The sequence below is a fragment of the Myiozetetes cayanensis genome, unplaced genomic scaffold (genome assembly GCF_022539395.1).
Source record: "Myiozetetes cayanensis isolate MyiCay16 unplaced genomic scaffold, myiCay2020 scf22, whole genome shotgun sequence".
Taxonomy (NCBI): domain Eukaryota; kingdom Metazoa; phylum Chordata; class Aves; order Passeriformes; family Tyrannidae; genus Myiozetetes; species Myiozetetes cayanensis.
Window position 1 is genome coordinate 2,507,344 of NW_026087434.1, and position 137,775 is coordinate 2,645,118.

At 48.7% G+C, this 137,775-nt stretch overlaps 3 protein-coding genes across 3 annotated transcripts; 2 read left to right on the forward strand and 1 right to left on the reverse strand.

Annotated features, from left to right (window-relative positions):
* The first annotated feature begins 1,556 nt into the window (after window positions 1-1,556).
* Window positions 1,557-10,542, forward strand: SLC16A6 (solute carrier family 16 member 6). The gene is made up of 6 exons (XM_050319272.1): window positions 1,557-1,691; window positions 3,772-4,013; window positions 4,614-4,757; window positions 5,478-5,606; window positions 6,510-7,331; window positions 7,949-10,542. The coding sequence occupies exons 2-6, from the start codon at window positions 3,779-3,781 to the stop codon at window positions 8,203-8,205; spliced, it is 1,587 nt and encodes a 528-aa protein (XP_050175229.1). The 5' UTR covers window positions 1,557-1,691; window positions 3,772-3,778; the 3' UTR covers window positions 8,206-10,542.
* A 14,935-nt stretch (window positions 10,543-25,477) lies between these two features.
* Window positions 25,478-53,693, reverse strand: GNA13 (G protein subunit alpha 13). Its single transcript, XM_050319274.1, has 4 exons — window positions 53,363-53,693; window positions 50,900-51,126; window positions 33,802-33,852; window positions 25,478-30,236 (listed from the first exon to the last, which is right to left on the reverse strand). Exons 1-4 carry the CDS (start codon window positions 53,643-53,645, stop codon window positions 29,664-29,666), a joined length of 1,134 nt encoding a protein of 377 aa, XP_050175231.1. The 5' UTR covers window positions 53,646-53,693; the 3' UTR covers window positions 25,478-29,663.
* A 5,237-nt stretch (window positions 53,694-58,930) lies between these two features.
* On the forward strand, window positions 58,931-87,956 carry RGS9 (regulator of G protein signaling 9). The gene is given in 18 exon segments (XM_050319275.1): window positions 58,931-59,065; window positions 59,068-59,169; window positions 65,103-65,199; window positions 67,759-67,809; window positions 67,979-68,085; window positions 68,797-68,863; window positions 69,897-69,955; window positions 70,347-70,423; window positions 71,834-71,915; window positions 72,107-72,169; window positions 77,160-77,189; window positions 77,837-77,898; window positions 80,099-80,212; window positions 81,160-81,275; window positions 81,888-81,975; window positions 82,478-82,616; window positions 83,248-83,333; window positions 84,624-87,956. Coding segments are annotated over 18 exon segments (1,647 nt in total). The 3' UTR covers window positions 84,796-87,956.
* Window positions 87,957-137,775: the final 49,819 nt, after the last annotated feature.

Consider the following 137,775-nt stretch of genomic DNA (forward strand, 5'->3'; position numbering starts at 1 on the left):
TCTTGGAAGGCCCAAAGGAAAGGAATGAGAAGGTGAGGCAGAGACAGATGCAAAGGACTGACAAGAAATACCAAGGAGTAAATCGCTTTGGGTTTTTCATGCCAAAGATATTTGCATTCTTATTTCTCCCCTGGAGGCACAAACCTCTTTTGTTGTCCCACAACCACTTGCACTGCTGATGCCAGGAAGAATTTCAGCATGGGGAGGGTGACCCATTTCCAAGGAAAAGGCTGTATGACTGGAATATCAGCTCTACGAGGCCAGAGGGGTGGTCACCCTTTATCTGTGCCCCTGAAAGGCAAGATATGGATAAAGGGCAACCACCTCAGAGGAAACCTTGGGTTTCCTTGGAAGAAGGGGTTTTCCTGTGGGAGAGGACGATTCCCAAGGACACACAGGGCACAGTCCCATGGTCGAGCATTTGGATTTCAGTTTAGGGACTGAGAGGAGTGAAGCTGCTGGAACATCCCTGTGAGCACCAGCACTTGCTGGAGGCAGTGGCTCTTGAACCAGCACTGCCATGAGAAACCAGCAGCAGCTTTCCCAAAGTTCCCAAACGAAAGCAGCAGCTGATCTGCCTCATTTTGGGTGACCTGCAGAATTTTGCCCCCACTGCCCTTTGCTGTGCCACCCCACCAGCCATCCCACTGTGACAAAGGAAGGGAAAAGCAGGAGAAGGGACTCCGGCCAAACCAAACAGCGCAGCCCTTGCACTGAAGGAACACTTTAACCTGGACTCTGTTTCCAGGGGTGTGAACCAGGATCACCTAAAAATTCAACCCAGGGAGATGTTTTCTCCTAGAAGTACAAGCAAGGAAGATGGTTTCCCCTAAAAATCCAACCCAGGGAGATGTTCTCCCTCAAAAACGCAACCAAAGAACATGCTTTTCCCTAAAAAATACAATTAAAGGCGAGTGGTTTCCCCTAAAAATTCAGCCAAGGGAGATGCTTTCCCCTAAAAGTACAACTAAGGGAGATGGTTTCCACTAAAAGATTCAACCCAGGGAGATGGTTTTTTTTTTCCTAAAAACGCAACGAAGGGAGACGTTTCCCCTGAAAACACAACTAAGGGAGACGTTTCCCCTAAAAACACAACTAAGGGACACGTTTCCCCTAAAAACACAACTAAGGGACACATTTCCCTAAAAAACGCATCATGCACTGCACCCAAAGGAGACAGGGGCACTCTGGCACCCTCAAGCGCACAGGGGAGGGGGCACTTGCACATCCTGCATCCCCATCCCCGGGGATGCTCCAGCGTGCGGGGCTGCGGGGGGACTCGCTCGGGCACCTGCTCCCCGCGGGGCGCGGGTCCCTGCGGCAGGTGCGGGGCTGGCGGGGGGGCCTCTCCCTCTCTCTTCTCTCTCCCGGGGTCCCTGGAGGAGCGGGGCGGGGTGGGGGGAGCCGCTCCCGCCGCCTGCACCGCCCCTCCCCGCACACGCGGTGCCGCCGCTGGGGCGAGCCGGGCCCGGCGCGGCGCACATGGGCGCTGCGGAGCCGCCGGCGGAGACCGGCTCCAGCCGGTATATAAGGGCTGCGAGCGAGCACCGAGCAGCAGCAGCAGCCGCCGCCGCGGGCAGCGGGAGCAGCAGCGGCCGGCGGGGCAGCGGGGGCCGCCTCCTCGCCGAGGGTCGCCCGCCCGCTCGCCCTCCCCGGGCCATGGGCAGCCCCTGACCCCGCCGCAGCACCGGGTGAGTGGGGCTCCCTCCCTCCCGGGGGAGCGGGGTGGGGGAGGGCTTTGTTTCTATCTCTCTCTCCTTTTTTTTTTTTTTTTTTTTTCTCCCCTTTCTCATTTTTGGCCTCTTTTAAACGTTATTATTTTTTTTTCCCCCTCTTCCCCTCGCCCGCATCCCCGTATTTTTAGCCCGCGGCCCCGGCGATGCAGGAATCAGGGCTGAAATGTTGGGAAAGTGATGCAGGGAAGGGGGGGCCACGCCGGGCCCCTGCGCGCTCCGGCTTCTTAATTTTCAGCTTTTTTTCTCAACCCCCCCATCGCCATTTCTTTTAATCTTTAAACGTACAAAACGCACGCCCCAGGTCTGCGGTTTCGGGGTTGTTTTTTCTTCCTTTCCTTTTTTTTTTTTTTATCTCATCTCCTTTCTGTCCCTAAGCGTGCTTCTTCCTAAACCTACTCTCCCCCAATTCCTCGTGCGGTGACACAGGAATTCGCGGCAGCCCCGTCCCCCTTCTCGGGGGTCTCCAGGCACTTCCCACAAAACTTCGGGCGGCCGCCGGGGGGGTCCCACCCGTGCCCCCTCGCCCCCGGCGCGGGGCTGCAGCAGAGCGGCACCGCAGGGATGCAGGAGCCCACGCCTCGCTGCATCCCTGGGAGAAGGGATCCCACGGGAACCGCGCACCCGCCATGCAGCACCGCACAGGGGGTCTGCGGGCTGCGGGCACCACCCCCTGCCCCGCTCGGGGACCCCTCGCGTGGGCTCCCACCCCCGCCCAGCTCCCGGGGGGCGCCGGTGTCTCGCACTCGCCTGCTCCGCCGAGAGAAGTTGCCCGGGGCTGGGGGCGGCGTGGCCGGAGCCGCTCGGGGCTCCGTGCGCCGAGAACGCGGTGCCGAGGAGATCTGAGCAGAAAATGGAGGAGGGAAATGCCCGGTGGCTGCCGGGGCCGGCGGTGCTGGGGGTGGGGGGGAGAGCGCGCAAAGAGCCGGCGACCCGCGTGGTGCCCGGGGCAGCCCCCGGGCGGGACATCCGCGGCCACCCATCCCATCCCATCCCATCCCATCCCTCCCTGCCCTGGGGTGGCTGCTGGGAGCCAGCGCTGGGGCGTGACCCCGGCACTGCCGTGTGCCCCCCACCCACCCGCGCAGGTGTGCGACACGGTGACACCGGCACCCCCCGCACGGCTGTGGCAGCGACCCCCAGCACGGTGACCCCGGCGCTGTCCCCGTCCCTGCGCAGGTGTAGCAGTGACCCCAGGACTGTGACCCTGGCGCTGTCCCCCCGCACCGTGCAGGCGTGGCACTGACCCTGGCACTGTCCCCCCGCAGGGTTGTGGCAGCTCGGGAGTTCCACAGGGAGCTCCGCGTGGGACAGAAGCTGCCCCTGCACACCCACAGCCCCTGGTGACACGGAGAAGGGCTGAAGAGCCCCCCCATGTCATATGGGGTGATCCCCTCCAGCCCCCCCTGCCCTGGGGGGTGTAAGTGGTCCCAAGGGCTGCAGAGGAGCTGGTGGCAGCGGGGGGTTGTCCCCACCCCCTGTTTTGAGGTGTGGGCAGCCCTGAGCTGCCACTCTGGGGGCAGACAAGCTCCCCAGGAGTTCCTGTCATCCCGGAGCCAGCGGCTGTGGGATTCTGGACACCACAGCATGTGACAGTGGGTTCTGTCACTGACTGATCCTGCGGCAAAGGGGTGTCACCGAGGTGTCACCGGGCAGGCAGGGGGTGCAGCGGGGAGGGCGGGTGCCCCGAGGGGGTTCCTGCAGCTCCACCAGCCCGCGCTGGGTTCTGCGGTGGATCTTTCACGAACCCACCCCCTCACACCGACAGACAGATGACAGCTCCCGGGCTTGGCTGCTGGAAACAGCCTGCCTGGGCGCTGAGCTGAGAGTTTCTGGTCCTGCGCTCACCAGGCACCAGCAGGAAGGAGCCCGTGGGGTGGCAGAGGCAGAAACATCAGCCCAACTCCTCTATTTAATCCCTCGGCAGCGCAGGGACTGGCTCCTGGTGCCTTCAGCAATGCTACAGCTCCTAGACTGTGCCCCTTCTAGCAAAATTCAGCCTAAACTCACGCTTGGCTCCCTGTCCCCTCTTTTCCAGATCCAAAATGACGGTCAAAGCTGTAAAAATGCCGTGCACCTCTGCAAACGTTTATACTAAAGTGCCTGACGGAGGATGGGGCTGGACAGTTGCTTTTGCATTCTTTGTTGTGGAAGCCCTGACATACGGCATCATAAAATCATTTGGAGTCTTCTTCAATGACCTGATGGAAAGCTTTGACGAAACCAACAGCAGGATATCATGGATAATATCCATATGTGTGTTTGTGCAGACCTTCACAGGTAAGAGGAGCAGGCGCTCGGCGCGGGTGCAAGGGGCAGCCGTACTGCTGACTCAGCAAACAAGGACCTGGCACCTGTGACTTTTGTGTCTCTAATGGCTCCACTATAAATTAAATAACAGCCATAAAGCTCAGAGGCTGCATGAAATGCTAAGAAATGTCTGTCTCACCCTTTGAGCCCTGGCTCGTGTCCTTGCGCGGTGTAGGTACACGGTCCATGTCACTGGCCTTGGCCCGGCTGTTCAGGTCTCACCAGCAAGAGGCAAAAGCCAGAGCTTTGAAACCAAACTCTGCAGTGAAAAGGATTAGAAGTGGCTGGAGCCTTGCTGAAATCCCGCTGGTGTCTGGGGATGTGGGTGCAGGTTTGCCCCAGGCTCCCACGCACCCGTCTTTAAGTCTCTTGTGATGATTTTTTAGCACGTCCTCAGTGCCACGAGCTGTGCAGCGCTCCAAGGATGGCCCCGGGGGGACACTGCTCTGTGCGGGGAGGTGGCACAGCAGGAGGACCTGGGCAGGAGGAGTATGAGAAGAGCCTCTGGAGGAGATGGTGGCTGGTGAGGCTGCTGAGTTGGGTGTTGACCAGGGCTCTCTCCCTCCCCAGCTCCTCTGTCGACGGTGCTCAGCAACCGCTTCGGCCACCGCTTGGTGGTGATGGCCGGGGGGCTGCTCATCAGCACCGGGATGGTCATCGCCGCCTTCGCCCGCTCCGTCGTGGACATGTATGTCACCATCGGCATCATCTCCGGTGAGTCATCCTCCCCTGTACCTGTCAAACGCTCCCCCTGCTCTCCCGCAGCTTCCCGCGAGCCACGGGGGTTTCACCCCAGCCCCATCACACAGGGATTGCTTAACGCTGCTGCCCCTCCTGAGCTGACCTCGCCCTGCTGGGAGGGGGGTTAAGCTGAGCTCCAGGCTTGGCTTTCTGTTCTCTCTCACCCTGGGACTTAGTCCTGTGCTCGTGCAGCCGTACTGGGCTCTTCTCATGGACTGGGATCGCTGGGGAGACCAAACTGCTCACGGGGTCAAATCGTCTTAACTTCTGCTTCTGTCTCTTTTTTTTCCTTTTGCTGATACTTCTTCCCCCTCTCCAGCCTGGCCTTGGTGTCCTGCTCCCAGGCCTTGCTTAGGGGAGCAGTTGCTACAGGCTCAAATTCTTTAGGCAGATGAGGTCCTGAAAGTGGACCCCGCTGGCTGCTTTGGAGCAGAAGGCATTATCTGGCAGGTTTGGGAGGCTGGGTCTCTTGGTTTTTTACTTTTCTCTTTTGTTTTTCTTCCTCCCCCCTCCAATTTACAAAAAAAATAACATTCTGGTTTCCCCAATGATTTTCTTCCAGGGTGACTTGCTGAGTTGGCCGAAACGATACTGTGTAAATCACCACCGGGAAAGCCGACTTAACGTGTTCTTGCATCGGTGTTTCCCCCTCCTTTACTTGTTGTTATGGCAATTTTTGGCATTTATTCACAGGCCTCGGATACTGCCTCTCCTTCCTCCCGACTGTCACCATTTTATCACAGTATTTTGACAAAAGGCGCTCGCTGGTCACAGCAGTGGCATCTACAGGGGAATGTTTCGCCGTCTTCTCCTTCGCACCAGGTACGGTGCCCGCGTGCTGGGAGTTCACACGTGCGTGCCTAAAGCTCAGCACTGCTCCCCTCAACCTGCTAAAGCCCACAGGTTGTTGCTCATGTGCCCATGGCACTCGTGCCCTGCAGGCAGGGTGACAAATAATCCTCGGGCCGGGTCTAACGCTGCCCGAGCCGTCCCCGGCGGGATCTGCCAGGGCAGGACATGCCTGGCTGATACGCAGCCCGATGGGCTCCCTATATAGATCTGGCAGGCTAAAAATAAGACAGAGAAACTTCAGCTATTTAAAACACACACAGTACACACATAACTGCTCCTAAAGGTTAGTGGGCTTGTGCTTAAGCACGGGCAGCAGAGCCGCTCCAGCCTTTTGGGGACCTGTCCCCAGGCAGCACGTCCCTGTCACCCCCTGTCCTTGGCTGTTCAGGTGGTCCTGCTGTGCATGTGTGCTTCCAGCTAATCCCCAGTGCAAAGCTGCTTTGGTTGCAAATGAGGGCTGGTAATTCAGCAGTGACGTGCACCTTTGAGCAGGGCTGAGGGACTTCCTCTGGTAGCTGGTTTCAGGGTGGGGTCAGCGGCGAGAGGAAACTCGAGTGTTGGGTTTGCGCTCCTTCACTAAAAATAACACCCCCTTCACCCCCAAATTCAGAAGGGGCTGCCTAGAGCGTGGCTTCTGCTAGCCAGGTGGTAAACACAGCTTCTAGCTTTTGTCTGCTGCAGCTGAGGGCAGGAAGGTGGGTGCCAGACCCCTGAGCAGGAGGGACCCCCTGCTCAGCCTTTGCAAGAGCCAAGGCTCCTGGAACCCTCCAGTGGTAAAACTCGAGTGAATTCCCCCCCTGTGAATTCAACTGCTTGGTGTAACTGCAGGCTTTCCTAGTTACACTTTCTTCTTCCTCTGCCCTCTTCCCTCAGCAATCACAGCTCTGAAGGAGCAGATTGGCTGGAGGTACAGCCTGCTTTCTGTCGGGGTGCTGCAGCTTGGCATCACCGTCTGCGGATCGCTGCTGCGACCCATCATCATCAAAGAGCAAGAAGAAGTGAAAGCACAGCCTCCAGAAGAGTCCACGGAGACAAAGTACATGCTTGAAAACGAGCAAACATGCACCTCAATAGAGTCCATAGACTCAGGAGTCGATATAACTACCTCACCCAGCAATGTGCCTGGAAAAACCAAAGCAGAGCCGAAAAGTGAAGAACCAAAGCAACACGGACAGATCCCCGTTGAAAATTACAGCACCCCTCCAGAACCAAAAACCAAACTACTGGACTTCTCTGTGATGAGAGACTATAGCTTTATCTGTTATGCATTCTTTGGCCTGTTTGCAACCCTGGGCTTCTTCGCTCCCTCCCTCTACATCATCCCCCTGAGTCTCAGCCTGGGCATCGGCAAGGACCACTCCGCGTACATCCTGTCGGCCATGGCCATCGCCGAGGTCTTTGGAAGGATCTTTGCTGGCTGGGTGCTCAACAAGAAGCCCATCCGCAAGATCTACATCGAACTCATCTGTGTCATCCTGCTGGCTGTAGCACTGTTTGCCTTCCCTTTTGCCTCCGAGTTCTGGGGCTTGATGACATGTAGCATTTATTTTGGGTTCATGCTCGGCACGGTGGCGGGCACACATATTCCCCTCCTGGCAGAGGACGATGTGGTTGGCATTGAAAAGATGTCTTCTGCAGCTGGAGTCTACGTCTTCATTCAGAGCTTAGCTGGGTTGGCTGGACCACCCATCGCAGGTAACTCTCAAACTTTCATGTTAATTTGTTTTGTGAAATGTTTGACAGCTGTTGGTGCTGATCTCTCTCTGGAAAGGGTTCTGGCAGCGCTAATCACAGCACTATCCTAAAAGCCCCGTAATGAGTATTAGGAAATTCTGGGAGCCAGAAGACCGCTGCAATGCAGCTCTGCAGAGTCCCACGGATGAGGCAGTCTCCACTGAGGAACCTCAGAGGGAAGGGAAATACTGCAGTGCTACCCTGATCCTGTTAGAAACCCAAACCTGGCATCACTTCAGGCTCTAGCGACCAGCAGAGGCGAATCCCTCTCGCTGTGCCTGTGTCTGTGCCACACACTGCAGAGAGGGGAAGTCTCTATCAGAACAAACAGATGCTTGATGCATCTCGGGCTCAGAGTCCCTGCGGTGCCCAGAGGCTTCTGACTTGCCTGCAGATGACACCACGTACCCCTGAACACAACGGGTTTACTTTTTTAAAGTGGCATCTGTTTATCATCGAGTTCTGCCTGCAGATAAAACGATGCAGAGGCACCAGGATTAAAAATCTGCAGGAAGGATGGCTGGGCAGGGGAGAGGGGGAGCTGGCTGGGACTAACTGCTGTAATTGTTTTTTTGTAGGTGTCTTAGTGGATACGACAAAGAACTACAGCTCAGCCTTCTACTCCTGTGCTGCTGGCATGGTCCTGGGGGCCGTGTTTCTGGCCCTGGTGAGGCCATGCAAGACTGGGCTGTGCCACCACTACCAGCAGCAGCAGCAGCAGCAGCAGGTGGAGGAGAGCCCACCAGGGCCCCCTCCAGAATTACCAGATGACTTTATAGACATGGATATTGGAAAAGCAGAAAATTCAGGAAAAGGCTCTGACAGCGTGGTATAAAAAAAAAAAACAACAACAACCCTGTTCCTTTCTCCATCTAATGTACTCGGCGTAAGGCTGGGGGAAATGTCAGCTCTGCTCCACGTTTTAAAACTACATTCTAAAGGGAATGTGAAATTTTAAATGTGAACAGTTGCTACCAACGAATTTTTTTTTTTTTTTTTTTAAATATTAGACAGAACTTTTTTAACCAACAATGGAAAGCTCCATAGAAAATACGGATAGCCACGTAAAAATAACTCCTGTCTAGCATGAAGATGTGATGCACACTCTTGCTTTCCTGATAACAAGCATAGGTAAAGGTTCAACTGATCCCATAAATACTGACAACAGCAACAGCAGAAGCAGCTCAGCCTCTGACTGTCACCCATTCCCTACCACAAATTCCACACAGACAAGAAACTGATGATACAAACTGGAGACAAGCACTTCATACACCACCAATAGCCAACTGAATCTTCTGGAGGGATACAGACTCATGTTTTAGCTTTGAGGAGGAGGCTAGGCTAGATAGCTGACACTTAGAAACCATTGCTAATGATCTTAACTTGAATGTCACAAATGCTGGGAAATCAAAGGCTCTGTGTGTCTTTATGGCCAGTTTTTTACTGCACGTATTTCCTGAGATCATTTTTCTTCTCCTGATTGGGATCCATAGAACTGTTTTCTCTTGATAGCCAGATCTGATGTACTGTTTCTAATTTAACTAGTATTTATTAATTTATTCTGAGATTGTTAAGGGAGGTTAGCTTAAATAACTGGAGAGGAAAAATGATCTTCTGCATAACGGAAAGCTGTCTTTACATCATTCTCTTCAATGCCTATCTTGTATTGCTTGTGAAATTGTTGGGAAAAATTACTCTTACAGCATAAAGTGTAGCTGTTTTTAATAGGTAAGTCTTAAGTAACCCAGTTATTTAAAAAGGAAAAAAAAAAAAAATAATGAACTACAGATCCAGCATCTCTTTCCACGGAAAAAGGCTCAGCAGGATTTGGCCCAGCGTGTCTTAACGTACCCAAAACCTTCGCTCACAGGTGCACCAGGAAACCTCCCTGATGGAATGTGGGACCCCCCACATCTGTGGGGTCACGGGGAGGCTGGGCTGAGCTGCACCCCCTCCCCAGCTCTCCCCGCTCCCCTAAAGGCAGCAAGAGGCTTTTTTGGTTTTGTTTTGTTTTTTTTGCTGCTGCCATCAGTGAGAAGCGAAGTGGAGCCTGTGCACGTGGATGGTGCGAAGGGAACGACAAAAGACAAAGGGGCGAGCTGTTCATTTAGTCTTAACAGGAGAGATTCCTGCTCACGGTGACACGAGCTTGCTTACCCCACCTATATGCATCTTCTCGCCTCTAGGCAACTCAGGGGGACAAATCAAACAAGTCTGTTTCGGTTTGGATGGAAACCCAAACCACCGTTTCTGTGTATTTTAAGTGGAAGTGGCATCATCCATTAACTGCTACGCTGACCTGTCTGTGTTTTACCAGCCATAAGAAATGTGGGACAATCTGTGTAAAAAAAAAAAAAAAAGGAAAAAAAAAAGAAAAGAACAACCTCTTTTTGGGAAGGTGCTTGATTTGTTTTTTTTTTTTCCTGTCTTAGATGTCCAAAAAAAAAAAACAAAAAGAAAAAAAAAAAAAAAGAGAAACAGGCACTCTTGCAAAGTGGCTGGAGCAATTCATCCTCACTGCCCGAGACCCGCGGTCTCGCGTCCTTCCTCTGCCTCAGCACTTTATCACGGCCAGCAGAACCTCGCTGCGTTGCACCCAGGACTGGAAGACCCCTTACAGAGAACTGAAGAGTTGTGTGAATCAGTGATTAATGAACAAATAACCACGTCGCATCGAGATGTGCTTTTTATTTATTGTTTAATTTATGATACTTCAAGCGTTTTGATAAACGTTCTGTAGCCCGTCATTGTAAGGTTATTGAAGTCTTTCGTGACACGAGACCTCACTACAGCACTTTGCTATTACAACTGCTTGGAAGTGGAAACAAGGCCTCCAGGTTTTGCGTGTGTGTGGAAGCTCCCTGTTCTGCAGATTTGCGAGGTTCTACTGTAACTTAGGTTTGGGTTTTTCGCTTTGCCTTTTTTTTTTTTTTTTTTTTTTTACAACAATTTCCAATACAGATCAAATAATATGTTTGTCACTGACCTCACAGTCCGTTTCTGTTCCTGTCTGTGTAGCAGCACGAGCAGGGGAGCGAGTGATGAGTATGTGTGTGTGCGGGCACAGCAGACCCACAAGCAGGATTTACTGATTTGTTTGTAACGTACCCAGTGGACTCTGGAAATACTCTATAAACACTGAGATTTGCAATAAACTTTTTCTTTTCTTTTTTTTTTTTTTCCCCTTCTTTTCTTTTTTTAAATAATAAACACAGTGAAGAAACTTTCCTCCTCTCCCTCTTCTCCATCCCTGGGATGTCCCAAGCCTTCGCCCCGCGGGGTTCCTTGCGGGATGTGGCCGTTTCACCCCCTCCCAAAGTGCTCTCACAGCCTGGCTGTCACATGCCACTTCTCCAGCCTGAAGTGGCTGTGCTTTCCCTGCACATTGGGCAATCCAGCTTCTTCAAATGAGCTGCCTGGAAGCTGTGGATTAGTGCTGACCTCAAGGGTGCTCTTATAAACTCTTACCCGGGGAGCCCTGATTAGAGGGAGCCTTTTCTTCTCCTGAGTGGTGCCTGAATTGGTGGCACTTAGGAACATTACCCTCGTGCCTTCAAGAAGCACGCAATCATGTAATTATTTTATCATCTCTGAATTGCTGAATACTTTCCCCATGCCAGGCTGAGCAACTTGTGTATCAGAAAATCTACTTAAAAAAAAAAAAAAAAGCCACTAAATAGCAGAACAGTCGCACTAAGGAGCAATTTTCCCTCCCTCAAACCTAATTTCTTCTTACACCAGAGAGAGAGGCCCTTCCCCACTTACCCTGCGACTCCCAGCATCACCAAACCCTCCAAGGAGTAGCAGCCACATCCCAAGCATCACTGCATGCATTAGATTTGCAAATGAACTGCTTGCAGGAGGAATCATCACAGCCGCTGATGTGTATTAAGTACAATCTGTTTTTCGTTCTGGTTGCAAAAGTCCTAGAACAGAGGTGATCCCTGCATGCAAGCAGGGCAGGCTCGAGCACAAACACCAAAGTCCCGGGAAGCTAATCTGTCCAAATTTGACTCTGACTCAACTGCAGCAGTGAACAAACATTATTTGCAACAGTTTCCTCAAAAACAACCCCCCCAAAAAAGGCGCTGCAAAGGCTGCACACAGTTCACATAAATAAAAGCACGTTTAACTGTGGCACTATCAGATGTCTCTGCCTGCACAGAAAGAGTTCAGAGTCTTTTTTTCCCCACCTGGTTTAAATTAATTGCCCATGACCTTCTCTGTTATCCTGGCACAAAGGCATTAAGGCCAGAACAAAATAGGATAAGAACATATTTATTCAGTAGCACTGCATGTCTACTTAGTACCACGGTAAATAAGAGGAGAATGTGAGGCAGGACGTGCTTCAGCAGTCCTTGCTATTCCTCTCCAAAAGGGTTGTATAAACTCTTGCAGTCAATGAGGCCAGTGCCAGCCAAATGTAAATAGAGGAAATTACACAAGGTCAGCTTGGGGAAGGCCAGAAGCCCTCAGATCGTAGGCATCTGGCCTTTCTAAAGCAGAAAGGAAGCTGGAAAGTGGGGGGTTGTTTGTTGCTTTGGGGTCTTTAAAAAAAAAAAAAATCTACAAAACAAACCCCAAAAGCAACCAAAAGACAAAATCATTTTTTCCATCTGATATTAAAAGGAAGCAGAGCCTCTTGTTCTTTTTGCACTTATTTTAGCTAAGTTGACACCAGGTTCTTAAAGGGGACAAATGAATCTTTAAAAATAGCTAAACTGGTTCTGGAAAGAAAGCAAAGTAGGTGCTTACAAAACAGCCTGAATGTTTTAACGTGTCCCTTCAGATGTTACTTGTTACCATCTGAGATCATCGTGTTCCAGCTGCCTGTAGTAAACATGACCTGAATTCTCACAGTGATGCAAGCCCAGCAGCAGCCACCCTGTCCTTCCTTCCTCTTCAAAACTCATCCTAAAGATGCTTCACAGCTTGGGTTTAGGAAAGCCTTTGGTTTTAGGAAAGCATCCCTTTAACTTCTGGCTTGGTTTGAGGGCTGGGGGAAGCAAGTGCTGCTGGCCAGAGGGATTGTTTTATATGTGATGTCCACACCAAAAGACTGGACCCTTCAGGAAGAACTTCAGGAAGAATTTCTTCATGGAAAGGGTGGTCAGGCATTGGAAGGGGCTGCCCAGGGAGGTGGGGGAGTCACCATCCCCAGAGGTGTCCAAGAAATGACTCGGACATGGCACTCAGTGCTGTGGTTTAATTGACGTGGTGGTGTTTGGTCAGAGACTTGATGACCTTGGAGGTCTTTTCCAACCTCAGTGATTGTGTTCTGTGATTCCATGACCCCTGGTTCCCACTGGGACACTGCACCAGCCACACAGAGGAAAGGCTCCTGGGCATTCCAAGCTGCTGCTGGTTCCCAAAGCCGCTGTGCTTCCCACCGATCCCGGCAGCAAACCACGCACTTTCCCCCTCCCCAGCTTCACCCCCGCGGACTTTTACTTGCAGGATCTGCAAATCTGTGGCCCCACCAGCACAAAGCTCACTCTGCAAATTGCAGTTAAGTCATCTAATAAATCAAATGCCATCTCCCCCCCCCCATCACTGCAGTCGACGAGCTCCAGTTACAACAATTTGTGGTAAAATATTACTCACCAGCACTTTGGCCCGTGCGAGGCAGCTCTGCCTCGGCACAGACAGCCCCTAAATCACAGCTTTGTCACAGAAGCCACAAGCATAACCAAAAGACTTATTACACGCAGACACTGCGAGGAGAAGGCCAAGGAGACAATAGTTCCCTTCGCTTCCCTTTGTCAGAGCTTTCATTAACGCCGTGAACGTCTTTCTCTGCTTCATCCGCTGCTGGGCGCTTGCCACGCTCAGGCCTGGCACAGGAGCAGCCAGGACCAGCCCCAGAGAGCCTGAGAGAGGGCAAACCAGGGTGCTGAGCATCACCCCGTGCTCCTGCTTCAGCAACCTGCTCTCCCAGCAGGGCTGGTACCCCCAGTCCTGCCCCTCTGATTCCCTTTAATCTCCACCAGTTTGTCCATGTGCTACGGGAAGTTATGATAATTAGGCACTTTTAGCTCTTCAAGGCTTTTGCCTTTTGCTGTGATGTGGGTTTTTTTTTTTTTTTTCAGATGTTGCAAAATGAGACAAGGACCCAAAATCACCAGTGAAGAGCAAAGGCCGTTTTTGTGATCACACCTGGGGTTGGAGGATGGCAGGAGACAGGCACGGGGGGAACAGGGCAGCACCAGCACTGCCAGGGGGGCTTTCCATTCCCACTGCTGCCCAGTAACAGGGGGGTGATCCTGCCTAAACTGAGCACCCTCCTAAAATCCTGCCGAGAACCTTCCTAAATCCTGCTGAGCACCCTCCCAGCCACCACCCTGGGATTGAGGGAACAGGGTCAGCTCCCCTCACCCTGTCCTAACCCACTCATTCCCTGACGAGAGGGAAGGTTTCCCTCAGTGGGTATAAACCGTAATTTAATCACTAAATAACGCAGTGACAGATGAAGAGACGTGAAAAGGTCCAATCCTGACACCACCACTCAGACAAACCTGCTGCTGGAGCCTTTTATCTGCTCCAGGCACAGCCCTTGGCCAAAGCCACCCAAACCCTACCCCTCACAGGTCCTCAGCCTCCCTCCCTTTGCCAGCAGTGACCACCCCATGGCTCTGTGTCCCGGCCGGAGCACAGCGGTGACTTGAGGACACCACGAGGCCACTCCTGCTCCAGATGCTGCATCCACAGGCAGGAGCTGGCACAGCAACTGCTATCCTTCCACATTCCCACACTGCATCCATCCCCTCCTGGAGAACCGGGAGTGAAAGCAGGTTCTGGTTCGCACAGAGAGGAGGGGGGAGCAGAGCAAGGTGCCCTCCACATCCCGGCACCAGAAGCCAGGCTCGCTGCGGGATGGGACGCAGGACAGGATGTTCCTCTGCTGCTCCTCCGAAAGCAGCACTTTTGGCACGGGCCAGCCTTTGCCAAGCACTGCAACGTGCACACCAGGGGACTGGAAATTGGAAACGTGGAGCACCAGCTTGGAGCTGAACCCCAGAAAAGCCGGCTCCTTCCCGCACACCGCAGGGCTCCCCGCCTGCCCTGAAATCACTCCCTTCCCCTCCTCCTGCTGCAGCCCCAGGGCCCTGCTGTGAGCCCCGTGTTCCCTGTACCCAAAACTGGCCCCAAACACCCCGTGGCAGTATCTCCCTCACACACATCCTCAGGCTGCAGCCACAACACTTATCAGCCCCGGGCAGGCACAGCCCTGCCCTGTGCCAAGCACCCCAGGGCTATCGGGGGCCACAGACCTCCTGCCCCACCACAGGGCACCCAGGGGATTTTGGGGGCCCTGCTGGACTGGGCTCCTGCCAACTGGTCCCCCTGGGTGAGAGTGGGGACACAGGGAATGAGCCCTGGCACAGCACTCAGGGAGCCCTTCCCTGCTGCTCACAAACACAACCCTTTTCTGCTCATAACCCAGCGAGGGGCTTTGCTCTGCCCACATAGAAACCCCCCAAAATCCCCCAACCACACTTCCAGAAAGGCTCGTGTCCTCAGAGAACTGCTGGCCCTGCACAGCTCCCCCTCCTCAGTCACTCAGAAATTCCCCATCCAGAAGAAATACACAATTAAACGAACTGTACCTTGGAAGGAGTCTGCAGGCACAGGAATGTCTCTGTTCCTTCTCCCCTTTGCTGCTCTTCTCCTCCTCCTGCCTCGCTGGTGAGGGGTCAGAGCCCTTCACAGCTTTGGCCAGCATCACAATCACAAAAAACCAGCAGGTGAACCCACTGCCCCATCAGCGCTCACAGCAAACCCTGGTGCAAGCAATCACCCAGATTGTTAAACACAAAACCACCGTGGAAGTTTAGTTCATGAAGTGTTTTCACTGAGGCAACCCCAGGTCTGCACTGGTAGTGTCACATCTCAAAGGTTTTTATTCAGCCTCCTTTGTGCAGCTTTCAGTGAGTCAAGAGCTTCCACCTTCAAGGACAAGGCACTGACCCTGCAGCCTGACCCACCTGTGGAGTTCTCCGTGGTTAAAAGCACTTTCAGCACAGCAGAGAGGCCAAACTGGTCGGTGTGGGAAGTGGAAACTGCACATAAACTTTATAACTATGTCAAATTCAATTTTATCAGGCAAGGAAGCAATAGAAATAAATATTAAAATACAGAAGTGATTCCATTTCAAAAGAGTAATTTTTTTGATGTATACAGATGCACTCTGGTGTGGGCTTTTAACAGCAGATAATTCACATGCTTTAGAGAATTTAATTGCTCACAGTGTGCAAGGGCAGGAAGGGAGAACAAAAGCAGATCTGTGAAGCAGAGAGGGAAAATTAGTCCTGAAAATTGTGCACGGTGGGAAACTTTGCCCTGTCAGCCCGATTTGGGGCCCGGGTACAGGGGAGCCCATTTTCCAGCACAGAGCAGGAAGTGTCCTACCTGGGAGAGGTAAAGAACGGAAATCTACCCAAGCCCTGCTTACAGCAATTACAAACAACATCCTGACACAGGAAATTAAACCTCTCACACAAAGCACCAATTAAATCTGTGAACCCGATTAAAAAGAATAATAAAAAAAAAAAAAAGAGAGAGAAACAACAAAAATAACCTGGATTAAACTCAAGGCATCTTCTCTTAAACACCATGAAATGTCTTAGATGCAACCAGAGTCGCCTCCTCTCCCTGCAGCCCGAACTATGGGCAGGTCCTGGCACCTGCAAACGCCCTTTTACTTCTGCACAGGGACTCTCACTCCTGCAATTTTATTATTAGTCTTATAAAATACAAAGGATTAAGCTGCACCAGTCTCCTGCAGCTGTGTGGGACACAGAACACCCCGCACTCGATTTAGGAGCATTCAAGAGTGATGAAGACAAACATTCCTGGATACAGGCGGCACCAGCACAGACCAAATACTGAGCATCATGTTAGCAACCGGTGTCAGCCAAGAGATACAAACATTAGCTTTTCAGTGAAGAATTTTTAGTGTGCTGGTAGTTCCCTGTCAGACAGTAAATTTTAAAACAGCCCATAGTAAATGGCACAAAGTAACCCTTTAAATAGCTTTTCTGAGCTTTTCTGCATATATCATACACTCTGCTTATATAATTGAGCCCAGCAGCACCTTGAGGCATTTTAATAACCACCTGTGGTTCTCCTGGAACACTTGTAGGGTTTTGGTGAACACATTTGGGTTCCTGCCACTGTTTCTCTATCATCTTCGTGCACTCCTTGATAATAAGGTTTTTAAGATGTAACACACAAAATGAAAATGAAAGGCGAAAGTTGAAAGGTTTTAATCTTAATGCTGAAAGACCAAAAGCAAAATCCTTCTTCTCTGTCCCCTGTGTTCTGCTTCTTGGGTCTAAAAACAATATGATTAACACTGGCAAGAAGGTTTTCAACCCCCAACCCTCTGAGCAACACAACACTGAATATCCTGACTCTGTAACACCTGCTTCTACTTAGCAAAACAAATAAACAGTCACTAACCACGAGTGTAACTCTCTACCACTGACATTTCTTTGCATGTCTCAGACCACAGTTTCCTTCAGAAACCCTGAACTTATGTGCTCCTACAGTTTTTTTACGTCTGAGAGACCGTAGAAAGACGAGAAAAGCAAGCAAACACTCACAGGCAGAAGCTGTGGTATCTACAGCAACAGCTGAGACACAAACCAACACAGGGGTTGTGAAATGCATCCTACGGGGAAGTTGGAAACTGGGGCTGACCGGTGCACTGCATGGTGGTGAAATCCAAGCTGGGGCATGAGGTGATGGCTCCCAGGCAGAGGTGACACCAGCAGGGGCCAGGCAGCTACACCCACACATCCAGCCAGGCATCCGAGGGAGCAGAGCGGCCAGAAACCTGCCCGGAGCATCCTGCTGGTACCACTCTGCTGCCGGACACCCTTGGCTCCGGGAGGCCTTGGGAATGGTGATGCTGTGGGGTTGGAGATGTGCTTCTCACCGCTGTTTCTGCAGGGCAGGGGGTCACCTGCAGCGCTGCAGAAGGGGAGGAAGGAAACAGCTGGGAGCAGCTTGTGTGACTGCCCTGCTCTGTGCCCTGTATTTGCTGTCACATCAGAGCCCGTGGCAGCCTGCTGTGTCAGGGCAGGTTTAGGCTGCATCTCAGGACAAGGTTCTTCCCCCAGAGGGTGGTTGGGCACTGAACAGGCTCCCCAGGGCAGTGGGCACAGCCCCAAGGCTGCCAGAGCTCAGGGAGGGTTTGTACAACCCTCTCAGGGACAGGGTGGGATTGTTGGGGTGTCCTGGGCAGGGCCAGGGGTTGGACTTCAACGATCCCTGTGTGTCCCTTCCAACTCAGGATATTCTATTAATTCTATTCTATTTTATTCCATTCCACACACAGCCTGGGCAAGGTCCAGTCCCACTCCTGCAGGTGGCTGGAGCCTCACATCCCACCCTGCATCCCCTGGCCGCGACCAGGACCAAAAACCGCTCCCGATTCCCTGAGCCAGGGACTGATAAAGAGCCGGCGTTAGGGAAACCATTCCCACCTGCGTGTCCGCATCTCCCCGCGGGACGGGGCCGGGCTCTCTCACCCGGCGGCGGTTCAGAGACGGAGGGTGCAGGGGGGCCATCGGGGCGGGGGGAAGGTGCCCGTGTCCACCCTCCGTGTCCACCCTCCGTGTCCCCTCCGTGTCCCCCCCGTGTCCCCTCTTTGTCCCCCCCGATCCTCCCCCGATCCCGCCCCGGCTGCGCGGCCCGCGCGCGTCCCCTGCCGGCCCCGCGCGGAACTGCACCGGGACAGCCCGGCACGGGGTGGGGATACAGGGATGGGATATATGGGATGGGATATACGGGATAGGATGGGATATACGGGATGGGATATATGGGATGGGATATACGGGATGGGATATATGGGATGGGATATACGGGATGAGATGGGATATATGGGATGGGGATACAGGGATGGGATATATGGGATGGGATATACGGGATAGGATGGGATATATGGGATGGGATATACGGGATGGGATATATGGGATGGGATATACGGGATGAGATGGGATATATGGGATGGGGATACAGGGATGGGATATATGGGATGGGATATACGGGATATACGGGATAGGATGGGATATATGGGATGGGATATATGGGATGGGATATACGGGATGAGATGGGATATATGGGATGGGGATACAGGGATGGGATATATGGGATGGGATATACGGGATAGGATGGGATATATGGGATGGGATATACGGGATAGGATGGGATATATGGGATGGGATGGGATATACGGAATGGGATATACGGAATAGGATGGGATATATGGGATGGGATGGGATGGGATATATGGGATGGGATATATGGGATAGGGATACAGGGATGGGGATATATGGGATGGGGATACAGAGGATGGGGATACAGAGGATGGGGATACAGGGATGGGATATATGGGATGGGATATACGGGATAGGGATACAGGGATGGGGGATACAGGGGATGGCGATACAGGGGATGGGGATACAGGGGATGGGATATATGGGATGGGATATATGGGATGGGATGGGATATATGGGATGGGGATATATGGGATGGGGATACAGGGGATGGGATATATGGGATGGGATGGGATATATGGGATGGGGATACAGGGGATGGGAATACAGGGGATGGGGATACAGGGGATGGGGATACAGGGGATGGGGATACAGGGGATGGGATGAGATATATGGGATGGGGATATATGGGATAGGGATACAGGGGATGGGAATACAGGGGATGGGGATACAGGGGATGGGGATACAGGGGATGGGGATACAGGGGATGGGGATACAGGGGATGGGGATACAGGGGATGGGATGAGATATATGGGATGGGGATACAGGGGATGGGATATATGGGATGGGATGAGATATATGGGATGGGGATACAGGGGATGGGATATATGGAATGGGATGGGATATATGGGATGGGGATATATGGGATGGGAACATATGGGGGATGAGCACACGTGGGATAGGGACAGGCGGGATGGAGACATGGGATGGAGACATGCAGTGGGGACAGGCAGGATGGGGACAGGGGGGACGGGGAGATGCTGGATGGGGACACACGGGGTAGGGACATGCAGGACAGGGACACACGGGATGGGGACAAGCTTTTCCAAACACGAGTGAGGCTTGCTGGAAGATAGAGGAAGAGTTCAGCCCATGTTTCAAATATCCACACATTAACATTCTATTTTTTTTCCCTGGTAATTCCCTTATTCTCTCAAGCATTTCAAAGAGACATAAAACCAGGGAAAAGAGTGATCCTGAAATTCCTGGGAATCTGAGAGACTGAACTTCACACCTCCCCTCCGGGCAGAATGATTTGTCCTGTACCTTGTCCTGAAGCAGGGTGGTGTCTGCTGGACCCGAAGCTGCTGAGTGAGCCAGGCTGTTATATTTAGTGCTCAGATGTTCCTGGAATCAGTGCTGGGCTCAGATCATGTCACAGGACCACAAGCATGGATCCTGGTTCTCCCTCCACCTCGCAGCTCCTCCACAGTGTTTGATCTGAAGCTTCAAACCATTACGGGGCTGAAACAGAACCGGGTGCAGAGAATAATCTTGCCATGTAAGTCAAAGAACTGCTGATTCTCTTACTAATGCATTCAGCTCTGAAGCATTTTTCCTTGGGAGCCCTTCCCAAGCAGTCTGGGACATAAGAATGGGGTGACATTTGTGTTCCACAAACAGAAATCCAGAAGAAGGAGGAAAAAAAAAAATCAGCCTGTGCTAAAGAAACGTGTGAGGCAAAGAGCTCCAGTTATGGAAATGGGGAATTACATTTAGTTTTTAGTTCAGTTTTGGATGTTTTAGCTGTTCTTTTGCTTTTAAGGAACTGTAAAATACGTGGGGTTGTGTCCCACACGACTGCCAAGATCTGGAGCTGTTTATCTACAATGGCCTGTGACTGTTACAAAAGTGAATGTGGAGATGGGATGGATGAAATCCTGCCACAGAGGGGCCCTAGGGGGCCTTGTAAACCACCCTCAGCAAGAAGAAAAATCCAGACCTTTCTTCCAGGGATCTCCAGTTCTCTGCTCTATCTCACTCACACCTGCCTTCCCTTACCAGGGAACTGGAGCACAAAGGTGTGGGGCAGAAGTGGTTTCACTGAGAGTGCTGGGCTGATCACTGCTGGGGAGTGACTCATCCCACCACTTCAGGCTGAGGATTGCTCTCTGGAGGTGCTATTTTCTCCCTCCTGGTGACCCTTGAAGTTGCCAGCTCCCAGGAACATTCCCTACAACTGGGCAATGACTCTCATCCCAGGGACAGCACCTGCTCAGGGAACCGCCAAGCTCCACCTCCCAGGAGAGCCAGGGCAGGAAGAGAAGGTGCCAGACTGTGTTTTCCTCCTCTGCTCTCCTTTCTTTGGCATCATCACAGGCATTTGTCTTGCTGCAAGCAAATGATACGGGGTAGGGAAGACGTGGAGTGGGAAGCCTGGCTCCAGCAGAACGGCTGGCTGGCTGCCAGATCCTTTCATATTCCACTCCTGCTCCTGTGGAGAGGGGAAAACAACACTTTACCTTGCTAGCCTTTTAGAGAGGAGCTGCTTCTGGCAATTAATTTGAATATTAAATGTCTGAGTACCCTCCATGTATCAAACCTACCGGTTCAGGCAACTGGGGTTGCCCTTCTAAAGGGAGAAATCATAGAATGGCCTGGGTTGGAAGGGACATAAAAGATCACCTCGTTCCAAACCCCTGCCATGGCCAGGGACACCTTCCACTAGCCCAGGTTGCTACAAGTTCTGTCCAACCTGGCCTTGGACACTTCCAGGGATGGGGCAGCCACAGCTTCTCTGGGCAACCTGTGCCAGGGCCTGCCCACCCTCACAGGGAGGAATTTCTTCCTAATATCTAATCTAATCCTGCTCTCTGTCAGTTTGAAGCCATTCCCCCTTGTCCTGTCACTCCAGGCCCCTTGGAAATAGTTTCTCCATCTTTCTTTGGGGTTCCCTTCAGGGACTGGAAGGCCACAATCAGGTCCTTGCAGTGGTGTCACTCAGCTGAGCAAGGGAACAGCCACGGACTTGCTGCTGATGTTTGCACGTGTAAAAATGTTCCTTTCCCCCAGAGGCATCCCCAGAAAACAGCAGAGATGACTCTGCACTGCTTTACTATGGTGCAATGAAAGCAAATATTCCACAGGAAATGAGAGGAGGATTTAGGATTTGCCATAAAAAAGTGGTAAAAAAAAAAAGTGTTTAGTAATATTTCACCTTGAGTATTGCAGAGGTGAGAGAAGGAGCAGCAGAAAGGTTTCCTGCTGTGGGCAGAGAGATGCAATGCCATCAGCAGGGAAGGAGAGCTGGACTGGCTTCAGCTGCAGTCATGTCAGGCTGGTGTCCCTTTCCCAGGCAGCTTGTGGAGCACAGCAGAGGAGAAAATGAGAAACATCCCCGTCTCCATTCAAGGTTTGCAAGTGGGGATGGGAGAGGGGGAAGGAGAGTCTGTGTGGGTCATCTGCAGGAATAAAAGAGGAAGTTTTCCCCTTAATTCTAGACAATTTCTAGCATATGCCAGACATGATGTAAGAAGGCTGATGCTGCTGAAGCCTTGCTCAACTTGCCCCCCTGCAAATCCTGATGTCAGTAGCTCATTGAAAATGCTGATTTCACTGAAGTTCTTTTGTTAGCTTCCCTCTTCTTCAGGGAAAATGAAGGCTACAGCAGGAAAGGGCCATCAATTCACAGCCACTCCCACCGTTAGACTTTGGATCAATGAAAGAGAATTCAGCTCATAGAGAAAAAGTGCAAAACACTGTGCCTAGGCAACCCCAGAAGGACCTGTATTGTTTAGAGATACTGCCTTTTCTTCCAATAAAAGCCGAAAACAACAAGTCCCAGGCACAGACTGGGGGTGCACAGGGGGCTCAGAGTTGAGCCTGATGTGGGGGCTGGTGATCCCACCTCCTGTGGCACTGCAGGGAGAGCTGGAGGTGAGTTACTCACTGGAGGTGAGCTATTCATGGCTGGTGTCATCCCACAGACATCATCTGCACGCTATTTGGTCAACTTGGAAACAGTCACTCATTCCTTAACCAGCACAAAGGCCGTCTGGGGGAGTGGGAATGTTCAAATAGATGTCCTCCTTCTCTTTTTCCACTACTGCTTCCCCTTTGGATCTGATAAAGGGGTGGCTTTCTTCTACATCAGAGAAGTTGACTGTGTTCCAGGCTGCAGACAGCTCAGAGAGGACAGGACAGCACCTGCAGCCTGGCTGAGAGCCACCCAAGGTTGGCCTGGTGCTGCATTGGAGAGAGAATCACAGAATCCCAGAATATGCTAGGTTGGAAGGGACCCACAAGGATCCTCGAGTCCAACCCTCAGCCCTGCACAGGACCATCCCCAAGAGTCCCACCACGTGCCTGAGAGGATCATCCAAACCCTCCTGGAGCTCTGGTAGCCTTGGGGCTGTGCCCACTGCCCTGGGGAGCCTGTTCAGTGCCCAACCAGCCTCTGGGGGAAGAACCTTTTTCTAACATCCAACCTAAACCTGCCCTGACACAGCTCCAGGCCATTCCCTCGAGCATCAGGCAGGGATCTGGACTCTAACCTATGCTGCCTGTCCATGGGGAAAATCCTGGGCAAGGAGTCAGCATCTTTTATATGGGCAAAATCCACTATATTGAATGTTGGGAGTTGGAAAAGCTCACTTTGGATACTGCTGGATGCGTGGGGTCTTGTGCTTCCTCCTGCTCTGCAAGCACTAAATTAATGAAAACCAGTCTGCACCGATCAGCATCATCTTACTGGGTCACCATGTTTCCAACCATCCAGGCAGAGAAATGGGATTTATTCACTCACTGGATCTGCTGACAAACACGTTCCTGCCTTACCCTGCAGCGCCTCAGAGCCCTCTCTGCCCCAGGAACAGCAAACACGACCTGCTGCTCACAGCCAGTGCCTGGGAGGACTCCACATGGAGTTGGAAGCACTGCAGCAGAGCTCTGCTGGCAGCAGCCTGCCCCAAATCCAGGTTTGTCAGATCCAGTGCTCAGCAATTAATCAAAGCCTCGGCTCCCTGCACGGAGCTGAGCAGGGGCAGGGACCGCATCTCCCCCTCGCTGCACATCCCATTTGGGATGTTTTGATTCCCTATCCCCGGCCCATCTGCAGCCTGTTCACTGACCTGGGCTAAGGACTGGCTCTGTGCTTCACAGCCTGGAGCAGGGATCGCTGGGAAGTGGCAGGAGCTTCTCTTAGGAGTGACAGTGAGGAAGAATCCCAGAGCCCAGAGAGCAGCTGCTCCAGCAGGAACCGACGTCTTGCCCATCACACGCATGAAAACACAAGGGAAGAAAGCAGGGAAAGGAATTCCAGTAGCATCTGAAGTTAGACACAAATAAAACACTATTGCAGAACCTTGTAGGACTTGGAATATCTGCATCCTTACTAATTTAAACTAGAATTCCCATTTCATTCACAGCAAAATCATCTTGGCCTCCATGGGGAACACAGCCAGTCAGTGCATTAGGTACCAAAAGAACCTCAGTGCCATCACCTTTTTATGTTTCAGAGGGAAAACCCAGCAGGGTCTGGGCCAGTGCAGATTCCTGCCCCATTTCCAGCTGGATTCCCCAGGGGCTGTGCTTGCCTGGCAGCTGCTCCTCAGCACTTCACCCTCAGCTGCCGCACAGCTCAGTGGCAGCTCCTCTCGGAACGGGACCGGGGTCGGCTCCAGAACCAGCTCCTGCTGCTGACAGGGCAGCCAGGGATCCTCGAGTTCTGCTCCCTCCTGTCAGCTGTTGTGTAATCACCGAGTTACTTTAACAGGAAGGAAGAGGCTTGAACACCCAACCTACGCTCGGTACGTGCAGAGAGGTGTTTTGTTAAATCAAAGGGACTGCGAACGTGAGGAAACTCCACTTGCTCACACCAATCCTGGAACACGTCCCTTCCCACTTCAGCTCTCCCCACCACCCCAGCTGCTGGATGGTCCAACACCACTGAGAGCTTTCACAGGACCATCATACAACCATGGAATGGTGTGGGGTGGAAGGGAGCTTAAAGCTCATCCAGTTCCAGCCCCCTGCCATGGGCAGGGACATCTCCCACTAGACCAGGTTGCTCAGAGTTTTAGCCAATAAGAACTTAACTAGAAGCCCAGGTGAAAGTGATGCAATTACACTTGTAATATTAGGATTAAAAAACCAACTAACACAACCTGTTGAGTTCTAGAAATAAGATGCAATAAAAAAAAAAAATCTGAAGAGACTGGATTTCAAAGTCAGAGCAACATCACAAAGAGAGCTCAGCTGATGTGACTGTTCCAGCATGAAAAGGGGGTCAAGAGATGAGGTGGTAATTCCTCAGAAGCAGCTTCCCTAGGAAAAGGCAGCACCTGGAATCCAAACTGCATCATGGAGCTGGTTTAAATTCCAGGGCATTTGGCAGGGTTTAAACTCAGTGGGCAGAGGAGGCTCCTTCCCACCACACTCTGCATCCAGGTTCCAACCACCCACAGCAACATTCACACTCCTGAGTCCTGCATCCCCACTAGCAAGATAAATGCCAATGCTGAGCACTAACTCCATAAACAGGGATGACTTGGGCCGAGTATTTCCGGGGATTTAGTGTCCACAGCACGCCAGCCAAATGCGAGGGTTGTTGTGGAAAACGAGGCATCTCAGGCCTATAAAAACCAACAAAGGAGAAGTCAATGTTTTGCTGCAAAATACTGCTTCATATTGCAGTCAGTGATCCCTTTCTCCAGGAGGCAGAGGCTGGCTTAGTCAGAGGAGAGCTTAAAAAAAAAAAAAACAACAGTAAAATCAACTCTGCAAGACTGAAATCCATAATTCATGGAGACTTGTCGCAGAGCACACCCGAGTGCCATCAATATTTTAAATACTGAGCACCAAACTGGCTGTCAAATGCAAGTCAGCATTTTCCTGGTGCCTCCCTGGCGGGGAGAAAGTCATCAGGCCCAGCAGAACCTGGAGGAGCCCTCTTAGCGGCGAGTTTGCTTGACTCTCTTACATATTTTATTTGAAACACAAGATGCGGCAGGAGCCAACCAGCTGGCCTTTGCCAACCACCAAAAAGGGTCAGCTGGCTGCCTCCACTCACTGTTAATTTGAAAAGATGCTTTCACCACACCAACATGAGGCTGTATATGTTTATTCATCGTCAGTAATTTTTGTACACAAGGCAAATATTAATAGCTGAAAGGCAACACTTTTGGAGAGTATGTACAGAGCAATGTACAAGCAAGTGTAAGGTTTTAAACTATGAATCAATTTAACCATTTTATAAAAAGGAAGTGATGCTTTTTCTTCTAAGACCTCCCTTAGAAATAATTTATTGCCAATCTTAAACTAAAGCAAGGAGAAAAAAAAAAATTTACAATAAAAAGTAGTCCCTGGAAAGTTTATAAAAAGTTAAACAACATATAAAATCGTAAGCCACAAACATTTATACAAAGCTAATACAAATCTTGGTTTTGTTAAAGATCTATGAGGTTGTTACAAAATATATTTTTACATAAAGGCTTCACGTAAGGTAAGCTCTCACTGCTACTGAAAGCGCAGGAAAGCGGTTTTAAATAGTCTGCAATTCAACTTATTTTCAAGTACAACGCAAAGAAATTGCAAAAATGGCACTGTATTGCAATGCTGTGAAATTAAAAACTATGTTAATGGTACCATCAGAGACACGAGACCTGTAAAGTGAAGTGGTGAACAACTGGGCACGGCGTGAGACTTCGGATGGGGTTGGGACAGGAGTGGTGGTGGGAAAAGGACCTTCTGCAAGAGGAGTAACCAGGGGGTTGTCCTGCTGTCCATGGGCACCCTGGACACACACTGGGAATACTGTCCCCAGCCCAGGCTCAGGAAGCTTGGAACACCCACCCAACCTGATCGACCAGCTGGATGGGCAAAATTTAAAGCTACTTCAGAGATGAGCCCAATAAACAGCCTTTGAGATCAACTTGACTTCTTCCTAAGAGCAGCTATTCCAGAAGAAAGCTGAAGTTTCACACAAACTGATGGCTTACGCTCCCACATACAAGATACTAAAAAAAAAGTAAAAATTTTTCAAGCCCTGATGAACAGCCACAGTTTTTTAGGCATCAATCATCTCATTTAACACCCCGCAGGAGGGAACAGTCATTAAAACACCAATTTCACCTTCAAGTACAGGGAGGTTGTACAAGACAGTGGTTTATCTCCACAGGGTCAGTGATCTTTTGAAGAGAGCTCACTCTAGCAGAGAACTAAGAAATTTAGGGAAACTTGATTTTCTGGAAAACTTGATTTTCTACCTGCTTTCCCACCTTCACCAGAAATGCATCCCAACCTTGTACCACAGACTGGTTTCCATGAGGAAGCTTCACTCTCACTGGACAACTGTCACTTGTTTGGTTCCTTGTACCAAAATTATGTCCTGCTATAAAGAAATGATATCTAGAGACAAATCTGAAGGGAAATACAACTGCCCACGCTGTGCTCCATTCAGGGAGCTGATGAAGAGCGAGTCTGAAGGTGGCCAAGGGCAATGATTTGGGGGTTTTGGCCATATTTTAACACAGGAATCATGTAAACAGGTACATCCAGGAGTGTTGTCTCACGCCCCTCTCAAGAACAGGGAGTGGGAAACCCGAGTGATTTGACTCAGTTATTTCTTTAAATCAATTCATTTCTGCCTGAGATTCATATAGTGCTTATCTACCAGGGCCTACAAGTGACCCAGCCCTGGGGTCCCCTCTGCTCTCTTACAGGCCCTGGGGTTCACAGGGACAGTGATCTGAGAGGATTAAAACCAAGGATTTTTGGGGTGGTTCAGAGGAGAAGCTGCTGAACGTGATCCCCACTTTGGCCAAGGTCAGAAGTGCCCAGTGCCTTGGTGATCCTGGCTGCATCCTCAGACTGACACACCAGTTTGAAAGATCTTCAGTAAATTAAAAGGTCCCTTGACACAGAATTCATCATTATTTTACATAAATTTCTTTAAATAAATCCCTGGTAATCTTCCTATCATCCACTACCAGTCTTTAGTCTTTCCTGCAATCATCTGGCCTGACATCCTCCAAAGCACATACTGCAGACCTCTCCAAATTAACTGTTTTATTCAGAGATAAGTCTCATTTTTAAAAAGAAACTTGTTCAGACAACTGTCAGCAAAGGAAAAAAAAACAACCCAACTTCTCATCTTGTTGATAACCAAGGGCATGGATCTGTTCAGCTTCTGCTTTCCAACACTGGACTTGGGAGGCCACCAGAGGTTTGTGTCTGCTCATGGAGCACTTAAAACCCAACCAAATCAACCATTATCCTTCTCCAAAGGATGTCCAGTCCTTGAAAGAGCCTCGCTAGTCTTTCCTGACTTTTCCTTCCTCCTTCTTGAATTGCTCACATATGAACTCACCAAATCAGAAATAATCCATGTCCAGCAAAGAGGCAAAATCTACATTAAATATCCCCATCAAAGAGTCTACTCATCCTCCTGACATCAGTGCTGCAACCAGACTTCAGGATTATGTTTAGATTCTGCGCTGTGACTTCTCCCAAGCTCTTTTCCAAGTTCTTTCCTCCCAAAATAGTGCCTGATCACCGGAATGGCAGACTAACCTGTTGACTATTCATTGGATGATATAAAAAAAAATAGAGGTCTTTCAAAGCACCTAACCAAATAAAAACACACTATTCCCCCCCCTGCTGCCAGGAGAACGAGGTACAGAGATGTTAATACACTTACAATCACAGCAAGTGAAGGCTAAGCTCAGGAGACAGGCAGCTTTCCTATGTCCTGGCAGGGACACCGTGTCCCACCGCTCGCCACGCACACGGGATGTGAATGACAATTCACTGAGGGATTGGCCACCGTCACGATCCACAGGAATTGGCTCCACGGGGCAAAGGGGGCGGCTGAAACTGCCCCCATGACACTGCAGCCTGGGGGAAAGGTGGCAGCTGCACTGACCTCTGAAACACAGCAGCTCACTGTCGCTTTGCAGCGTGGGGTACGTGAGCACTGCTTTGTTTTTGTTGGTTTTATTATTATTATTATTATTATTTCTTTTCATCACATGGCAACACTAACCACCACCTCTCTTTAAATAAAAAAATAAACAAAACTGCAATGGAACTTTGGGTGAAACAGTCACAAGCAGCACTCTGGGAGATGCTGTGCAACATATTTGGCTCAAGTACACTTAGGATTGCTTAGACCCCACTAGAAAGTCTCAGAAAGAACCTCATCAGTTGAAGCATGTTCTGCTGGGACACACTTTTTTTCTTTTCTTTTTTTTTTTTTTCCCAGAAGAAAACATTCATCTCCACGGTGTCAGCTACACAAGGCCTCTGCTGGGAATTCAATAAGGCCACTGAAAATACCAGAGGAGGACAGAACACAAGGAGGCACTTAGGTTTGCAAGCACTTCTCTCCATCACCGAGCGCTACTGGCTCCGAGGAGGCACCTTGGAAGGAGCTGGGAATTAAAAACAAACCAGTGCTAAGTTGAAGCGCTTCGAGAACAGGTTACCTACGTGGAACATCTGCTTAGTGAAGATATGAAACACAAGCTGAGCTTGCTCCCCCCACTTCCCACATCAGGATGTCCAGAGGACCAGACCAGAGTGCTCTGTGCTTTGCCGTGGCTCCGAGACGCGCCCGGAGTGAATCCATGTACTGTGCCAACCACTAATCCCTCGCCCCTGGACTCAGCACTTCCCGCCAGACACGTCTGGAGCTCCCAATTTTAAGCATCTTCAAAGCATCTCCCATTCAAACCCAAGGCTAAGGTTTACACTTGAACAGGAAGTACGTAACGCCCGGGAATCTGCGCTTCGAACAGATGATTCCGGCAAGGGATTGAGGGGATTTCTAACCAAAAACAGACCTGAGAAATCATAAGCCAGCTGCGGTATCACAGTCTTCGTAATGAAGTTAGATGTGAAAAGTTTCTTCCCCTCCACCCCCAAATTACTGCCACAGTCTAATAATTGCAACAATTTCACGGAAGTCTGGACTTGGAATTCTGAATTTTCTAGGATGATACACATGTTTTGTAAAAGGTCAAATTTACCACTTTACAGGTAACTTAGACATAGGTCTGCTATAAAATTACAACTTGAGTCAACTTGAAGCTACACTGGAAGAGATTTAAGCCTGAATTTCTGCAGAAATTGGCAATAATGTGTTCAGCAGCAGCTTTTAGCCACATACCAAGAAGTCTGACAGGATCTGGATTTCTCTACTCCTGCTGTAAACTTCTAGTTAAAAAAAAAAAATAAAACCAAAAAAAACCAACACACGAGAGTTACTGAAACAAGAATGTCTTTCTGCACATCACTGTAACATGAGCTGCTTGAGGTTGTCGTGCAGGATGGTATCCTTGACATCACGGAACACTAGCCGGATGTTCTCTGTGTTAATAGCAGTGGTGAAGTGGTGGTACAGGGGCTTCTGCTGCTGGTCCCGGCGTTTCGTGCGAAAACAATCCACCAGGAATTTTTGGACATCTGTTAAGCAGTGGGGATCCCCTTCAAACTCTGGGAAATAGTCTTTGATGCTGACTTTCTGTACTTTCTCCTCAAGCAAGTCCGTCTTGTTTAGGAAGAGGATGATTGAGACGTTGCTGAAAACCCGGTTATTGACTATTGTTTCAAAAATGTTCAGGGACTCGGTGAGGCGGTTTGTTTGCCGGTCCTCCATGAGCACCTGGTCGAATTCACTGGAGGAGACGAGGAAGAGGATGGACGTGACGCTGTCGAAGCACTCGAACCACCGCTTCCGCTCCGACCTCTGCCCACCCACGTCGACCATTTTGAAAGGAACATTTTTGATTTCGAAGTCGTACTCGTGGATCCCTTTGGTGGGTCTTCGTGCCAGCAGGATGTCTTGCTGTGAGGGAAGGTAATCCTAAAAGAAAAAGGAGAGTTTGTAGATTAGGCTACAAGCACGGGCACGGTGGAGCTGCAATGGAGAGAGCAGGTGGCAGAGGAACAACACGAGGTGTTGTTTCAATAATCAGACGTGTATTTACACGCTAACACTGGAGCTTTTGGGAAAGATCTGGAGTCCAGAGCAGGAAACACATTAATACTAAATCAAAATATGTACTCTGGAGAAATGAAGCTCTCCTTGACAATGATCCTGGAATAACCTGGGAGGTGAACCAGCAATCCCTCATGCCAGTCTCCCCTGTTCTGGATTACTCTGTGCTTCATTCATCCTCTCCTCACAGAGCTGGGGAACACGCTGGCTGCCAACACTGCAATGCAGCAAATGGGTTCTAAAACAGGTTTCCCAAATCAATAACCAGGATATATCCTGTTCCAACTGCGGGCTCTCCGTTCCTCCCAGGCTCTCCTGCACATTGCACGGCTGCTTCCAGTGAAAAAGAGCTGTTCACTTTAGTGATTTTAAGGCAATCAATTATGCCTGAAAAGCAACACTTAAGCAGCTTATTGTGTTTGTGCCATGGATGTTCTGCATCCAGCTGTCTCGGTCCAAAAAGTCACTCTGTTAGCTGTGTGCCACGCCGGTGAGCTCACAGGGCCTGGCATTGTCCAAAATTCACTGTGCCATGAGCAGAACAGGAGAACCAGGCAGCTGGGACAGCAGCCTCTGCCCAGAGCACAGCCTGGAGGGCACACAGACAGCTGCACCCTGAACTTCTCCAGCCCACCTTCCCCCAGAATTCAAGAGGCAGGAAAAGTGCTTTTTACTACTTTTTGACCGTTATATGAACATCATCAATGGATGCAGATGCTACAGGACGAGGAACTCTTATTAGTCAGCTTTTGACAGCATGAAATTCAAGACTTGGACCGGGGATTTCCTCATTCCTAGAATTACACTTCTGCATCTGCTCCAAGTCCTTCTGCTATCTGCACAGATCATCTCTCCCAGACAGCTGGCTGTGCTGGTGCTTAAAGCCTTGTTGTTCACTTGTTATGGAAACTCTTCCTCACATTTTTCCAGTATTTCTCACAACTTCAGAGAGCGCTGTTTAGGTTTTGGAATTTCAGTCTCCTCTTAGTGAATGATCTATGATATTCCTTTGACAGTGCCAATTCCCAGAGACGTGGAGCTTTTATAAAGATGTGTGAGACCGTGGTCCAGAAAGTCTGATTCAACCAGTCAGCTGGGCGGGGGAACAAACACAGTACTTGTATCCCAAGTTTAAGGCAGCTGGGCAAGTTCAAGCCACAAAAATAAAAAATCTAAAAATCATGGAGTGCAACATTACAAAAATTCAAGGATCACTTTGCTTTAGCATGTAAGCTCCAAAGTGAAACCAGAGAGACATGGCTTTGTCTGGGTTCCTTTATCCGAGCTGCCCATGACTAAGTTGCTGATTTTTATCGTGGCACAAATTACAAGGCAGCTCAGAGGCACAGGATCCCCACCCTGGGCCTTTGCTGCAGCACTGCTACACATCAAACCCCACACCACCTAAACCTGCAGGAGAGCTCCACTGCTAAAGCAGGAGCAAGTTGTCTGCAAACTGAGCAACAGACGTGCTGCCCCTCCCTTGTCTGAGTAAATGAAGCAACTCTGAAGGGTGGTAAGACTTTTTTATTAAATTTATCTTTGGTCTTTCCTACCAAAATTGTAGAGAGGAAGACAATCAGAGGAACAGAGCAGTAACTGTATCAAATGTCACTGGGCACATGTGAAGGGATTTTGAGCAAAGCTGACTGTCAACACGTAGGCAAGAGTGTCACAGGTTCAATTCTTATTCCAACTTTCAAAAGGGGATATGTATTCTTTTGTTGTTCAGGAACTTAGTCTCAAGTTCTCAGAACAAAACCAGAAAGTCTTAGGAAAGCTCAAGAGTGACTGAAATTATTAAATCACGTAAATAAAGAAAAGCAATTCATATAATAGGCAAAGCCCTATGTACCTTCAATACTGAAACAAGAGCACAAATTAAACTCTCCTGGGAGTTGACCTGTAATGTTTACTCAGTAAAGCTTTCAAGAACAAGGAGCTTATCCCTGGAATTCCTGACAAATTCCCTCTCAAGTACTATTACTCATTGAAAACTCCTACCACATTTGTAACCACAAAGAGAACCCTTTCAAGTTCCACACGCACAGAAGACACACCACGGTCTTAAAGGTCCCTTCCAACCCAAACCATTCCCTGACTCCATCTTTTATCCTGGATGTTGGCTACCCTGATGCAACAGGCAGCAAAAGAGTGCTCTTCAAGTCAAGTGTGGGTATCCAGCTATCATCTGGCTACAGGAAACCAAACAGAACAACTCCTAAGAAACCTCCCAGTATTTTAGTTATCTCTTTGAAGGATGGTTATGTTTTTCTCTCCCTCCCAGGTCCTTGGGATACTGGCAGCTTGCCACTTGCTAGCCCTTTTCTCAGTGTTGATCCCATTCTCCACCTCTGAAGACTGCAGCATTAAGTGAATATTTTCCTTGGATGGCAGTGAGTATTATTTTCCAAGCTCTTTCAGTGTTTTGCCATTGTCAATCAGTGTTTTTCCTGCAAGCATCCCCATTTAGACATTGATTTGGAACATGTGGCTCCTTCCTGAATTGTGTCCTTCCCCAGATTCACTGCAGTCTGTGTCTTCTAAAGGAGTCCTTCTGGGTATCACATCACAGTTTTCCTAGTTAAAATTACAATTTAAGGCATGACTAAGATCCAATCACGACACGGAAAGCAACATCTCCCTATGAGATATTTTAAATACATATAGTCTGCACTGGCAGTTGAAACAACAACAAACAGTTGAAAGGAATCCAAGTGATCCCACACACGTATGTCTGTCAGATACTCTTTTTTTTTTTTTTTTTTTTGCTGATTGATTAAATCTGAACATTAAGCTCTTTTCCCTCAGTGCTGTTATCAGCCCCTTTTTGGCAACAGGCCCAAGAATTGCAGATCTGTGTGTTTATAAGCAACTTAGTTGCAGGTCAGGCCAGTTGCATCAGATAAGAACAGTAAAATACTTATATTAACACTGCTTGGGGAAATATTCCTTAGACAAATCTTGCATATAGATAAGAATAAACCAGAAGAACCTATCAAATCTTTCACTCAGGAACAAAACTTAGTGCTTTTTTCCTCGTAGATTTAACATTTTCTACAACAGTAGATCCTGATGAATCCCTCTGATTCCCAACACCACTTGGTCTAATTTGAAGCTGGAAAAGCTGTAATTCAGAGTTCAGCATTCCCACTGCAACATCAGACCATAGTAAGTGTGTGGACAATCATTTGTAACTTGTTTTTTTGCTCAATTTTGACAGCACTTTTATTTCCAGAAAGTCTCCTGGCCCTTGCACTGCCCCATGTTTTTGACATGTCAGTGATGAACTGCTGAGATAATGCAACAGTCAAAGTTAACTAAAGTTATTAGAGTAGACACTGATTACATTTCATCTACTTAAAACCCAGAGATCACAAAGACAACTTAAAACTCAAGACTGGAAAGAAAAATAAAAAAAAGAACTTACTTGTTCTCCAAGTTTATCCAAGTTGTCCAAGAAATACTTTACAGATTCCCCCTAAAAACAAATCAAACAGTTATTTAAATAAGCGGCGTACTTGATCCCAATAGTTTACATTCTGAAGTCCAGATAATTTACCAAAATCTACATTTAAGTGTTGTAAGCTTTAATCACTGTCATTTCAAAAAGCAGCTAAACTAAGAACACAACTGATGATTTATTCTTAGGCCAGTTAATATTTAAGCTTAAAAGCATAAGAAGGCACATTTATAATAGTTACATTCTTTCCAAGTTTAGACTTGATAAATAAATCCAAGTGTTATCCACGGGGAGCATCAATGAAGCAGCCACACCTTCGTTATGAAAAGAAACATTCAATCCCTCTAAGGCTTTGCAGAGTGTGCACACACAGACATTCAGGTACGGGGATTAATCACTGGAGAAAGTTAATTTATAACTGCAGTGCCACACCATCCATTCCCACAGGTACTTCCCCGGAGCACAGGGAATGACGAGCACAACAGAGGAGGAGAAACCACAACACACGAAGCCTTTTACTCAAGTTTCCCATCAGACACCAGGCTGGACCAGAATTCCTTCCTCTGGGAGTAAGGAGCAGAGCTCCAGGGTGCTGTATTGCATGGGATCCCATCTACTGTGCAGGTATTCCAGGTTATCTTCTGGATCCAAGCCAGCACTGTCCTGGCAAACCGTGACTGCAGTTTGTAATCCCTCCACTAATGCGGAACTGAGGAGTTTTCCATGCTAAGCCTGAACTACAGTCAACCCTGCAGGACTCCACTGGGGAGCTGGGATTAGAGAGGAATCCTTGCATGGATACTGCTGCACCTCTTTAGGGCTCTCAGCATCCTCACAGAAGCACAAACTGCTTCCTTTTGAAAGCTCCTAATGACCAGCTGTAACTTATTTACTTTACAGTAAGTGCAGAAAAGAAACCACCTGTGTTTTCACTCTGCAGATGGAAGAGCAAGAATTCTGACTGAGTTTTCTTGATGAGAAATTCAAGCAGCATCCAAACCCAGGGTGATACATCTAATCCAGACAAGTGAATTAGGACAGGAGTTACACCCTGATAACGACTTCCCCTCACTTCAATCTGAACTCTGCACACTTATCTGGGATGAGTATCAAACCTCACTATTAAACTGTGCCATCTAAACATCTACCCTACCTAACTAGGGGAGGGTAAATAACAGGCCAAAAAGGGTTCTGGCAGACACATAAGCAAGGTATTTTTGCAAGTTTTCCAGGTACTAAAATAAGAGTTACATAACACAGGTAGAAACCACACCTTGAAGTGTGCAATTTGAACACCAACTTTTAATGAGGCAAGATGGGGGCTCTGGTTGAAACATGCCTCGTGCTCGACACACCTGCAGGGAAAGAGTCCAACACACCTCTACTACCTTATTTTACCTTCTGTTTGGCTCAGCTGTCCCAGTTTTCTCTGGGATGACAAACTGCAGCAGTAAAACGAAACAGTTTAGAGGCACTCAGCAACTACTGCTTGCCATGACAGCAGTATTGTACAACTACATCTTTTCCAGCACCTGTTCTAGGCTCAATCCTGTAAGGAAAGTGTACAGGGAAGAGCATTCCTATTTCACAGAAAATAAACAACCTTGATGCACAAATCCATCAAGCTTCCCAAGCAGGAGTAACAGGATCAGAATTCAGGCCTTCCAAGTGCTAAAACCACTGTCTGTAAATGAGTATTAAGGTAAAATAAAATTTAAAGTCAGATTTAATTTCTTTTTTAGGTGCGAGTAGGAGCTGGCAACCTGCCCTTCCCCAAAGGGCTACATACAAATCAGCCAGATTTCAGACTCATTAGTGGAGGTATTTATTCTAGAATACCTGGGCCTCAGAGGCTGTAAGTATTTGTGTGTGTAGGCAGATGTATTTTCATCTCAGACAGCTCTTTTTTACACTACTTACAGCAATGTCTACTCCCTAAAGAAGCATTCACTCCACAGCACTGCAATATGTAAGTCACTACTCTTCCTTTATGTCCCAGGGCTCACTGCTACTGCAATGGCTTGAGCAGTTGGGACAGACAAGTAAACTACAGCCTGGAAAGGTCAGAAAACACCCTCCCCAGAAGCAGCTTCCTAAAAGAGGGGATTTCCTGAAACCACAAATGCAAAATACAGGGGCCTGCAGCGACAGCCACGCTCCAGAGCCACGTGTCCCACAGCAAAGTCACTGCCGGGAGGAACGGCGAGAAACCGGCTCTGCTTCCCGGGCTGTCACCAACCTGAGCCAGCTGCAGACAAACACCAGGGTGGCCAGGCTGGGACTCGAGAGACTGAACTACAAAATCAACCAGTCACAAGGGTAACACAGCTAATACAGCAGTGACAGACCGGCTTCCTGCCTGCACAGCATCAGCTCCATCACGGGGTTCTCACCTCAGGAAAATCTATTCAGGCAACAAAGCCAGCGCACCAAGTGCCATCAACTCAACTCTGTATCTAAGGACAACAGTTGTTCAGTCACTGGATGTTACCAATTTGCACGGCACCCAGAACCTTGAACAGCTTCAAACTCATCATCTGCTCTTCCACCACACTCCAGCCACCCTTCCATACCACAGCTACGAGGCAGGGCCCTGACTAGTGCGGATTTTCTGTCTGCCCTGGCCACGTTGGCATCAGCAGGCTGAGCTCTGCTAACTACAGACACTGCTGAGCAGAAAACCACCTCGCTGAACTGATCCTTATCAGAATGCACTGCCACAGAACCAGAGTTCTGACCCATTTAAACAAGCTTCAAAACGGTAGCATCACAAAGCAGCCAAGCGAGACTGCCAATCCCTTTCCGGAGGGTGAACCTATGTATTTTATTTAAAAATTAAGAGAAAACACTGAAAAGCCCAGAACACAACAACCAAGGAAAGTCTTATTGCCACCAATTTTTAAAAATTGGTAAGAAAATGATCCCTGTGAAACAGATCCAAAGACTTCTTTTTCTTGGTAGATACAGAACTAGATCTCCCTCTGTAAATTCATGACGGTGAGTGTATTTAAATGTCTATATTCAACAGACACTTGTCACACCGAAAATTTCCCTTTAGACAAACTGTAAACTCTCTGGTTTACCCAAGATGAGCAGAAAAAAAGAGTCTGGGTTTCCCCCCTCTGCCCCATTAACTCCAGTATGGCTCACCACCTCCAGCCCTGCCACGTGGCTGCCCCTCAGACAACCTGTGGCTGTCACACCACAAAGGAGCCAAACCAAGGACAAAATCTACACAGAACTGAGAAACTGCAGGATCTGCCCCCAAGAAAAAACTGCAGCTCTCCATCACATTCCTGCTGTCTTCACACCCACGTTCTGTGAGCACATAGGACGGAAATTTAAAGATTAGCTAAAAATATATAGTGATGTCCCCAGAACAGGAAGGACCTTGACCTGTTGGAGCAAGTCCAGAGGAGGCCACCAAGATGATCAGAGGGATGGAGCACCTCTGCTGGGAGGAAAGGCTGAGGGAATTGGGATTGTTCAGCCTGGAAAAGAGAAGGCTTTGGGATGACCTAATTGTGGCCTTCCAGTGCCTGAAGGAGCCAACTCAAAAGATGGAGAGGAATTATCTACAAAGAACCTGGAGTGATAGGACAGGGGGAATGGCTTCCCACTGACAGAGTAAATTTAGACTGGATATTAGGAAAAAATTCTTGCCTGGGAGGGTGGTGAGGCCCTGATAAGAAACTGTGGCTGCCCCATCCCTGGAAGTGTTAAAGGCTGGGTTGGACAGGGCTTGGAGCAACCTGGTCTTGTGGAAGGTGTCCCTCCAAACCCTTCTGTGATTCCATGTGTGTCTTTCACTAGTCACAGGTGAACTTTTTTTTTTTTAATAATGCAGGCGAACCCTTTAATTTTTACAGTCGAGCAGCTCTGAACTGCAAACCTCTGTGCCTTGGCTGAAGGTCAGCAGTGACCTGTGACACTGCAGACACCACCCATGCCAGGGCATCCGACTCGTCCCCTGCCCTGCACTTAAAGCACAGCCCAAAGATAACAATACAAGTGGCAAAAACCAAGCAAAGGTTTGAGCACGTGAATACTGATGTACTGCAATAAAGCAAAGTTCTTGAACACACCCCAGTACAGCAGAATGAACCACCTACTCATCAGCTCCAAAGACCTTCCGGTGTTACATGAGCTGTGCTTTGGCTGTTTTAAACATTATTGTACCACATTGGGGTATCAGATTTTAAGCAGTCCCTTTGACTGCTTGTAGCAGATGCCCTTTTTTGTTCAGATGGAATATACACATCTCAGCTGAAGCCCTTCAGCCTCCTCCTGATTCAGAAATGCATGTAAACCACAGGAAGTTGACTGTTAAATAGCTTTATTCATAACTGTCAAGTATTCCATTTTCAGAAAGGTTTGAGTCAAACCAGCCTGTGTGCCTCCTGGAGCCTCGTGATCCTCACTGAGAGAGCCAAGGCAGTTCATCATGAATGTGATTTGCAAGAAAACACACCTAAATCACGCTCCTATCAAGGTGATGTTACCACAACAGCTTCCCTTACAACGCTGCATTTATCGTAGCTACTTGCCAGTGCCTGTACGAGGAAATATCTCCAGTTTTATAACTCACTCTCTCTCCAAAGACATGGTTACAGCACAGTTGGTGATTTACCTGCTGGTAAAACCAGAGCAGGTATATTTTACAGCCAAACCACGGCACAAAGATCACTGTCTAGTCAGTGCGTCAAGTAAAGTAACCACAAAAATATTTTTTGGGGAGGGGCAAAAAATAAGAGGGAAAAAAAAAAAAAGTGACTACATGAAATACACACCAGATGAACACATCTTTCAAACCCAGGAAGTGGCACCAATTTATTTGGTTTCCATGCAAACAATGACAGCAATCTAAATATGATCTGCTGAAACCTTAGCACAGCCAAATGGCTTTTGAGCTGTTTGAGGGGAACAGGGGCACTGCATTTTTTCCAAGAGCAATTGCTTAAAAAAGAAAAGGAGGGAGAAAAAAAAGCACCAAATAAAGATTAAGTCATCACAAGGTTTAAAGAAAGAAACACAATTTATCAAGCCATCTACGTTTGGCTGCAAGTTCAGTGGAACATACTGAACTGACAAGGCTTATTAAGTGTCTGAGATAATAAATCAGGTATTTTGAGAAAACAGGAGATATAACTTAGTAACTCTAGATTAGAGTTGTAGGAGCCACCAAACATTTTCTCTTCCTGACCTTACTTGAATTTCTTAGAAAAGAGAAACAAATATTTCCTATTTTATTTAATTAAAAAACCATATAAACACAAACAAACAAAAACAGAACACCAAAAAAAGCTTTTTTACAAGCCTAGTTCAGACTAGGAACAGGCACCTACAATGTTTTTAGGCTGGTGTGTACATGCCTAAATTGACACACAAACCAACCCATCCACGGGAAAAGCAGTGGGAAGGAAGATGATGGAGAAATAAACAGAGCCTGGAAATTCTGCCTCTTACAGCACCCTAGAAATGCTCAGAGCACACACTCCATTATGGACAGGTTTTTTCTGTTAGAGGCTTAATCCAGAAAAATCCATAGCTGAGGATTTTGGCAAAGAAACTCCAACAACCTTTATGTTCTTGCCACCCCAGCCCAAGCTGACTCAAAAGAAGACTGACTGCAAATCAATAGTGCTGCCACTGGAGCCGCAGCAGATTCTTCTGAAACGTCAGCAACAACCAGAGCTAAGGAGTGGAGCAACGTTTGTCAAATCAATGCAGATTTCCAGGGGGAGAGAGATTAGAGAGCACAACCTCCTATAAATTAATTTCTTACTAGTCTCTCCTCCCAGTGCTTTCTAATGAGTACTTTCAAACATGCCCCACTCAACAAACTAGGACAAAACTCCCCAATCATACCTTGTTTACTAAAGGAACTAAATTTTAAAAATATACTTTCCCTACTTCATAGCAGCAATCCAGCAATTTGTTTGGAATCTCTCCTATGATGAGGGGAAACAATTTGTTTCTAAATTGCCACTCTGTGCTCCAACACTTGATATAACACTCTCTCTTCAAGCAGCACATTAGCAGTGTTTTGGGAGTTTACAATAAGCATATACATTAACTAATTTTTAATAAGGGTGCTGAAGGTATTTAGGGAAAAGTGTGGAGGTAAGCAACAGTCTATTCACTTACCAAACTGCAAATCTGGGTCAAAATATTCGAGTGTGCTAACACAAAACACATTTCCTGGCGAGATGTTTCCTTTCTCTAAGTGTTAATTATGGCCAAAGTTATGTTAAAACCAGGACAAACTGGCACTCCCACCAAAGCAGAGCAGTCCCCATTTATTCCCACAGGAGCGTTACTGTGGCCCATGAGCAGAGCAGCCAATTGCTCCATGTGAAACTAATCCCAAACTCCCCGAAAAGGAAGGGCAAACTGCTGGGAAATGGCACTGCTGCCCGTGGAAGCATGAATGGCCCAGCCTTAAAAGGGCTGGGGCACAGGCAGTGTGTGTCAAGACCACACATCTCAGATCTCCCCAGCTCCTTTCTCTCCATCTGAATAAGTCGCTTAAACCCGATCTGCCCATTTCAAAGATAAAATTCAGTGCCCTGGAATTAATTCCTGTTTCGTTGCAAGACTGGAGAGTTCAGACACTTGCTGATCCAGGAGCACAGAATAACGCTGCTCTCCACCAATACACATCACAAATGCGTCACAGCTCGTCCCACCTCCGAGAGCACAAACCTATTTCCTCTTTCCAGCCCTCGAGCTGCGGCTCGAGCGGGGTTTGACTCTTTTCAAAGCCATCAGAACTGCGTCACGCCGGGTAGAAGTGAAACCTGTCTTGTGCTCGCTCACACTAACTGAGTATCTGCCCTAAAAGAAAAAGGAAAGGCCCAAGTCCTGACTCACAGAAGCAATCTTTTGTAAAACCTTGTGGCAGCAGAGCAGAATCTGTGTTCAGAACAGCTGGACCACAGCGGGTGGAAGGTGCTCATTTCCAAAAGCACCAAAGGGAGGAGTCACACCAAGTTTATTTTGTGGCTGACATTTTTATCTTGCATAACAGCATTAACAAAGAAAGGTGAAGGGGTTTAAGAAGGGGTTTAACCCAATAATATCCCTTTAATCTATTATCCCCTATTTACCATGTAATCCAATTAATCCATAATTCTCAAAATGTGGATAACAAATGGATGGAGACAGAGCACGCCAACCTGGGCTCCTGTGCCTTGACTCCCCAGCAGCATCTGCCACATCCCGGGAGCCAAATCAGCCTGGAACTAAATAACCCAAACGTGCCTCTGGCATCAGCTGCTGCTCCTTCTTGCACCCAGTTCAGCAATGCTCTCCCTTCCAAGTGCCCCTCACTCAGCTAATATTCAGATTTCCTCCCATCAGAACAGCATTTCCACAGTTTCATATGCAACGTGCCATCCTAATTAAACTAATTAAAAGACTAAAAAGAATTCTAATCTGCACAGTAGTGTATCACAGAGCAAACTGTTTCAGTTTTCAATTACTGAGAGGGAAGAAATCCAGTTTCATTTTCCTTTGCTAGGTATCATCCCTCCTCTCCTAAAGGAATTTAACTGGCAGATTCTCAACAAGACTTGCTTCAAAATATGCAAATTCACTACAGCTTTTTACAGGTATGAAAGAGCATTCCACTAAAGCCCACCAAACTACAATTTCCTCCATGCCAGGCACTCTGTTACCATACTGCTAATTCTGAAAGACTTCTTGGAAACCAAGATGTGCCATATTCTAGAAACAGTTGAAAAATTTAGGAAGCTGCTGAGATTCTTTCCAACAATTAAAAGCCCTAGGAATGCACAGCATTTTATCCTGGAGTGAAGAAATTCTTTACTGTGAGGATGCTGAGGCACTGGAACAGTGGAAGTGTTCAAGGCCAGGTTGGATGGGACCTGGAGCAATCTGTGCTGGTGGAAAGTGTCCCTGCCCAAGGTAAGGGGTTGGAACAAGATGATCTTTAAGGTCCCTTCCAATCCAAACCATTCTGGGATTCTCTGCTATTCCTTGGGATCACCACTGCTTCCAAACAGGAAGCAAACTCAAGGCTGCTGCAGCCCCTTCTGGAGATCAGAGCCAGGATAAGGAACACAGTAACTGGCACATGGGACACACCACAGCACCAGAGCCTCTAACCAAGAGGCTGCTGTTTGCCAGAACTTCAACAGAAATTAATCCATGGAAGCAAATTAGGATATGCTGTCCACAAGGATCAGGTACACTTTGTTTCTCCAAAGATCTTGTTAGTCTCACCCTAAGTATTTACAATCCAAACCCGTCTACCAAAAAGTTTACTTTAGGAAAGACACCGATACTGCAACAGATTTTCAAATTTCATTGATGAAACCCTTCTTCCAAGTCACAGAACACACAGTCCCAGAAATCCTATGAAAACACGCACCGACCAAGGCGAAACAGCCACCTCCCAGTTACTATTTACACTCTGGGAAGCATCTATATAAACCTCAAGATGTTTTGCACACAAAACAGACTGGAACCAGACTGTAAACATTTGCTCTTCTTTCAGAGCACTGACCCACTGGCTCCATGACTTCATGTGTTTGCAACTCAAACTGCATTTAATCTAACGCTGGAGCAGTGGTGAGTCTGCAAATCTGCCATCCATCACCGAGAGCTTTACTTGCTTCCAAGTTGTACAAGGCCGGCAAAGGCTCCCAAAAACATGACAAATATTTGGCATGTGGAAGCGTATCAGCACTAAAACTGGCCATACTGAACTTTAGGATGCTTGAAAAGTCCATTATTGCATAAACTCTGCACTAAATCACAGCATTTCAAAAGCAGAACCCTGAACTGGATCCCAGTGCATTTCTCTAGGATTCAGTTTTAAAGTACATTTGGTTCCTATTTCAGCCTCATGAGAAATCCAGATGACCAAATGCTTTTTAGTTCCTTCCTCTGCCTCAATTAGCAGAATCCATTTCAATTAAGTTCTGGTATTTCTGCTGGCAAATGGTGATGTGCTAATAAACCAGCTCTTGTTACAAGACATCTGACAAAACTCAGTGGTAACTTATCGGGTCTTGTGAAAGATCTACCTGTACCATCAGCTGAATGCTGGTATCATTAAAAATTACTAATAAAAGCTATGTCTAAAGAGCTCAAAGTAACAGTAAAGTACACAAGAATTCCTAAACAGCAACAACATCCAACAGGCTGCAAACATTTCCTGTCACTTACAGAATTTCATACTGTAAATTAACTAAAACTAGAAAGAGTAGAAATTAGAGCAACTATATAAGTACTTGCTAATGGAAGCCAAAGGTCCTGATACCACCCACACATAAAATTTTAGTAACCACCCTGCACTGAGTTCTTTTAACCACAATTTTGTGTAGATATTTTGCAACATGGCTGGTGTCAGTGCACTGTGTTTCCAAGCCTGGAAATTCTGCATCCCCTTTATCTGGTCACCAGTGGGTGATCAAATACCATCATGTGCCCAGAGAGAGAAGTGCTCTGGGCAGGCTGCCGAGATCCCATCCATTTGTTTAACATTATTTCTCTACATCATTAAAGAAAGGAAAAAGATACAGAAATTCACGTTTGATCACACACTCCTGTACTTCTCATCCAGAAAATCTGGGGTCTTTTCAGGTCCTTGGTTAAGTCACTGAAGAGGAGTGTGATATGCCACGTGTTGTAACTCTGAAGTACTGGGAAATTTAAGGCATGAATGACCACGATGGAGAGATGTGTGCAACATGGTACAGTGACTGGAGTGCTGGGACAGGCAGCTCACTGACTATTATAACCCCAAAATTTCCTTCTCTGTAATAGCTGAAGTTGTCAGTTATTGTGATGATAAAGGATTCAGGGTGTTTTCTCTATTTGAAATTTCTCAGCTTCTCCAGCTGTATTACCTGATGTTCCTTGTTAACACAGACATGCAAGTGGAGAAGATATTGCAAGTAATTAGGACCTCTTCAAGCTGCTGATGAAGCCTTAAACATTTTCTTGATCACTGCTTAAATTCAACCCATCAGGCTACTTTGGGGTAAAATATAACGATTAGTCTCCAGGATTATTCACATTTTCATTTGGATTAAATATCTTTATAGTTTGAGGCTGATGAGTTAACTAATAATGTGTTCCATGACCAATTAATTCACCTTAAGATCTATCAAAGGCTTCATATTCCAGAGCAATACAAGATACCGCTCGAGTATCAAGTGGCCTCCATCAGCCTGTTGTCCTGTAAAAGGGCAGGCTCTGCACCTCTGAAATTATTTGTGATGAATGTGGACATTACCAGAGAAAAAAGAGCCACAATGCTGGAGATTACCTTGTTTTCCACATGAAGCACTAGCAGAGTTACTCTATTGCTTTTCTTAACACAGTCAGGTCGGCTGCACTCGGGTTTTCTCACATTTTCTTAAGCAACTTCCTCAGCTGCCAGAAGCTGAAGTTTCCTACCCCTTCGCTACTTCTGCGTGAGAAATGCAGCATGAACCCAGAGCACACAAATAACATTTACCATAAACTGAAGTTTAGGACAACAAAGAGCCAAAACAGTCACCCAAAACAGCCCGAGTGCAATATGTGCTCTGTGAGACCAGACTTAACGAGCCTCTCAGGCTGAAGTCTTACAGTAAACTCAAATTAGGGAACAACAGCACAAACCAACATTGCACCTGGCATGGCACCCTCATCCTGAAGGATCCCACATTTACATATGAAAAAGAGCACCCCATATTCTTTGCCCCAGGTGCAAAATACAGAGATGGAAGATCCCAGATGCGTTCGCACCACCCGTTTTGCCAGCACGGAGATTTGCTGACAGCCATGAATGCTGGGACCGTGCAGGGTTTGTGTTTGGGAAGTCGTTCCTAAACGGACAGAGAACGGTGCAGCCACTGCTGTGTTGAAATTCCGAAGTCTGTAACGAGGCAGTTCCACAGGTACCAACATGCAGCACCTCGCAGGTGAGTGGCCAGCACGGAAATGAGCTCGGAATGAATGTTTGTACCAAGGTCTCACGTTACACCGTACACAGCAGGAACAGCAAAAGCTCCTCTAACACATTTGCACCCATTTAAAACAATCTGCTGGGAAGAGCTTCACACACTCAAGATGTGAATGTTCATATTCAGAAGAGCATTTATATTTTGTGCTGATTTAATCAAGGTTCAGTTACAGAAATCCAGTTTTTTGCAAGAAGTAGGTCACCTTTTAGGCTTCTGCAATAAAATGTTTAGGAAACTAAGGCACATGACTATCAACAGGACACAGCTTGTTGGAGACAGAGTATGTACAAGAACACATCTCTCTGCTCCCACACTGCAATTCTTCATTTTTAAAGCAATAGTTCTCCTTAAACAGATCACAGAATCCCAAAATGGTTTGGGGTCAAAGGGATGTAAAGATTATTTCATTTCAACCCCTCTGCCACAGTCATGGACACCTTCCAGTAGACCAAGTTGTTTGATATCTGAAATGAGTTTGAATTAGGAATCCCATCCTCAGAGATTGCACTGAAGCCAGGCAGAAAAAGGCACACAGGACTCCAAAGGTTGCTAGCATTCCTGGCTGGAAAACAGCTCACCATGCTTCTGTCTGGCACGTGTGTGCTGGGATGACATGTCCACACCAAGACAGCTCCTACTGAGACCTCTCAGTCAAGAGCCACATCTGGGCTTAAAAATACTAGTAACAAAAAATAAAAATATCAACAAGAAAAATAGTAATATTAAAAAAAAAATATGGCAAAGGTGTTCTTCAGTGAAACCAGACTAGCAACAACTGGCAATACAAGACCAGCCCTCTCTCCAAACACTTCAATATTTTGCTGTTGACAAGAAAAGTCAGCAGACAGGAAAGGAGGAGTGGTGGAAAAGGAAGAAGGCAGTCCCAGAAAAAGCCTTTCTAGGCACAGGAACTCACAGAGGCTGAAACAGAAATCCTAATCCCAATTTGGAAAATGATAAAAAAACGACACTTTGTGTTAAATTAGTCTAAAGGTTCACCTGAAGATCATTCAGCTCAACTAAAATACTACAGTGAATTCCCACTACCAAAGCAGTGGCACACACTGAAGGGGTTTTGGCCACAAATCCCGAAGAAGGACACTCAAGTCTCTATTGTTGGACTCCAGAGTTAATCCCTTCATGGAGTCTTATTAAAACCAACTCAAAGGCAGCATTATCTTGTCATTGGGGCAGGAAAAACAGCAATTCCTCCAAGAACTCCAAGTCTTTTCTGAGGATTTAAATGACTCATTTTCAAGTATAAATTTGTAAAACACTTTTCTTTCCACAGTTAAGGCAATGATCTTTGATAAATCCTTTTCCCCTAAAGACCAAAAGATGGCAAGTAGCCCTTTCCAAGGGCTTTGAGGAGTCATACTCACTGTTCACATGTCATCCTGTGATCTGATCTTTGGCAGAGCTATTGATTAAGGAAAGAGGGGAAAATATTTCAACACATAAAAGCAGCAGCTTTTTGGGTTTCTACACACACAAATTTAAGCAATATTCAACATGATTACAACACTGTATTTCACTAAAATAACTCTGAATTATGTGATTAAGTGCCCAAATGGTCAATGCACGTGTTTACAGAAAGGCTTCTAAAAGTCAGTATCACATACACAATGCAGACACATCAGGGAATGACAAGATACTCTTTCTGCAGGCCCTACACTTAGGACTCGAGATGCTGGACCCTCACCTAACAGCTGTTCCACAGGATGGGCATCCACCCTCCAAAAGGGGAAGATCTCAACATCTGGAAACCTAGTCTGGCTTCACACACAGCTGACCTCTGCAGGATCCTGCTCTATAATCAAGCACATTTCAAGGATGTGCTGCTTGTGCACCTGAAAGAACATTAACCTTCAGCGTCCATTTGTGGACTCGTTATTTCAGCAGAGCAAACTTACTGTTCCCGTGCCCAGCAACACTCCAGGGGCAGAACACAGAAATGTCCAAGCAGAAAAAGAAAAAATACAACACAGTCTCCCAGTAAACTGAACAACACTTGCCAAAAACACCAGTCTGCAACAGCAGAACGCTACGGGGAAGCAGCAGCAAAGCTACCAGCACAACTTCAAGAGGAACACGCCTTTTCCTGTCCTCTATAATCTGATCTAGCACTTGCAGACATGTCACAGAAGGAGCTGTGATCCAGAGGTAAGTACATATTACTGTACCACCTAAGGATGATCTGTGCAGTTCTAACATGGACAAAATAAAGGGTCACCCCTGCCCTCGCATAACAAAAACCCCAACAATATTCAACATAATTTGCAAGTAGTGCAAAAAGTATCTGTCTGAAGATCAACAGCTGCTGGTAGCAAACATCCAAACCCACCCAAAAGTTATCTTTAACAAGAACAAACCTAGAAAACATCCAAAGCTTATTGTGCATCTGAGTAACTCGGCTCTCATCCTGCTTTTCCATTCTCGGAGGATGAGGAGACACCTGGAGACTACTCCAAAAAGGCTTCTCCATGAACAGCTCTCACAGCAACTTCAAGAAATGTCTGATGTGAGAGGGGCTGTACAAGGCTGCTCTTACTCACCAGTGGTTTCCTCGGTGTCACAAAGCACCAAACACTGCTGGGCTGCCACAGTGTCACACAAACCCTCCGTGAGAACAGCAAACCCTCCCAGCCACACACCCAGCAGCTCACCGGGATGAGCGGCAGAGCTGGGCAGTGCCCAGGTAAGTCAGTTTGCATGCTGCAGAATTCAGATAATGGGGATGCTTATCCAAGTCATTTTGGGAGATTTTTACCGGAAATCAGGCAGCGATGAGAGAGGTGAAATGTTAATTAGGTGTCAGAAAGCAGTGGGCTGGTTCACATTAATTCTGTAGCTCATCCGTGTCAGCCACCTGACGAGAGGCCACAGCAGAAAGAAGCTCAGCAGATGAAGGAGAGAAAGCCTGAGATGAGCAGAATCTCCAATGTAAGCCACAGAACCAGGACAGCCTGTAGCTAACTGTGTTAGTAGAACAATCATCTGAATGACTTCAGTTTGTAATAAAATGTGTGGGATTATAACATTAACCACCTGGGAAGTACTGAAGTGGCACATATTGCACTAAGCTGTAATTAGCTCTTTCCAGTTTTAAAGCACTACACAAGCATGACCTAATGAATTTTCATAAATACTGTTGCAAGTGGCCAGAAGGTCCCTATTTTTATACCAAGGAAAATAAATCATACTGACAATCCCATGACCACTTGAGTTAACAAAATGAGGAAGGACACTCCAGTGAACCAGGCATGGAAATGCTGATTTCTGATTCCATTAAAATACAACCAAGTTCTGTTTTTTCCCCTCTCATGCTGCTATAAAAAGACCACATTGTTTCTTCAGGCTCCCACCATCATCTCTGGCATTGTCAGTGAAAGATGGTGGGGAGAAACCAAAAAAGCCAAGAACAGCTCAGTGATCTCTCACAAATGTACAAGTATTTTGAAGTTTTAACAATATACATGCAGAAACTTCAATCTTAAACCTCCTTTCTCTGTACTTCCGATCTGCCCAAGCTACAAATGGTTTCAACACTCTGCATTCTTGCTTCCTCTCCTCCAGAATGTCTATGTAAATTTTCACATTTTTCACACCTTACCCATCAATTTTCATTTGCTCACCTCTAGCTCTGCCCCAAAGTGTCCTATTGCCATGACAAACACCACCTCCCCAGCACTCCTGCCTGTGCTCTCCCAGTATTAAACATGTTTTTCAGTGCAGTGTCAAATGTAGATCAGTGAAAAAAGTTAAACTCATTCAACACTCTGAAAAGAAGCTGGAGCATATACAGTCCAGTAATATTCCTCCACCCTGCTCACTGTCAGCACTTTACACTGGTTTTGTGGCACTTCTCCCTCTCCTACCATGATTGCTGGTATCTCTCCTTCACTACTTTTGCCACAAGCAGTTGAACTGGAAGCAGAACAGTATTTTTTCCCTTTATTCCCTATTCTACAGTGTTAACACTTTTCAGTTTTGAGCCTTTACTTCAAGAGTCAGCACTGGACACGACCTGATCTGTCTGGGATCTGTCTGAGTCTCTCCCAACTTCCCCCTGCTCTATCTCCTGACTGGGACACGCCTGTCACTCCCTCCTTAACCATTTGTGTCCCTCTTCCTTCTCACAGCAGCACAGCCCTGAACTCTCTGAACACTCCCCTGCAAAGCCTGACAGCAGGTACAGCAAAACCCCACACTGCCTCCAGGAGCTTCCCACCACCCTGCCGCCCACGTGGAGCTCGGGCAGAACTTAAGCTGCAGCTCACTGGGGTAAAACTGAGACTTCATGCTTGGCCAGCACAGATCATACCGCTTGCACTCAACACAATGACATCATTCAGCTGCCTTTTTTTTTTTTTTTTATCATGTTTATAACTTGGCATAAATATGTCCGGCCGAGATTTTGAAAGGATTTAGGAAATAAAGCAATGTTTAAGTATAAATAAAGCAGTTACCTTGCTTTCAAAAATTATTAGGACAGCACTCAATTATTAAGAGCACTTAAAAAATAGTCTTGGGTTCTGTCTGGAGCACAACACCATCCATACATATTTTTGCAGAGAATTGCACAAATTTAGGGATTCCCAGAAAAAAGCAATAGCTTTTTTTTTTTTTTCATAAGATTCAGAAGAACACATTCTTCACATCCCACTCAAAGTGAAACTCTGCACATGTTTCAGTTATGGAAAGAACCTACTTCTCAGAGACTCGAGGCGACAGAACAGTAATAGCTCCCTCTCCTTTGCTCCACAGCCTCAAGTCACTAAACATGTTTAATCAAAGGCAAAACTGTTTTATTTAACAGATTTTAGAGCAGATCCCTCCAGCACAGCAATTACACCACTAGAATTCACATCTGCACCCAAACTGGATGTTGACTACAGCAGAGTAATTAATTACCCTTTTATGATTCCTCCACAAGGAGCAACAAGTCTCATTAGAAACTTATTTACAGAGCTGAGCACTGGGCTGAGCAGGTGATAGGCCACCAGAGCACCTGCCCATGCTGCAATCTCCAGAAGACATTCCATGATCAGGGCAATACATATTTATAGCATATTTACACAGCCTCTTTAAGTCAAGAGTATGATTACACAACCATTCATAACAGCTCTACAGGAGACACCATGAGCTATTGTTCAGATTCACACTAACACAAAGGTTATTTTTAAGACATAAAAACACAAAGCCACTTAGGTTTGAGAGACCTACAGGAACAGATTTAATCTATTTTAAGGTTCTCAACCCCCACCCCCACAAAACTCTATGCCACTGGCGTACACAATTCTATGAACCAACAAACAACAAATTTAAGTTTAATTCTTCATTTCCTTTTGCAGTATTTGTATGGAAATGGAGCAAAAGGACTTCAGCTGTCATGGACAGTTAAAGCTCCAGCTCAAGAAGGAAGAGGTTTCTTTTTCCTTTCCAGCCCCACTACCGAATTGTGTACTCCACATCCCAATCCTTAAACTGTATATTCCATCTTCAGCTGAGAACTGCAACGTAACAAAAATCTCATTACATGAGTATTAACACAGACATTCAAAATTAAACAGGAAGTATACAGAGGGAATGTTTGCTAGATTGCTCAAACTGGAATAGAGAAGGGAGTGGTTTCTAAATTCTTCTCATTAACCCATGCATATCTTTTCTTTAAAAAAAAAAATCACATTACTGTTAAGTTTGCTTTTATTGCATACCATTTTTTTTTTAGTTTGGTTTTTTAAGTCGATGCACTAGTTAACAAAGGCTGGTAACAAACATACAGTGAAAACACTGTGCAGGTACCAGCTTTGTCAGAGAACATAAAAGCCCTCAGCACCTGGGCTTTCCCACATACGAAATGAGGACAATTACGTCAGAATCTCTTTTTTTATTATTATTAAAAGAAGGGGGGGGGGGAAGTAGCTAATTTCATCTGTGTGCAATACCACAGAGGAACAGCCAGCCACAGAGGAACGCTTCAGATCCTCGAGGAGGCAGCTCGAGCGGTGTTTCAGGGGAAAAGCAACACAGGGACAAGGATCACACGGACCCAGTGAAAGGCAGCGAGCCCCAAACCTTACCAGCTGGAACTCCCTGCGCCGGTCGTACGCGTGCTGGATGCCACTGTCCGCCCACAGGGCCCGGATGGCCGGCAGGTAGTCCAAGAAAACGTTGGTCTCCACCATGCCCTGCACCACGGTGACCGCGCGGGTGTCGAAAGCCATCACCTTGTCTCCATTGCTCTGGTTGGCAGGATCTCCCCAGGGGATATGGAGTTTCTCTCTGGCATCCACGAGGACTCTCACACCTTGAATGGCAAGGAAGAGCACCGAGATTAGAGTTTCTCAGCATCTACTGTTTCACCCGCCTGCAGATCTGCACGGAGTCAAACAATGCGCTCCCTCTGCACAAAGCTCGGTAGGAACATCCAGTCCCTACTGGACTGACTCAAACCACTGCAGTTGCAGGGAATATCCAAACTCAGACATTTGCTATCTGAAGAACATCGCCACAATCAACAGGATAATATCCATAGTGCAAGTTTAAGTCTTTAAAAAGTGCTGTTTTTAAACACCAATTCCCCAATCTCTGCTACCAAGCTCTTCCACCTGGCATGAAGACAAATGTTTAAGAGTTTACTTCAAAATATGTTAAACCACCTGTTGGCTTATTTTAAAGTTCCCTAATCTTCGTGTTATCAACTTAATATCTATTTATATCAAATTATAGAGTGTATCTCTATCACTGAGAATATTTCCATCACTGCCTTGAACATTTTCAGAGATATGAAGGCATTTACTAAAATCACTGCACTTTATAAAAACAATGTTTCTACAATTTAAGTGTAGAAGGAGTTGTATCACCTAAAGACTTTCCCACACTTTTGTGGTTGTTTTGGTAAATATTCTCCAGGAGAAAAGGAGTATTTTAAACTTCTTTTTAAAGTCCTTCTAAAGGACTTAAACCCACTGTGCTCATACTGATAAGGGAAATGAAGGGAAACGATTTATAGTACCAAATTAACGGATGAAAAAATAGAAAGAAAATTCCAGAAAGAATCAGTAACTGCAAAGGCATGGGGACAGATATAAGGAAATCAAACTGTGGTAACAAATGACTGTACAGTAACGTACTTGTTCAATGCCAGAGTGTCTCTTTTGATGATTTTTCTACCTGTCAAAGGCAGGTATTTGTCAAATCTATCTGTGACTGCAGGAAAACAGCTTCCAAAACAGACCTGCAGTTTTTACGTGTATACTCTCACAGAGCTCGAAGTACCTTTATTAACAAACTTTAACCTGGCCAACACACATACTCGTGACTTCTACTGCCTTGCTATTTATAGTTTTTTTCCAGGCTTGATTCATAATCAGGTTTGTAAAACAATTCTCTCTGAGAATCACTGGATTTTCAGGGGTTGAAGTCTGACAAGGCTCTGCAGTTTTGAGAAGGCTCATTAAGACTTTGTCCGGCTATTAAAGAGTCCAAACTGAAAAAACCTGACGGGCAATTTGGATAAGAGATGGATAAGTGGATGGATAAGTGAGGATGACAGCAGTGAAATCAAGCGTCCGCTCCCGAATCGTGTGAGGAGGTTTTGGCTGAGCATCTATGAAAAGTGGCTCTGCCTCTGGGTTCCCGTTAATTGATGTGTCAGCCGAGTTTCCAACACGACGGCAGCGATTCTTCCAGGGCCGTGAATCGCTGAGAGCACAGGGCACGGCTCCTCCTCACGCACTTCCAGGTGCATCTTCCCCCCCATCCATTACCGCTCATTACCGCGATGGCATTACCGGGAAATCACAGAATCACGGAATCAATTAGGCTGGAAAAGACCGCTGAGATCACTGAGTCCAGCCTATGGTCGAACATCAACCTTGTCAACCAGACCAGAGCACTGAGTGCCACATCCAGCCTTTCATTAAACACCTCCAGGGATGGGGACTCCACCACCTTCCAGGGTAGTCAATTCCAATGTCTATTCACCCTTTCTATGAAGCAATTCTTCCTGATGTCCAACCTAACCCTCCCCTGGGAGGGTTAAGCCTATGTCCTCTCATCCTGTCACTTGTTGCCTGGGAGCAGAGCCCGACCCCCACCTTGCTACGTTCTTTCAGGTGTCCGTAGAGAGCGATAAGGTCACCCCTAAGCCTCCCTTCCTGCAGGCTGAGCCCCCGACCAAGTCGCTCCTGGTGCTCCAGACCTTCCCTGGAGCCGCTCCAGCCAAGGAGCAAATCCCGGGACCTCCCGGGCTCAACCCGCTGCTCCCGGGGCCGCCCCGCGGGCCGCACCCCGGCGGTGACACCCGGCGGGCCCGCGCCCCGAGCCCGGCGGGGGAAGGACGAAGCGCCGGGACAGCGAGGGACGAAGAGGAGGAGGAGGAGAAGGGCGAGAAGGAGGAGAAGGCGGCGGCCTCTTCGCTCCCCCGGCCCGCGGGACCCGCCCGAGCCGCCTCCCCCCGCCCCGGCCCGGCCGGGCCCGGCGCTCGCAGGGCAGGGCAGGGCAGGGCAGCCCCAGCCCCGCCGCCCTCACCCGCCACCCACCCTTGATCACGTTGCTGTAGATGGTGGCGCGGAACTCCTCGCGGGCCGCGCGGTCCCAGTCCTGCCCGTGGATGATCCGCATCTGCTTCAGGAAGGTGGACTTGCCGCTCTCGCCCGCGCCCAGCAGCAGGATCTTGACGAGGCGCTTCACGTAGGTCTTCTCGCGGTTGAGGCACTTGTCGATCTCCTTGGACTTGCGCTGCTGCTCGGCCTCGCCGCTGGTGAGGAGGCAGCCGGGGAAGCAGCCGGACAGCGCGGAGCGGGACGGCAGGAAATCCGCCATCTTAGCGAGCGCCGCCAGCCAGGGGAGCGCCCGCCGCCCGCGCCGCGCGCGCCCCGCGCCGCGCATGCGCCCCGCGCCGACCCCGCCCGGGAGGGGAGCCCCGCCCACAGAGGCGCCTCACAGGAAATGGCGGGAGGGGCCGGCCGGGCAGCGGGAGGGCTTGGAGGGCGCTGGGATGGGAAGGGACGCGCAGGGAGCAGGGATTTCCATCTCCACAGCCCCGGCCGTCCCGCCGTGTGCCTGAGGGCGTTGTCCAAGCACCCCTTTGAGTTCTGGCAGGCGCAGTTGCCTTTTGCCCAACAGCACCTTTGGCCCACCATCTGTGCCACATCCAGTCTCTCCTCAAACACCTCCAGGGATGGGGACTCCACCACCTCCCTGGGCAGCCCATTACAGTGTCTTATCACCCTTTCTATGAAAAATTCTTCCTGATGTCCAATCTGAACCTGCCCTGGCACAGGTTAAGACTGTGTCCTCTCATCCTGCCACTTGTTCCCTGGAGCAGAGCCCGACTCCTACCTGGCTACAACCTCTTTTCAGGTGTTTGTAGAAAACCCACTCCAATGCCCAGTCACTCTCTCTGTAAAGAACTTCTTCCTAATGTCCGACCTAAACCTACCTGCCTCTTGTCCTACTTCTAGTTGCCCTTTAACTACGCTCAAATTGCTTTTAAAACTTTTTCTCCCTCTTCCTTAAGAAATCCCCCAACTCGCTTTGAACTTAAGCTTGAAACGGAGACTTTCGGCACCGTTTCTGGAGCAGGTCCAGGCCGTGCCTCCCTGCTGGAGCCAGGTTGCTCCTGAGGAAACAGGCACAGTGAAAGAACACTCAGGCACAGGGCGCTGCTGTGTAATTGAGTTAAAGGTTTATAGGCTCACATGATTGCAATTTTACAGTGCTTTGGTAATGGAGAACAAAGTTGAAGGTGGAGAATGACTTCACAGGATCATCGAGGTTGGAAGAGACCTTTAAGATCACCCAGTCCAACCATCCACCCAGCACCAGGTCCAAGATGCCTCTCGAACACCTCCAGGGATGGTGACTCCACCACCTCCCTGGGAAACCTATTCCAATGCCTGACCCCACCCTAACAGTGAAAATTGGTTTTTCTAATGTCTAGTATGAATCCCCCCTGTCTCAGCTCAAGGCCATGTCCTCTTGTCCTCTCACTGTAGGCACGGCAGAAGGGACTAAACCCCAGAATCAATGTCCTTCCTCAGCTGAGGGGCCCAGAACTGACACAGGACTCAACACAGGAGCGGTGGCAACACTCCTGTCCGTGTCCTCCTCCCCAGCCCTGGCCCTGGCTTCACATGGGCTTGTTCAGTCTAAAGAAGAGAAGACTGAGAGGGGGAAATCTCATTAAAGTACATAAATATCTCACGGACAGGTGCCAAGAGGACGGTGCCAGACTCTTTTCAGTGGTGCCCAGTGGCAGGCTGAGGAGCAATAGCCATAAACTAAAGCACAAGAAGTTCCACCTCAACAGGAGGAGGAAATTTGTTCTGTTGAGGGTGACAGAGCACTGGAACAGCTGCCCAGGGAGGGTGTGGAGTCTCTCTGGAGACCTTTAAAACACACCTGGACACGTTCCTGTGTCACCTGCTCCAGGTGGCGCTGCCTTGGCAGGGGGTTTGGACTGCATGATTTCCAGAAGTCCCTTCCAACCCTAACTATTCTGGGATGATGGGCTTCTGTGGAAACAAGCCCGAGGCTCAGCTGGCCCTGCTGCTGCAGGGAAGGTGCCAGGAGAGTGGCCCAGAGAGGTCAGCCCTCGTTCGGGGAGGCAGGATGGCACTTGCCAGCTAAGCAGTTTTTGTTCTCGGTACAGAAAGAGAGTCATTTTTTTAAAACATTTTGAAAAATTGGCACGTACTTCCTCTTTGCCTGTCTCAGAAGAGCTTCCTGGTGCTGCTGGGCTGAGGCACCAGGGTGAGCAAACACTCTGGGTCTGGTCTCACGTGGGGCTGCACAGAGACAGTGAGCAAATCTTTATCTGTTACTGACTTATCACAAGGAAATGTCACTTTGCCTCAACTGGAAGGGCCTTCAAAATCTGTGATGAGTATTATCTCATAAATATCAGATAACACTGCAGTGAGTATCAGTGTTCACACCTTAGAGGATGGCTCCATGTGGAGGTAAATTCCACAGGAATTGTTTCATGTGGCCTTACCTAAAATAAAAAAAGCATTTCTCTTAGGAGAGAAGGATATGGTATAAAATTAAAGCAGTGATCCAAGGAACAAGTCCTGGTGGTCTTAGTACAGATGTGGAAGCCAGACATTCCTGAGCTCTGCTCTAAGTTTTAAAACCAATTTTTTGACACAGCTCTCATCTCACCTCCAGAACTGAAGAGGTCTCCTGGGTTTCCACAGCCACGTCACCCAAGTCTTGGGGAGTCCCTGACTTCCTCCCTGCTTTCCCCGTCATGTTCCCCTTGGCTGGGCAGCTCTCCAGCACCTCCCAGGTATGTCATTCCAAATCTCCTGGCACAGGAGCATGGCTCTCAGCGTGCTGCACAGTGGGAAGGGCTGTTCCTGTGCTGAGGATGACAGTGTTCCCTGGGGAGGGCTCAGCATCATCCAGGTCAGGTGTTAACCCAGCTGCATCCTCCCGCCACAGCAGCCGGGCTCCTTCTCTAAGGCAGAGTGCGTAAGGTCTTTCTCTGTTTGGCTTTTCTCCTTCCTCTTTGCCACTTCTTTCCTTAGCTTTCCTGGAAAGCCCAGGAGTGATGGGAAGCAAATGCTGCCCATTTGTGCTCACAGCTCTTCCCATGTGGCTACTAAGGAAGCTTCTCATTTTGAGTGCTTGTGCCCCGCCAGGCAGGACAAGGGACCCTGGAGATATCCCTTTAACCACTGCCTCGCTGGGAGACCTGAGACTGTCAGGTCTTTATGCCACACTTTGCACAATTTTTACCTTTTTTTTTTCTTTTTGGTAAACTGCTTTGAAATCTTCCTGGAAGGAACTGTGCTGAAATTGAGCCTCCGCTTGCTGCTCTCGTTCCTTCACTTATGTTACCCCTTCCTTCCCCTCAGGGCCGTCCCCAGTTTCCTTAGATAGAAAGGTAGTTTACTCACCACATGCCTTTTGTGTTGCATGATTCAACTTCTGATGTGTGAAGAAGGGGCAACCACGTAGGAAATGTGATCTTTAAAAAGGGGGGGGATTCCCTCTGCAGTGCTTTCCACGAGAGAAACTGTCGAGAGTTGCGAGCGGGTCTGCTGAGAACAGACCTATGGAGGCTTCACAGGGAGAGCAGAGACACAAAACCCACCTCTCACCAGCTCTGTGCAGGCTGAAAGGGATCCGTGGGCTCTGCAGAGCTCATGGACACGCACCATTGCCCTGTGATGTGATGACTATGAGCGCGTTTCCACTACAGCATCATTTGCCTCCGGCGTGGGGTATGACCATCCATGGAAACTTGCAGCTACATAAATAGCACCGCATTTACTGCAGAAAGTGGGTACAGGGAGGTAAAGGGAACACCCCAGGGAATGTATTTCTACATTATCTGTGGGGCAGGAAGGCCAGGATGAACCTGGGGAGTCAGAAATCAGAAGGGAGCCCGCTGCTATTGCTGCTCTCCACCACTCTTCCTGCTGTTCAAATGCCTTGCTTTCTCTACCAACAAATTCACGCATAAACAGCAAGACTGTGTCAGGGACTATGGAATTCTTTACTTTCCTCAAGTGTGGGTTTTGTGATTAGAGGCCCAGGAGTGTCTGCCCTCGACAAGCCTCTATAATCTGATTTACGTGCCTCGTGCTTCACGTGGCAGATCTGCCCAGGAGCATTAAGCACTGGGGTGGTTCACCTGGGCACAGGTGGAATGTGGTTCATCTCTGACTGTCTGTTTGATGCTGTGGGTCATTTGCAGATGGTAACAAAGCTGAGTTTACACTGGACATCTTCTATAGTAGGGATACCAAGTAGCTTTATAATAAAGAGAGAAATATCCAGAAGCTTTATTAAAGTTTGTCAGAGACGACTAGAAATGGAAAAAACCCACACCTGCTCTATGAGGGGGTGTCTGGGGGATCAGCAGGATTTAAAATTACCGGGATCTTTGGAGCTCAGCAAGGCTGAAGAGCTCACACCTCAGCATGAGCTTTTCAGAGCTATTTCTCCTGGATCTCCTGGAAGACAATTTTATTTCTGAGCTCACTTGTAGATCCAGTTTTCAAATGTTTCTCATGAATAACACACCTGTGTTCCTCAGTGGAACTGTTAAAGTCAGTATTTTGGGTTGAAATGACCATTTTTATTCCTCTAAGTATGTGGGGCTTGTGCAGTTGGTGGTAATCAATCCTTTACTTAGGCCAGTGTTTGCACCTCACCTGGAGCATTTCTGGGTCCTTCCACCACCACTTGTACAATAAAACAAGTTGTTCTGTTTTAAATTACAGATGGTTCCAAGGAGCGACAGGAAGGAAACCCCACAATTTTCTGAAGAAACCAGGAAAACAGAGCCCTTGGTTTCCTAATGCTGCCAGTCAGGTGCTGTTCCCCTGCCCATGGGCATGAGACAGCTCCGTTTTGAGGAAACCCTTTAACCCCGTGGTCCTCCTCTCGTCACTGTTCGTCACCATTTCCCCATGTGGAAAAACCACCAACTCCCCAAACCGCCCGGCTGGCTCCTGCATCCACAGTTGAGCTGCCTGAGGCCAGTGGCATTCCAGGGGCAGGACGTGCACCACAAGGGCTGTTTCCAGTGTGACTCCCAAACTCAGCTCTCCTGGGCAGCTGCTGGCACTCAGCACCTTCCAGAATGACCTTACACCTTTGTTTTCTCCGTCACTTCAGCACACACTGACCCCAGCCTGATCTCCTGAGCCAGCTGGGATCCACAGGCTCTGCAACAGGTCATGGCCTCAAACTCCCAGGGATGGGGCTGTGCCCCCTCGGACACCACACACCCAGAGGTGCCCTGGGGAGCTGTGGCCGAGCAGGATGCTGTGAACACAGCTCACCGCAGCTGCAGCACCACCAGCACTGCCCTAGCACCGCATCACCCTACCCGGACCATTGGCCCCCATCCCTGCTCCAGACCCAGACCTAAGGCCCTGCACCTGGTCCTGGCCCCCTCCTTCCATCCCTTTCCATTCCATTCCATTGCACTGCACTCTATTCCATTCCAGTCCATTCCATTGCAGTACACTCTATTCCATTCCATTCCATTCCATTCCATTCCATCCCATCCCATCCCATCCCAATCCCATCCCAGGCCCCTCCTCGCTCTCCCTCGAGCGCCCCCCCGCGGCCGCCGCGCGCCCCTCATGCAAATGAGCGCGGGTGGGCGGGCGCTGATTGGCTGCGGCGCGCGGTGGTGGCGCCGCCCGGTGTGTGTGTGTGTGTGTGTGTGCGCCCGCAGCCAGGTGCGCCCGGCCGGGGCTGCTCCGCCACCGCATCGGCTCTGCCACAGCTCCATCGGCTCCGCCGCCGCTCCGCCACCATGACCGTCACACGCCTCGACCAGGGACAGCGGTACCGCCCGCGGATGGCCTTCCTGAAAAAGGTGAGCGCCGGGGACACACAGCCGCGCCGTTATGGGCATCGGCGCCGGCGGGCACGCCGGGGCCGCGTCCGGGCGGGGTGATGCCGCGCCGGGGTAGTACTGGCGGTGCTTCAGCCGCGGTGAGCTGTGTTCACAGCATCCTGCTCGGCGACGGCTCCCCGGGGCTCCTCTGGGCGTGTGGGGTCCTAGGGGGAACAGCCCCATCCCCGGGAGTTTGGGGCCATGACCTGTTGCAGAGTCCTGTGGATCCCGGCTGGCTGCTGGGAGTCCGTGGGTGCTGAAGTGACGGAGAAAAGAGAACTGTAATTTTGTTTATTTTTATAACTTAGCCTCAGCTGAACGATTCTCCTGACACGTTTCCTCCCCCTCCTATATTTTTCCCCCAAACCAGCTCAAATGTGTCGCTTCCCAGGGGAAAACCCATCACCTGCAGTGCCAGGCCAGTCAGTGCAGCTCTGGACCACTTGCTCCAGTGTATGGTTCCCAGCGTTTGCAGCTGATGTCTGCTTTCAGAGGATGTATTACAACCAGTGTCTGCTCTCTGCCTCCTTCCAGTGTTTCAGAAATGAGCGTATTTGTGACCAGAAGCAGTCTAAGGAGTGGGAAGAAGTATTGCCCACGCTTTTGGGTGTGATGCATAATTTTGTAAAGCATTTGGTTGTTTTCTTCTGTAGCATTCATTCAAAAGCGTCACCAGTTGTAGTGTAACTGGTATCTGCAGATTTTAAAAAGCACAGTGTTAAGCTAGCTTTTCTGCCACTCACCTCTCCTGCCTGTGGCTTATCCTGTTGAGTGGAATTAACTGAATTTCCAGTGACAAGTACAGCCAGCAAGTTGCTGTTCAAGCTGCAGTGAGCTCTCCTCAACACCCATGAGCTAAGGAGGATTCCAGGGGTGAAGGGAGGGAAATTTGGGGCTGTTCAGTGCTAAGGTATGAGCCTTACATAGCAATATGTGCTTTTTACTGCTTTTTTGGTACAAGCAGTGTGCTTTTTACGCCAGAGGAAGTAAAGAAGGTATTTTCTTTGGTGCTGCGTCTTGCAGGGTAAATTTGGCTGGGGAGCCCTGCCAAGGGAAATACTCTAGGCCAGATTCTGCACTGAGTAATACTCTGTGGAGCTGCATGCGGGGGTGCAGAGGAGAAGCTGTGTGCTCTGAGAAAACAACCGCCAGCAGCTGGGCTTCAGCTGCTCTGTGGGAGTGCAGCAGCCTTTGCGAAGTGCTCCGAGTTCCTCAGGTGGGAAGATCTGTCAGAGCACAGCGAATTGCTGTCACAGAGCATTCACCACTCACACTGTGAGCAGCGGGGGATTTCAGTAGTGCCCGTGCTTTGCAGGTCTGAGACCTGTTAGCAGCAGGAAAGGAAGCTCCTGGGTGGTCAGCAGAAAGGCCCTGGCTCTCATCTTTGCTGTCGTTCCTCCTCTGTTTTTTCCAGACCTTGGGGAAGCTGTGTTTGAAGCCTTGGCTGTTCCATGCTCTGTGTGCAGATAGCCACGTCCTCAGAGCTGCCTGGATGTGCCCAGCACCCTTACGGGTTGCCTGTGGTGGGACCTGAGGATGCTCAGCATCCAGTGAGCACCTTACAGGCTTAGATCCACAAGGAGCTGAAATCCTAGAGAGAAGCTTTGTTAATTGCTTAAGCCCGTGCTCACGCTTTGCTGCCAGCTGACACACAGGGGATCCCTGCGGTGCTCTCAGGCTGCTGGCCCCGTGTGCCTTCCTGTGGTGCTGCTCCAGCATGAAGCTCGTGGTCACAGCAGTCCTGCCACTGACACAGGGAGAGGACAGGGGGGTTGCTTTAGGGGTGGTGAGCAGTGCTGTGCTTTTGCTGTGAGGCTGCTCTGCACAACTCGGGCTGGATGTGGAGCTTGGTCCTCGTGGCTGAAGCAAGGGGGGATTAGAGAGCCCCCTCCAAGGCCCTGCAACACCTGCTCATCCATCAAACACTCCTACTGACACTTAGGCTGCTTTATTCTATAAACTGACTTGGTAGGAAGAATACTGGCACAGAGGTCTGTTGGGACAGAAGCCCCTGAAATGCATTTTGGCTGGATGCACTTGACTGGATTCTGGGAGAACTTCAGTAAGCCCAAGCACTTTTTGCCTGTGCCTGGGTCAGAGTCAGGGTCTGGCTCCGTTGGGCATCCCCTGGCAAAGCTGGAGGCAGGGCTGTGCTTTCCAGCAGCTGCTGGGCTGTGTGTTTTTCCTTGCTGTGCTACACGAGCTGCCTCGTGACTCATACCTTGTGGGTAGGGCTGATGGATTGGATGCTGTTTGCCTTTTTCCTCTGCCTCTTCCTTACTCTGGTCCCCGATGGCTTCTCCCAAAGCTGTGCAGTGACAAGGGAGGGACCATCCACAGCCTGGCTGGGGGCTTTTCCAGCTGGGCTTGGCTTCTCAGGCTTAGACCTTCCAGCAGCTGCTGGTCCTCACCTGCCTGGGCATTTCCTAGGGTGTGCCAGCACCTCAATTGTGTTTTTGCTGTAAGGAGCAGTCCAGCAGACTCCTGCTCTCTGTTTAAGCAAGACTGTGGATATGGCTGAAGCTGAGCCTTAGGTTGAGGTCAGCATCATCCCATCCTCCCTTTCCCTGTCCCAGGTGGGGAGATGCCGGTGCTGAACCTTTCTTTGAGCATCACACCAAGCATGACATGCTCTGAGCAGTCCTGGTGTGAGCCAGTGTGCTCAGCCAGCCTGGACTGTGGGAAGAGCCAGCTACAGCCCTGCCCTTCCCATGCACACATTTGCTTCCCTTGGCTGAGGGATCACCAGCTGGGATCATGCTTCCTCCTCTCAGCTTTAATTAAGAAAAAGCAAGAAGGTTTAGGTGGTTAACAGTGGATTTTTGTTATTTCTCCTTTTTTTTCTGACCATCCATCGATGTGCAAAGCAGGGTTGGTAGTTGATGTCCTAGAAAACAATTGAATGAGCCTTTGAGGCCAGAGTTTGGATGAAGGATTATATTGTTACCTTGGAAATCAGAGCAAGGGGGGGCTGATCCTCACAAACAGTAGCAGGCAGTGAGGGGGGCTAGAGCCAAACAAATACACACGATGGAGAAGGCAGCAGATCTTTAATTATAGCACCAGGAGTGGACACATGGCTGGGAGCTGGAGCCTGCTGGGAAAATTGATCTTTCTTACATCAAAGCAAAAATGCCTCTGTCTGAGTTGATGCTGAGAGGGGCTGAACTGCTCACCCTGGAAGGGTTTTGCTCTTGCGTGTCAGAGTCTCAACACCCAGATGATGCCCTGACCCTGGGGCAGCTGGTGGGTGCCCGGAGGGTAAAGCTCAGGGAAACAGGGATGGGAAATGCCCCCGGGGTAACTCAGCCAAGCAGTCCCTCAGTGGTCATTTGCCCCCACTGCTCCATGCCATGGGACAATATCCGTACTGGATCCATCCTCCTTCTCTAGAACCATGGACACCCCATTTGACACTGACCATTTGAGCTCCCACATGCCCCTGAAATTCAGTGACGCTTTTTCTTATCACATGTGAGTTTGAGTTTTGCTTTGCACCCAGTGAGCCCTGAGACTTCCTGCAATCAGATGGGGGACAGACAGTTTTCCTGTTGCTCCTCTGTGGCTTTCGAGGTGAGGTCACCTCCATGAAGAGATTCTTGTTGATCTGAAGGGAGACCTCCGTGGCTGTCATGCCCCGTGGTGGCTCTGTGCTTGAGGTGAGCTCTCCCCAGAGCCTGGCTCCTTTGGAAGTCCTGATGTTTACCTCTGTGTGCATCTCCACCCACCAGCCAGCACCAGGAAGTGGCTTCTGGCTCTGCAGAATTCAAAGCAGGCGGCTCTTTCCTGGCTGAAAGCGTGACAGAATGTACTAGAGCCCTGAGCAAAGCAAGGAAATGCTGCTGCTGGGCTTTAACCAGCCTCTCGCTGGCAGGCTGGTGCTGATGGCAACTCCTGGTTGCTGTAATCACCACTGTTCCCTTAGGAGAAGAGGCAGGCTGAGTTTTGATCAGCAAGGTGAATGGTTTGCAGCCCTAACAGCAGCTCCTTCCTTTTTAATGTATGTAATTTCTGCAGTGACAGGAGGGAGTGTGGCAGGGTATGAAGGCGACAGGAGTTGCTGGTTGAAGGAAGGGAACATGCTGTGCTGGGAGGCTGTCTGGGTTTCAGAGCCAATTCCCTGCTCTCAGCTGGTTAAAGACCTGTTTGAGCCCACCAGGGAGGAACAGCAGCCCCATGTTGGAGCAGGATGTTCTGTGCCATTTGTAGGGAACAAGTTCTGCCTCAGCCTGGTGGGACCTGCCGGGTGGTCGCAGCACTGGGCTGTGGAGGGGATGAGCAGGGCTGTGTTTGCCCCTTGTATCCACCTGATGAAGTGTTCCCTGCTGAGTGACTGTGCAGTTATAGAGAGTAAGTGACTTCACAAGATACCTGAGAGGCTCAGAGGGAACTGAATCTGAATCTCCTAAATTAGCACCCTGCCTGCTGGACCATCCTACCTCATCCCACACAGCTCCACAGGCATCTCTCCTTGCACAGCCTTGAACTTGCTGAGGCTGAAATTGTGGGTTCTGTTGGAAGGTCTAAGAAAGTCTTCATCACTTTGGGCCTGGTTTTGCTATTTTAAAATATTTTGTATACGTATTTATACAAATATTTGTGTGAAATTTTACCAGGCTTCTCTGTTTTAGTATTAATTTGTCACTGCCTTTAAAAACAGTTGAAAATCCAGTTTTACTGACAGGCCCAGAGTGCATTCTGTCACTACAGCTTAAATCCTCACTGAACTTGGCAAGACTTGGGAACAAAGTCACTGTGGTGCCTGTGAAGACAATGCCCTTCATTATGCATGAGTGTCATCAAGTCACACTCATTAAATCCTCTACTCCTAGTTAAAAAGCTACAGCTTCACCCAAAATGAGTGTGCAGAGAGACCAAATTGGTCCTGTTGAAACAGCTCTGATTTAGTATCTCTGGAAGCAGAAGACAGAAAGAGGAACATCATCCCCAAAGCCAGTGCTCTCACGGCACTCGGATAATCTGAAACGGGGAGATGAGGAGCGTGGCCCAATCCACCCGTCTGAGCAGAGGATCCCAAGTGCAAGCAGGGGCTCTTGTGCTTTTGGGATGGTGCTAGTAGGAAGTCAAATAAAAGATCTTTTAAAATAATTGAAGATAATTGGAAACAAGAAATAGAAGAGGTCTGGCCCTGAGGGTGAGACTCATCCTCTGTTAAAAATGAGTCATCAGTGTCGCTCAGGAATCCAGGTGGGAGATGCTGCCAGATGGGATGATGTTGCTCTGGATGGGGTGTCTCTGCCCCATCCCTGGAGGGACTGAGCTTTGCTACCCACAGGCCCTGTCTCAGAGCTGTGTGTCTCAGGCTGTGCTGTCTCAAAGGACAGTTCTCATCCCCAGAGCAAAGCAATGTGCTTCTCTTGCTCTTCTGCAGTCCTGCCTGGTGATTATCAGCAGACCAGAAACAGAACCTTTGCTGTTTGGTCTCCAGCCAAAATATTGCTTATATTTGGGTGCATGGTGCAATATCTGTGCACAGCTGGGGGATTTGTGCAATAGAAGCACAGATTCTATTTCCTCTCCTTTTTTTTTTTTCTTTCAAATTGCCCCAGCAAAGAGCCCACTGAGCCAGAGAGGAACACTGATGGGTAACAGAGGGTTTATTTATTTATTTATTTTTTCTGAGCTCAGCTCTCATGGAGTGCTTACATCCTGTCCCTGGTCTGCTAACCCTGGCTGTGTGTTCAGTGAGAGGGAGAGACCCTGTGAGTCAGTGTGGGAGCTGACATGGTCTGGAGGTGCCATCTCTCCTGGCAGGGGGCAGGTTTGGAGAGGGCTGTGGCTGTCGAATCCATTCCTGTGGCACACCACTACCCACCCCTCTGGAATGCTGCAGTGGTCCTGGGGCTCCCTCCTGCCCACTCCTGTAATCCATCCCGTCCCATGCTTTGCAGATCGAAGCACTTATGATGGAGATGCAGAATCCAGACACAGGCATCAAGACACAGACACAGACAGTGATGGTTGCCAGCATCCCACATGCTGTGACAGGTAAGAGCTTCCCTGGGGAAGGGACCTGGCCAAGGAAGTTCAGCAGAGAAAAGCTGGTGTGTGTGGACCCCATGGCCAGGGTTACCAGTGCCTGGCTGACTCCTGGAGCCCATGTTCCCAATCAGCCCATGTTCCCAATAAATATTTGCTGTACATCCTTTGAGATGTTCCTGCTCCCTTTATCTCATACTCACTTGTGTCTTATTTCATTCCTGCTCTTTGAGTCGGAGACACAAAGATTGATAACCTGCACTTTCAGCTGTCTCGTGGGGGTTAACTCAAGTGACCTTGCTTTCCTTCAGCATAGAGGTGAGTAGGTACTACAGCCTCCAGACTTACCATATTCCCAGTGAGGCTGGATCACAAATAAAGATAAATATTAAATCCCCATTAAAATAAGCAGCCTGGAGGTAGACTGAAAGATGGTGCTTCAGAAATGAGCAATAAACAATTAGCCTCCCATTTAATGTTTACTGCTAGTAATAATTTTTATTTAGTAGGCAGGAAAAGCACAAAATACTCAACCCACTTCTGTGCCTCTAAGTGACAGCTTTGCCTCGTTCAAGCAGGCTGAGGAAGCAGCAGACAGGAGCTGTGCTGTGTCACTCCCGAGTTACAGGCAGCTCTTATCTCAGCCTCCTTGTGCCTGCTGCTCCTTTCACTGGGCACTATCAGTACCTCTGCTTCCCTGCCCTCCAGGTCTCCACAAAAGCAGAGGAACCCTCTGCTGTAAATATTCACACATACCCTTACCCAAGTTTCTTCCTCCCGCTCTGGTCTTTCTGCTGCGCTTTGAAATTCAGAACAAAAACTCCCACTGAAACCGGAAAGTTTGCTCCAGGCAACTCAGGAGACTTTCCCCACTGTGTTTGCAAAGTCTGGTAGGCTCTGGGTGTTGTTTGGCCCGATTTTTTTTTTTTTTCAAAGTGAGGGTGCAGAGGCACTGGAATCACTTGCCCATGGGTAGAGTCAGTCAGTGAAAGGGTCAGGAGAGCTCGGACACATCTGAAGCTCGTTCTCAGCAGCAGCCTCCACGCATTGCAGTGCAAACCACATCCTGGCTTACACAGTTATTATGCAGCTGAATTTGGTGGAGGTTTGCATGTACAGAGGAGCTGGCCTTGCCTCCCAGAGCTGTCAGGGAATAGTTAAGGCAGCGCTGCAGGGAAGATTCCCCTGTGCTGAAGATGACGTCCCACACAGAGTAAGTGAAGGGGAACAAGAACTTCTCTTGATGTCTGCCCAACATGAAATACCACTTCCCAAAAGTCCACGGCTGGCTGATGTGGAGGGACAGTGCCTGTTGGCACTCACCCTCTTTGCGTGCTGTCTACTTCGTTCTGGTTCCTTAACTAAAAGTGCTGCAAGTTGCCTCTTGCATAAGTCATAAATTCTAGTCAACTTCTGAGAGGCAAGCGAGTTCCAGTCCCTTTGCTCACCACTCTCTAAACTGTGATATTTTTAGTGCTGCACAAGCTGCATGGGTACTGATGGACTGCTGAGTGTTGCAAAAGAGACTGATTTGTGTCTAGTGAGGGTGTGGCGAGGGCATTGGAGCAGTGGACACAGATCCACTGGAGAGAGCCTGGCTCTGCATGTGCAGGAAGCCAACTAGTTAAATTCACTGAAAGTCAGTAAAATGGCTCGCAAATAAACCTCGATGGTAAATGTGCGCCTTTGGGGGAAAGTGCTTACAGAGAGAGCTGTCTAGAAATGAGTGATGAGATAATCCTTTAATTTCATCTATTTCAGGAAGCAGGCAGTAGGATAAGAGCTCTGAGCCCCTATTAGAAAGTTAAGTCATCACTGCAATGTCAAGAAAGGTCAACACCTCAGTCTGCAATCCCAAGGGAGGTTTGGAAGGAAACACCAGTAATTGATCAGGGAACAAGTGCATTTTTACCCTCTTTAAATGGAAGGAGGTTCATGAAATTTGCCCCCCCCCAGAACATAAAACTAAAACTGCTGGAGATTTATGCTGACTGTGGGTACGACTGCTCGCACTCCAAGAGAAGAACTGGGAGAGATAAGGTGTGTGTGAATGCAGAAATCTTGTCTCCCTTTGATAAATCCTTTTACCACTGCAGCTTGGGTCTGAGATTCAGATATCCCTTCTGTTCCTTCAAGGACTCTTAGAGGACCAGTCACAGAGGCAGGACTGTGACCTGTCGATCTGGAGGTTCTTTGCAGTTAATCTTTCAAGACAAGGTGATGCAAAACAAGGGACATTTCACCTTCCCTGGGTGTGAAGGCTGTGTTGCTGAAACCCTCTCTAAGCCACTGATGAGGGTTTAGGTGCTGCTCAGGCTCTTGCTGTGCCATCCCAAGGTCGCTGCCTGCCTCGGGCTCCCTCTCCCAGGGAATGGTGCTGGCTTGGTGAGTGACAGCATGGCCAGTGGGAGACCAGCAGTGCATTTCATCTGTGCTGCCTTGTGTGGTGCCTTTGGAAGTTCATTTGCAAAAAGGGGTCTGTGCCCTCGGTGGGATCCAGAGCTCAGTGAGGAGCCAGGACTGGAGAGGTCTCACTTTCACCCTGTTGGGTTTTATTTTGCTTTGCAGGTAATGATATATTGCAGTGGATCCTTCAGCGCTTGCAGATCACTGCAGAAGGTGGGTAAAAATGTGAAAATTGAGGCTTTTTCAGCTTCGAGTTACAAAACTTTAAGGTCTCCATAGACAAAACCTTTCAGGTGAATTCTTCTCCCCTGCATAGCAGCTCACTTTTAATTCCAGTGCAGTGTTTCTGTGCAATCAAAACATCTGCCTTCTCCATTTACAGAGGCACTCCACCTGGGAGACCTGTTTGTCAAATATGGATACATCTACCCTCTTCAGGAGCCAAAGAACCTCACCCTCAAGGCAGATGGCAGCCTGTACAGGTTTCAAGTGAGTTGCAGCTTCTCTAAGCTGGTGTGAGAGAATTCAGCAGTAGTTTTTATTAAAAACAGGCAGCTGGGGCAGTTCCCCAGGAGCTGTGAGTCCAGGCTGTACAGCCCTGCAGTTGTTCAGTGTGCAGGAGGAAAGGATCCACAGAGAAGCCTCAGATTGCAGTTTACAGGGAACCTGTGATGGATTCTTCAACTAAATCAGTGTACTTGTTCAGCCTAATAATAGCTGTGCTTTCTTCCAAATGTGTGTTCCCTTCCAGGTCTTAAAGTAGCAAATGGAATTGCTGGTTGGAAGTAGAATGATCTGGGATCACTGAATAATGAATATACTAAAAGCACAGTAATAAGGGGATGTTTTCTGTGTTTGTGGTTGGACTGTTTCCACCACGATGGGAAATCAGAGTGCCCTCACTGGTACTTGGAATGAGGAGTCTGGTTCCCACATGGTGCCAAATCAGGCTCCAGCATCTCAGTCTGAGTGCTTGGGCAGCAGGGAGAGGTTGTCCATGTTATGGATGGGAGAGGTGGAGTGGATTTGGTATTGGCAGTCGATTCTCCTTCTGTAGCTGTGCTGCAGCACCGTGCCAGCTGCCATGCAGCTGAGGAGCTGAGGCTCTGAGTACAGCACAGGAGAACGTTCCTGCCTCCAGTGTGGGTGGTTCCAGGTGCCTCTTGGCATGAGTTCAAGGCCTCTGTGCACTAACCAGAGACTCCTTTCTCTTCAGACCCCTATTTCTGGCCCTTGCAGGGCTGGGCTGCTGACGACACAGACTATGGTGAGTTCTGCACTGCTCGTGTTTGGGAGGTGTAGGGAAGGCCCTTGGCTTTGTGCTCACGTTGTCCTGCACCACATTTGCTCTTCATGTCCTCGTGCTGTGTCTCCACATGCAGTGATCAGCCCTTGCATTTCTTTTCATGCTCTCTTGTGAATAATTCTCAGTAGTGCTGAGTTGAGGGTGTGACCATCTTGTGGTGGCCTTGATGAGAGAAAGTGCTTAAGCTCTTATGTTTCACTGAGATCCATCAGACAGGAACACATCTGAATTACCTTCCTGGGTAGGGAAGACTTTAAACACAGGATTAGATTTCCCTGAGTAGTTAAGTGTATTCCTGGATCTGAGCCCAAGACTATCTTCCTGTAGATTTGGATCAGGCTCTTCATTCAGAAATGGTTCTTTCTTTATAGAATGCACAGTGGCTTCCAGTATCTCCTGATGGCTCTTTCCATATAAATCTTGTGTTGCCTTTATGATGCTTTTTAGTGTAAAGCTGGTCATGAAACTTGGGCTGATGAGCTTGGTCTGCTCCTGTGGGCTGTGCAGTTCACAGACTGATTTGTTTACACCAACGTTGTCCTCTGTGGCTTTTATCTGCATCACTCTCTAGATCTCCCCGGGGAAATAAAAAAGCCCATTTTAGATTGGAATGTTTTTATTAGAACTCGAGCAAAACACTGGCCTGTGCTCGGGAAGCTTGGAGGTCAAACTCTGAAGAACCTCAGCGTCTGAAGGATTTGGTCCAGTATCCCTTGATCCATGAAAGCCTGGCCGAGTTCCCAAAGGAAAGAGGACTCCTGGCAGAAGGCACTGCCTGGCTGCTCCCAGCCTGGGCATCCCTGGCAAAGTGAAAGCACCGAGTTCTTTTTTTCTCCAGTGGGCTTTTGTGAGCCTGGAGCTCATGGTTAGGAAGATATTGCAGCAGACAAAGACTCCTGTGTTTGTCATGTGGGTAGATTTTTAGTTGTTTTAATTGCTCTTGGACTTGCTGGTCTAAGTATAACTGACTGCTTATTTGCTTCTCCCTGCACAGCAATTTATCTGGCAAAGAAGAACATTAAGAGGAAAGGGATTTTAGAAGAATATGAAAAGGTGAGAAGATGCTGCACTTGTTCCATGCCAAGCCCCTCATTTGCTACAGCTTTAGCCCTCTCTTGCTAATGGAGCACAGCAAAAAATCACCTCTTCAATTGCATGAGGTGTTAGTCCAGCAGTATCAAAAGCCCAAATTTTGCAAGTGTAAAAACAACCAGTACAGATAAATGCTGTGAAGTGAATTGTAATTTTAACAGGGGTAATTGCCCTCCTTGCAATGGGATTTTTGAACTGTTGCAATTCTTGTAATTACGTTCAGAACAATCCAGATTTCCTGGCTCATTTACCAGCCTGGCCTCCTTGAGCTATGGAGAGTCAAGAAAACCCTGGCATGGGAGTGCCCTGGCCAGAACTTTCACACTAACTGCTTTTTTTATTTTTATTCCAGGAACATTACAACATGCTCAATCAAAAAATCAACTACAAGTGGGATTTTGTTATTATGCAGGCCAAGGAGCAGTATAAGTGAGTTGACTTGCATTCATTCCCTTGTTTGCATCACTTGGGAGGGTTTCAAGGAGCAGAGTTTGGCTGTCTTGGTGCACAGCTAAATTACACTTCAAAAACACCAACTGCAGCTCTAAAATGACTTTTAGGAGAGGTTTGGGTTTTGCACCTGATGTGGCTCCCTGAAGAGTCTGAGGTCTGATGCTGCAGTGTGCAAGCCCTCGTTAGGGACAGCTTCATTTAGCTCAGCGTTGTCCAGGAGTGTTTGTGCACCAGGCCACTGGACTTGGGGCCTGTTGTTGGTCTGGATCAGTTATTACTTGCACATCTCACAGCTGAATGGAGTTCCCTGAGTGAAGAAGCAGTAAATGTTCCCAGCAGGGACTTCTGGAGAAAACTGTGAGGTGCATACTGAGACACCCAGCTGGAATGACTTGATTTTAGAGGCTGAATCCTTCAAAGAGGAAAGTTAGTGAATGTTAGATGGGATTACTCCTTTGGGAATAGGATCTTTCCTGCTCCTGTGGATCCCTTTTACCTCCCAGCACGGCAGGCACTGCCTCTGCTGTTCAGCAGCCTCTCTGTCTTCCCTGGGATGGCAGCCAAGTCCCCGGAATACAGCTCATCAGATAACTGTCTCATTAGACACGAGACTGTTGTTCTTGTAAATTGAGGTCAGACTTGGGCTAAGAGATGCCAAATGCAGTTTTCAAGTCAGATACCGAGCCTATGTCTGAACTAGCAGATTAAACTCGTCTGCGGCTGTTTGCTGGTGCTGCTGGGGCAGACTGGTGAGAGCAGCCTGCATCCACCCTGCTCACCACAGCAGGGAGGCCACATGCAAACAGCCTGTTGGGAATGCTCCCTTCCCCATGCTAAGTCCCAAATTGTGCCCAGGACTTTTCTGGGAAAGAATTAGTTGGTCCAAGCCCAAACCATGCTAGTGCCTCTTCTGTTTAATTGTAGAGGTGATTTGGGGTTTGGTGCCTGGGAACACTCCTTGGTACCATTTCCAAATAATTTCTTGTGAGAAATGGCCCCACTTTGCTGTGAGACAGAGATGAGACGTGTCCAGGATGTATCTCTGTGTGGCAATCCTCATATTTTGCCTGGGGACATCGGAGATGGATCAACATGAAGCAGCAGGACCGATGGCAAGTCAGCATAAAGCTACCAAAGGGCTGCCTGTCTAATCAAAAGGGGATGTGTCAGCTCCCAGCTCGGCTCAGGAAGATGATGATTTCCCAAAAGCCATGTGAACATGATCTGCAGCCCCAGAATTAGCTGAGGCAAGGTGTGATCAGGAGGCAGCATCAGAGTGACACGCTGGGACCCCGGAGCAGGGGAGGCTGGAGGTGTGCTCGGTTTCTCATCCCCCTGGTTTTAGGAGGGGAAAATTCACGTATTCCCCTGTTGTTGGCTTTGCAGGGCAGGCAAGGAGCGGAAGAAGGAGGATAGGTACGCCCTGGACTGCCAGGAGAGAGCCTACTGGCTTGTGAACAGAACCCCCGTAAGTAGAGGAGGTTGTGTGTTTGCTGCTCTCGGAGTGGAGCATTCCCAGATCTGGGGGGCAGAGCTTCCCAGGGCACTGCTGGCAGTGGAGCCCTTCAGGGCTCAGGGGTCTCCTCATGCATTTGTGGGATCCACAGGCTTTTAAACCAAAAGGGTTACAAAGCTGTTGATTTTTCTTGTTCGTCACAGCCGGGCATGCAAGATGTCCTGGAGTACGGAGTGGACCGTGTAACCGATCCCAATGAGAATAAGGTAACCCAGGTGAGACAGTTGTTTGGTTTTTTTTTTTATTCACACCTACTGAATTTGTTTGTGAATTTGAAGTGTCCCTGGGACTGTTGTTTTTTGGGCATCACAGGCTGAGTGTGTCAGCTCAGCCATATCAGCCCAACAGGCCAGAGGTTGAGGTCGTCTCGTCTGGGAGGTGGGGCTTCAAAATAGGCTTTGGCAGCTTCTTCTGGCTTGAAAATACTTTGTCAGCTTTCTTGCCACACCAGTTAGTGTGAGTGCTTGGCTACAGGACATGTATTCTTTGCTGGTGAGACCTAATTAGGGAACCCTCTGTCTCCAGGTGCTCGTTGCTGCCTTTTTATTAGTGCTGAATGAATTGAGCGGGGTTGTGGGGTGTAAAGGGTCAGGGGAAAGATCCAAGTTTAAAATCAAATGACCGAATACCTTCAAAAGGGTAATTATTGTGTGGTAAGAAGATGAAGAATTTGGTGTGGTGGATGGGAGACACAAAATGTTGCCCAAAAAACTGCATATTATAGACTTTAAAGAAAGAGAATTAAAGAACTGAAACCATGGAGGCTGTAACTGGGTGAACTGGTTCGGAGGCCACAAAAAGACAGTTGCAGTCAGTGGATGAGGAGCTGCCTTTCCCTTTCTCCTTCAGTCCTTTGAAATGATCCTGTATTTGTTCACTTGACTGTTCATTTGGAAGCAAAGTCAAAGCATCTCTCAGCAATTAAATGCAAATGTTACTGTGATCACACTCAAGGTATTCCCCCAACTTCCAGTTTTTGTAACAGCCTTTAAACATCTCAGCAGCCAGAGGCAGGATAATTGCTTTGGCCAGCTGTGTTCTGTTGCTATAGAGACTGAAAAGGAGCAAAGTGTAGGCTTGGGGTGTATTTTATTTTTCCTTGCTGTAAGTAGCAGCTGTTGAAAGCCTTTTTTTTTTTTTTAATCTTTTTTAAGAGTAACGAAGTGGTGGAAAGAGTTTTAAGCCAACTCCTCGCCCACAGTTTTACAGCTGACACGGGAAGGATTTTAGGTTTGCAAACGGTCTGAAAGCCCACAGCCATCTGCCAGCTCCAAGAGGAAGTGAGCTGAGGGATCTCTGTTCAGTTCTACTCTGGAATGAGAGGTGGTCAGTTCTCCCTGTCAGTGCAGAAAAGACACCAGCTTTGGGGTGACTTCACTGCCCTTCCCCTTTAAGCTGGTCTCTGAGCTGGTCTCTGGAGGCTGAGGTGAAGAGGGGATGTTCTTCTTGCTCCTCCTCTTGCTTTTGAGAGAGCGATTGACAACATGTGAGGCAGCCAAAAGCCCACACAGAGTCACCTTTGGACAGGCAGCTTTGTTTTTTAACTTCTTGCAGGCTCCTCTCACAGACACCTGTGGCTCAACAGCTTTGGTGAGCAGAAAGGATGGGCCAAGCTCTGATTTGTGTCCCTGTTCCTGCTCAATCCACCTTCACTTTGTTGGCCAAATAATTGGAGGTTTTATCTTGGCAGTTGAGAAAGAAAATTATTAATTTTTGACATCAGAGTGGCTTCTTTGAAGCTGATATTGGCACGAACATCTTTCACTTGCTCAGACCCTTTGGTGGGCTGCTCCCTCCCTGACTGACAGAGTCCTCTGGGAATAAACAGGTGCTCAAACTCCTTTGAAGGGAACTTTTATTACTGACCCATGGGCATCCCTTGCTGTTATAATGAGTTAGGGGTTGTAGCTAAAGGAGAAGTAGCCATCCATTGAACAGCTAATTAAGTGATGTTTTAGCCTTTTGTTACCCACTTCTCAGACTCATGACTGAGCCTCAGTGCTCAGAGAGTTACCAGGCAACTGCCAGACCCACTGAGTGCCTGCAGGTTCATGCTCAGCTTCTACCTCCTGTAACCAGAGGGTTTCTGAAAGGTGCTTTAGCTCCCCCACAGAATCGTTGTGCTGGACTCAGGGGCTGCTGAATGAGATGCCCTGGCTTGTTGCATGCAGCAAATCTGCCACAGATCAACGAGTCATTGCTGGCCTTTAATTTCATAAGTCCCTGTCAGTTTGGCTGATAAAGTTCTGCTGCATCATCACATCTTCGGAAAGAGCAGGGTCAGGAGCAGATCAACAAGACAGGGGAAAACCGGCCCTCTGAGAGAAACTGGGCTTATGGACTGTCAGAGATTTGACTTCCAGCTGCTGGGCTGGATGCACCAGCACGGTGGAGAGGAGTGTTGGGATGATCTCATGGCAGGCTCGGGTTATCACAGCTCTGCAGAGGCACTGGGGTGTGACAAGGTCGGGCAGGGTGTCCCGAGTGCCCACGATGTGTCTCAGGGAGGAGGAGGAGGAAGAGGAGGAGGAGGAGGATGTGTAACAGCTCGTGGCACTCGCCTGAGACAGACCCAGGCCTTTCACTAATTGCCATTTTGGTGTGAAGCCCGCGGGGCTGGGGAGCTGATCCGCGGTAATTGCGATAAGTCACTCGTTAAGGGCATTGCAAAATTAATCTCATTATGAGAAATGAGCCTTTTGTTCCAGTTATGATTTCCTGCCAAATGAAGGGAGAGTGAGTGGGTGGTGCAGGGCTCTTTGGCACCGCTGCAACCAGTCATGGGGGTGAGGGTGGGTGGGATGGTGGGGACAGCTGGCAGTGCTCAGGGTCACTTGTGGCAGCAGTGAAGCTGGGAACTGGTTGTGGGAGCACTGTGGGAGAAAGGGAAATGAAATGATGTGCAGCTCTGGGGTGAAATAGCTGAGATTCTTCCCGGTTACTGTCCATTTGGGAACTGGAAAGGGCTGAGCACAGCCAGCACCTGCAGCCTCACGGGGTGCTCAGCTCTGGGCTCCCCTTTGGTTCTGCTGCAGTTCCGTGGTGCTCAGACCCCATTTTCTGGGTGAGCCTTGGCAAATCCCCTCCCCACCTGGTGCACCCCACCAAAGACCCCCTGGTTTTCTCAGGCCCAGCTGTCCCCCACACTGCCCTCCACTCTCAGACAGCGGCAGGAGGGCATTCTTGGTGTAGTGTGCACTTAAAAAAAAATATAAAATCTTCCCTTGTTTGCAGACATGGCATTAGCTTTGATTTTGACTGACCCACATATAATTTTTCTATTGTCATAGCATTTTTTAATTCATGCCTTTCCTTTTTTCTATGTAACATTTAACTTACTGTGTTCTTCTTCTCTTTCCAACAGCTGTTTGTCTCGTGTGTGTGTGGTGTGCTGCCAACCTCTCAGACCCCTCTAGAAGATAACACACTTTACTGCCACATGAGTTGCCTCCAAGCCACTATGCCAGCACCCACCTCTCCTCACCCCACTGCACCAGGCCTGTCCGAGGCCCCACTTGCCAAAAAAGTGGAAGAAAATAGTCTTTTTTAAAAACAACTAATGATTTTAATATGTTAAAGTCAGTGCCTTAGCCACACTTAAGTTCCATCAAATGGAACTGTTCAGCTGGCACTTGTAAACCTGATGAGGTCTGGTTTATATCTCGGGTTCCCCAAGGAGAGAGTGAACTCCTGTTGTGCAGGAGGCAGCTGGCCTGGAACAGAAACACTTCTAGGACAGTAAACCAGCAAATTTCTCTGCTCAAGCAGGTGATTTTTTTTTTTGCCCTTCCGTTTCTACAGTCTGAAACAACGACACTGTAGGAATGGGGGGAAGAAATGATGTCCACATGGAAGGTGACCTGGCATCAGGGGTGCAGCACAGAGCAGAGAAGGGTGAAAAGCTGTTCCTTGGTTATGTGTCCCAGGAGCCTGTGAATCAGTGAGGGAAGTTTGCTGTCCTGTTTGTCCCTGCTGAGATGATGTGTGCTGCCACATTCAGAGCTGGCATTTCCAGCAGGAAAAGCTTCCTCCCCTCTCAAAGCCACCATGAGGATTTCTGTTGGTGCTGCTCTGGCCAGGCTGGGTCAGTGTTAGGGTCAGATGGGTTGGCTCCATGGTAGTGCTGTAGAGATTGACTGATCTGCTGCATATCTGATCTGGCTCCTGCTGCTGAAATGGTGAGTGTGCCCTCCCAAAACCAAGCAAGTTTCAGCAAAATGTGCTCATTTTTATTCCACGTGGAGAACAGTTTCTCTGTCCTGAGTGGGACTAGTGATGGTGGTTAAAATGCAAAAGCAGGTCTGCACCACAATGGTTCCCTGGCAGAGCAGCCCTGGGGGAGCATCTTCCCTTTCCCAAAATAGGGACAGCTCGGGGTGCAGGTTCTTTGGGGAGATGAGAGGAGAAGCAGGGCTGCCTGTGGCATTTGGTACCAGATGCTTCATCCCTCACCTCTCCCAAACTTCACCAAGGCACTCTGCAGACCCCTGCCTGCCACAGGGTTACTTTGATAGAACTTCTGGGATGCCCAGATCTTGGGAACCGAAGAACAGAAACCCCTCCTGAGCCTTTAAAATCTTGCTGGGAGCATCCCTGACTTAGCCTGTCTTTCCTTCTCCCTTCTGCAGTTTATTTCACACAAAGTAACTGTGCTTCAAAGGAAGCTGTGTGAATAAACACCCTGCAGTTAATTTCTTGCCTTCAATTGCTTGCTCATTTGTGGATGACATGTAACATAGTCTGAGTTATTCAAATCACAACATAAACACCCCTTGCACAGCAGATACTGCTTCTGAGGCTTTTAATTGTGGTGTTTATATTTTGCAATGTGTTGGTTCCTGTCTCCTTTAGCTAATATTGAATGATCTAATCTGTGTCTCGTAAATGAATCTATTTTAGCTCCATTAGAATAACCCCTTAATTGAAGGCATACAGGCAGCCTGTGATGGGAGAAGCAATGCTAAACAGTAAATACAGCTAATGGGACAATTTACCGTGTGTGGATGCTCTTAGCTTTGATGATACCCTGATTAGCTCAGCTGCTGTGTTTGATTTTAATTGTAATGAGAATTAATTGGAGAGCGCTGCACAGTGGCAGCCCTGCAACGGTGTTTCCATGTCTCAAAAAAAAAAAAAGAAAAAGAAAAAGCAAGTGTAAGCAGCCATCCCAATGTAGTGGTTTTCTTTCTTTTACAGAAAAATACTATGGAATCTTACAGGAGAGAGGTAAGTGGTGCTTCCTTCACTTCCAGCTGTTCATCCTGTGTGTGTTGCTTTCATCAGTGTAGGATGGGGGCTCAAACCCCCCGTGCAGGGGGTGTTTGAAAAGCAGAGTCCCTGCCCTGTGGAGCTTTTGGTCAGTGAGCTTTCAGGACATTCCCTGCCTCTGCACCTCCCAGTGCAGGCAGCCAGCAGCTCTCCCAGTGACGGGAAGGCTCAGGCAAGGACAGACACCAGGGCTAAATCCAATAGATCAGAATTAGTGGTGGGGAAATCACAGGAGATACATCCAGTGGCGCCAGCACAGAGACAGCCAAGAATCAATGATAATTACATGCTAAATCATCCAGAGTATTGGTAGGTGCCGAGGATGGTAGCTATTATTCAATTTTTATATAGCATGGGGAGTGCTTTTTAATTACTTGCACATTGCAAAATGCTCTTCTGATGTTTGCAGTAAGCTCAGTGAAAACAGACATTTTACTGAGGCAGTTTAGGGATTCTCTGATTCCTTGGACGTGCAATAATTAAGGAAGAGGCAGTCCCTGCTGTAGTTGGCCTCACTACCTGGGAGGGGGCATATTTGAGGTTCAGATAGGCCTTGTCTTGATATCTCCTGACTCCTAACCATGGCCATGTCTGATCCCTCTCAGATCATGTACTATCAGCAGGCCATTGGGAAGACCAGAGTGAAATCTTCTGTCTCTCTTGGAGCGTAAGTCCTGATTTCCTTCTGTCCACACATTAATTAGTCTTCAGTGCTTATCTCCTAATGAGCTGATGAAGCTGTCTGCTCCAGCAGCTGGTGACTCAGCCAGGGAATCGATGTGGTGGCCTCACACTAGGCTGTCTGGGCTCTGCATTGTCTGGGCCAGGAGACACGAGGCAGAGGAGGGATCAGAGTCCCAGGCAGGATGAAGAGGCTCCCTGGGAGCAGCACCAGCCTCTGGGTTGAGATTCCCTCTGAAATCAAGGGATGCTCAGACTGGGCCGGGCTGTGGTGCTGGGACACAGCTCCACAGTCTGGAAAAGCAGCTGAGTGGAGCTGCCTCGTGAGGGTCCAGCAGGGATGAGAAGCCAGAGGGGACAGGCTGACTCTCCAGCTCCTGGTCCCCAGCCTGCTGGGCTGGATTCACCCCTGTGAGTGTTTCTGCTCCGTGGTGATGTTCACCAGAAGGCAGCAGAGCTGGGAAGTCACTGGTTGTTCTGTATTACAGGGGAACACAGGCCTCTCCGTGAACTTCCAACCAATTAATTAGCAATTCCTCTTCCCAGTGGGAGTGTTTCCTGATCAGATTCCTTGATGAAGCCAGTTAAGTGCAAAGCATCCAGTCCTGGCATGAGCCATTAGTGTGTTTGCCAGAGGCATTTCTCACCTTGAGCCTCCTGTGCTGACCAAGCGCAGCCCATACCACCTGTCTGGTTTCCACAGTCCTTGCCACCAGAGATTCATACCAGATCCAAGATAAACAAGGTGCTCAGGCCTGTTCCCTGGAGAAGACAGTCATGGATGAATGAAATGGGAGGGAGAATCCTTTTTCCAAGAGCCAGAACTTGCAGGGCACCAGCAGTTCCGCTCATTTCATCTGGCACTGACTCGAGGTCACTTCAAACTCTTCCTGCCTCAATTTTCTGAGCTGGAGCTGGGGACACCTGGCTACCTTCCAGGAATTTTGTGTTGATTAACCATTTGGCAATGGAGCTTTTCACTCATTGGTTCTGATGGGATAATGCCTATCACCCAGACGAAAAATCCTCAGGAAATTTGGAGCTCCATGTCAGCTGCAGGATTGGAGTCCAAATCAAATTATTATTGATGAGCAGCAGCCAGACAGTGTGCACACTTCAGAGCATTGCACTGATTTAGGAGGAGCTCCAGAGCACTCATCATCGAAAGCACAGGGCTGTGTTACCTGGGTTGACAGGTCGAGATCTGTTTGATTGGGACACATGGATTGTAGTGAATTATGCAGGTGCTGGATGCCTTGGCACTTGCAGTGGGAAGATAGGATCGAGCACTTGTGTGCCAGCCTGTGGTTTGCTTTGTGCAGGAGCATTTTATAACTGCAGGATCTGTGCCAAGGTGCCCGTTAGCAACGGGTCCCTGGACAGTGCACTCCCAGCTCTGAGCACATGAAAGCACTTTGGCCTGGGAGGAATTTTAAACGCAGAAACCAGATGATTCTTTTTTTTTTTTTTTTTTCAAGAATGAGAAAGGGAGGAGAGAGCTAAAATTCCAGGACATTAGTGAAATCGGTTGTAATTATAAGTCTGGCCAAGTTAGAAGGTAGGAGAAGTGTTTGTCTGGTTCCTGCTGGGATAGAGACAGTTTTGCTTCGTGCCAAGACCTCAGAGCCATTTGCAGAGGATTGAGCTGTGTGGTAGGTGAGGGAGGAAAGGAGAAGCTGAGATGAGCCCTCAGGACTCCCTCAGTTTCCTGGAGCTCCCTGGGCTCTCCCACAGCCCGTGGGAAGGCTGGGGAGAACCTACCTGAGCCAGCACAGAGTTGTTGTGTTCCTCTTTTCTGGCCTTCCCTCCCAGGATGGTGCAGGATCAGCCCTTTGCCAACTGACTGGAGAAGGAGGCAGAAACCACTTGGGGGCCTTAGTCCCACTTCTTGAAGTGAAGAGGCAAAAGGAGGTGATTAAAGAGTCTCATATCTCATTACACCTGAACTGACAAATCCACTGCTTTGAAAGACAGCCAGGAGATTTCTGTTTGGGAAATGAAAAAGGTTAACGGAGCTAATGAAAAAGTTTTTCTAGGAAGGCAGGGGGTCACATTCCAGATCCCTGTTGCTGATAGGGCTGCACCTCTGAGGAGATCTGTAGACTGTAAAACCAGTTATGTGGCTGTGGTGGGGCTGGCTGCAGTTCTGGCTTCAAATTAATATTCTGATTTTGGAATTGTTGCAGGATTGTGAAGTACTCTGGGCAGTTCCTCTCCAATGATCCTATCCTGTCTGGATGCCTCCCCAGCAACCCCTGGATAACAGATGACCCTGAGTTCTGGGATCTCAATGCAAAGCTGTATGTATTTGTATTCTTTTGCCAGCTCGTGGTTTAATCTGACCTTTATGCTGATAGAAATCAGGAAAGGGAACCACTGATTTCATTGTGATATCTGTTCTCTGATCATGAGCAGTTAATGTTCCCTTTGTAACATAGCTGGGCCACGCTAAAGAAACTTGGGAATACCCCATGCACTGCCTTCTTGAAGTGGAGCCTTCCTTAACATTACAGAAATTCCTGAACTGATGATGGGATTGTGTCTCATCCACCCCTTAGATGAGTGAAGTCCACCTTTACTAGCACAAGAATGGGATGTGACGAGTTACACTCAGGTGTAGCACGTGGTTCAGTGTTATCCTGCTTTGGGTGCTGACAATGATTTAGCAGTTCAGGGTTCAGCTGCTCCCCGTGGTCTTTGCTCGCACCTCAGGCTGCTTTCTCAGGAGAGACTCTGGGTTGGAGGCACACACTGGTGGTCTGTCCCTTCTCCCTTGTTTTTCCCTCTGGATAATATTTGCTAATTACACAGTGGCATCTCAGGGCTTGAAGCAAACAACATCTTACTGGTTCTTGTGTGAGACCAGCAATCCTGTTGGAGTGACCCTATCCCATTAGACAGCCCCAGAGGATGCCTTCCCTGAATGCCTTTATGAGAAGCAGAGCTTTGGGCAGCAACCAGCGCCTCCTCCAGAATGGGACTGAGTCAAACCTCAGGGCAAAGCTGGGCTGTCACTCAGAGAGCAGCATAAATCCCAGTTAAATCCTCATCCCGCTGCGGACCAAGTTGTTTAATTACAACTTACTTAGTGGGTTGACTTTGGGAGCTCATTACACCATTCTGGAAAACAGGGAGTGCTGAGAAGTCCCTTGGCATTCCAGCAAAGGGCATTTTGGTTTCAATTAATCTACTAATTAGGTGGGCCACATGAAGTTGGCAGTGCTGTTTGTTTTCTCCCCCGGGGCAGGGTGGAAGTCCCCACCAGGATGCGTGTGGAGAGATGGGCCTTCAACTTCAGCGAGCTGATCCGGGACCCCAAAGGGCGGCAGAACTTCCAGCTCTTCCTCAAGAAGGAGTTCAGCGGTGGGTCTGCTGTGTCTCCGTGTCCCTGCCTGTGTCCCTGGGCCGAGGCAGTGACAATTCCGAGTGCCGGTGGGGAAGGGCTGCTGGAGGCAGTGGCTGTGCAGCCAGGGCAGGTGGTACCATCTAGTGGCATGGGACACACGGTACAGCCAGGACATTCCCGGCGTGTTCAGATGAGATTTTAGGAAGGAATTCTTCCCTGGGAGGGTGGGGAGGCCCTGGCACAGGTTGCCCAGAAGAGCTGTGGCTGTCCCATCCCTGGGAGTGTCCAAGGCCAGGTTGGACGGGGCTTGGAGCAGCCTGGACTGGTGGAAGGAACAAGATGATCTTTAAGGTCCCTTCCAACCCAAGGCATTCTAGGATTCTGTGACTCCTCCTGGAGAAGCTGGAACTGGCTGAACTCACATGCTCTTACAGGTGGCAGTGGGCAGAGAGCAGGGGAAGGCTGTTTTACTCCTTCAGTCCCAAGAGGATTTTGTAATGGCTGAAGAGGTGGAGAGACTGATTTAGGGCCAGCACATATTGAAACAAACAAATTCAGCTTAGGAGTTAATAAATGGGAATGTGTTTTCCTCAGTCTCACTCTCTGCTGATTGTGTCCTTGTTACGCAGGAGAGAATCTGAGTTTCTGGGAAGCCTGTGAGGATCTCAAGTATGGAGACCAATCCAAGGTCAAAGAAAAAGCAGAGGAAATTTACAAGTGAGTGTGAAAATTTTATGTTCTTAAACTCTTTGTACACGAGTCCCACCGCCTTCCACTGGCTGTCATTCTCCAAGTGATTTATTCCTGAAACTTTTCTGTGTAACCTGTGGTTGTCTTATGACCTCACATAGGATAGGAACTTCTGGAGATGAAAGCAGAAGTGTTGTTCTGTTATGTTGGTACTTTTCCTCTCTGTTCTCCACTATTACATTTCAGTATCAGCATGTAATTTAAATAGCAGTGTGGAATAGCAAAGTTCTTGGGGCTGCCATGAGGAGAGTGGAAAGACCCTTTAGCTTCCAGTGGGCTAGAATTTGGTTTATACTGTGTGCTCACAGCTCAAGAGGAAGTGTCTGCATGTCTCTGGACATGGAGATTGCCCAAGATCAGGACAGCAAATCGAGTGGGGAGCTGAAGGGACTTTTCCTTTCGTGCATAGGCAGGAATCCCCATGAATTCTCCAGCTGCTGATGGCACTGTGGATCCCTCCTCCTTGCAGGCTCTTCCTGGCTCCGGGAGCACGGCGCTGGATTAACATTGATGGCACGACAATGGGCATCACAGTCAAAGGCCTCAAGCACCCTCACCGATATGTTCTAGATGCTGCTCAGACCCACATTTACATGCTGATGAAAAAGGTTTGTGATTTGTTTCCAAAGCCTCAGGGGGATTCCAGTCCTCTGGGCCTTTCCCAGTGCCTTTGTGTGTTATCAGCAGTCTCTTGCAAGGGGCCTTTGTTTGAAAATCCCCCGAGTTTGCTGAGTTAAGCAAGTGCTGCTTCAGGCCTTTGTGTTTGGCTGCTGGTTCTTCCCTCTGAGGCAGCCTGTCCCCAAGGTGGTCAGGTGGCTGCTGGAAGTCCTGCTTTCTAATTCCACCAGCTCACATTGCACCCTTGCACTGAAAGCAGCAGAACCAGACTGGTTTTTCACCCCCTAATGAAAAGTTTGGCTCCTGAAATGCGAACTCCTCACCTTGCAGTGACTGTGACACCCTGCTGGCCTGGGTTAAGCTCCGCTCAGATCTTTTGAGCTTGGTCTTACCTTCGAAGCTTTATTGTGAGATAGAAAATCCTGGGAATTTTACACCCAAGATGAAAGGGTATTGGTTTAAATAGCTACATTTGCCTGAAAGATGCAAAGTCCCTTGGGCTGCTGGGGGAGATTATCCAGTTCCCAGCCTCCCTGGCTCCTGAGCAGCTGTATTTGGTGGTGATTTTAATAAGGGTGTTTGCAGCCCATAACTACCAGTTTTTCTTTTTTCTCCTAGTAGGACTCCTATGGCCGCTATTTAAAGTCTCCAATATACAAGGAAATGCTGGCCAAGGCTGTTGTGCCACAAGAGACTGTCAAAAAAAGGCAAGTGAAACTGGCTGTAATTGTGGGGTTTGTTTTCCTTGTTGTAGCAAGGGTAGAAAAAGCCCAAGTTGCAGCAAAATTACTATGATTTAGATGTTCTCTTAATTAAATAAAATTTTTCGCTGAGAAGATGGTTTGCTTTGAGACCGGTGGTGCTGTTTATTCATGAGCCCTTTGGAAGTGGCTTGTGTACAGTCGGAATAGACTCGACAATTCTCAGCTGCCTCCTCTGTTGGGTCTGTTTAGAAGGGCTGTGACTGTTGAATTAATCATGGCTCCTTTCCTGGAAGGAGTGAGCACTGTGTCCTGGGCATGGGAAAACTCCTGCCCATGGAACATTGACTGCCAGAGCAGAGCCAGGGTTCAGGATCCTCCGTGGGATCTGCTCAGCCCTGCCTGGACAAAGCTGCTTAGGGAAGGTGACAGGCACGTGGGAACAACAGCACCTTGCTTGTGAGTGACAGCTGGATGACCTCAGAAATGGGTTTTTCCTGAGCAGGGTGAAGGTTGTACAGCAGATTTAGGCCATTTGAACTGCAGTTGCTCCTAAAGCTGAGCGGGCAGTGTCAGAGCCAGACTGGGTGATGTGCTCCTCTCTCTCTTCCTCTTCCACAAACCTAGCAAGCAAGAAAGAGGAATCGTGGACTTTCACACTGTTGTTTCATCTGAAGCTTGTTTCAAGGCAGTGGAAAAAGCCCTGCTGCTGACTTGCCTGGGGTCTGGTTAGTTTTTCCCTGAGCCACACATCACGAGGTCACTGGCTGGTGCTGGTTGATCCTGGTGGCTGCCTTTGTGTTTGTCAGTACTTGCTCTGAACACTCAGTACTCAGCATCCTGTAAAGCTGGAGAGCTGGTACCTCATCCAGAGCTGGGCTGACACTGGTTTCCACTGGTGCTGGAAGTGGCTTTGCTGTAGCAGGTAGTGGGTGTTTTTTTGAGGTATCACAAAGAAACGCCCATACAGGTCCCTCTCTTGATCTTGCTGAGGGCACTAGAGAAAATTCCACTGATGGACACTGTTTGGCTCCACAGCCAGTGTTAGTTATGTGTAAACACGACAACAAGAGGAGCGTGGATGGTCACTGGAGCCCCTCAGGAGCTCCAGCACTGCCTTTACGTTTGTAGCAGTTCTGTAGCTGACATGTGACAATTGAGCCACCTCCTCTGCACCATTTCTTTGTCCATCCCTGTGTCCAAGCTCACCCTCCTGGTGACTCTGCTTACCAGGGGTGAGTTTTTGGTGCCCTTCTCCTCACTAACACCCTGCTCCTCTCCCTCACTCCCTCCCAGCACCGGTTTGTTCGGGCGCCGCCACCTCCGCTCCAGCCCCAGCCCCATCATCCTGAGGCAGCAGGAGGAAGAGGCCAAAGCCAGGGAAGCCGCCGCCACCGTGGACATCACGCAGGTCATGAGCAAGCTGGACCGCAGGAACCAGCCCCAGAAGGACCCTCCTCCCAAGTAGGCTCTGAGCCCCGCAGGGAAAAGACAAGCCGAGGCCGGTGTTGAGCTTCGTCTCCCCTTCCTGAAGGTGTCAGTGCTGCTTTAGGTTTCCCAGGCCGGCTCTGCCACCAGCCGGCTTCCCTGCACGTTGCCATGGCTTCTGGAGAGCAGATGTCATTCCCAGGCGTGCCAGGCAGGGAGTGCTGGCAGAGCCGGGCTGCTGCCTGTGCCAGGCTCGGGGGGCAGGACCCCGGCTCCCCACACACACACCTCGGAGGGGAGATGACTTCTGGCTGCCCTGAGATTCCCTTCAGGAGGCTGGGTAGCCCAGCTGCCTCTCCCTGCCTCCTGCTCTTCAGGGAGGTGGGATGGCACCCAGTAAAGTGCTGCCATCCCAGTCCTTTGGGTCCAAACCAGCCTTCCTGGGAGCAGAGATGGATGACAGGGAGAGCAGGGAGAGGTGACCCACCTCAGAGTGTCCACGCTGGCTTCCATCCCGTGGGGGGACGTGCACCCTCCCAAGGGGTGCATCCAACACCCCCTGAGAGGAGCACACCCCTCACTCCAAATATCCTGCACCTCCCAGCTAATGCAGCAGGAGCACAGGCAGAAGGGCCAGGGAGGCTCCCTGTGAGATCAGCAGCATGGGCGTTTCTGAAGGTTTGGTTGACCCTTTGAATTTGAATGTCACTCCCACCTCCTCCCAGCACGCTGGAGGTGATCAGTGGGAAGCTCTGCTCTCCCTGTGCCGTGAGCTGGGTGTGCAGGTGCCAAGAGCCTGCACGAGGCCTTGAGAGATTTTGTCAAATCCTTCCCACCTCTTGTCTTGTCTTTTTCCTGCTCTTCTGTTTCCTCTTGTTAAAAAAACCAACAGGAGGTAGTTCCCAGTTGTAGCCCAGAGGCAAGAGAGGACAGGGTAGAGGTGTTAAGAGCTGTTTTCAACTTTAAGTAGTGTTCCTCTTTTTATTTGCTCTGTCTCTTTTGCTCTGTAGAATGAGGCAAACTAAAATACTATTTTAGTGCTAAAGAGCTCAGGGAGATTCCAGGCCTTGCTGGGAAAGCACAGCATGTCTGGACCAGGCCAATGATTACCAGAAGTGCAAAGATTCCTACAAAGCCCAGTAAAGGGAATTAGAGGGGCAGAAAATCTTCCTTGTTTGTTAAAATTTTAGGGAAGTAGGGAGACTGTGTGGAAGCACTGAGGTCTGGGAAGCTGCTTCTCTCTGGTTTGTATTGTTCATCCATTTTAAATACTGGTAGGATTTTACAGGAAATAGGAGATCATAGAATCATTGGATTGGATTGGAGGGGACCTTAAACATCATCTCATTCCACCCCCTGCCATGGACAGGGACACCTTCCACCAAACCAGGTTGCTCAGCCCCATCCAGCCAGGCTTTGAACACTTTCAGGGATGGGGCAGCCACAACCTCTGGAGAAAACTGGATGGGAAGGGGGGCCCTCAGATAATGGGGTGCATGCAGACCAGCCCCTTGGAGCCCTGGGGTCCTGGAGTCCATGCAGGACAACTGCCTGTGAACAGGGGGACAGTCAGGATGTCACTGTGTCCCAAAACAGCCTGAACAGTGAGTCCTGCCCTCCCCCTGTGTGTTATCAGGGGCAGAATCAGGGCTGCACAGTCTGCTCTGGTGTCACTGCAGAATTTGTCTCCTTCACTTGTGGCTGAGGCAGGGAGATTTTCCTGACCTTCCTTAACCTATCAGTGATAAACCTTCTTAGAGGAATTGAAACCGAGTTGCCCGAGACTTTCACTCTGATGTCAAGGCCTGTGCTGTCTCCGCTCTTACTCCTGGTGGAAGCAAAGGCACATTTTGCAACGCTCTGCAAGGGAGCAGGATCAGCCTTTTCTTTAATTCCTCCTAAAACCCCAAGGCTTTGTTATGTCAGGTGCTGAGCACCCTCAGCCTACCTTGACATAAGAGCACTGAAAGATACTCCAAACCCTGGCAGGGTTGGTCCAAAGCTACTTGGCTGTGATGAGCTCTGCAGTCTCTCCAGAGTCTGTGTAACATGGAGCACTGAGCATGTTGGGATTGCCAGTGTGTAGTAACGTGGAAGATCAAGTCAGGGTATAAATAATAAATAACAAATCTGTGTGTTCCAGTCAGTCCCTCTGATTCTACTTCTATTTTGTCTGCTGCTTTGCTTGTTACGTTCTCTGTACCCATTCCTTTCTCTGATTTTTCGTCATCTCTGCTTTGCATCGCTCTTCCCCTGCCGTGGGTTAGTGTGGCATGTTCAGGAGTCACTGTGTTTGTGGAACACCAGTCACTGCTTGTGGAACACCTGTCTGACACACACAGGCAGGAGCTGGCTCTGCTCTGCCACAGGCTGAAGGAGCTGGCACGGCCCAGCCTTCTGCTCCTCGTCCCTTGCTGCTCAGTCCCCGAAGAGGAAGGTCGCCTGGTACAAGCTGAACTTCACTTTGTGCCAGAAATTGTTTGTTTCCATTGGAAATCAGAGCAATATGTTGTTTCATTTCTTGGCCCTCGCTCCCGCGCATTCATCTGTCTAATAAAAATAAATGTAGAAAATGGAAGAAGAACCAAGTTCATCCTTCTCTGTTGCGTCTCAGCGTGTTCATTGCTCACTGTGTCATCACTGCATGTGTGTGTACATGTTCTGTGTGTGCCTCTGCCCTCAGCCCTTCTCCTTGGGCACTTGAGCTGCATTTCATTTCTGCTGGGAGTGAGTCCTTGGGAAATGGGAGGGGACCCAGCATGCAGCTTGTCCTCTGCTGCTTGTCCTGTGCTTGTCCTGTCCAGTTTAAACTTGGGCTTGTCCTGAGGGCTGAATGAGCTGAGCTGGAGCCTCCACAGCCCCAGCCAGGGACACTGGGGGCTTCAGCACAAGATGTGATTTGTCTCACCAGCCGTCAGGGCTTGGGCTCAGTGTCTGTTTCTTGGGCAGGCAGCAGCCAGCGCAGCGGTGCCTTGGGTGTGACATGGCTGTGCTGCTCATAACCGAGATCACATTCTCGGGATGACAGGCTCCCCTGTGCCTGGAGCTAATCCTTGTGAGGAATGAGACAAGCTGGTGTCTCCTCCAGCATCCCAGCAGGCATGGGGCCGGATCTGTCAGCACCCACTGGGGCTGGTAGCGATGACCCCGTTGCTTTCCGTAGGCAAGTTGTGACACCCATGCTCCTGCTGGAGGGCAGGGAAGGGGGCAGAGCTGCAGGGTGGGGACACTGGCACAGGCCTGGCTGGGGTGGGTGGCTGACAGCTGCCTCCCAGCTGAGCCCTGTCTCTCCTGGCAGCACTGTGGCACCGGGCCCTTCTCCAGAGAAGCAGAGGGCTTGTCCTCCTGATGGAGCCTGGGGAGACCAGCCCCCAGCATGCCACCCCTGAGCCTGACCGGGCCTGTCTCCTTTTCCTCCCCACAGCCGTGCCACCTCGCCTCCCGGGCCCCTCGCCCGGCTGCCCACCCTGGCACCAGCACCCCTCCATCGCCCGCCCTGCCTCCCGCCCCGCCCGGCCCCCCGGCCCTGCCCCAGGGCACCGCCTGCCCCTCGCCCACCAGCCTGGCCCTGGACAGCGACCCCCAGGCGGCCGGGCCCGGACCCTTCCCCTGGGGCAGCAGCAGGTCCCGCCTGGCCGCCCGCTCCCTGGGCCGGTTCCTGAGGAGGGGCTGCTGGACCTCGCCCACCGTGGCCGCGCTCTCGCCCCGCTGCCCGGCCGTGCCCCACGGGAAGGTGCAGCCGCTGGGAGAGCGGGAGCGGCGGCTGCGCCCGGACGCCAAGGTGGTCAGCAGGTCAGTACTGCCCAGGCACCTGGGCATCCTCCCCTCCACCACCATTGCTGTTCGTAGTTAGCCAGAGGTCTCCAAGAACCTGCCCCACAGCTGTCTTTCCTACCCATGATGCTAAATCCCACAAATCCCACCCATGCCACCCACCCTAAATCCCAGCCAGGCTCTGAAAGTCTCTTCTCCCGTCTCCATGCCTACCATCTACATTGGATGTGTTTTCTGTTGGGATCGGGGCAGGAGCCCACTCTGGTGGTGCCTCTGCTGTGCTCACACCTCCTCTTTAGGGGTGCAAACCCCCAGGCTTTACTTTTAATCCCCCAGTTTGGAAAACCGCTCTTACATTTGCTTGTTCTTGAGTGCTGGTTCAGGTTTGGTTTAGTGGTTTCAAGTCAGAGGAGACCCAGACGTGACAAGGGAGGAGAAATCTTGAGGGAGAGCCGTGAAGCGTTTGTTGCTCCGGGGCAGGAGGTGTGAGAGGGGGAATTTTTTGCAGGAGGGGCTCTCCCTGTTGGAACCAAACCCTGGCCGTGTCCCTCACTCGGAGCACCATGTCCCTGATCTCATTTAACCCACCTCTGCTGCTGGCCGAGTGGATGAGTCCACATTATAAATTCAAGAGCACAAACCTGGGGGCTCCTGCTCCACCTGGCTCAGCGCTCCGGAGCTGTGTCACACGGTGTTCTCAGCTTCAAAGGGCTGGGAGCTCACATTCCCCTCGTTCTCCCTCTCTGGGGGCTCGTGCCCGGGCGCTTTGTCTGGGGATTTGGGGGTTTGAAGAGTGGAGGTCTCAAAGCCGGGCTGGGTTCGCTGCCTCGGAGCACATCAAAAAGTGCCGTGTGTGTGTGATGAGTCTCTGTTTCACAACACAGCTTCTTCCAAGTCAGAGCGGACGCGCCTTCGGAGAGCCGAGTGTGCCCCCAGGGCTCCGAGGAGGGGGAGGACGGACACCCCCGGGCTCGTAAGGACTCTGCAAAGGAGCTCATCTGCCCCTGGGAGACCCCCACGGAGGAGGGGAGAGCGGGGTAACGAGCAGCCCCGGTGTGGATGCTCCTTCCAGGCCTGAGACAGCAGCGGCTCAGCACGTGGACCATGTGGGAGAACTACCTTAGAGCCATCCCTCAGCACTGGGGACACTCAGACCACCACAGCGACAGACAACAGACCCTGCAGTGCCCGTTCGCCATCCAAGAACTCAGAGTGTTTCTGGACTGGTTTTTGTTTCCTATCTTTGATATATCTAGCTCTGTTCATGACAGATTTCTCTATAAATGAACCTCTTTCCTGGCCTTGGAGCAGATGGAGAGTGTATGTGTGTGTGAATGTCCTGGAAACGGTGTCTTACTGGAGTTTCTTGCTTGGCCATGAGGTGTCAGCACACTGAACACAGCACAGCTGGAGCAGGGCTGGCAGGGGTTTTTCACAGCAGGACTCGAGCTGCAGTGCCAAGATTGGGGCGTGTTTGTGTCCCCAGCCTGGGTCCACCTCTTAATAATAATAATGTTTTAATTTGAAAGCAAGTTGGTTAAGACACAGATGATTGCTGGGGAAAATAAAGTGCCCCCCCATGAGAAGCGGTGTGGCACAGCATCATTCCTTCATCCAAACCAAAACTGATCCCAGAGGGCAAGGAGTGCAGGGGGAGAGCAGAGGCTCCAGAGCCCTCCTGCACTTGCTCCAGCTTCCCAGTGCATGGGTTTGAAACCACAGCTTGAACTGCATCCCAGAAACACCTTGGGAAGATCCAAACCAAATTTTGGGACCCTCCAAACTCTTATTGATGCATTGCCACGGCCTTTACCTGTGCTGATACCAGGAGTGTTAGACCATTGCCTTCCTTATGTTGTGTGGTGTTTGAAGGTGGTGTTTCAATCACATGGAGGAGTTTTCTCACTGTGTGTGCTGTGGGTCCCTGTTCTGTAACTTGGCCATGACCTGTGACTTCTGATGTTGCTGTTTTGTACTTTTGATCATAAATGGAGCTTTACCTGTGTGGCTGATGTGGTTCCTCACTCCTGCTGTGGGATTTAAATCTCTCCTCACATTCAGTGCTCCCCGTTTCCCCCAGGCTTGGGGTGACACGTCTCTTCACAGGGCAGTTTGAGAAGATCAAGGGGCTGTTTCTGTCTCCAAAGACTCCTTCCCAGGGGAGCTGAGGGTTGGGCACGAGGCTGATGCCCCACACTGCCCAGGATGCTTCTCTAGTAGAAATGCACATTGGCTCTCGCTGGCTTTGCTCTGTCAGAGGGACCTGGTCCTGCTCCACAGTCACTGGTGGTGGCACCTATTATTGATGGCACAAATGCCGTGTCTTTTGTGATTATTTTGGTTAATATTGTTATTCAGCCACTCCTGATGGAACACTGACAACATATGATCCAGGAAGCATGACAGGAGGACATTGTGATGTGTAACAGTTACTAATATGATATTTAATATACACAGGACAGGAGCCATCCTACTGTTAATATTTCTCTCATTGGTTTGGGGCTCCTCTTGGGAACCTCCTTGTGTTCTACTCCTCATGTTCATCTTCTACACCAGAGGAGGGACTTCAGGATCCAAAAATGCTGCTCTGTCAGTGCTGGAATGCAGTGACACCCAGACAGACAGGTACATCCCTATCCCAGAGGCCAGCACTGGGGGTTCCCAACATTTTTCCCTTCAGGGCACTGCTTTTTTCCCCCAATATCTTTCAACTTGAGAACTCCTGCAGTTTTTTCCCGTGGTGGGGAGAGAGGCCCCTGCCTTGTGCACCTCAAGCCAGTGCCTTGCTCTCCTCCCTTCTCCCGTGGACCCCCCCAGGTGCCTGCTGAGCGGAGGAGGAATGCGACAGCTCCAGAGGCCCTGGATCCCTCCTGCCACCGCTCTGTGCTCGCACGGTGACATCTGAGGCTCTGCCCCCGCTGGAGGCCTGGCGTGCTGGAGTCGGGAGCGCTTTCAGCTCTGGCAGTTCAAATCCCCTCGCTGTGCAGGAGCCCACTTAACGCTGCCTGCAGTCACCTGGAGGAATTAGCTCACTGCAGCAACTTAGACATCCAAGGTATTCCGATAATGTGAGGGATGTGTGAGGTTAATGACTGGAAAAAGTGATCGCTCCCTGTGGGCAGTTTCTCAGAAAACTCCCTGCTGCTTGGCTGACAGAAGAAAGGAGACTCCGGCGGCGGCAGCAGCAGTGAGGGAGCCCCGTCCCCTCTCCACAGCAGCTGCACAGCCCCACGGAGCAGCCATGGCCCTGCTCCAGCTCCTGGAGATGCTGGAGGAGCTCCCACGCTCCCGGCCCGAGCTGCTGTGCTGCAGGACGGGCTGCGGTGGCTGAACGTGGATGTTCACAGAGTGAACCTGTGAAGGAAGACGCTCATCCGAGTGGTTCTCCAAGTGCTCCACTCCCAGGTGTGGAGGTCCCACACCCCAGCTTGGGGTGGGCTCCTCCAGCATCCTCCACTCAGGCTGGCCTGCGGGATTTGTTGTGTGGGCCAGCCTGGAAATAAAGAGCAGCTTCTGGGGTTCCCCCACAGCTCTTTGAGGGCTCTTCCCAGGCTGCCTCAGCCACCAGCCTCAAGGGGACACTGTTGGGATAGGATGGGAGCGAGTCCCATGCTGGTGATCATCTCCCTGGAGCCTTGAGTGGGAGGAGGATGCTGTGAGGGGCAGCCAGTTTTGGGGGAGCCCCTCTCCAGCCATGCCATGGGGTGGGGGTACAGAGGAGAGGGCTGTGGGGGGCGATGGCCAGCTCAGAGAACCTGGTTAAAATATCCAGATTAAAGATCCATTTTCCAGGCGATTGGCATCTCTCAGATCTCCCCTCAAGCCTGACACTTCACTCCCTCCTCTCCAGCTGGGCCACATGCCTAAAAACACTGAGGGGCTGTTCCCCCTCCGGGGTCTCGGACCGTGCATTGCTCAAGCCTCATGAATTTAAAAATGGAACAAAGAATGCTCAGCATCCAGCAGGATCAGGCCTCGGGAGCAGGAAGTACCAGCTGGCTCAGGAGAGGGCTTGTTCCCATGGGATTCCCAGTGTGGTTTTGGCAGGCGGCGTGGTTGGGATAGCTCCACGAGCAGGCTCTTCCTGCCTGGAATGCCAGCCCTGGCAGAACAGCTGACTCATAGCGTGACAGCTCTTCACGGCATCCCCTCCTGAAAGGAGCTGTCAGGAGAGCTCCTGACACCGCTGCCTCTACATTTTGTGAGGGTGGCTTGAAAGCCGAGCTGTAAACCGAGCCCACGTCACGGTGCTCTTGGAAACGCCGCTCCGTGGGTGGAATTCACCTCTGAGCGGGGCTGCATCCCCTTACAGCCCTCCCTGCTCCCGGGATGGGGTGGCAGCCCAGCCAAAGAGGTTCATGCTGTATTCACCCCAGCACCTGAATGCCTGAGTTGGGATAAAAATGTCATGAAAGAACCACCGTGACTTGGCCCTTCGGGGTGCAGGAGCCTCAGGGATGCAGGGACAAACCCAGCCACCAGGATGATTCTCCCCTCGCTGCCAGGGATATATTTTATGCATTTTTGCAGTACACCAGAAGCAGAGGCGAGCACCTCTCTTTTAGGCAGAGGTTCCCAGGTCTGTTCTGCACCACACTGAAGGGTAAAAGATAAGCTCTTGCAAGTCAGTTTACTTTTTAAAATTCATGTTGCCATAGCAGCCCAGCACACTGTCTCAAGTCCTCCTTCTTGCAAAACTTTGATCACCATGAAAACAGAATTATGTTGTTCTCCAGCACAGTCCACATATAGGTGTATAGAAGTTCCCATAGTTCAGGCTTCAACACCTCTGGTCTGGTGCTCTGTAAGCTCTACTTTCAGCCTCAGGACACTGGTATCATAGACCATGGAATTGTGAAGGTTGGAAAAGCCCTCTGAGATCACAGAGTCAAACCAGTAACCCATCACCACTGTATTCACCACCAAACCATGTCCCCAGAGGTCACATCCAGATAGTTTTTGCACACTTCTAGGAACGATGACTCTCCCTACTCTCTGTCAGTTGGAAGCTATTGGGAAGCCATTCCCCCTGTCCTGTCACTGTAGGCTCTTGTAAATAGTCTTTCTCCCTCTTTCTGGTCAGGTATCCCATTTTTACAGCTGTATTCATGCTAGCAATACTGGAAAAGACCACGATGAAAGGAAAAAAAAAAAAGAAAAAAAAAAAAGAAGGATTTTAGTTTAAGATAAACAAATTTGGAACCACAGCCTACACAGTCATCTGGTTAAACAGCACATTACCTGGAGCTCTCCTTTTACTGTTGTTGTTCACATTTATCCATCTCCTCACCCAGAGAAGACCCTCTCAGACCAGGACTGGGAAAGGTCAGTGGGATTTTTATTAATGCTCACACCCAAACTTCTTCCAGTCAGCCTTCCCCCCCCGCCAATAAATGAAGGGGAAAAAAAAAAAAAGAAAAAGAAAAAAAAAGAAGAAGAGGAAGAAAAAATTGGGGTAAAAGTTGAAGAACACTTTAATTTATAAGAAAAAGAACTAAATAATTGATGTAGTCATGGTGCCAAAGGTAATTTCTGCTGCTCCCTCTATCTCACAAAGACATTTAGCATTGATTGAGATCAAAGTATCAAAAACCCCTGCTGCTGAGCTGAAAGGCAAAACTTTCGGCTGCCTTTCTCCGCTCTAATAATATCGTCTTTATGTAGTTAATAAACTGCACACTTCAGTCAAACTATATCATTACAGAAGACTTAGGGAGCTAATAATTTAAAAGCAAAGAATTGCCTCTGTTCTTCGCTTTGAACTAAACAACATTCTGTTGAATGAGGGGGACATCAAAGCTTTGTTACTATTACCAATGTGGCTGGAGCATAGGGCCGCACAGAGTGTGTACTTCAGTCATCAAGAGAGAAAAAAAAAAAAAGATTAAAGATATTGGCTTATCAACCCACAGGCAGAACCAGGTGTTTTCTTTTCTGCTGTGCAAGCATCAGGTGGTTTGCTTATCAATGAGTTTTCTTGTTAAATAGATGTACATGACTTAGGCTGATCCCTCCGATCCCGTGGCCCTTTTCTCTTCTGAGCCATCTTTGAATAAAGTTGGGCTGAGGGGCTGTTTGTTTGCAGGAGGATGAATAATTGGGCCTTTTGTCCAGGGCCAGCTCCTGTTTCTGCTTGGCTGACGCTCTCCCGTTATGCTGTGCTCCTCTGCAGCAGGAATCTTCCCTGATCCCACCTTCCACCCTAATCCCACCTTCCTCCCAGCACATGGGGCAGCCTCATCCTCTGTAGATGCACCAGTAGGGGGTTTGGATTGGATGGTAGGAAAAAATTTCACAGAAGGGGTTGTAAAACACTGGAACAAAACACCCAAGGAAGTGATAAGCCTCACCATCCCTGGAAGTGTTCAAAAATGTGTGGATGTGGCACCCTTGCCAGATGTTTTTTCTCCAGGTGTGGCACTGGGGGACAGAAAGGTTTTCCTTATAAATTCCACTCAAGCACAGTGTTTGTTCTGGACTTTTGGCAGGGGGAGAAAAACCAGTCCAAGGAGCCTTCAGGAGCTCACCTCCCACCCATCCCTTTTTGCCATGGCCACATCTTGTCCACGTTGGGCATCTGGCTCTGACTCCAGGCTGGACTTCCTTTGGTCTTTGGCTGGAGACACCTGATTGTGGGGCTGTGGTGTGAGCCTTGGGGTCTCACCAGAAGAAACCAGGTCAGCCATGAGGTCAGCACTGGAGAGGACGTGGCCTCTAAACCCCCCTGCTCTGATTTGCTGGGCTGGATGGAGCCCTGGATGCTCCAGGCAGATCTGGGAGCTGGCAATTTGCTCTGGGCTCTATTATGGGACACTTGCACTTCTTAAATGCTGCTTTTCATTTGCATCAAAAACTCTCCTTGGTTCTTGGCAGTCTGGGTCTCATCCCCTATTAAAGACCGGAATTTTAAAAAAGCAGAAAATAATGGCTTATTTCAAAGTAACAATTCGAGTGCTTTTTGAAACACTGTCCTTATTCAAAACCACTTAAATTTATACATATTTCTAAGTCGTTATTATCCTCAGAGGCTGAACCAATTTGGGTCTTGATTTCTGCAAGTGTTCTCCTTGATTTCTGTGTCAGAAAGTTGAGCTGCGACGTGAGCAGATTGGACATTAACCATAGGTAACAAATGGTTTCCTGAGAATTATTGCTGAAGTTATTCTTAAAAATACTTTGAAAAGCCTTTTACTACAGGGAAAAAAAAATCATAGCAAAAAGACTTTGGGAAAGGGATGATTTTATCCTATTGAGGTGCAGGCTGCAGCATGTGCCTGAGCACGTGTGGACATGTGTCCATGTGTGTGCTTTTGAGGGCTTCCTTCTTTTCTCAGTGGAAGTGGCTTTGCCATGCCATGAGAGTGGCATTTTAGACCCACTGGAGGGCTCTTTTTACCTTTAATTTTGGCAAGATTAGGGTTTTCATTTCTGAAACGGAAGAGGTTCTTCTAGAAGGTACCCACAAGGTTGACACACATTTTATGACCAGAATCATGTAAACTGTATAAATATAATGTAATGATTGTCCATTGCTCCTTCTGCAGGTTAATGGGTGACCTTTGCTTGAGGACAGCAATAATCAAATGAGGAGATGGGAAAAGGTCTTCCACCTTTTCAGGCATCACATGGTTCACATGCAGCCATGGAGCCAAAGCTTTCAGAACTGTTCACTGAAATGTTCTCATCTACCAGGAAGGCTTTGTGTTGGTCTGAGCTCATCAGACTGATGCCAACCTGGAGTGTGTCACAGCTGAATCAACCTGGTTGTCTCTCGGAGGCCCAAAGGAGAACCTGTTGTCTTCTGCTTGGCTTGTTTGGGCTTTGGTTGATCACAGAATCACTGAAACATCAAGGCTGAGATTTTCCAGAGAGACTTTCCAGATCACTGAGTCCAACCATCACCCAGCACCGCCATAATCCCCCTAAACCATGTCCCCAAGTGCCACACCCAGACACCTCTTGAACACTTACAGAGACAGTGACTCCACCACCTTATTCCAAAGCCTGACCACTGACAGGATCTATAGGACACAATACCCAAGATTTACACCCAGAAATCAGAAGGAGGTGGGTAATATGTAATACAACCTGCAAATCCTAGAGCACAGTGCCTGTCTGTCTGTCTGCCTGTCTCTCCACAGCCAAACTCATCCATGGAACAGCTGCTTCTGCAGAATTTGTTCACAACAGTGGAGAGAGGTTTCTGGCTGGACAGAGCTGCAGTGCTGAAGGCTCTGGAGCCAACCCTTGCAAGATCTGGCAACACAAAGATAATAAAACGGCTCTGATGGAGTGCAAGGCAGAGTGAAGCTTGTCTTTAGCCTTTACCAAACCCACTGTCAGTGCCTTTGCCTTTGCAGAGCACAGCTCTTCGCAAAGCTAATTGGGTTAGTGCCTTGCAGGGGGCTTTCAGTGTCTGCAGGAGATGGGCTGCTGCAAACACCTTCCCCTTCAAGGCACACAGCGTTGCCTTTTTCACACCACAGCTCTCTCCCTGCCTTCTGTTCTCGAAAAGCAAAAGTCCCAGGCTGTTCTTCAGTATCAGCCATTACAGTGTTTCAGCTCTTTCCTCCCAGCCATTTTCAAATGTTCAACTTAAAAGGAAAATGTTTCATTTTAGGCCAAATCCCCCCCCCTCCTCTCCCTTTTCCCTCTCTTCTCCTTCGTCCCCCCCCTCCCCTTTTCTCTGGAAGAAGAACAAAGTCATTCAAATCAGGAAGCTGAGGAACTCCATGTATACTTTCCACTGGGACCTCGATCCCTACTGGTTTGGCATGATTTGATTGAAGTGTAATTTAATCCTTCATCATTTGTCATAATGTCATTTATATATAAAAACAACACTGCATCCAAACTTCAGATCAGCACCGAGGAGCTCTCCAGGAGGGATGGAAACAGGGCTGAGGAGCAGGCTCTGCTGGTGGAGAGGAGGGTGAGGAGCTGGCAGGCAGCATCCCACTCTCTGGGCAGGCACCAGGATGGAGCCTGAGTAGTTAAGTCAGGTTATGTTACGCTACTGAAGAAGGGTCTGGATTTACAGCAGAATGAAGGGCTGACTGTGAGCACATCTATGTGAAAGAGTTCAGGTTGTGTGGGTGAAATACCTGGGCAGAGGTGAAAATCCTGGGCCAGAGACTGGAGCATGTTTGCAGATGCCCTGGTAAGTGTAGTGATGGTGGTGTCACTGCCCTCTGTCAGCACTGGAGTGAGGCAGGACTGGAGTCTGCACACCTCAGACCTCATCTCTACTTGTGGTAGAAGGGGAAAAAAGGGAAGGGCCCTTTGTGGTAGGAAATTTCTTCCCAGCTCTGCTCTGCTACTCTTCAGAGTGACCTCTGCATTGCTGGTGCTGGAGTTCAGGCTGCAGCACTGCTTTGGCACCGAGTCTCTCTCATGGAACCTGTAGGTGAGGGAGCAGAAGTCACTCACCTCAGGGCAGAGGCAGATGAATCTCCATCCTTTGCCTCAAGTGCTCTGTGTTTAGCTACACAGAGCTAAAATACTGAACACCTTCATCCGAGCGAGGTGACGAGGGAGAGGACGGGCAGGGAGGGAGGGCAGCAGCCCTGCTGTTTGGATGGTGCTCTCAGGCACATGGTGTCACTCCTGGGGTTGGTTCTGTGCAGGGTCAGGAGTTGGATTTGATAATCTCCGTGGGTCCTGTATATGCTCAGCCTGTTCTGTGGTTCTGTGTTTCTGTGATTCTGTGATTCTGTGATTCTGTGGTTCTGTGGTTCTGTGATTCTGTGGTTCTGTGATTCTGTGACTCTGTGGTTCTGTGATTCTGTGGCTCCTGGAGGCCTGAAAGGGCCGGTGGCTCTGAGTGGTTATGGTCCTGCTGCACACAGATGACAAGAGGGCACATGGAGGGTTTTCTTGAGAGAGATACTGGACATCTTTACTTTCCCCTTCCCACCTGTTCACTGAACACCCTAAAAGAAAGTGTGAGTAAGGGGAACAGATAAGCCTTATCCCTCAGAAGGAAAACATTCCTGCAGTCAGGGTATATAAGCCAGATGCCTCCTGCCTTTCCTCAGCCTGAGCCACTCTGAGTATCCCATCAGCTGGAGCCTGGATACACCATCTGCCAGAGCCTGGCTGTCCACTGGGGCTTGGGACAAGAGCCAGAGGTTGGAGGCTGGTAGGGGACAGCACCCAGTGCCCTGCACAGCCCTCCCTGTCTGGCCTCCCTCCCTGAAGGACCAGGCTGCCAGGTCACCTGAGGTCTCCCCTGCTGTAAAGCAGCCACCAGAAACACCAGCAGAGAGAGCTGTGTGAGGGTGAGACCCCTGCTCTCCCCCCCAGGCTCCCCACTGTGGTTGGGGCTTTGCCCCAGCCCTTCCCTCTCCCAGCAGAGCGGTGTCTCTTCACAGCCCTTGTCAAAAAATTAAAGCAGAACCTTCTTTCAAATGCTCCATCTGTACTTGGCTGCCAGAAAAGCGATTCTTCCTCCAAAAAAAAAAAAAAAAAAAAAAATTTGCATTTAAAATTCCAAATATGCACTTTCGCTCAGACCAAAGGATGTGTGTTCCCGCTTTCAAGTCGGGTTCTCCGTGACCTCCAGGTTTTAATAATTTCAGCAAAGTGTCATTTGACAATTCAAATACAGGCCGTAAGCACAGGAAAGTAAATGTCCTTTAAGATAAGCACATATTATATTGAGAGTTGATGATGAGAAGATTTCACCTACAGCTAGAAACTTCAGAGCAATACATGTGACACTTCTGCATGTTAAAAACCTCTTTGGTGAAATATTGGTATTTCCAGATTTCAGCCTTGCCAGCACTGAAGCGTTTCCACTGTTTAATTCATAAGAAGGTGTGATGGCCTTGTGTGTAGAGGTTTCGCTGTTTGGCTTTTGCTTTCCAATTAAAAATAAGTCAGTGCTCAAATCCTGCTGGCTGCTGATCCGATGGGGTGAAGGACCACAGTGGGATGGCCAAAATCTGTTCTGCCAACCCCCTCCCTCACCAAGGTGCTGCAGTGGGACTGGGGGTGCCACTCACAGGGGGCATGGGGCTGACCCCCCCCAAACTCTCAGCCCTCTGGACATGCTCGTTCAGCTTTGGGTTCCCCTCCTGAGCTCTGGTTTCCTCAGACCCTCGCACAGAGAGGGCTGTTATCGCCCGGACACCCAACCCAAGCCACCCCTCAGCGAGCAGATCAGCGTGTCACCACAATTAATAGGCCTCCCTGTGGTCCCTGGTAATCCATCCCAGGGCTGCACAGCACCGGCTCTGTTTTGCTTAGGTACATGGGAGCCTTAGAACTGCCCCAAACAGAGCCTTTTTCATGAAACTGCTTCATTCAACACCTTATAAGGGCTGCGGGCGCAGGGAGGGGGCGAGTTTACACAGATGCTTGTGTCTCAGGACTTGCTAGCAGGTGTCTCCTAACTTTACACAGACCACCCTCACACTAAAGGGACTCTTTTGCTTTGAGCCTGTTTGAGTTACACGGCTTTGGTCTCCGGGTTCCTGTTCCGCGGGCGATTTATGACTCCCCTTATTGATAACGCTCCCGAAAGCAGAGGCACGGGTTGTTCCCGGTGGTGTGGGTTTCACTGCTCCCCGGACAGCTGAAGTTCCCTGACCACGCAATTCCTCAGGCTTTCTAGGGAAAGGAAAACAGCAGCAACACCCTCGCGGGCTGCGGCGTTTTTCAGTCGTTTGTTTGTTTGTTTGTTTGTTTGAAGTGGGTTGGGGGGGGGGCGGGAGGAAAAGAGCTCATGATAGGTGTGTGCAAACAATTTCCCCTGAGTTTGGCCACTTTCTGTCGCTGAGGTCATGTGACAGCTGAGATTACAACACAATTAGAAATGTTTTAAGGCATTCCTTCAGCCTCGAGAGGGGAGGAGGGAGAATATTCAGGGTTTGCTGCCTGTAGTTCAGGGGGCAGACACCCGAAGAGCTCTCCTGTGCAGGGGTGGTCACAGAGAGCACTGCCTGCTTCTCAAGGAGTGGTGGTGAGCTCGAGCTGCTGCTCCTCAGGGAGAATTCCAGGTCCATCAGGCTTTGGGAAGTTTGGGTTGGGACAGGCTCTTGCAAAATTTGAGTCCCTTTTGCAGTTCTCTGAAACTTCTTCAGTTCTCACTAGGAGTTAATGGGGAGGAAACGTTATTGGGGTGAATGTTTTGGGGTCCTTAAAGCTCATCTCATTCCACCCCCTGTCATGGGCAGGGACACCTTCCACTAGCCCAGGTTGCCCCAAGCTCTGTCCAACCTGACCTTGGACACTTCCAGGGATGGAGCAGCCACAGCTTCTCTGGGCAACCTGTGCCAGGGCCTCACCACCTTCACAGGGAAGAATTTCTTCCCAATATCCAACCTCTGAATAGTCCAGCCCCAACATGACAGCTGTGCCTGGTTCAGAAGCAATGATGGGTGCTCAGGGATATAAATGGAATTTCTAGTTTAAGTTTTTATCTGGTGCAATGAGGAGTAGCCACAAGATTCAGCTCCTTCTCCTCCTTTATCAGCTCCCACTGGAAAGGAGGACAGTCTCCTGCTGATCATAAGGAGGTTATTGGCTGAGTTTATTCTTGGCAGTTTGATAAGTTCATACTTCAGCCCTCATCCCTCAGGTCATTTGGTATTTTGGTCCTGACAGAGCTGTAGAGGCACCAGTTGAAGCCAGTGGAAGTGTGTTGGGCCCTGGTCCCTCAAAGGGCAGCTGGTGCCAGTGGGGAATGGTCCCAGCAAGCTGTAAGGATGTCTGCCCATGCCCCCAGCCCCTGCCTCTCTCACACCAACTTTGTAAAAGCTGCACGGGGTGAGCTTGGAGAGGCATGATAAAAAATAAATGACTCTGTTGTGCTGTTGGAACAAAATAATGCTTTAATAGCAGAATCCTTTTCATAGTTAGCAGTTAAGAGTAAGCAGTACTTTAGGCAATCCAGGCATCTGCTGCGGGGACTTTCCCTCGTAATTAGTTAATGAGCTTGATGTACTTTTCCCATCTAATTAAGACACCGTCTTTTTAGCCTTGTTAGGAAAGGTAAATTTTGGGAGATAGAAGAGACAGGTTCCCTGCCTGACCCCTGACTGTGGGCTGGCAGCACCCCTAGGTGAGGGAGGTGTCTGTCAGTCTGTGTGTGCAGAGCTGAAGCAGGATGTGACAGCAATATGTGACCAAATATGTGTTCACCTTCACCCTGGGCGTTCTCCTTGCTGTGATGCCCAGGAAAAAGGTGCAGAGGAGGGCCCAGGTGCAGGGCTGGAGGGCAGGACAGCCCTTTCCCAACTGCCTGGGTGTAATGGGTGACTCGTGAGCACCATCTGCACGGGCAGAGGAGTTGTGCTCATGTGAAGAAACACTGCAGATCCAAAGAGAAGCAGGCAGATCTCACCAAAGCCAATGGTTTCACCAAACTCAAAAGAAAGAGCTACTTTGAAAGACCTCTGAGAGCTGGGAAGCTGCAAACCCAATGGCTGGTCAGAGCTGTGGACTGAGAGTTTTCTCTGGCAGCAAATAAAAGCAGCACCAGCTCCAGTAGCTGGAAGCTGCCCGGGTGCCGGAGTGCCAAAATACAGGAGAGAGCATTGTGAGCATGGATCCAAGAGAAGGGCTGGAATGCTTGGCAGAGGGACCTGCTGGCTCTTGTTCTGGGTTTGCCTGGGCACCATCACCAGGGCTGCAGGAGGGAGAGGCACTGGGAGCCAGAGCAGCACAGGGACCACAGCCCCCAGCTGGTGTGCTCTGCCTGGGACAGAATGGCTTTGGGGAGAACAGGGATGGACCTCCCACCACCTTGTACAGCTCCACTCAGTTCTGCTCCAAACCACCTCAAAGCACAGGGGTCTCTGCCCTGGTGATGAGAGAGCAGCTCCTGCTCTTCCACAGAGCGTCTGGAGCACCAGACCCACCTGAGGATGAAGGTGACTTGGTGGAACAGAGTGACTCGCTGCCTTTCACAGCCAGACACCCAGCTGGTGGCCACACTGGGGTTTCTGTCAGCTTCTTTTCCCAGCTGACCCCATTTTCATATGTTCCCCCCTCACAGCTGGGCTCCAAAGCCTGGATATATCTCCTCCTGGCCTGCCATCATCGTGCTGATGGCATTTAAATATGAAAAGCATTGCTCTCAGTGCAAGTCAAGCCTTTGGTTAAAAGTGCAGGATGTTAAGAGGTGCAGGATTTTTTTAGTCTCTTGTAAGGTCTTTTTCAGTGTTCCTTATGAGATGGTGCTGAAAGTCTCTGTAATATAATGATCTCACATGCTGTATATGCAATATCTCTCCTCCCTTTATGCAGAGTTTTCCCAGCTAATTCCACAGTACACTCCATTAAACCACCATCCTTTGCTGTGAACTCTGGAAGTTTTGCTGCCACATGGTCCATGCTTGTGTATCTTTCTTGAATTAATGTGGACAGCCTGCATCTCCTGCAGCCTTTCTGCAAAGATCAGTGGGCTTAATCCTTGGCCTCCGGAATCCAGTGAGCTCTCTGCCTTCTGCCCTGTGGTCCAACTTTTTCTTGGCAGCCTTTGAGCAAAAGTTTGAACAACGATTTGGGTTGGAAGGGACCTTCAAGATCATCTCATTCCACCCTCCTGCCATGGGCAGGGACACCTTCTACTAGACCAGGCTGCTCAGGGCCCCATCCAACCAGGGATAGGATGTGTTTGGAAAACTTCCAGTGATGGGAAGTTTGACCTCCTTGAGTCTGTGAAATGTCAAATCCTAGAACCTCAGAGGCAGAAGGTGTCCCTTGGCCAGCTCAGGACCCTCTCCCTGAGCCACAGCTCCCTTGGGTCTCCATGTCCATCGTTGCTCTTGGGCAACTGCAATTAGGAACTATCCCACACCTCGTCATTGCTCATCCCTGCCCAGGTTTGGAGGACTGAGGTTGCAGAAAGCTCCATTTTACCCCCAGAACCTTCAGAATAAAGGTAGAAAGAAATAAAAAGAGAGCTATTGTGGGTCCAGGACTGCCAGCAGCAATTTTACAACTCATAATTGTCTTCTCCAACCCTTTACTCAGTGTTTCCTGAATCAATCAGCCCAAGCTTCACCCACAACCCAGTTCTGTCAGGGGTGTTCTTCCCATTGTCTTCAGTGGGCCATAAATCCAGCTCCCAGAAGGTGACCCTCAGCTGCCCCTGCATCAGCACCAGGCACCCTGTTCCCTCTGGGATGGCATTTCTTGGCACAGGAGCCCTGGTTATAGGAACAAAGAGGGGACCATCGCTCAAGCTGCAGACTTTGACACACACCCCCAGCTTCCTCCTGCCCAGCCAAAAACCAACAACAAAAAGATAAAGCAGGGATGAGAAGACAAAGAAAGAAAAGCAGGGCAGGAAAAAAACAACATGAAGAGAAGGTTATGGCTATAAAACACACGCTTTGGCACGAGCTTCTGCCATAAACCTCAGACACGACGCAGCGGGGTGAGCGAGGAGGCAGAGTCTCCTCTTCCTCCCCAAACCTCGAACGCCTCGTGTCACTGTGTCACTGCTGCCACCCTGGACCCCCAGGAGGGTGGCCAGGAGGGGTCTGCCAGTCATTCAGGGGCGCTTTGATGCTGGCACAAAGGAGCAAGTCATTTGAGACGCTTCCTGCCTGGTGGCCTGTATCAGCCTGTGAATCATCCCAACGCTCCTGCTTAATCCGCTTGTGGATCTTTGAAGCCTTTTCTGTCTCGCAAACAAATGATCAACTGCAACTTATTTTTAATCCATTAAAAGGTTCCAGATATTCTTCCCCTGTTAAAAAAAAAAAAAAAAAAAAAAAAACACCAAAAAAACCAACAAAATACCCGGCCTTGGAACCTCAGGGAGGAGCGAATTTTTGTAAGTGTTGACTGGGTCTCTGCTGAGCACAGCCAAACATTAGCATCAATTTGTGAGTTACTTGCTAGGATGAAATGTCAAAGGTTCAGCTTTTGCTGTGAGTTAATCCTGGCTATTAAAATACCAGGATCTCAAGGAAAAGAGCTACAAGGCAGTGTCCAAATGGCTTGGATGCAGCACTGTGTATGGCACACTTGATGCAAGGGGACTGACAGAATCAGGTGTGGCTTTGGGAAAGAAATCCTGGGCAAGCAGTACAGGGGCAAGCTCAAAGCAGCACTTCCACTGTTGTGTTCCATTTGCAGCTGGATGTACCTGGAAGGACACTGCTCTGCTGCAAAACATTTATGTAACTGCCCTCCCATTACACTTTATGTGAATTAATTGCTGCTTTCCACTCCTTCTTCCATGTTTTGCTCTGAAAAAGAACACAACTAAAATTACAAAATCCAGATGAAACTTAATTAAAAACACCAAGTTCCATCTGGCCCCACATAAATTACGGTCAAAGTGGCCATTTTAGAAAACATTTGTTTTCGTTGCTATTTTTTAATGCTGAACTATAAATCAGCTCAAAGTGAGTTCAAATCAGCTCAAAACTGGGACCAGGTTTGCTCCAGGGGTTTGAAAACTTGAGCCAAAGTCTTTGGGCAAAGCTCAGCTGAACACTGGACTTGAGAGGAGCCACGTGAGGCCAGGGTTTTGTCCTGGATATTCCCGACACCTAAAGGGGCTACGAGAGGGATGGAGAGGGACTTGTGACAGGGGCATGGAGTGACAGAACAAGGGAGAATGGCTCCCCACTGACAGAGGGAAAGGTTAGACCACAGATTAGGACAAACTCTTCCCTGTGAGGGTGGGGAGGCCCTGGCACAGGTTGCCCAGAGAATCTGTGGCTGCCCCATCCCTGGAAGTGTCCAAGGCCAGGTATTGGAGCAACCTGGGACAGTGGAAAGTGTTCCTGTCCATGGCAGGGGGTGGCACTGGATGGGCTTTAATGTCCCTTCCAACCCAACCCATTCCATGACTCCATGAACATTCTCTGTCTCTACTTCACAAATAGGTGCTTGGGGCTGATCCCTGCCTGGTGCAGTGTGAGGGGGATGGTGGGGGAGGGATGCCCTTCCCCTCCAAGAGCAGCTGGGAAGGGAGCCCAGGTGGGCACATTAGGGGAGGGGAGGGGAGGGCAGCTCAGCACAGGTGCCTCTTGTTTTGCCTTGAGCACATGCCCAGCCTTCCCCAGGGATGCTGCCTTTAAGAGTGGCTGCAGGAGTGCCCTGCTCCTTTCCTGGGATGTGGGGGCCTGAGAACCCCGTTGTTGTGGCCTTCCACGTGGCTGCTCAGCTGTGCCAACGTGGCAGAGGGTCCTGTGCTGTCGCTGCTCCGATGAACACCCACGAAGCCGAAGGATGAGGGGACCAGGGAGTGTCTGATGTCGGGCTGAGCCACCCCCAGGCTGTGAAGGTGAGCTCCGTGCACGGGCTGTGGGAGGGTTTTCTGCAGAGTGGCTGTGTGGTTTGGCTGGGCTGGTCCCTGCTCCCAGCCCTGGAAGTGCAGGGAGAGCCTGGTCCTTGTCGTGGTGCTCATGGGAACCCCTCGACTCTGGTGAGCAGTGGGGCTCATAGTTGTGTAAAACACGTGTAAATTGTCTGAGCTTAGGGTGTTGCTGCCCTTGGGAGGCTGACTAGGTTATTTTTTGTTATTTATTCAGTGGTTGCACATCTTTAAGACACAAATACTCAGCTGATCCGTGTTCCTTTTGGGCTGACTGTGCCTTGTGGAGTTGAGCATCCTGCTGTGATGTGTAAATGATAAGTGACTGCTGGTGATCAAAGAGTAGTGGCTTGATAGACATATTTCAGCTTCCTATTTGATACCCAGGTGGCATTTTCCTATCAGCCCTCATATCCAAATGTATCTTTTCCAGAACATGTGTTTGCTGGATTAATTCTCTTCAGGCAACCAGTTCAATGGGAGCCATCCTTTCTTCTGGCCCTGCTTCTGCCAGACTTGCCATGGCAGGTACCTGTGCTTCTCTGAGCAACTGCAGGCACCTCGGGCTCCCCTGGCATGTGATTCAGAGCAGGGCAAAATCCCAATATCCTGCCATGTGGAAAATAGGGCGGGGGAAACACAAACTGTCCATCCCATCCCTGTGTGAAGCCACCAGCTCCCCAGCAGGTGGAGGCTGTGCCTGGTTGTCCCTTGCACCAGTGGAGTTGGGACCTGCAAATCCTTTAGTGGGGTTGTCCAAGCCTGAGGAAGGGCTTCGAATCAAAGCTTTGCTGTCTGTGAAAGTTCCAGGTGTGAATCAGAGCATTTCTGCTGTAGCTGATTGGAAAATGCACAGCTATTAATGTCCAAGGGTGAAAAATACGGTATTTTATATTAATTTGTTATTCTTAAAAAGGCAATTAATGCTCACCTGCTTTTGTCAAAGGAAGACACCAGTCCAGTGTGTGGGAAATGCTTTGGCCTCTTCCCTTTCTGATATTTCCTTTTCTCTTTGGTCACAAAGAAAAGGCAAACCAGCCTTTGCCACTGCCACGTCCTGGAGGAACTTACTCCCTGTGTGCAAACCTGCAGTAAAAAGGGAATTATGGATGATTTGTGTTTGGATCCAAGAGGTTCTTTCTGTTGTGGGGGAATTGATCTGTAGGAGCCTTATCCAGCTTCACTTTGCATTTGTTCCCACCCACTGGTGCGGTGGGAGCTGGCTCTGAGGTTGGACACAGCCTCTCCCACCCCTGCTCTCACCAGAGTGTGAAGGACTCCAAAATTCAGTGGGTAGAACCCAAGCTGGAGGGAAATGATGGTTTGAAGGGGTGTCCTCAGCACAGCCAGGCCTGTACCCTGCTCAAAATGACAGTGCATTGTGTTATGTGGAAAACTGTGGCTTGGTTTCCTTGTGCCCTGGAGACTGAAGGGTTTTCCTTCCCCCACACAAGCAGTGAGGGATGGGCAGGGAGACCCTGGCACGGTCAGAAGCAGACCCTGCTTGCTGCAGAAATGTTGTGGTTATATGGCCAGTTGCTATTTTACCACTCTTTAACCTTTCCAAAGCGATGAAAAAAAAAAAAACAAACTTCAGGCCTCTGAAAGCATCAGTAAATGTCCAGCATTGGCTCCAAAACATTACAGGAATTACAGGGACTTTGATCTCCCAGCACTCCACCCCTTTCTACTTTCTGTTGTTTGAGATTTACCAAACATCGCATCTCCTCACATCAAAATTCACCTTTGTTTTGCTACAGATAATCATCGAATGGTGATAATAACAATAAAATTCCTAGGAAATCTCCCTGTGGCAACAAGTAATTGACCCAAGAATTTTCACTACAAGGAATCTTTCTATTTTTTTTTTTTTTTTTAATAACCACAGAGCACTGGAGATGCTCGTCCGTCGGGGGATACACCGCTATTGTTCTCATCAGTCCTGATGCTTTGCCTTCACCCTTTGAGTTCTCTCAAAGGATTGAGATTATTTGGTTTCTTTGAAGAACAAAGGATGAGGAATTTTTTTTAGATGACTGGCTATTTTGATCTGCAAGGTCTGCACGCAGTGTGAGGGAACAAACATCACTAAATCATTAAGGGAAAAGGGAAGGGTATGCATAATGGAAAGAGAAACACAAAAGCCACCGAGGCCCGTGGTTAGAGGAAGGCACTGGCAGTGCTGGGTGTTGTTTCCAGCCCCACTGCTGATCCCACATGAGGCTTGTTGCCTCGCTTCCCTGGTTTCTCTAATCGATATTTTTGGCAGGATAACTCTCACAGCCAAAAGACTCTGTCAGGTTTAGTTTTAATTCCCATTTTTTGGGGGAGGGAGGGAGCCTTTGGAGAAATTATAGATGTTGAGTGGGATGTCTTATTTCACCAGCCCCTGTGCCTGTCTTGAAATGCAGATGTTAAATGCCAGGGATGTGTCTGAAAATCTTGTTTGGCTGCCTGGACTCCCTGTCTGTGGCTGGACACAGTGCTGAGGATGCCAACCTGGGGCACCTGGCACAGGAGAGCTTGAGGGAGGTGTAAGGCAGAGCTGTGAGGCTCTGGCACAGAGTGGCCAAACCGAGGTGCCTCTTCGCCCCCTGGTTCTGTAATTCTTTGGAGCTTTCCTCCCTGTTTTCCAGCTCCAGAGAATGTTGAGATCCATGGCAATCTGGAACACAAACATGCTTCCCATTCAAATGTGCTTTTCCCATTTTGGGAGATAAGAAAATATCACATGTTCTGAGGAAATAGGATTAGCCTGTAATTAAGCAAAAACCCTCCTATTTAGCATAGCAATTTTTATTTTTTTTTTAAAATTAAAGAGTGGATATCACCTGCTAATTATGGGGTACACAATGTACATAAAGCAGTGGCTAATTTGTATATGAGTGTCTATTTTTATTCCATTTGGAAGAAATTAAACTTTAATACAGTCATTCACCCAGATGCATAAGTAAAAGCCGTGTTCTAGACTTCCAGCTAAACAAACAGCATCCTGCTGAGCTGAGTCCATACTGATCCTGCCAGCTGGAATGCAGCAGCTGATGCTGTAGCTGATTAAAAGTGCAGTGTTTGTGCTCAGTTTGTGGTGGTCACCTACAAGGTGAGCACACAACACACCTCGAGGCTGTCACAGGCTGTCCTTGGGTCAAGCAATTGCATCATGGAGCTGGAGGCTCTAAACTGTGCAGGACAAGGGAATCCTGAAATTTGGGGAGGCTTTACTCTGAATCCAAGCTCTGCAGCATGATCCTTGATCAGGGCCTGGAGCTGTGCTAGTCTTCTCCTGGTTTTAGGAGAGGAAAAAAACCTAAAAATCTGGTGTAGTTTTGACAAAATCTGGACCTGTACAAGTGAACTTGGAATGTGTTGAGGTTGAACTTTGCACTTTCTTAGTGGATCCTGGGAAATGGTCTGGTTGAAGCCTTGGAGGGTGAGTGAACTTGCTCTCCTCGAGTTTTGATCCCTCCATTGCCCATCAGTTTTAGATTTAACCCCGAATTCTGCAAACGCTTACGCACATGTTTTGCTTCACACACTTACCAGGAGTGCTCACTTAACACACAGTGAAACACATGTGCTGGTTTTCACAGGGTCCAGGAGTCTGCCACAAATATTCCAGGTTCAGCTTGTGCTTCACACCCCTTGAACTGGAGCTGGTCTTGTCTCAGAAACAGCTCATTGGCCTAATTAGTCACTTTGATGCACTAATCCCCTTCCTGCCCTTTGGACATATCGACATGAGCGTGTCCCTGATCTTCAGGGGGGATTTTTTCTGGTGGTTTCAGGGCCCACATGTCTCCTGGAGATGAGTGAGTGCTCCTGACACACAGGATGGTGGTAGCTGTGGTGGTCGTGGGGTTAACCAGAACAACTTCCGAAAACACAGGAGGGGAGAAAACATCACATTGGCTGAAGTGCCACTGCCATGTGGGAAAACACTCCCAGCTTTGGCTGGCTGTCCTTGAGAAATGAGCAGTGCTGGATGTGCTGCACCTCCATGTACTGACTGCTGGCTCTGTGCAGCGTGGTAAGGGCTGAGGGAGGGTAGTGCCAGATGGCAGGAGACCCCTTTTTTTCAGGAATATGGATTATTTTCCTAATTTCAGCAGCGCTGTTCTGCTCACACCAGCACAACCTGACGTCTGAGCAGGTTGGCTTCGGGTCTGCTCTCCTGCCTGAGGTTCAGGGGCACAGGGAAGGGTGTTGCCCTTGATTTGGGGGCCTGGGCAGTGCCCTGTACCCCGTTACAGGACTGTGGTGTCTGTGCAGTGCCCTGCCCATGCTGGGTGAGCAGAGCCTTCCCCATGCCGTGGCTTCCCGATGTAGTAAAGAAATATTAAAGTCTACCTTGCAGAAAAGTGAGGCTTCCTCAATTAATAAACGTGCTCGCAGGCTTGCCAGATGAAAGAAATGTAAAATACCTTGATAGCTTCTTTTATGATCATTAATAATAGTCTGACTTACCTGAAAGGCACAGTGCGTGTCCCCAGCGAGTTTTGATCTCTTGTCACGCCTGGGTGTGTGGGATGGGTAAGGCTCTGTCTCTTTGGGGAGTTGTTAGATGAGAAAACAGGCAGCAGATATTTCTCCACCCCCTGCTCCGCTCTATTCCCAGCCCTGCTTCGCTCCCAAGGATCAATATCTGAACTGAGAAATTATATTATTAAGCTGCATATTGTAATCAGACATCAAGTGGAGTCCACTTTACCCCCTTGGCACGCATTAGCATGCCCTGGTGGAGTGGTGGTTCCTTTGAAAAGATGAAGAGCATCATCCATGCAAAATATGTGGGGTGCAGGAGTGGGCCAGTCCTTCTGCAGAGCGCGCCTGACGACTTTGTGCCGATTGCTCCCTCGCAATTTGCATTACAGAAAAACAATCTTTTATTTATTTAAGTTGGAAATCCCTTTGCATCTGAACTTCAAGTGTGCAGCAAACACACTTTGATCATTTTAATGCAGAAGTCACTGATTTACAATAAATATTGTGTTTTCTTTTCATACTTCTTTTTGTTCTTCGAGGAGATTAGAGCAAAGGGAGGAAAATAATTCTGACCTCGTTAGAATTGCCTGGCGAAAGAAATGTGCAGAGAGGGGAAGATACTGGGCTTCAAATGGTCCCAGGCCAGGGACAGACATTACAGCATTGATGGGTCATTAATTCCTGGTGCAGGGATGGGAGAATTGACTCCACTGGCAGTGCCTTTGAATGGGATTTGGGGGGGTCTAGTTATTTTCTGTAAAGCACCAGGAGGAAATGATGCACCCTGAGACACAGCCTGGCATGGGGTGAACTTGATGACTTGCCCTTGAGGGGTTCCAGATTTGTGAATCCCTGGCAGTCCCCTATTTTTGTCGTGTGCCAGGGTCTGAACTCGCCCAGCTGAGATGGGGACCAGGATTCAGCCCGAAAGGGGCAGGGACAGGGTAGAAAAGCAGCAGCTTTCCTGGAACACCCCCAGGTTAGAAACTGCTCCTGGTGAACAAATTCGGTGGTGTCTGTGTGGGATCAGTGAATGGAGCTTGGGATGGAGTGGGCCAGCAGCTGATTCACTGTGATCTGTCAAAGCTGGTTTTTGGGGATGGGTGTTTGGCTGGAGCAACGAGGTGGGTTGTGCTCCTGCCCGAGGAGGCTGAGCCTTCTGACAGCACAGCTCCTCACTGCTACCCAGGGAAGCTTTAATGAGGATTTGCAGAACTCCTCTCCCTTTTGGGGACAGAAATAGATACAAAGTGGATGCTTAAAAACAAAACAAAAGAAAAACCCAAACAAAATAACAACAACAAAAAAACCACCCAACAAACCCCTCCCAAACATAATAGAAAAACCACAAAAGAACCCAAAACCCTAAACAAAAAAACCACTCCCCCCCCAAAACCCCAAAGCCTATTCAGCCCCCCTGGAACAAACACAGCTTTCTTCTGGAGCAATGCGGTGTGAAGGGGAGGGCTCAGCCCCCTTTATGCCCCCACTGCTCTGACACTGATCCAAGCTGACTTGGGTCTTTGTGGCCATCCCCATGCCAGGAGCAGCAGGTCCAGCTTACAGGTGTGAAATCCAGCTCTGCCCCTTTTCAAAGGGGCTTTTCTTGCTGGGCAGGCTCGGACAGAAAGCACTTAAACAAAAAGAGCAGTTTGCTTTGCCTGGGGTTGCTCCTGCCTTCCCCTTCTGTCCTTTGCTGCTCTTTTTGTTTCCTTATTCCTTGTGGGTTCCTTTTACTTCATTCAATGCTTTGTTTGTTTGGGGGTTTTTTGCCCTATTTTTTTCTCATCCTGGAGCAAACCAATGAAATCACATTCCTGGTCTAAGTTTCTAAAGGCCACGAGGAAATTTAGGTTGCTTGAGCTTTACTCGAGGGCGTAACTGGAAGCAGCAGGAGCAGTAGGTGCACTGACTGCACAGGTAGGTCGGTCACTCCAGGTCATAAAGGGTTATTTTGTGCTTGGTCAGAAGTTCCCAGCTGCTTCATCTATTGTGTGTATTAAGTTTGCATTCCTGAGCATCAGGAACAGATGTGGTGAAGGAGAAGGATGGGTTCGCTTTCGACAGGGAGGGATGTGAGCAAAGAAGCTGAGAGGCATCTTTGGGATTCTCCCAAATCAGGCTTTTCTCTGGAGCAGGAGCTCGAAATCCAGCCCATCACCTTCCCTTTCACTCCACGATGATTTGTTATTATCCAGGATTGCAACCAAAAGAGTTTAGCCTAAAAATGATCCACTCAATTACAAGCTACTGTGTCACTTCAGCTACAAAGAGACCAGAGACACATCCCTTTATCCTGAGCATCTTGGGCAAACAGAGCAGGGGGGGTAGTGGCAGTGTAAACACATTTAAATTACCCTCCTTGGAAAACACTGATCGCTCATTATGGTCAAATCCAGTTGGATGGAGCCAGAGGGACACTTTAAGTTTGTTTTGGTTTTTTGTTTTATTTTTTGTTTGTTTGTTTGGGTTTTTTTGTTTTGTTTTTTGTGGGTTTTTTTGTGTGTGGGGGGGGGTTGTTTTTTGGGTTTTTTTATGTGTGTTTTGTTGTTGTTGTTGTTTTTGGCTGCTGGGAAAATGTGTGTTGGAGAGCTGTGAATAAGAGATGCAAAGTCACTGTGCCATCTCCTGAGGATGTTGAAGTCCTGGCTGGTCAGGAGTTGTCCTGCTCCCTCCTGGCATTCACCAGGGCCTTCTGCTGTGCCTTGAGTTGTGACTATCCCTGCTTATCCCAGAGATGAAGCTTTGCACAAAGGCATTACCAGTCCTGAATCTCACAGGATGCTTTTTCTAGTGAAGGCAAATCTGGGCAGGGATAAAAGCACAGATAGTTAATTTGTAATCCCATTTTATACCCAAATGCAACCCCTCCTTCAACCTCAGCAGGTGGGACAGACCAAGAAGGGCATCTTGGGGACACATTCCCAGCGCTGTCCCACGGTTTTCCACCTCCCTGAAGGAGTTGGCCCTGCAATGGAACCAGGCATTAGTGGATCATGCCCAGAGCACATCTGACCCTGCAGGTGTCCCAGGGCAGGTGGACAGCACAGGACACCTTGTTCTAGCCCAGTAAACCCACTTTGGGGGGAGCTAAAGCACCAGAGGGATGGTGGGGAAAATCAGTCTCACCAGCTCTGGTGGAACAGCAGCACTGCCTGAGATGTTTGAAAATGAACACTAGTTTTCACTTAAGCCTCATTTCCTGCCAATTTAATGGGATCTGATCATGCAATTCCCTTTATGCAGTTTGCAGTGAGCAAGTTTTGCTGGGAAAACTGTCTGGATCTTGGTGTTGTTACAGCGGGTCTGAATTCCTCCTTTCCTGTGAGTGGGTTTAGGGAGACTGTTTCCATGGATGGCACCAGCACGTCCTGAGAAAACTCCATCAAAGCTCAGACAACATTTTCCAGTTATTATCTGGTGACTGACTGAGTTTAGGTTTTCTGCTGACAATAAAACAGTGGGTAAAAGGAAGTGATTAGCAGCTTGCAACTATATCTAGTTCATTCTGAGCAAAGCTCTTTGCTTTATTTTGGGACTTGGAGGATGAACTGTACAGTATATTGTTTGAAACTGCGTCCTCTGTTTTGGAAAATCTCCATATATTTTGTTTCCATGTTATCTGCACGGTTGTAATTAGAAAATTATGTGCCTGCTACATGACCTCCTCATAAAGAACATATTTAAAGTGAGACAATAACATTCAATTCCCTTTCTAAACCATCAAAAAGAAAATGGTTTTCAAGGCATTTCTTCCTCCTTCCCAATTCCCTCCCTTTGGCCACTTGGGTGGTCTCATTTGACAAATTTTACAATAGAGGGTTTTTTTTTTTTTCATGGACAAACATGTAAGTGCAGGAGAAAATCTGGAACTGGGAAACAAATGCATCCCCCTCTGCCTTCTCTGAGAAAAACTCAGAGGCTGAATCTGAGCAGATCCTGGCAAAGGCAGGCTGAGAGGGAGACCTTGCAAAGGGAAATCCACTCAGCCCCACTGGGATTAAACAGGAGGCAGCAGAGCTTCTGGGAGGGGCTCCTTGGAGGTGTGAGAAAATGCTGTTCTTCACTGGTTAAGGATGCAGAAGATGAGGGGGGATGAACACATCGATGGTGTGTGTTTTTCATCTGTGAAAATCCTCTGGTCCACAAAATCACCTGTTTGGGTGTTTGCTGTGCTCTCCCTGCACAGCTGGAGCTGTCCCATGGGAGAGGAGCACTTAGGGGATCTAGGAGAGAAAACAGGGCCAGGTGTGATACAGTGTGGAGATGCAGGGCACAGGTGCACCAGGAGAATTAAGGGGGAAAATGATGCTTGTATAGAATAAAATGGAATAACCAGGTACAACTGGATTCTGCTAGTTTGGAGGAGAACAAGCTGAACATTGTTTTTGATTGCTGCTCTGGGAGAGTGATGTTCCTGCAAGCAGCTACCTGCACCGTGTTTTGGACAGTGGCTGTCAGAGAATTAATGGAAAAATAGTTGGGAGTTCCCAGCGTTTACCTTTAGTAGCCTCTGTAGGGTCAGAGCCCTGAGGAAAAAATTACATGCTATGAGCTCAATTCTTGCTGATCAGCAAAAGTGTGGGCATGATTATCCCTTCCCCTGCTGCCCTTTTAAACGCTTTCCCAACCTAAAAGGCCTTCAATATAAATGAGAATTTACACTCACGACCACGAGCATCAGAACTGGAAGGTGTTTGCAGCCTCCACTTCTCCTTCCTGCCTGTTCAGCTGAGCACTCCCCCTGTCCCTGCCAGCCCAGGGTGTGAGCAGGGGGACAGCCCAGCCTGGTGCTCTTTGGCTGTGCAGGCAGGAGAGCCTTCACCTCCCCTCGCTTTTTAATGACCCCTTTGTCAGCCAGCTCGTGTGTTTGTGCAGAAGAGCCCCCCCAGCCCCGTGAGCAGGAACCAGCCAGGGTAGATCTCACAAGCCCAGCATTGTGCCTGGGGAATTTTCCATGTCCTGCTGCCAGGAGGGCACAGGTGGGGAGCAGGAGAAATGTCTGGGCTGATGACAGTTCAGTGGCTGCAATGAACCCCCACCACGTGTGTGCCTGTGCACCTGGGCTGGGTTAGGGGCAGGGCTGGGCTCTCAAACAGCTGAGCAGCAGCTTTACCTAAAAGCCCATAAAATAATAATAATAAATAGTAATAATAATATCATGAAGCTATAAAATGTTATAGGGAGCCTCCCACTCAGATTCTGGAGAGGGGGAGCTGTGCTAAGCTGCACCAGAGCTGCTGCTGGGCACCTCTCTTTAAAGCTGGTACAACTTGTATACGTATTTTTCTCTTAATTAAACTTACCTGGCAGTGTGTGGCCGTGGAGCCAGAGCCAAGAGTTCTCTTCAGTCCCCAAAACAGCCTTGAGAAAGCAAAATACCATTTATCCTGGCACCACTGAGCATCTCCCACCACCCTGGAAAGCATGAGAAGCAAAGGATGGGCAGCAGCTCCCTGAGTTTGTGGCTGCTGGGGCTCCATGAGCATCACAAGCCCCTGAGTCCTCAGATGGGAGAATACAATGGAGCATTCCCCAGTTTAAAAAGAATTATGAAATGGTTTGGGTTGGAAGGGACCTTAAACATCATCTGATTCCACCTTCCACTAGCCCAGGTTGCTCCAAGCCCCGTCCAGCCTGGCCTTGGACACTTCCAGGGATGGGACAGCCACAGCTTCTCCATCAAACCTGTGCCAGGGCCTCCCCACCTCCACAGGGAAGAATTTCTTCTTGATATCAAACCCTGCCCTCTGTCAGTGTGAAGCCATTCCCTCTGTCCCATCTACACCTGCTCATATTTCAAAACCATCTTTCTTTGTTTGCTCCCCTTTGCTTTCCTCCTGCAGGTAACCACTGCCACGGCCCTTTTTGCAGGAGTGACTCAGTAAATGGGTCCCTTGGAAAGAGGTCTGGAGGAGAATCGTGTCCAGCTGAGGACACTGCAAGCCTGGCAGTGAGTCACTGGCTCAGTAGGGCTGAAGTGCCCAGTCACACTTACCCACAGGACAAGAATTTCAGCTACAATACACTGTTTATGTCACTCTTCTGCAGTGACTCATACCTTGGGTGCTGGGGAAACAGATCAAACACCGTTATAAAAACATGGAAATTAAAAATGAAAAGGGTGCCAGGTTCCCTTACAGCTCTGTGCACTCCACGTCTGTCTGTCTGGACTTACAGGCTGTGACACTGAGACGACAGCAGGGATATGGTGAATATTTAAAGCCTGAGCTCACGTCAGCGTTTCCATTTAGGTTATCACTTCATGTTGTCTCTGGCGCGTTACCTTCACTGCAAATGAGGTTTGAGATCTCCATCTGGTCCTGGTGGACAAAAAGCTTTCTTAGAGAAAGGAAATGCAGCCCCAGTGGCGGCTTCAAAGGTGCTGGAGTCTCCTGTGAGGATGGGAAAGCAGCTCTGAACCTGTTGGATTTTGTGTCCCACAAAATACAGATTGGATCATAGTTTTCATGTCACTAAGTCAGTCTGCTGCATCAGGCCACTCAAAGCATCATTTCTTCTTTCTCCAGTAGATTACAAACTTTGCCTCAGGGGTGCATAACCACCAGGGTCATTCCTGGTACTTACTTGGAAATGAAGGAGTGACCTTGAAGGTCTTTTCCAGCCTGAATGAGTTTGATTCCATTATATTTACGGACAGATCATGCTCCCTGTAAACCCCTGATGTAGCCTGTGTTAATGGGGTGTCTGTGTGATTTTTTTCCCAGCTGTTTCTGAAGTTATTCAGTACCTGGGGGCAGGGGAAGGTACAGCACCTGGGTGCAAGGGGGCTTCCAAGGTGAAGGCACCGTGAAGTTGCACCGTCTTCCTCTCGGCCTACTTGAGACTTTAAATGGCAATCATTTTATACATGATACAAGAATATAATCTGTCCTGTATCCGTGGCAGATTTAAAAATAGCTTTCTTTCAGCAATTTTTAATATCTTTTCCTGCACAAGCCGAGCTCTTGATGCTCCTCCTGGATGAAAAGCCCTGCCCAGGTGGAGAACACACAGTCCTCCAGCCCCCTTTGCTGGGGATGCTGATGTTCTCCTCATGGGCTCCTGTGCAATCCAAACCACGGGCTGTTTTTATTTACACGGAGCACAGGCTTTGAGTGACACATCAAATGACCGGATTTTAGTGTGTGTTAGGAAAATTAGTTAATTTGGCTAGAGAAATCAGGGTTCCCCATGGAGTTTGCAGGGTAGAACTTGCTTCAGATGGTTCGTAAACAAAGGCATGTGTTGCTAGGATTGTGAAGTTCAATGGATTTTGCTTTTGCAACCCACTGTTGCAGTTTTACTCTTTCCCTTTCCGTCTGGGAGATATTTCATTGCCTCTTATTTTTTATGCTTTCCTTCTGATTTTTCTCTATTTTTTTTTTTTTTTTTTAAATTTTGATTGTTTTCTACAATCCTAACAGCAGGATTCGCATTTGCAGGCTGTTTCAGGGGACAGAAAAAAAAATAATCAGGTGAGAAATAAATAGCAAAAATATCAAATTGATAATAGTTAAAGGCTGAGGAAGCCTGACCAAACCAAAAGCATCTCTGAGGGTGTCTGAGCTGGGCATGTGTAGGTGAGGATCAACAGGCAAAGGAGCACAAAACTGTGAGAAGTGTGAACAAGGCCATTCCATGCCCCAACTTCCTCTCTTTCACTGTTACCCTTAGGTTTCTGTATCAGGATGTCCTGGCCTGTCTCCCAATGCCATGGTGTTCCTTAGTGGCTCTTTGTGTTTACTCTTTGCCTGACGTTGCTCAACAGATCAGGATTCCTTGCTCTTGCTTTGTTTGGACTCTTCCACGAATTGCATCCATGTGTCCTTTCACATAATTGGGCAATATTTGCATTAAGATGAACTGTTCTCTCCTAAATGAGTGTGGGTGGTTGTTCCTTCCAGTCCCAGGGGTGCTGCTGTGAGGTACAGGACTTTGGATCGGGACAGAGGGCTGCAAGTCTGGGACAGAGGGCTATGGGGGAACATTTGTTCCCTCTGTTTTTTCCCTGGAAGCAGCTGTTCTTCTGTTTAGGGCAGGACATTGTCTATGCCTGAAAGGCATTTAGAAATCAAGGGAGTGCAGGATTCAGTAGGCTGCCTGTTGGGAGGGGTTTTTTGCCAAAACACATTGCTCTTCAGAGCTCTGTACTTGCAGTATCACGTGAGGTTAAGGGCAGTGGATTTAACATCTCAATCCAAGCCAGTTTGGACCTGGGCACGCAAGGAACAGCTCCTATTTTCCTGGATAACATGATGGCAATACACATGATCTACAGCCCCTCTTGTGCCAGACAGGGGAGGAGTGATGGCTGAAGCTGCAAGGGAAATGTCCTTCCCATCCTTTGATGGGTGTGTGTGATTCACTAAATGGCTTTGTCCAACTGGAAGTATCCCTGAAACCTCTTTCCAATAAAATACTGATTTCATGACTATTCCCAGGGGTGGTATCTCAATGGGCTAGAAATTGAGCTGGGATGTCAGTTGTTATTTATGTGTTAGCTCTCCAAATGCAAGTGCACGAGAATGAGCTACAACACATCATAAGATGGCTGGAGTTTCATAGGGCTTTTTGAGGGAGTGGTGCTTTTATTCTCCTTCAAGTATCTGATAATTTCTCCTGTTGTATCTCTAGTTTATCACTGGCTTAACATGGGCTTGTTTCCCTTCTTTCTCCTCCTCTCTCACTTGCTGAGGTTTGTAAGCACTTGTTTTTATTTGTATTGTGCTGTTTTGTTTGTATTGTAAGCACTGTAACCTCTTCACAGAGGTTACTCAAACCTTAGTGAAAATGCTCGGTGTCTGACATTTGCATGACCAAAAACTGAGACATTTAAACCCAACAGCTGTGTTTGACAGTGATGGTTGTTAAGTAAGTGATTAGTTCATCAGTGAGAGTGTTGAGACATGAAGATGCTGTAATTTGGGGCGCAGATGGGCTCTGTTGAGCAGGGTTGTCGTGCCCAAGACAACTACAGGTTTTGCTTGTTTTCAGTAGCCTCCTTGAAATAACGTGGGGTTTTTTATATCTATAACAACTTGCTCCTGTTTCTTCTCTACCAGGGAGGCACTATCAGAGCTAACAAGCACTAAATGGAGAGGGGGGAGCGAGGGGAAAGGGCGTAAAACCCAGGAAGGAGAAGGGGGAGCGTAGATCCCAGAGACTTAAGTTTAATACCATCAGACTTGGATGGAAATATTACTCTGGCAGACCACGGAAACATGGCTCTTACTGTGGGAGTAGAGACAGGAGAGGCACGATAAGGCTGGTGAAGTCAGTGCAGTTGGTGCAATGAACCCTGGGCCGTTTCCCGGGATGCCTGACAGAAGTTTCCTTCTGTGGGAAAAAATCAACGACTGGAATAGGTCGGTCTCTTTTGCCACAGCAAACCTATACTTAAGCGTGATTAAAATGCTTTCGGCAAAGGAAATACCCCGTAGTTTAAGCCAAACATGGGGACATCCTCTCTCCCCCTCTGATTGATGTTATGGTGGTTTGTGTGGTGTACTATACCCTGAACCGGGCCCAAGTCAATTAGGCACCGTTTCAAAGTGTTTTCTCATGCAGCCCGAGGTTTTGCTCGTGCCAAGGAAATCCGAGAGCGGGGGGGAAATGATAGCGGGAATGAATTGTGTGAGCGAGCGCTGCCGGGCCGGTGGGTTAGCAGGCAGCAAGCACTGCAGGATTCCCTGCTTCAAGGATCAAGATGCCTTTTTCAAGTTGTGGGATTTAATGGCCTTTTTACTGAGATCAAGTGTAGTATTGGTTTAATATCTGATACAAGCTCTATCAGGAAAGTATATCCTCCCTTTGCAGGGGGACGAGGCGATCTAACCATAAAATGATCAGATCCTTATAGTTCTTTTCTACCCCTAGACCAGGGGGGATTTCTGCCCCAGAGACACCATCTAAAGCACGTTTCCACTCAGCCTTTGACTGTTTGAAGCTTTCAGACAATCACAGTGTGGGAAAGGACAGTCCTTACAAATCTTTCGCCCTTTCAGTCCCGAAATATCATTCCTTGTGATGGAAGAGAGTAATAACATGTGAGAGCACCATCACAAGCCAGCCAGCAAAGAAAATAACAGGGTGACCTTATAAAATCAGGGCCCAAAAAAACCCACCCAATTACAGGGTTAAATGCCACTGAAGTAATGATTCTCCTGGTTTATCTCACTCAGGATACACTGCTTTTTAAACCCAGCCACTGGGGACATGTGAAATGGTGCTTAAACCATCAGTGGAAGGTTCCTTCGTGTTACAGGCATATTTCCATGTATTCCAAAACAGCCCTGCAGTCTGGGCAGGCAAGGAGTGAGCTTAATGCCTTTCTTTGTAGTAGGAGATCTTTGAAACTCTTATTTGATCGTTTCCCTAGATTAAGATGATTCTGCACTGCTTTGGAGAAATGTGTTCCCCCTGCCCACCAACCTCCTCTCCCAAAGTGATAAGGCATCAGTAAACAGTCTGAAACTCTGTACAGAACCTCCTCTGTACATGGCTTTGAAGCAGAGCTGCATGAAGACCTCTGTACCGGCTGAAAATATCTTGCAAACTGATAAAGAAGTGCAGGTACAGCTAAAATCCACTGTGTAATGAGGATTAGCGAGCCTAAGGAGGTTTGTTTGGATTGAAGATCGAGCTGAAATGTGTGAGGCTTGGATTTGACCAGAAATAAACTGAACTTGGATTTCATCAGATGCTGCCTGGCCCCCTCCTGCCCTGCCCCTCCTCGCCCCACTCCACGTTTAGAGTAAATACTCATAGCTCATCGTTTTAAAAGGAGCTGTTTAATTTTCCCCCTGGCCTAGGTTCTCGTTAAATACGCTGTGCTTCAGTACAATCCTCCACTTTCCCCACCAGCCCTCAGCTCTCTGCATCTTCCTACCTGTGTGCTGGTCTGTATTGATCTCAGATATGTGGGCAATTGCTCCACCGAATACAGCCTGAAAGGACCCCGTTTGATCCCATGATGATCCCATAGCAGATATTCTGACTAATTGTATCCATGGAAATCAAGTGCACTTTAACTAATGGGAAAAAAAAAAAAAAAAAGGTATCGTGGTCAAAGCTTATTTGAAGAAATGACATGTTTTAAAACCTGACATGACTTAAAACAGAATCATATAAGTTCCTTTGCTAAAACACTTTCAGGATATATTAGGTATAACAATAGTTTTCTACATGAAAATGGCTTTGAAATCTTAAAAGAAAAGTATTTTAAAAGAAAAGAATTTTTGCGGTGCATTAAATTGGACGTGAATATGACAGATTTCAAAGACTGTCAAAATAACGAATTTACATCATAAATGCACAGGCTCCCTTTTTAAAGGCCTCTTCAACAACTCAGGAAGGCGTTTAATGGTGAGCAAGTTCAAAGTGTCATGGACTCCCACTGGTATAAAAAGGAGGCAATACCCACTATACTCTCTGTGTTTCAGATAATGTATCTGTCTCTTTTCAAGTTAATAAACTGCACTCCTGTCAAATTGCAGATAAATGAAAGCGACCAAGACATTGTTTTCCCCACATATTGCTAAGAAAGATATCTCCCAATATTTCTAAACGACCAGTATGCTAAAAAGAACTTGAAATGAATCCACCCTGCAGTTATTTTACAGCATCAAAGACAATGAAATTTCCACAGAGGCACTTTCTGAAGTTTTAAATGCTTTATTTCTGATAGCTGCTCATTAAGAAGCTTCGAAAGCTTTTTATTGTTTCAAAGGCAGTCATCTAAATTTTTAATCATTCACTAGTGCTATATGGTCACGATGTTACTCTCTAGCTTTAAAAACCCTTTTTTATTTTCTAAACAGTAATGTCAACATAATGTTTCCCTGAATAATTGTTAGGTACGGCCTTACTCAAAGAGCAACTGCGAGGAGGGGAGAAAGAAAGGGAGAAAGAGGATTTTGCTGGCTCCCTTTTGCAAAGGGAGAGAAATGAGGCACTTCAGGAAATGAAAACCCAGGGCCAGCAGTTGACAGAGCTGGCCACCAACTTAAAATGCTGGTCTTCTGGGATGGTTTTGCCTCGGTCTTTTACGGCCGGGGAAGTTTGTGGTGGGTATTTTTCGAGCTAACAATGATGCTCTGCAGGCTGATTCTTGCTCTGTGACACATGAGTGTCTTTGGGGATTAAAGAGGATTTAGGGAAATTTCCTGTCCCTGCCTCTTGGAGTCGCCTCCTACCCCACCCACCAGGGTCAGGGCCAGCTGGGTGGGGGATGCGGCATCTCCATTCCATTCCCCATCCAGTGGTTAGCAGTGGGCACCAGCCACCAGAGTACCCAGAGTCCTCATGAAGGAGCAGGGCCATGCCTGCTTGGGCTCATCCTGGCCTTGCATCTGGTTTTCCTTTGCTCCTCACTCCAGCACCATTAAAGACAGGATTTCTTTCCCTCTGCCCGGGACCAAAGGTTCTCACAACGCCAGACGTAGGGATGAGGTTGCAGTTTATTTACTCCACAAGCTTGTATTAAATTTCTCCCTCTAGAAACCACAACCCAGGCTCTCTCCTCTTCAGGGACTGTGAGTTTTCCATTCTCAGGATCTAAGTGTTGGACTGAACCCACGTTCCAGCTCCAGGCTCTTCTCTGTCTTGTGCCTGTAATAAAGTAGGTTGAGTTCTCTGATGAGTGAAGCAGTGAGGAGATATGGGAGCAGATTGAGGCTGCCTCTGCTTAGCAGGGAAGTGGATCCCTCTGAATTCAGGCACCTGGCATTTCCTCCTCCCAAATTTCAGTCAGGATAGATGCAGAAGAAGACAAAGTAGTGAGCAGCAACAGCCAGTGTTTGGCCATCACCTGCAAGAGATCCTGAGACAGGGGGATAACAAACAGCTCTTGCTGATACAGTGCTTTGCCTTCCTCTAGTGGTACTTGTGATCTGAGACTCTCAAAGGAATTACAAATATTAGTACAATAACCTCCCACCATCAGCTGTAGTCATTCCCCCTTGCACAGCTGAGGCAGCTGAAAGGCTGGGAGAGTTCCCTGTGCAATCCAATGGGATGGGGCACCCACTCCAGCCAGCACCTTTTGTTTTGTCCCCTGTGTGATGGATATGTAATCCAGCTCTTCAAAGAGCCACTTCTTCCATGCTGGATGTGTGGCTGTTGAATAGATCTCATCACTTTTATATGTTGTATACAAACTTATGCCTGACATGCTGACACTTTTATTTGTCCCTCCTCAGCCTGGGTTTGGGTGGTTTGGGCTCAGCTTTCTGGAGAAGTCACCAAGACTTCCTTCCTCTCTCTGCCTTGGACCCAGGGTGTCTGTCAGCTGAGCTTTACTGTCTGTGCTCAGGCTGTGTCCTGGGATCTCCACTGGTTTTCTTGGCCACCCGAGCCCAGATTGCTTTTCCTCATCTGCTTTGGGTTTTGTTCTGCTCCTGTAATTCCATCACACCCTTGAGCTGAGCATCTGCCCAGCCTTGGGGCTCCTCTGGATGGACCTGGGTGAGCAGCCACCAACACTTGGTGCTTGTCCTTTCCCTTTCTCCAACAAGCCTTTGGAGCAGCTTTGGCAAGCTTGTGGACCTTTGAGGTCTTTCTTTGCTCTGAGGGGTCAAAGTTTTCTTGATTGCTTTGCATTGAGGAGCTGCTGCTCAGCCAGTGCTGGATGCCAGTGCTGCCTTGGGAAGCCTCCATATCCTCTTTCCAAATCTTGCATTTGCAAGAACACTTTTTTCCTGTAATGATAAAAGCTTAATTACAGCTACCCTGAATCTTGTCTGAAAATAATTCCCATCCTGTGTCTGGGATGACCAAGGAAAACAAGTGAGATGAATAAATGATAAAATTTGCAGAACATGTACTTTGCCAGAGACAAAACAGATTCAGCTCTGGATGTGCTGTGTTTGGAGCTAAGTTTAGAACTTGGGATTTTGGATGGACTTCTAAATATTGACATGCAGGGTCTCAGGCCTTTCTCTCAGACTGCAAACATCCTGTGTTCTTGGCTGTTTTCACGTCGGGATCCATGCTCTGTTACCTTTCCAGGGAGAATTTAGCTCAGGCCCTTTATGAGGGAAGAGCCAAGGGCTTTGGGAATAATTAAAAGCTTCATCTGCTACCAGATCATTTGGCCTATCTTTGAAGCATAAAAGGAGGGGATGGAGTGAGATACAGCTCTTGCATCTGTGAAATTCTTTCCCATTGGCAACATCCCCACAAAGCCGTAATTAATGGGGATATTCCAGTTCAAGATGTAAGTTCCATCACAGGCACTGGCTTTCCCAGACTCTGAGGTCCCTGCACTTGGAGGGAGATCCCAGCACAGCGACCTGGGGCCAGGGCTGGGTTTAAAGCTGCTGCCCTGGGGAGTGTGTTGGATGCAGAGGAGCGTGGCCAGCAGCAGAGCCGGGAGCAGAGCATTCCCATTTGTTTTTCCTGGCCCGGTGCACGCCCAGCGTGTCAGGGTGAGGGAGAGGTGTCCCTGGCACAGTGTGGTGCTGAAGGAGAGGTGCCCCTGGCACAGTGGGTGCTCTGCTCCTGTCCAGGTGTCCGGGAGCTGTTTCCACATGGCACAGCAGGTCACAGGGCAGTGACTGTGATGTGTTTGCTGCTCAGGCTCCCTGAGCCCCTTATTCTGCCCCCTGGCAGCGTTCAGCGTTCTGCCCCCTGTGCTGAGTTCAGCCAGGGCAGCCCGGAGCTGAACCAGCCCCTGCTCAGGCCGAAGATGGAAATACAGATTCCTGCCCCCAGGCTGTGGCTCCCCGTGCCGTTTGGTGTCCGAATACCCTGCGTGCTCCGTTTCTGTGCCGCAATTACCAGCCCGGTCCCTGACGGCTGTAAAGCTGTCCTCGGGAGCCCGTGATGGATGATGTTGTGTTGTCAGAGTGGCCCTTTCTGGGAGTGTTGCTAACTCGCTGGCATGTTCCTTGAGGTGATCCTCTGCCGCTCCACTGCTTTAGAGTGAGCCACAATTCCCCACTGCTTTCACTTCCCAGTCAGACTGGTTGCTCTGAGGCTGCAGCTGATGTTTTCAGTGCTGATGTCTAAAGAAAAGATGATGAACTTTTTCCTTGAAGCAGAAGGTTTACTAAAGGCAACAGGGCTTTAGGTGGTCAGTTGCAGAAAATACCTCTATTATTCTAAATTACTTGTACATGTCTTTGTACTTTGGGATGGGCAGGGCTAGAATAACTCTTATTCCCTCTGTAGATGCCAGATATTTCTTTCTGTTCCTAGAACACTGGGAAAAGGCACTGTCAGCCTTTACTTCCAGCTTCAATCACACCCCTCAACTGCTAAGCCTTATTTCAGAAAGGAGACCACTCAGCTCATAAAAAGTCCAAAATAACAACAAGAAAGAAACCCTGAACAAAATCCCTTGCGTGCTCAGGTCCAGACATCCCTTCTTGGGTTGTAATTTGTGGCTGTCTGATCACTTTGGATCTGTAGCATTGATTTCCTCGCTCCTCCCTCTCCAAGGCCTGGAGAGGGTCTACTCTGCTTGCTGCATTCCTGGGCTGCTCCTGAAAATGCTGATCCTTTCCTGAAAGCTGGAGGGAGAATAAATAACCAGCAACCTGACAAACCTGCATGAAATTCAGACACAGCAAATCCAGGCACAGGGGCTGGAGGCAGCTCCTCTTTCCTCTGTTGGTGGTTTCTGTGCCTGTGCTCCTGCTTGTGGAAGCTGTGCTGCATCTGCAGGTGTGTGAGTGAGTTTGGATCCAGCTGTGCTCCCTGGTAAGATGGCAGCTCGTCACATCTGGTTCCCCTTCATTACACGGCTGAGAAACCACCTTGTTCTCATTTTGGAGCAGCAAAGATGGCAGAAGGTCCCTTTATTCACAGTATTCAATTCTAGTGGGAGGGTCCTTTATACCTGCAGGCAAAAGAATAGCAAGATCCAGTAAGCTGGAGCTACTGAAGGTCGAGGAGCTTTTGTCCAGAGCACAGTTAATCACCACAACCTCCTTTTCAGATGTACAGTAGATTTTCTAGGACTCGAGACCTCTAAATAATGACTGAATATTGCTTAAAGTTGGATTCAAGGCAGTCAGCAAGTTACTGGGCAAAGGTTAAGAGCTGTTGCAAGACGTTCACAGCCAAGCACAGCAGAGGTTACCTGTACCTCAACATTCAGCCTCACTTCCTAAGCATGTGCTGCAGCAGACACTGAGCTCCTCCCTTCTCCCAGTGAGATGTATCCATCAAACTAGAAGATGGAGCTGATGTTGTGGTAGTTTATTGGATTTGTGTATCGCTTGGGATGAGGTACCTCCATGGTTTTTTGTGTTTGACTAAGCATTTCTGTAGGGAAAGTTTAAGCCAAGGTTTAAAGTCACAGGGTGCTGATCAAGACCTGGTCTTCTTTTGAGCCCACCTTAGCTCTTTGAAGGCCACCCAAGGCCCTGAGCTATCAATTATCTGTTAAACAAGACACCTCTGAGGGTCTCAGGAGGGCTGATAGGAAACAGTGGCTTAAATAGAAAGAAAAGCCTTGAATTCTGGCCTTGCTGGACTGCAAGCAGAGCACGGGATGGCCCAGTGATTGAGACAGAAGGAAGAAGAGGTAAAGTGGGGATATGAGTGGGGTGAAGGAATGTGGTATTTCTCTAATTTAGTGCTCAGTCACTGACTAGACATGTAACTCAGGCCAACTGCTGTATTAAGCTCCCTCTGGAGAACCACAGGTTTGGGCTTTTTCCTTTTCCTTGCTTCTTGGAAAAAAAAAAAACCCAAAACAAAAAAAAACCACCAAAAAACATGCTGGAACACCCTCACTGAAACACCAGATGTGGCATCTCGAAGCTGAGTTTTCTCTGGTAAATAAATTCCACGGTGAAATCAAGCTTAAACAAAGCTAACTGAGCTCGTCCCGCTGCTGAAGAGTTTTGTTGGGTTTTCAAAGATCTTTGTGATGATTCTGTTCTTTCGCTGTTCTCCCAGTGCCATGTCGAAACATTACATGACTTGAAAGCCTGAAAGTCATGGAAGGGGGTTGGAGGAGGAGGGAAATACAAAGCAGGTTGTACAGACGGCTATCAGGGGGGATGAGGGTGGGTGTTTTTTTATTTTCACAAGCCCCGGTAACCACATGAAAGCTCTTTAAAAAGTAACAAAACCGTCTCCTTCGTGGCAGTTCTAGTAGTGCAGGTAGTAAAGGCTGGTATTAATTACCTGATTGAGCTTATTGCTGCAGGTGGCAGCCAGTCAGGGAGCTGGAGTGCTTGGGTGGCCAGTCACACTGGTTCCCAGTTAACAGGGCACCTGGCCTGCCCCAGACTCCTCCTGCAGCCCCAGGACAAGACTCAGAGCAGGTTTCTGGAAGACATTGTGCTCCCCAGAGGAGCCTGGTCTGGCTCTCTGGAGCCACCTGGATGGAAATGTGTGCAGACACGTGTGTCTGTCTGCAAACCAGGCCTGCTGGAGGAGGAATCGCTCGTGTGACACAAACAGCAGCCGGCACGGTGGGTGCTCCAATTAACAGAGCCACGGCGATCGCGGGCGCTCGCGAGTTCATTACGAAAGACAGACAGACATCTGCAGGGGTCTTAAAATAATGGCTCCTTTTATCTGGTGATTGGCAGAGGTGGGGTGACAAAGATCTGCTGCTTAGCATAAACTGACTTTTTCTTCTCTTTTTTTTTTTTTGGATACCAACTGAAAACATAATGTGGGCGCTCAGGAGCAGGAGCTCGGGGGAGGATGGCAGGGCTGAGGCACTTCTTTGCTTCACTGCAGTCTTCCCAAAGTGCTTGGGCTCGAGGAAGGAGTCAACCTTCTGCTTTCCACTGCTCCAGAAAGCTGCTGGTGCTTTCTGGGGATGTGTTCCCTGCAGCCCTGGTGTGCCCTTGGCAGCTCCGTGCACTGACTGCACCGACAGGGACCCTGGGCTTGCCCAAGTGCCTCCTGCCTCGTTACGAGCTGTTTCAGTCTCTCTGCTCAGATCTATCACCATCACTGCCAAGGCATTGCTCAAAACGTGCAATAATGGCAGAAGTTCCCTTTGAAATTGTCCTCTCCTCCCAGGGCTGTGCAGCTCTTCCGCTGCCGGCCGATTTCCTAAAGGCAAAGCGACTTTGCATCACTTTCAGCCTTTTTAGTCTCTCTCCCTGCCTTGGGAAACATCCTGAAACTCTCAGAGGAAATAACAATTTCAGGGCTGTGCCCGTCCAAATCAATCGCTGGGACATCCATAGGGAAAAGACTTGTGCCAGTTCAGGTTTCTCATGAGTCTTCTGAGATTCCTGAGGTTTTAGTCAAACTTATTTCTCCTATGCTACCCCCAGCAATAGAAAATAAGAAGAGCCTATTAGCTATTTTATAATTATACTCTGACCTTTTACAGTACTTTTCGGTTACAGACTTTAAAGCCATTTGCAAACTTTCATGAACTAAGTCTCGGCATAAAGAAGTGCCACCTTATTTTTCAGGGCAGAAAAGTGAAGTGTTTTCCTCAAATACATGAGGAGCTGAGCAGGGATTAGACCCCAGACCCCCCAGCTCACAATCCCTTGCTTTAACTGCTAGCTCAGCCTTTGCTCATTCTGGTATGGGAAAAGCAATTGGGAATAAGAAGCTATTACTGGGGCAGGCAGTCTGTGGGGGATAGAGTTACAGTTTTTACAATAATGTATTATTTAGGACTGGGTTGGATTTGAGATGGACTCAAGCTGCAAATTCAGAGGCACTGCTGGGATTGAATACTGAAAACCCCAGAGTGGAGCAGCGTTTGAGTTTGAGGTTTGGGATTTTTAGAGATCCAGGGGTCTACAGCCCATCTTCTGCAGCACTTATCTCTTGCCCTCAATATTTATTTTACCATACAGGAGGAGAGGTGGGAGAGTTTCCTGTGTTGTGCCATTGTGATTCCTCCCTCTTATTGACCAACTCAAGCAAAATTATTTACAGATCTAATGGAAAGGGCAAAACTTTCTCATTAAAATGTTGTTGTGTGGATTTTTTTTTATTTTTTTCCCTGGGTCCTATTGCACTGCTGCTTATTTGGAATGTGTGTCAAAATAGAAAAAAGGGATACTGATGTGTTTCATTTGGTCTTTCATTTGAGGCTTGCTAGCCCTTTTTCAAACTGAACTTAAGCAGAAGGCCACAAGAGTTTAAACCTGATTAAAAGGATGCAGGAGAACATGAAATGCTGCTCTCCAGAAGCTATCAGGCTCCTTGTTAATCTGTGCTGACGCCTTTTGAGCATCAGGGTTAAGAGACAATAAAGAACATGGGGCAAATGGGATCAAGACAAAAAAAGTGAATTAGTGAATTAATGAAGAAAGATCTTGAGAAAAAAATGTCTTTGATACCTAAAAATAACTAATAGTGTGTGTTAGTTTAAAAGCATGTTTTCAATGCAGGGATAAGTGCACACAGCAGGGAAGGAAATACAAGAGAGAGGCTGAAGTAGAGAGTGTAGAGGGTGAATTTAACTGACAATAGATCACTAGAGCCTGTGGTATCACGTTTAGAGGGTTAAAAGGCTAAACATCTCCGTATTTAATGGAAGATGCTCCTAGAATTCTCAAAAGCAAAAGATGGAGAGAAAATCTGCTGCCTGGGAACTTGAAAGAGATGCACTTTTGAGCCCAGAGCCTGGAAAGCTGCAAATCTATTCAGTGGGGAGACCCAACAGATCTATTTCCTCTCTTCAGCTCCGCAGGGAACGTTCTCTGTCCCCAGGGATTTGCCCTCCCTGAGGCCATTCCCAGGTGTGCTGCTCAGGCTCCATCTCCTGCCCCACGTCCAGGGCACTCCAGGATTAATTCACCTGCAGTTTAGGCTTAATTTCAGAGATTTCAGGGCCTCTCAACCTTGCTCATAGACAAACACTCTTGACCAATGAATGAGGAGGAACCTCACCCGAGGTTTGCTTTGCCAACAGCACGTCAGACCAATATGTCTTTGGGTTTGTGGTGAAATACTTTATACCACACTGCTGAAAATTGGGTGTTAATCAGACTGGAATTGGCAGGGTGAGGATCAAACTGAATTATTATAATTCAGAAAACTACAAAAATTTACTAATCATTGTCTTTGCTAGAATTTTATCACAAACTATTTGAATCAAAAAACCCACCTTTTTTTTTCTGTAGGAAACAAAAAAACACTCCGTACCACACTCTCTAGGTAACCTTCCCTCTCCAAAAACCAATAAAGGATGTTCTTGGAGAACAAAGATTTAAGGATGCTCCATAGAGAGGAATAACATGAACAAAGCTGTACCATACATTAAAATGGGCAAAAGTGCTTAAGGCAATCCAAATGCATTTTTTTTTTATTAGTATTGTGTTGTGATGCTAAACAGAAAATGACAACTGTGAATAAGATAAAGGTCTTCATTGTGCATGAAAAATTCAAATTGTTACTTTAAGGAAAGATTTATTTTTTTTAAAACATCATAAAACATTTATGACAGCGTTTTACAAAATTAGGAAGGGAAGAATTGGCTTGAAGTCTTCTAAGAGCATTAAGTTTTCATGTTGTTGTTCAAAGCAATGGTTAAAAAAGCACAAAAAAGGAAAAGGTCTAGAAGGCATGAATATAGATATTTGAATATATATTTGACAGCTTTATCTGAGCATCAGAAATCTGAAACTTGAACTAATTTAGGGCTGAGAACTGGCTGTTCTGGGCTTTGGAGGGGTGTCTGTGCCTAAAGGGGTTGTCCCAAGGCAGGATCAGGGCTGTATAACCACAGCACTGGTTAGGATTGAGAATTGCCCCAGCTGAGATGTGCTGGAGATGGCATTTGGTGAAATTGCAGAGTGATTTTATCAGAAAATTCAGAAATAACTGCATGAGGGAGTGGAGCGAGGAGGAGCTGGGGTGCCGGGAGAACCATGGGACCCTGAGATTGGCTCAGCTGGTCAGAGCCTGGTGTTAGCAATGCCAGGCTTGTGGGCTCAATCCCTGTAGGGGCCATTCACTTAATGAACTTGATGATCCTTGTGGGTGCCTTCCAGCTGAGAATATTCTGACTCTGTGGTGTACATCGAGTACATCCCCTGGATATCACATCTCCCACCGTGCCAGGGGGGTCCCTGACACCCCCCACCTGCCCAGGCAACTCCTGCAGTGACCCTGGCAGCTGGGAGGAGCCCTCCCCACCGAAGGCAACCAACTCCCACTCGTCCCTCCTGACACGAGCAGCGATTTGTTCCTCTCTCTGTCGAAATTAATCGTGGCGCGGGAGCGAACGCCGGGACTTCAAACGAACCGGCGGCTCCGACTGGAAGGGCTGGCACTTGGAAAACGCAACACGAGCAGCGGCAGCAACAACAACAACGTCGTTGTGTGTCATTGCTGCGCTCGGAGAGAGACTTTTGAAATCCCAGCTCCGGTCGGCGGGAAACCCGCTCGCCGCGTTTCGCTGCTTAGCAATTACATTTTTCATATTTTATTTATTTCCTCAAAAGAAACAAGTAATTGTTACACAGTGCTTTTCCCCACACCAATTTGGGAGATTTATCAATTATAATCTAGGAGAACGGCCCCATGTTAGACTTCAAATGCGTCTCATTAGAGATGATTTTTTTGGTTTGCTTTTTTTTTTTTTTTTTTTTTTTTTTTTAGGAAGAGTGGTGGAAAAACAAAGAACTGCTGTGCTGTTGTCTTTTGCTTCTCCTTAATGTCGGGTTCAGAAGTAATGATGTTGGGAACAATCATTCTTCAAGCCTCTGTGTTCTTGTGTTTACTCATTAAACACGAGAACCAGGTGCTCTCACGGGGAAATGCTCATTCTAACATTGGCTTTAGAAATCAAAAGTCTCTTCACTTTCACTAACGAGCACAGCTTCGTGGGGAAGGGACTGGGAAAAAAGCAAGCAGGACCTGCTTTAAAAATGGAATATTAGTGCCCAGCCCATAGCAGTCACCCTGATTTTGGAGAGAGAGTGGTGGGAGGTGTATGATTACACGGTGTTCACAATGCCTGACGTTTGATGTTGGTGTTCAGAGCTCCCTGCGTTGCTCCTGGTGAGAGAGGGGCTCCTTTAGGAGCAGCAAAGGTTGTCTCCTGCTCTCATCCTCCTGCAGAGGTACCTGCCCATCTCCACTGATAAGCCAAGCTCCCTTGATTATGCAGAATGGATATCACCATGGAAGGCAATTCAAGCTCTGATATCTCATGAGCTGGCCAGTGGCCTAAGTGTAGAGGTCTCATGCTATTTTGGACTCCTCAGGTCACACAGGAGATCTGCCCAGCTGGTGGGCACAGCAATCTGGTGGCAGATGGAGCGTGCAGAGGTCAGGGAGGTGCCCCAGGGCACCCAAACCCTCCATCTGCTCACCCAGGTTCAAGCAGAGCTGCAGCGCAGAAGTGACGTGCTGGCAGGATGTCATGGGGTCACATCAGGCCTCAGGAGATAGAAAAGCTCTTGTTCCTGGGGGCAGTTCACTCAGTTTTCTGGAAGTTTTTGTAGGCAGAAATAAGGAGCCCAGAGTACAGGTCCAAGCTGCAGAGCTGGTTTGGCTCTGAAAGTTGCTCTGTTATCTGTGCTCAGATATTTCCAATTTGGGGCCAATATTAGCTATGAACCACCTTTGACTCCTGAGGGAACAGGAAAATACAGGATTAAGAACTCAAGCTGATTTTCTTCCACTGTTTTTTCCTATGAGGCATACCTGGGAATGCCCCACAGGGCAACAGGGCTTATCTGTGGTGTGGATGTCACCAGCAAGGATGGGAGGGAGGGAAATGCTCTCCCTTTGGATGGATGCTCAGAAAGGTGGCATGAGCTGATCTGCACAGGAGGCAAAGAGACCTGCTGTGCAACGACCTTTCTGTGTAGAAAAACCCTTGGATATTTTGCTGGAATGATGAAAACTTTCATATTCCTGTGGACTGATCAAAAAAAGAAATAATTCTTTTGCTGTGGAGTAGAAAACTTCCATTGCTGCAGGAAATGCTTTGTTTTTTTCAACCCATCTTAACTTTAGCTCCACTTTGGTAAAGCTCAGGGCTGGACGTTCATTTGTGCAGATTTACAGCAGTGCCTCCCCCAGGCTGCAAGTCAGAGGGGTGGCAGAGGCAGCGTTTGCTCAGGGCACCAGCCAGTCCGTTCAGGAGCCAAACCTCCATTAATAATTATTCAGACTGTGGAGCTGCCCTCAGTGGAATTTGCTGGAGGGCAGTTCCCACTCCTGGCCATTGCACAGCTCTGCTGGCCAAGCCCCCATGCCTCCCAGCCATCCCACCGATGGAGAACCTGAGGGTCTGTGCTAAGAGCTGGGAATGCTGCTCTCCTGCTTCCAGCCCACCTTCACAGAGCCAGTCAAACTTTTTCCTTGTCCTGCAGGAAAGCCTGTTAGTGGGAAGATATCAAGGGGAATCTGTGTAGATCTGATTGGCAAGCTGTGTTCTTAGTTCTCGGTGCTTTTTTGAGTCGTCGTCTTTTCCCCAGCAGTGCCTTTTAATTCTGGTTTTATAGCTGACCTTGTTACTGTTGTTAGTACAGTTTTTCCCTTTCCCTTTTTTTTCAGCGTAGCACTTCTGTAAATGTTTTTGTTCTTTGTTCTAGTTCACTGTCCCTTTGAGGTTCCCTCTGATGTCTAGTCAGTGGCGTGTTTTTGATAAATTCTTCCCTAGCTGGTGCATCTTCTCTCCAGGTATCAAAAATCAGGGCAATGGTTATTGAAGGGACGCTCATTAGACCGATACACGATTCCACTGCTGCTGCTGAGGACTGGGTGCCTCTGAGTCAACAAATGGGCCAGCATTTAAACAAAGAACAGGAGACCTGCCCTTTCAGACCTGCCAGGTACCACCTCAGCTGAGCACAGGGCCTTTGAGTGCAGGGCTTTGATTGCCACACTGAGATGGGAGAGCAGCACGCTCTGTAAACTTGCCTGTCACACACACCCCACAGGCAGCCCCATCCCACACCTACCACAATGGGGGGAGAGAGGTCTCCTGCACACTCTCATACAGCCAAACTGTGCTTGGAGGGTCAAGGGGAATGATTAAAAGATGTGAAACAGGGCAAAACAAGCTGCTTTGTACCTCTTTGCTCCCAGCTGCTGTTGCAGTGTGTGTGAAGGGGGCTGTGAGATGGGCACTAGGCTGGAAAGTTCCTGAAGTCCTGCTGGCACTGCAGCCATGATCTGGCACTGGCTTCTCCACGGGAAGCTGAGCTGGCTCTCACCCCCTCAGTGGGAATGCTGACCTGAACCAAGCCCTTGGCTTCAACCTCAGCCCAGCCAAACAGTCTGTTCTGCAGCAGAACCCAAGTCACACTCAGTTCAAAGCGGTTTCCTCGTGTGTCAAGGGCTCAGTGTAAAGCTCTGCCTCCCTGGGAACCCTCTTTTTTGTCAGCCTGTCCCCAGGCACTGAGATCACCCACCACACAAAGTATCTGTGAACATGACGTAAGATTTGTTGCATCCTCTCAAAGTCCTCTGTGGACAGAGAGCAGAGCAGGGAGGACCAGCAGCTCCAGGTTCCTTGTGCCAGCCTGGAAGGGGGAATGAGGGGATCCTCATGAAAGGGAAACCAGCAGTCCCACCTCTGTACTTTCCCAGCACAGACCTTTTGTCTTGGATTATTCAGGAACCTTTCTTGTGTTATGCATGGTAAACAGGCTTTCCTTTTCTCTTATGTTAGAGGTTTAAGGACGCAAAGGGCTTTGTTCTGGTTACAAGCATGGCAGAGAACAGCTCCGAGGTTTGTTTACACCAAAGGGCAAGGGCATAATAATCCTTGTGCATCATGCAAGGGCTTGCAACAGGAAAGGTAATGTCTAATGACCTTCATTTCTTAAATGCCTTCCAAACTCCTCCTCAGGCACTAGAGGGTGAAGCTCTGCAATTCCGCTGAAAACTAAGTGACAGAGGGAAAATGAACCACGGAAAGGTCAAAGACGGTGTCTGAGCCAGGAGACTCGGCTGCTTTGATTATGTCAGCGCTGCCCTATATTCTAAGAACCTTTAGGAAATTAAAGAAACTCTGAGCTGGATAAAGTTGAAGTTAAAAACAAGTTTGAGTGGCCTTTGGCGATGCCTTTTGTACTTCTGAGATATTGCAAGATGCCGTTCCCTGAGCAGGCAGGCCCCACTGGCAGCGCTCAGGATCCAGCAGAAGTTCTGCTGGAGTCCGACGTGACACAGATTCCCAGGACCGTCAGCAAAGCAACTCAGAAGAGGCAGCCTTAAAATAAGCTCAACCTTAAACTCTCCTCGTGGTTTCACTTCAGGAATCAAACCCGCTGCCAAGTGCAAACGCTGGAAGAACATCCCTTAATTTAACATTAACTTTAGCTTGTTGCAACTTGATGGGCATACTCCGAGTGCACCACCACTTTGTTCTAGCCCTAATTCGCTCATCCACACCTGCCTAAACTGCTGGTGACTTTCTCAGTTGGATGCACAAGTCCTGGTGTTGAGCTGTGTCAGCAAACACCGAGCCTTGCTGCTTTAAAAAGGTTGCAAAATGTTTGTTTGGTGCCAACTGAGGAGGCTTCACGCAGCCAAAAATGAAATGCAAATGGGAGGTTTGGCCCGTTGCTGGTGAGCCTCTTCAAAGCAGGGCTCCCCTTCCTGTGATGTGAAGGCTTTGAGATGGAATCCCCCCAAGCAAGAACAGCTCTCAGATGGGGTGCCAGCACCTGGCAAAATCAAAGCTTTGAAGATGGGCCTCCCCATTGATAGATGTCTTTGCATAAGTACCCTCCTATCTCCTCTGATGCCTTTCCAGTGTCAGCAAACTGGAAGCTACAAAATCAGGAACGGGGTGGGATCCCTCTGATGCTCCCTCACTGGAACAGCAGGTCCTGGGTTTGCTGGAGGCAACCACCCAACTGTGCAGATGGATCCCACTGACCTGCTGCCTGACTAAGGGGCCTGGCAGGTGAATTCTAGAATGTTACCACACCTCCACTTCCCCTTCCATCTGTCCTCCCCCCTGCCCACACCTCCCCTGCGGAGCTGGCAGGGCAAAGCTGTCGAGGGGAAACCCAGCAGCCTGACAGAGAGGAGAGTGAGAGGGAGGGCTTTGTACCAGGCTCTGCAGGGCTGAGCCTTTGGCTCCCTGTGCCACAGGAGCAGAAACCTCCTGCAAGGGGCAGAGCAAGGAGAGAATGGGGTAGTAACAGCATGGAAAGCTCTTGGAAATCTCTCACCTGCTGCTGCCCTAACGTGCAAAATTCTTCTTCTTGGACCTCCCTTAGAAAGGTGATGGGGTGGCAAATGAGGATAAATGCCATGACTTGTCTTCACTGTGGCATTGTGGCTTCTTCCAGTGGAAGTGTGATGCTTTCAACCACCTCCTCCCTTGACTTTCTCAAAAAGAGAACCAGTCACTTTATCCTCTTCCCAGAAACAGCCTCTGCTCCTCTTCCTTGGGCTGTTCTTCACCAAAGCTCTCTGCACCAGGCAGGTCATTAGATGTCTCACAAATTATTTTATTATAATAATTTGATTGGGCTCCCTTTTACTTCAGTGTAAGACCTACTGAATTACAAAGAGAAGTTATTTTCTGCTCTGAAATCTCTCTTTCTTACAGAGGAGGTTTAAAGCTCTCATTTTTCCTCATCCCCAAAAGATTTCCACTAACAAGGCGTCAGAAACAGGAAGGAGTGAGGTTTCATCTCAGCTTTTCATCTTTTCCTCTAATCAAGCAACACTCCCTGACACCCTGTACTACCTGTCTTGGAGCCTGTTTTGGGGTGAGGGTTGTCCTCTGGCCAGGAAGGACGGGGGTGGAAATAAAAAGAAAAACCCTCAGGCTCTCCCTGGGAAGAGGAACTGAGAGTGCAGTGGTTTGGGCACATGGGCCAGGAGGAAGGTGTTGGCTAAAGAAGTGTCCATGCAAGTCCTTTGGTGTAGGGACAAAGGGCAGGAGGAGTCCGTGTGTCACCTCCTGGTTGTGTTCCTTAGGAGACCAACCTGGTCTGTGTTCCTGAGAGCAAGGCTGATAAGAGAGATGTCGCTCCTCTGCTTGTCTTTCTCCAAGTCCTTGAAGATCCAGTCTTGCCAGCTTTGGGATACCTTGGGAGGGAAGTGGATGTTTGCATTGAAACACCCAGGAGAGGGTCCTGTGGGAGAAGGAGGTCCCTTCCAGGGTCTCTCATGAGGAGCAGGGCTGCTCTTTGGTCTTCACAGGGGGAAGCTCAGCTGGGTTATTTTTATCATTTCAAAATGTTTCACTTCTGAGCAAGAAATCCAGTGCTTTTGTCCACCAGACCCCAAACTGGAACATTCTGTTAAACACGAAACTTTAAATATGTTAAAACTGCATATTACAGTCTTAATGAATTATCTGTTTTAAAAGGGGGAAACAGTGAAGAATTGCTGGCGTAAGTGTGGAATAAGATTTTTCAAAGGAATTACCCCAGCCAAGGCCCAGGATAAAAGTATTTTCAATAATAGCATTAGACCAAGAAGCAGCACAGCAAGAAATGCCAACTGTAGTCTCTAAATGCTTAAGCAACTTGAAATCTAAAGATGAAAAGGCACTGTACACTATTTACTCTTCTTAATGCTGAATTGTACAGAAGTACATTTATATTT

What these genes read in the sequence shown, in the direction of transcription:
- SLC16A6 (XM_050319272.1), top strand. Translation starts at nt 3,779, where the DNA reads ATGACGGTCAAAGCTGTAAAAATGCCGTGCACCTCTGCAAACGTTTAT. An exon ending in CACCATCGGCATCATCTCCG is followed by an intron (nt 4,758 to 5,477) that starts GTGAGTCATCCT and finishes ATTTATTCACAG; the next exon opens with GCCTCGGATACTGCCTCTCC. An exon ending in CGTCTTCTCCTTCGCACCAG is followed by an intron (nt 5,607 to 6,509) that starts GTACGGTGCCCG and finishes CTCTTCCCTCAG; the next exon opens with CAATCACAGCTCTGAAGGAG.
- GNA13 (XM_050319274.1), bottom strand. Translation starts at nt 53,645, where the DNA reads ATGGCGGATTTCCTGCCGTCCCGCTCCGCGCTGTCCGGCTGCTTCCCC. An exon ending in GGCGCAGGGAGTTCCAGCTG is followed by an intron (nt 33,853 to 50,899) that starts GTAAGGTTTGGG and finishes ATTTGTTTTTAG; the next exon opens with GGGGAATCTGTAAAGTATTT. An exon ending in TGGATAAACTTGGAGAACAA is followed by an intron (nt 30,237 to 33,801) that starts GTAAGTTCTTTT and finishes TTTTTCTTTTAG; the next exon opens with GATTACCTTCCCTCACAGCA.